General features: G+C 51.1%; 8 protein-coding genes across 15 annotated transcripts; 5 read left to right on the forward strand and 3 right to left on the reverse strand.

The window, feature by feature from the left end:
* Positions 1–3,452: 3,452 nt before the first annotated feature.
* On the forward strand, positions 3,453–11,317 carry RIPOR1 (RHO family interacting cell polarization regulator 1). The gene is made up of 23 exons (XM_084256550.1): positions 3,453–3,571; positions 3,694–3,846; positions 3,997–4,075; positions 4,676–4,699; positions 4,794–4,847; positions 4,980–5,132; positions 5,225–5,288; positions 5,376–5,419; positions 5,498–5,623; positions 6,075–6,223; positions 6,299–6,428; positions 6,511–7,255; positions 7,382–7,482; positions 7,822–8,061; positions 8,152–8,270; positions 9,141–9,273; positions 9,526–9,661; positions 9,762–9,923; positions 10,186–10,344; positions 10,490–10,686; positions 10,774–10,857; positions 10,963–11,053; positions 11,192–11,317. The coding sequence occupies exons 1-23, from the start codon at positions 3,468–3,470 to the stop codon at positions 11,287–11,289; spliced, it is 3,345 nt and encodes a 1,114-aa protein (XP_084112676.1). The 5' UTR covers positions 3,453–3,467; the 3' UTR covers positions 11,290–11,317.
* Positions 11,318–54,905: 43,588 nt separating this feature from the next.
* On the forward strand, positions 54,906–75,979 carry CTCF (CCCTC-binding factor; the record flags this gene model as incomplete). 5 transcript variants are annotated; one of them, XM_084257587.1, is made up of 10 exons in its annotated part: positions 54,906–55,694; positions 56,429–56,599; positions 59,543–59,676; positions 63,089–63,209; positions 63,906–64,055; positions 68,129–68,289; positions 68,820–69,002; positions 69,531–69,666; positions 73,885–74,049; positions 75,795–75,979. In XM_084257587.1, the coding sequence occupies exons 1-10, from the start codon at positions 54,914–54,916 to the stop codon at positions 75,977–75,979; spliced, it is 2,187 nt and encodes a 728-aa protein (XP_084113713.1). In that variant the 5' UTR covers positions 54,906–54,913. The 5 variants fall into 5 exon arrangements, with proteins under 5 accessions (XP_084113713.1, XP_084113715.1, XP_084113714.1 ...); XM_084257589.1 differs by having other exon boundaries at positions 75,801–75,979; XM_084257588.1 differs by having other exon boundaries at positions 69,531–69,663.
* Positions 75,980–80,680: 4,701 nt separating this feature from the next.
* CARMIL2 (capping protein regulator and myosin 1 linker 2) lies at positions 80,681–92,058 on the forward strand (the record flags this gene model as incomplete). Its single annotated transcript, XM_084256551.1, has 40 exons — positions 80,681–80,729; positions 80,954–81,048; positions 81,146–81,196; positions 81,368–81,430; positions 81,535–81,659; positions 81,785–81,879; positions 82,058–82,128; positions 82,239–82,312; positions 82,432–82,507; positions 82,582–82,670; positions 82,790–82,884; positions 82,962–83,048; positions 83,195–83,307; positions 83,389–83,466; positions 83,579–83,655; positions 83,737–83,841; positions 84,008–84,077; positions 84,204–84,285; positions 84,363–84,459; positions 84,538–84,595; positions 84,695–84,867; positions 85,012–85,174; positions 85,283–85,384; positions 86,594–86,722; positions 86,807–86,920; positions 87,057–87,217; positions 87,296–87,383; positions 87,593–87,742; positions 87,846–87,912; positions 88,056–88,199; positions 88,344–88,579; positions 89,408–89,508; positions 89,595–89,952; positions 90,029–90,151; positions 90,739–90,775; positions 90,870–90,941; positions 91,047–91,262; positions 91,412–91,492; positions 91,768–91,845; positions 91,927–92,058. The coding sequence occupies 40 exons, from the start codon at positions 80,681–80,683 to the stop codon at positions 92,037–92,039; spliced, it is 4,356 nt and encodes a 1,451-aa protein (XP_084112677.1). The 3' UTR covers positions 92,040–92,058.
* Positions 92,059–92,157: 99 nt separating this feature from the next.
* On the reverse strand, positions 92,158–94,654 carry ACD (ACD shelterin complex subunit and telomerase recruitment factor; the record flags this gene model as incomplete). Its single annotated transcript, XM_084256552.1, has 11 exons — positions 92,158–92,230; positions 92,313–92,404; positions 92,519–92,844; positions 92,979–93,234; positions 93,316–93,467; positions 93,623–93,657; positions 93,768–93,812; positions 93,924–94,000; positions 94,152–94,239; positions 94,337–94,473; positions 94,556–94,654. The coding sequence occupies 11 exons, from the start codon at positions 94,652–94,654 to the stop codon at positions 92,158–92,160; spliced, it is 1,380 nt and encodes a 459-aa protein (XP_084112678.1).
* Positions 94,655–95,323: 669 nt separating this feature from the next.
* Positions 95,324–97,042, forward strand: PARD6A (par-6 family cell polarity regulator alpha; the record flags this gene model as incomplete). 4 transcript variants are annotated; one of them, XM_084256781.1, is made up of 3 exons in its annotated part: positions 95,324–95,459; positions 95,830–96,052; positions 96,270–97,042. In XM_084256781.1, the coding sequence occupies exons 1-3, from the start codon at positions 95,397–95,399 to the stop codon at positions 97,040–97,042; spliced, it is 1,059 nt and encodes a 352-aa protein (XP_084112907.1). In that variant the 5' UTR covers positions 95,324–95,396. The 4 variants fall into 4 exon arrangements, with proteins under 4 accessions (XP_084112907.1, XP_084112908.1, XP_084112909.1 ...); XM_084256782.1 differs by having other exon boundaries at positions 96,291–97,042; XM_084256783.1 differs by having other exon boundaries at positions 95,830–95,962; positions 96,288–97,042.
* A 510-nt stretch (positions 97,043–97,552) lies between these two features.
* On the reverse strand, positions 97,553–100,489 carry ENKD1 (enkurin domain containing 1; the record flags this gene model as incomplete). Its single annotated transcript, XM_084257096.1, has 7 exons — positions 97,553–97,713; positions 97,814–97,950; positions 98,051–98,214; positions 98,317–98,442; positions 99,361–99,533; positions 100,124–100,318; positions 100,405–100,489. The coding sequence occupies 7 exons, from the start codon at positions 100,487–100,489 to the stop codon at positions 97,553–97,555; spliced, it is 1,041 nt and encodes a 346-aa protein (XP_084113222.1).
* Positions 100,490–100,967: 478 nt separating this feature from the next.
* LOC311186313 (uncharacterized protein C16orf86) lies at positions 100,968–102,576 on the forward strand (the record flags this gene model as incomplete). Its single annotated transcript, XM_084257241.1, has 4 exons — positions 100,968–101,072; positions 101,258–101,487; positions 101,863–102,080; positions 102,182–102,576. 4 exons carry the CDS (start codon positions 100,968–100,970, stop codon positions 102,574–102,576), a joined length of 948 nt encoding a protein of 315 aa, XP_084113367.1.
* Positions 102,577–107,453: 4,877 nt separating this feature from the next.
* On the reverse strand, positions 107,454–119,291 carry GFOD2 (Gfo/Idh/MocA-like oxidoreductase domain containing 2; the record flags this gene model as incomplete). Its single annotated transcript, XM_084256553.1, has 2 exons — positions 119,027–119,291; positions 107,454–108,352 (listed from the first exon to the last, which is right to left on the reverse strand). The coding sequence occupies exons 1-2, from the start codon at positions 119,283–119,285 to the stop codon at positions 107,454–107,456; spliced, it is 1,158 nt and encodes a 385-aa protein (XP_084112679.1). The 5' UTR covers positions 119,286–119,291.
* Between the last annotated feature and the right edge of the window lie 16,137 nt (positions 119,292–135,428).

Genomic DNA, 135,428 nt, shown 5'->3' on the forward strand with positions numbered 1-135,428 from the left:
CGGGGAGATAGGGTGCGGGGCAGATAGGGTCCGGTTGGGGATGGGGAGGACAGATCCTGTGTGGGAAAGTAAGTTGCAACCAGAGAGTGAGGTGGAAAACCAGGAGAGCGTTGCTTCTGGGAGTTCAATGGAACGAAGGGGAAGCGAGCAAGAGAGCACGAAGTTAAAAAGAAAAGCTTTATTGAGATCGAGCAGATAAGGACTAACATTGGTCTGGGCTCAGCCACAGGGAGGTCGCCGGTGACCTGGTCTAGAACCGTCAGGAGTGTGATGGGCGCAGAAAGGGGACAGGGTGGAGCGACGACTGGGTGGGTGTGCGCAGGAGATGCAGGTAGACATCTCTTTAAGAAACTTGGCTCTGAAAGGATCAAAATGGGGTAAAGGGTGGGGTACCTGGAAAGAGACAAGAGGAGTCTTTTTCTTTTTGTAGTTGGTTATCTACAGCCAGCCTTACGCTGACATGCACATACAGAAAGGCTACGAGCGCTAAGTGTAAGTAAGCTCGGTGTATTTTCACAAGGGAACACACCCATAGAGGATCCGGAAATAGAACCCAGATTAGGAAATAAAACATAACGAGCACCCTAGAAGCTCCCTGCGCCCCCCTTCCAGTCGGCATGCCCCAAGAGTAACTACGGTTCTGACTTCTGTGACCATAGACTAGTATCAAGGGCACCAGACATATGTCCCCTTTGTGTGCCTGCTCTTTCACTCAACGCCATGTCTGTAAAATTGCTCCACATCGTTGCACGCCGATGTAGAGAGCTCCTTCTTTGTGCTGTGTAACATTCCTTTATCTACTGATGGGCACTTGAGTAGTTTCCAAGTTTTATGTGGGAGTGACCTGAGCTTGTCGAGAAAGTCTGAAACACATCTATGATCAGGGAGAGAGATGACGAGGGAGAGACACGTTTTTCCTCGGGTGGGAAATGAGAGCCTGGCTGAGGTAGAGAATTGCTCTGTGGTTCAGTCCAGCTGCTGTGGCAGGGTCCCTGGCAGCTCCACCAGCCTGAGGGCAGGTACAGAGAAGGCTGGGAGTTGGGTTGCCCAGAGTTGGTTTCTGCCAGATGGGAGGGAAGTGCAGAGCACTCAGGACTTCAGCAGCAGGCAGCGATGGGGTGGTAGCTGTGGATCCAGGCTGGAGAGAAGGGTGTGCAGGGAAGGTAGGAGGGAGCTGGCAGAGAGAAAGGAAGCAGAGGCGGATTGAGAGCTCTGCTCAGGGTGGTGTCTGTGAAATTCTAGGCTGTATCTCCAGTGACTGGCACATGTTGGCATAGGGTTGTCACTTGATGAGTAGTTGAATAAATAAGTCAAGGACTCACGAGGTCTCATGTAGAAGGCAGGGGAGGTGGAGTGATGGAGAGAACCTAAAGTCTGTGGTCAGTGTGGTTGTGATTTAGGAAAGGGGCGTTTCAGAGTCAGGTAGGTGGTAAGTCCCCCTGTGGGTGTTCCCATGGAGGGTAGCTAGAGAGACCAGAGTTGGGTGGGCAGTCCACCCAAATGCAGAGGTACCAGTTTAGCGGGCATACTGCTGGGTCTTCAACGAGGCAGAGGAGGGTAGCATTTCTCAAACTGGCATCCCAGGACAGCTGGAATCTGAATCTAGGGGTGGGAGTGGGGGGTAGAAGGCAGTGCAGGTTGGGAATGCAGCCCCTGAACACCCCGCCCCCTCTCTCAGGGAGGAAGCAAGCTCAGCCAGCATTGAGCATCCAGAAGCAGGACCTACCCAAGTGCATGATGGGATGCCCAGTGGTCCTGGGCAGAGTGGCCCCTATTCAGGCTGGAGGTGGACAAGGGATAGTCAAGGAGACACTGGGGGTGGGAAGGGGCTGACCTGGGGATTCAGCCTGTGTGAGCTGGGGGTCAGAAGGTCGGGGCCTCAGTCCTTGGATGCAGCTTCTGCTGGAGCGGCAGCCCCGGCTGGGCCACGGACCTGATCTCTCCTGGGGCCCTCAAGGGAGTGAGTGGCATGGCCCAGGGGGGCTCTCTGCACGCAGTTAGTCTCGGCTTCCCGCTGGGGCCTCCCCGCACCTCAGTCCCTCCCTCTCCTCAGCGGCCACTCTGTCCTCACTGGCCCAGTCCCGCTACTCCCCAAGCTCCTCCTCCGACGCTCTTAGCCCCTCTCTCCACCCTCGGCACACTCAGCATCCCAATTCTCAGTCCTCTCTGCCTTCAGCCCTCTGCGTGTCCAGCCTTCTCAGCACCCTCAAAAGCCGCTCTACGCCTCCTAACTGCTTTCCATCCAGCCCCCCTCAGGCCCCCCATTCTGTGTTTTCCTCCATATTCCCCCCCACGCCCAACTCCTTTCCCCCACTCCCGACTCCAGGGCAGAAGACCCCCTGCCCTAGGGGAACCCCCAGTCGCCCCTCCCAGAGGCCAGGCAGCCGAGGTCCGGGCGCCCCCTGGTCCGGCTGGGCCCGCCCCATCCCGGGCTGAGTCAGGCGGCAGGAACTGGGCGGGGGGCGGCGCCGGGAGGAGCTGAGGCCGGAGCCAGAGTCCGTGCGAGCGGCGGCGCGGAGCCCAGCTGCTGGGCACGAGTGGCCCTGGGTCCGCGGGGACGCCGGGCCGAGGCGCGGGGTGGGGAGGGGGCAGTCCCGGACCTACCATGAATGCCAAGAAGAAAGGTAGGATCCTGCCTGGGGCTGCGAAGCCTCGGGGGGCTGTCCCCAGGGGGTGCGGTCCGGCTTCTGGGGGCCAAAGCGCGCGTTTTGCCGGAGCGGGGTGGGGGCTCCCGCGCTCCCCTCCCCCGAGCGCACGGGCCGAGGCGCCGGTCCCGACCCGGCTTCCAGGCGGGCGCCCCGGGACGCGGCGGGGGCGGGGCGCTTCTCGGCACTGCTCCCCTCGCCGGGAATCCCCGGGCTGCGGGGCCGGGGGGGCTCGGCGTCCGGGCGCCCTGCAGCCAGAGGAGCTGGAGGGGAGCGGCGAGCGCGGGCGGGCGGGTCGTGGGAGCCCAGCCCGCTCCGGCCCGGCCTGTTGGGCAGCTCCGCCGGGCGCAGGGCGCGCGCCCCGCCCCGCCCCGTGACCTCCCGCGTCCTCCCGGGGTGGGGGCGCGGGAGCTCCTGGCCCACTGGGGTGCAGGGGGGGTCAGGGGCAGGGCTGGGGCGCCCGCCCCGCCCCCGGGTAAACAGGCGCTTCCGCACATTCTTCGCGCGCCCCGCCCCTTTCCTGCCCCTTCCCCGCCCGGGGAGGGTCCCCTCGCGACCCCCCTTCCTGCCCCGCGGCGGGCGGAGCCAGCACCTCAGCAGGAAGTGGGGGCCGAGCCGAGGCCACGCTGAGTCTGAGGCCGAGTCGCCCCGGCCGCCCTGTCATTAGCGCCCGGGACGGGGCGGCGGGGCGGGCGGGCTCCGGGGGTCGGGCCGCGGCCGCTGAGACGAGCTCGGAGGCCGGGCGGCGGGGAGGGGGCGAGCCCGCCTGGCGCTGGACACCCGCCCTCGCCACCCCCAGGGAGCCCCGCGCGGACTCACTCCATGATGTCCCTGTCGGTGCGGCCGCAGCGCCGCCTGCTCAGCGCCCGGGTCAGTAGGAGCCAGTCCTTCGCGGGCGTCCTCGGCAGCCACGAGCGGGGGCCCAGGTACGCGGCGGAGGGGGGCTGGCGGGTCAGGAGAGGGGTCGAGAGCCGGATGGGGTTGGGTCGGGTGTGGCAGAGGGTTTGGGGGAACTCCTCTCCCTTGCTGAGTGAAGCCTCTTCTTCAGGAGCATCCCGGCGTTCAGCCCCCCGGGACCCCCACGGAAGCCCCCAGCACTCTCCCGAGTGTCCAGGATGTTTTCCGTGGCGCACCCGGCCCCCAAGGTCCCGCAGCCCGAGCGGCTGGACCTGGTGTATGCTGCGCTCAAGCGGGGCCTCACGTAAGCGACTCCCCTGACCTCTGGTCTCCGGACCCCTCCGCAAGCCCCACCCCTTTCTGCTGGCAGGAACCTGCCCCCCACCTTTCCCTGGTCTTTACCCTGGGCAGCTGCAGGCGGGAGAGGTGAGCGGCTTGTCACCCCTTTCTCCAGGGCCTATTTGGAAGTGCACCAGCAGGAGCAGGAGAAACTGCAGGGGCAGATAAGGGAATCCAAGAGGAATTCCCGCCTGGTGAGTGAAGGCTTGGCCAGTGTGGTGTGGGGGTCTGGCAGGACCAGCTCTGGGTGACATCAAGGCTGTTTTCTGGGGTGACTTAGTGCAGGTGTGACTACAAAACAGGATCCCAGGAAAGGCTGGGGAGGTTCCCATCGCCAGGCCTTGCACTTTCTGCAGTGCCTGACCACAGATGCTTTCAGAGGGTGGCTCAGACCTCCGCAGACATGATTCTGATTAGTGGTCCTGAGGGAGACAGCCGTGGTTCTACCTGGAGAAAAGGTCAAGACATCTCAGAGGAGGAAATACTTCTGCTGGTCCCTTGGCAGAGGAAACCCTGCAGAAGGGGGCACAGCTTTTTCCCCGGGGGCTGCAAGAGAGGGAGTGGGTTAGGGGAGGGATTCCAGGGAAGGGGTGGCTTGAGGGCCAGATCTGTGTTACCAGTATCCACCAAGGGCCAGGCTCAGGGGAAGTGGGGGTCAGCTCTGCTGTAACTGAGTGACTGTGGACTTCGGTGTGAGGGAGGGAAGGACAGCCCTAGATGGGTCTGGGGGGCAAGTGCCCCCCCTGGAGTACTCCACATAGCTCTGACGTGCCCCCTCTCCTCTCCCCCTGCAGGGCTTCCTGTATGACTTGGACAAGGTGAGTGTGTAGAGCGTGGTAGTGGAAGAGGTTGGCTCACAGGGAGGGTAGAGGGCCCTGGCCTCAGGCCCTTCCTGATGCACCTCTCCCCCAGCAAGTCAAGTCCATCGAACGCTTCCTGCGGCGGCTGGAGTTCCACGCCAGCAAGGTAGTGTGCAGCACGCGTGTGCACCCAGAGTGGGGGTGGGCTGCCATAGGAGATAGGGGAATGCGACGCCCCGAGCCGGCAGCCCAGTAGTAAACCTCAGCATCCTCACAGCCATCCTACTCACCTACCTAGATTGACGAGCTCTACGAGGCCTACTGTGTCCAGCGCCGTCTTCGAGATGGCGCCTACAACATGGTCCGTGCCTACACTACTGGGTCCCCAGGGAGTCGCGAGGCCAGGGACAGTCTGGCTGAGGCCACTCGGGGGCATCGAGAGTACACTGAGGTGAGGGATGGATACCCATGAGGTAGAGGCGCAGGGCATGGTGAGAGGGCCTGGTTCTTGACCCCCATCCTGTCCCTGCTTGTCCCTCCCAGAGCATGTGTCTGCTGGAGAGTGAGCTGGAGGCACAGCTGGGCGAGTTTCACCTCCGAATGAAAGGTACTGAGTGCTGAGGCCCGGCTAGTGGGGGGCGAGGGAGGAAAATGCCTGCCTAAGGCCCCTCAATATCACCTTCCCCCCTCGCAGGGCTGGCCGGCTTCGCCAGGCTGTGTGTGGGTGATCAGTACGAGGTATGAAGAGTCATGGGGAAGGGCTGGGATGGCAGGTTGGCAGCGCCAAGGGCCGCCTCACCCTGCCTGTTCCCCCAGATCTGCATGAAGTATGGGCGTCAGCGTTGGAAACTCAGGGGCCGCATTGAAGGTAGCGGAAAGCAGGTGTGGGACGGCGAGGAGACAGTCTTTCTTCCTCTGCTCACGGAATTCCTGTCCATCAAGGTGAAGTCTCTGCCCCGGACCACAGCACCCCACGATCCTATGATTCCCTGATCCTGTGAATCCTTATGAACGGGGACCCTTGCCCGGCTCCATGGCCCTCTGCATGTGTGAGCTGGTGGTCTGCATCACTGGTTTCTGTGGCCTTGAGAATAGTGGTTGTGGTTCCCATGAGGCATGACCCTGTAACCTCTGACCATATGACCTCCTGAACCTTCATGGGCCTGGGACTCCCATGACCTCAGTCGCCCTACCAACTCAAATCTCTGATCCCCATGCTCCCCGGCTGCTTCAAGCCACCATGGCCCCCTCACCCCACAACTCCAATCTCTGCCACCTCATTGCCTCAAAACTCTGGACCTTTGCCTGAGCCCTGTGCAATTTCAGACCTCTGATCTCCCCCATCTCATGGCCACTATACCCTGGTGACCCCACGATGCATTCTTGGCTACAGGTGACAGAGCTGAAGGGCCTGGCCAACCATGTGGTTGTAGGCAGCGTCTCCTGCGAGACCAAAGACCTGTTTGCTGCCCTGCCCCAGGTTGTGGCTGTGGACATCAATGACCTTGGCACCATCAAGCTCAGCCTGGAAGTCACGTGGAGGTCAGTGGGACCAAGGGACTTGGGAACTGGGCTGGGGGTGCTGTGGCACCTGATAACAGCCTCTTCTCCCCCTAGTCCCTTCGATAAGGATGACCAGCCCTCAGCTGCTTCCACTGTCAACAAGGCCTCCACAGTCACCAAGCGCTTCTCCACCTATAGCCAGAGCCCGCCAGACACACCCTCGCTTCGAGAGCAAGCCTTCTATGTGAGTCACAACCCAGGCTCAGGCTCCACCAACCCCCAGGGGCTCCCTGAGGATGACCCTAGAATGCCCTCGTCTCTCCTAGAATATGCTGAGGCGGCAGGAGGAGCTGGAGAACGGGACGGCATGGTCCCTGTCATCTGAATCTTCAGACGACTCTTCCAGCCCACAGCTCTCGGGCACTGCTCGGCACTCCTCGGCCCCCAGACCCTTGGTGCAGCAGCCTGAACCCCTGCCCATCCAAGTTGCCTTCCGTAGGCCTGAGACCCCCACCTCTGGGCCTGTGGATGAGGAGGGAGCCAAGGCCCCATCCCTGGCCAATGGACATGCCCCTTACAGCCGGACTCTGAGCCACATCAGTGAGGCCAGTGTGGATGCTGCCTTGGCTGAGGCTTCAGTGGAGGCCGTGGGCCTAGAAAGCCTAGCCCGGAGTCCTAACCCTCCTGCACACCCAGATCCCACCCATGGGAAACACACTAGTCCTGTTCCTCCTGCCCTAGACCCTGACCGTTCTGCCACAAGCCACACTCTCAGCACTACAGGCCCTGCCCACACAGCTGCAGACCCTGCCCCATCTACATCCACAGGCTCAGTTCAGAAGGACACAGACTCTAGCCATTCCGAACTGCCAAGCCCCACCTCCACTACAGATGCCACCTCCACTACAGACGCCACCTCCACTACAGACGCCACCTCTACTACAGACGCCACCTATGGTGCTATGAGTCCTACCCACAGTGCTCTAAGCCTCGCTCACACTACCCTAGGTTCTACCCACACACCCACAGTCTCTCTCCTCACTACTGCAGGTCCTACCCCCAGAGCCACAGGCCCAGCCCAGACTACCACAAGCCCCAGCCACAGTGTCAGAGATCCAGCACATACTGTCACAAGCTCCGCTGACAAGCCCACACTCTTCATCTTTACTACTACAGCCTCTGCCCCCAGTGCCACAGGCCCAGTCCAGACCCCCACAAGCCCCACCCACACTACAGTGAGCCCCACCCACACTACAGTGAGCCCCACCCACACTACAGTGAGCCCCATCCACACCACTGCAAGTTCTCCTCACAAAGCCAAGGTGTCAGCTCACACCACTACAAGCCCTATCCCCCTTGCTGAAAACTCGGTCCAGACCACCAGGAGCCCCACCCACCCGGTCACAAGCCCCTCTGTTGTAACTATAAGCCCTTCCGCTTCAGCAGACCTTGCCACACACCCCAGCCGCTCTGTACACACAGACCCAGCCCTTCCAGGCACGCAGCCCCAGACCTGTGGTCACCCAGCCTCCCCTCCCTCCACTCAGGCCCACCCCATAACCCCCAGCACCTCCTACCCAAGTCCTGCCTGTTCCAGTGGGGAATCTCTCACAAACCCTTGCCCCGAATCCCTGGAGCCCATCCTTAACAGCCCAAGCCTCCCTCCCTCACCCCAAGACCCCGTGCCCCAGCATTCAGACCTTAGCCTGGCCAAGGCCGCCCAGGCAAAGGTCCTGGGGGCAGCTGGAGGGACTGGGGACAGGAGGCTGGAGGAAGCACTGGGTGCCCTCATGGCTGCCCTGGATGACTATCGAGGCCAGTTCCCCGAACTGCAGGGCCTGGAACAGGAGGTGACCCGGCTGGAGAGTCTGCTCATGGTGAGGACGGCAGGGTGGGGCTGGGCTGTGGCAGCACAGAACGACAGCAGGCCGCGGCCGCGGCTCTGACTCCCTTCACAACCCCAGCAGAGACAAGGCCTGACTCGCAGCCGGGCCTCCAGCCTTAGCATCACCGTGGAACATGCCCTGGAGAGCTTCAGCTTTCTCCACGAGGATGAAGATGAAGACAATGATGGCCCCGGGGAAAGGTGAGGGGCTGGGTGAGGGAAAGAGGTGAGGTGAGAGGGGGAGACAGGTGGGTGAGGGGGGGCCAGGGGAAGCTCGGGAGGAGAGCAGCAAGACTGAGGGCGGGCGGGAGGGGATGGACTTGGCGGGTGGCAGCTGTGTCACCCCTCCTGTGTGCTCCTCATGTGTCCTTGATGCCTGTCTCCAACCCCATCTGTGTCCTCAGTGCTTCTCACCACCCTCTTCCTCGTCCCTGCACTGCCCGCCTCCCGCGCCGGTCCCCATCAGCTCGGTCCCCATCAGCTCGTGAGCCACCAGCTCCTCCTCACCCTCGTGGCCTCCCCTCAGACCTGCCCTATGAGGGAGCGCTTTCAGTGCCCCCCCCCGCACCCTGGGTCTCCCAGCATCAACCCCTTCTGTCTCGACCCCGGCTGCCCCGGAGAGCCAGGCCCCTTGGCTCTCCGTCCCGGAGCAGCCCTTGCCGATTCCCAGTTGAGAGTCATGCCCGGCCCCTCCTCCCTCCGCTGCTGCCCAGGTTACGGCCGCCGAGCGCCCTGCGCCCCTTGGGCCACCACCCCTTGCAGTCCACCTCTCAGAGATCTTCCCGCCTGCAACCTTACTGCCGCCCACCCCAGCCCCGGCAGCCCCGGCAGCCCCGGCGGTCCCAGCGGTCCTAGCCAAAGGTGGCCGGGGTGGCCCGGCTCTGGAGACTCCTGCTCCTCCTGCCTGCTGCTCCCGGCCCCTTCCTCTTCCCGGAAGTCCTGCGTGAACTTACCTATTGTCTGTTGTCTTTGTCTGTTCTTCTGGGCTGGGGGGAGCTTAATAAAAAAAACACAGTGGTGACCAGATGGTGATGAGTGCTCCTGGGGTGCTTGACCCCATTTTTCTCTCAGGCCCCCAAACAGTCCGGAGCCTGGGGCTGAAGATAGCCTAGACTCACCTAGTGCCCGTCCCCTCAGCACAGAGTGTCCAGCCCTGGACACTGCCTTGGTCCAGCACCTGTACCACTGCAGCCGCCTCCTGCTGGTGAGGCTAGTGGTATTCCCCCCACCCTCCCCTGTACCCCTTTCCTCAGGGAGCCATTGGCCCTCCTGCCTCCTCTGAGTTATACTCCCTAATGCCCTGGGCCCTGGCTGTGGGCTTTTGCTGAATGGAACACCTTCCACACTCTGGCTCCCCACCACCTCTCCCAATGCATGCTGGGACTTAAAGTCCCTGGGCTCTATCCTCCCCAAGTCCTCCCTTGAGGTCTGAGCTACTTGGCCATCCGTTCTCCAGAAACTGGGCACATTTGGGCCCCTGCGCTGCCAGGAGGCCTGGGCTCTGGAGCGGCTGCTGCAGGAGGCACGAGTGCTTGAGGCAGTTTGCGAGCTTAGCAGGCGATGGGCAATCCCTGCCACCTCTGCCCAGGAAGGTAAAGACCCCAGGGGCTCTGCCTCCCAGTCTGCCCCAAGCTCCCCCCTTGCCCGACCCATCTCCTTGTTCCCTTGCTGACGGTTTCCCCGCCTCCTCAGTGGTGCAGTTCTCAGCCTCTCGCCCCGGCTTCCTGACCTTCTGGGACCAGTGCACAGAGGGACGCAGCCCCTTCATCTGTCCTGTGGAGCGGGTGCTGCTCACCTTCTGCAGTCAGTACGGTGCCCGCCTCTCCCTGCGCCAGCCAGGCTTAGCCGAGGCTGGTGAGTGGGATGCCAGCCTGCCCTTTCTGCCCTTCTTTCTCAGATCCTCGAGGGGACCTCAGGGAAAGGCCGGGTCAGCCCACACAGATGTGCTGAGCTAATAAGCACTGGGAAAAGCAGCTGGTGTCTGGGCTCTAAAAGACCCAGATGCGTAGGATTTGGACAGGGCACGCCTGGACCTGAGACTAGGATGGGAGCGTCCTCTTCCTGTTGAGGGCCTGGGTCCATCCGAACCCTGAGGCCTCGGCACTGCCTCCCACAGTGTGTGTCAAATTCCTGGAGGATGCCCTGGGGCAGAAGCTGCCCAGGAGGCCCCAGCCCGGCCCTGGAGAGCAGCTCACCATCTTCCAGTTCTGGAGTTATGTTGAAGCCTTGGACAGCCCCTCCATGGAGGCCTTTGTGACCGAGTCAGCAGAGAAGGGTAAGGCAGCTGCCCTAATCACAAAGCCGGCTGACCCTAAGGGCGGGTGGATGTGAAGGCGTGGGCGAGGACAGGCTATGAAAGACCTCCCCAGCCCAGGAACTCCTGGCTCTGCCACCTTGTCCGACCCCCTCCCTCCTTTCAGTATTACTGGTGCGGAATCTGAACTCGGATGACCAGGCTGTTGTGCTGAAGGCCCTGAGGTTGGCGCCTGAGGGGCGGCTTCGAAGGGATGGGCTTCGGGCCCTCAGCTCCCTGCTTGTCCATGGCAATAACAAGGTCATGGCTGCCGTCAGCACCCAACTCCGGAGTCTGTCATTGGGCCCTGCTTTCAGGGAAAGGGTGAGTTGGGCAGGGCTCACTTAAGAACAAGGGTTGGAGTCTGGGCTCCCAATGTCCAGCAAATTCTGGTCTCTCGCCTTTACCCAGGCCCTGCTGTGCTTCCTGGACCAACTTGAGGATGAGGATGTGCAGATAAGGGTGGCTGGCTGCCTGGCCCTGGGCTGCATCAAGGTGACCCCTGCCAACCCACCTACCCTTCCTCTCCCCTCCCCCAGCGCCCCCTCATGACCCTGGGCCTCTGCCCCCTGCTCACCTTACTGCTTCCTCCCCCTGTAGGCCCCTGAGGCTATTGAGCCTCTGGTGTACCTGTGCCAAACAGACACCGAAGCCGTGAGGGAAGCTGCCCGGCAGAGCCTGCAGCAGTGTGGTGAGGCCGGGGGATTGGAGATGTGGGTCAAGAAGTTCTGGGACATTTTGTGGAGGGAAGTAGGGGTGAGGTGAGGTTGGGGTGGAAGGGCTGGGAAGGGGCTACGGGAACTCCTGACCCCATCCTCACCCATTGCAGGGGAAGAGGGACAGTCTGCCCATCGAAGGCTGGAGGAGTCTCTGGACGCCCTGCCCCGTATCTTCGGGCCCGGCAGCATGGCCAGCACGGCATTCTAAACCCCCACCTGCCGCTCCCACTGCCCCTTCTCCCCACTTTCAGGGCTCATCAGGCACTGGCAGGGAGGGTGAAGGCTGGCTCCAGACACCCCTCCCCCACAGATTCCTATCAATGAAAGTCTAATATATTCTTCTGTTGCCCCTGGGGTTGGTAGAGTCAGTGCCTGCAGTCAAGTGCCTCCCAGCCTCGGCTCAGCACACTTGCCACAATCAGTGTCCCGGGCCTGGCCCTCCTGCCTCTGCCCTGCTCCATCTTTTGGTTTTTTGTATTTTATTTAGAGTTTTACAGAAAATAAAAATGCAAATTGCCTTTCCTAATGTCCTGACCCTCTTCTCTAGCACCTTCTAGCTATGGCCCTTCCTGACACCTCTGCGTCCACATTCCAGCTGTGACAATGGCACATGCCTTTGTCTGGAAATCCGGGTGGAAGAGAGTCCAGAGGCTGCTGAGAGAAGCGGGAAGAGCAAGAGGGCGGTGGGGTTGTGGAGGAAGTGCAGGCCGGCCAGTCCTGAGCTATGGGCCCCTGCTGGACTGTGGAGTTGGACTGTGGAGTTGGCAGAGAGAGGGCCTGGAAGGCCCCAGTCCTGGGAACAGCTCTCAGACCTAGGGTCACCTAGAGGCAGGGAGCAGGCTGGGGAAGGGTGGTGGTATGGGAGCTTTTCGCCACCAGGGGGCAGCAGAACCCCATCCGTGAAGGCCAGGCTGCTGCTCTTCCCCTTCGGCCCAGGCAGCTTCCTATAGAGGGAGCTGAGGGCAAGGAGCTCCCCCCGGGCTGCAAGTAAGGGAAAGGAGATCCTTACAGAGGGGAATTGGTGGCGCCTAGGAGGCAGAAGACCCGGATGGATGCCCTGTGACCCTGAACAGTAAGTCTCTCCTCTGCCAGAGCCACCTTCTCTGTAATAACAAACCTGACTGAATTCTGTGGCTGACCAATCCATGCGGCTGCCAGAAGCAGAGACCTGTGGGAGGCCCACGCCCAGGGCGGGAGAAAGAGGCCCTCCACCCTTCCCCTCTCTCCAGAGCTTTCATTATGCCTTGGGCCTCCACTCCCTGAGCCCACTCTGGTGTCACAGTGCCTGTGGCAGTAACACAGCAGCGTGATACGCTGGTAGTATGTTTGCCGCACTCTGGAAGAGCCATTGAGGTACCAACAGTCCTGTGGTGGTGGTGGTGGTGGTGGTGGTGGGGTGACCCAGATCCCCAGGGAGCCCTGCTCTCAGTGTTTTGGCACTGTGTGAGGAGGTTTGGCTGGGTCCTTAACCACCTGCTGGGAAGTCAAGCAGAGCAGAAAGAAGAAGAAAAAAAAAAAAAAAAAAACGGCAACAGGAAGGCGCACAGGAAACACCTGTGTGTGGATGCAGGTGGCTCATTCCAGAAGGGTGGGGGTGGGGCGGGGGCAGGCCAACCGCCCTCAGCACACTGGCTGTGCTGTACTCCCGCCATAACTCTGGAGGGTGGCGTGGCGGGGATGGCGCAGCTCAGCTTTTTGGTCAGCTGGGGCAGCAGGGGGTGGAAAAGGCAAAAAGTGTCCAAGCCAGCAGCCACAGGAGCCATTGCTTGTGGCTGCCCCAGGGGTCCCTGCAAGAGGATTGTAGACCCAGAACCACCCTAGGGCTGAGGCCCAAGAGGCCCACTGGTAGGGCAGGACTGTCCACGTGCACCCCGAGCGCAGCCGCTGTGGTAAGTAAAGAGGAAGTGAACAATGGTTGACCAGGTCTCGGGAAAGTACAGGCGGGGGCCTGGGCCAGCGGGAGCTCACAGCTCAATCCACAGGAGAGGACAGGGCCTGGGCAAGACATGGAGGCTGCAAAAATATCACCCCAGCTGGGGTCACTGAAAATCTGAGTGGCCCTACATTCCTGCTCTCTGAGGAGGGTCCTGAGGTCCCTGCAGCCAGCTGTGGCCAAGAGTGGGTGCGAGGTCAGGAGGGGCAGGAGGCGTCTCACAGGTGCTTCCCACCGGGCAAGACTACTCCCAGCATCTCCCCCACCCCCAACCTCCTACCCGGCTGTCAACAGGTTCCGAGAGGCACTCGTCCCTGCTGCCCCGCACTCTGGACAGCAGGGAACCTGCTGCCCCCAGGTGATGGCGGGTGAAGACACCACTAGGAGTCAAGGGCACGCAGGCAGGGAAAGCCTGTGCCCAGGTCCTGTGGCGCCTGTACCAGCCTCCGAGGGGACTGAAGGAAGTGGGCCTCTAAAGCCACTGACACACCCGGAAGCACCCCGTCAGTCACGTCCATGGAGGCCACAGCCTCACGTTGCCCATCATTACTGGGACTTTCCCCGGAGGAAACAGAGCGCACTGCAAAAAAGGGACCAGGCCGAGGTAGTCCAGGATATGATTTATTGTGTCGGTGCTCATTGGAACCTCCCCCGCCCCTGCTGTCCTCTTCAACCTTACCTTTCCTCCCGTCTCCCACACTGCTTCCTCATGCATTCAAAGCTGCGGAGAACCAAAAAAAGAAGAAAAAGGCATGTTTGTGAAGGCAAAGAGGCAGATGGGTTGGCACATGGGAAGAGGACTGCTTCTTTGTCTCGCCCACAGAGCGGGGGTGCCTTCCTTGTGTTTCTGTGCCTGGTGTGTGGGTACAATTTGCTGAACCCTAGGCATATGACATGCTCCTTCCTTTCCCCCCACCCTCGTCGGCATCCCTGGAGGGTCCTAATTAAGGCATCCATCCCCCATGGACACAGCCGCTTGGCTTGGCTGCTGGACCTGGCTCTTCTGGGCCTGGGCAATACAGGAAGCTGAGCTTGCCAGGGACTCCGAGGCCTATCTACACGAGAAGGCAGAGCACACTGTCACTCAGGAAATAAGACTGTCGTTGGCCTGCAAGAAAGGGGCCTGCTTTGGGAGGTGGCGATCAGGTGACGGCTGTTTGCCTGACCTGACCTGATGTCAACGGTCCAGTTTCGCTCGGTACACCCAGGACATACGGACCCTAATCATTGTTGACTTAGAGCAGCTGAATAAGCAGCTGAACTGCTCTGGCTAACACCTACGTTTCTAGCTATTTCCTATGAACCTCCTTACAACCGTCCCTGCCACCGCCTGGCGCATCCTCTCACAAACATCACTCTATAGGATTCCCTTTCGGCCCTCTCCTCGCTCGTGAAACACTCCCTGAAGCAACTTGTCCATTCCTCCGGGCTCCATCTGTGCTGAGGCTGTAAGCCGAGGAGTGTCACTTCCAGACACCTGTACCCAACTGCTGACCTCCTTTGAACGCTGGGGTACTTCAAACTCAATGTGCTCAAAGTCAAACTCAACACCTCAAAGCCTGTTTCTTCACCAGGCCTCTGGGGTTAACAACTCCTCAGTTCCCTGAGCCATACAGCTGGGCCTCATCCTTAAGTCTTTAGCTCTGCCCCCTCTTCCCTGTCACTAGAATCCTTGCAATTAAATGTTCCAGATATTTCTAACTCCTGTTCACTTTATCCCCATCGCCACCACTCAGGTTCAGGCCACACTGGCCTCTCACCTACACATTAACCTGCCCCTCCCAGGCGCGTCTGGTCGTGCCCCTCTTCCATCCCTTCTCCTCAGGGCAGACTGGTTTCTTTTTTTTTTTTTTTTTAAGATTTATTTATTTTTATTTTATTTATTTGTACAAGCACTGGGTACAGTCAGAAGCGCGGGAGGGTGAGAGGATTCACCAGAGCCAGAGCGGGGAGCAGAGCAGGCAGAAGGACCGAAGTACACTGCTGAGGGGAGCAGCGGGAGGCAGGAGAGGTCTGCGCGCCATGTGGGACCCTCCTCCGGTGGCCGGGGAGCAGCCGGGGATCGAACCGGCGCCGCAGAGGCTGCGGTCAGCTTCGCAACCCAGCACTCAACCTCTGTGCCACCAGGGGAGGCCCCAGGGCAGACTGGTTTCTAAAACATGAACCCACCTCTACAGGCTCTCTGTTTGGTAAGGAAAATTCTAGCCCCCTCATCCTGTCTCACAAACCTGAGTCAGTTCCCCTCACCAGCCTCACTTCTAGAGCCGCCCGACTTCTCGCTCGGCCCTGGAGCGTCAGCAGACCACTCACAGGGCCTGCTTGCCTCTCCTGGTGGGGTGAGTCCTCACTCAACAAAGCCTGTAGGCTCTTGGAAACTGACTTTAAGGGAAGCGACATAACAAAACCAGCTCCTGGACATTTCATTCCGCCTCACTGGGATGTTTTTCTCATCGTTACACTGAAATGCCGTTAAACAAACAACATCATTTGAAGACCTGTAGCACACGCTTCCCATCCCACATCTTGCCGAGCAAGTGCCTGTTCACCTGACAGGCTTCAACCCTGACATCGCCAATGTCCCCAGCAGGCGGCTCCCCTACTGCAGGCCCCTGCGCACTCCCTGGCGTGGCACTAGTCGCTGTACTACCAGTACCTTGCGGTCACTTGTGTACTCTGTCCCCCTGTCCATCCGCCCGCGGTATATAATGACTGTTCCACTAGGCAGCAGACCACCCAAATCTGTTTTCAAACAGATATTCTGAGATTTAGTCCACATGCCACCCAATTCTGCCATTGAAAGTGTACAATTCCATGGCTTTCAGTATGTTCACCGAGCTATGCAATCATCACCGTGGCCAACTTTAGAGATTCCCATCAAACTGGAAAACTCTGCACCCTTTACCTGTCATTCCTCCCTGCTCATGCGGCAAACACAAATCTACTTTATGTCTCTATAGACTTGCCTAGTCTGGATATTTCTTTCTTTTTTTTTTTTTTTTTTATAGAGGCATGTTTTAGTTATTTATTTATTTTTGTTTATACATGCACTGGGTACAGTCAGAAGCGCGGGAGGGTGAGAGAATTCACCAGAGCCAGAGCGGGGAGCAGAGCAGGCAGAAGGACCGAAGTACACTGCTGAGGGGAGCAGCAGGCGGCAGGAGAGGTCTGCGTGCCATGTGGGACCCTCCTCCTGTGGCCGGGGAGCAGCCGGGGATCGAACCGGCGGGCAGAGGCCGCGGGCAACTTCGCAACCCAGCGCTCAACCGCTGCGCCACCGGGGAGGCCCCTAGTCTGGATATTTCTTACAAGATAAATCAAGTTAGGTCTTCCCAATTTATCCAGATCCAAGATTCACCGGAGAATTTCCAGTGTTTCCACTGCAGAGGCCTTGGGTGGGGTTAGGGAATCTGTGTTCCAGGCAATTCTCTAATCAGGTTGCATCTGCCTTTACTATTCCCAACAATCAAGGCCAAATACACAGTAGGTGGCCAAAAGCCAGCTTTTGACGAAAGCCTCTAAGACTTGTCTCTAGCTCTCAGTTTTTTATATCCAGTTCCCTAATTGATGTATTGGTCTTATCTCAAACACGACTTGAAAACCTTTCAAGTATAAAACTACTATATGTTTAATGCAGAAAAAATCCTGGAAACTCAAAACGCTCCTGGAAGTGCCCCATGAAGCCCAGCTCTTTAAAATGCACTTTCACCTCTGGGGTCTCAGTTAAGGCCTGGGTGCAAGGCTGGGCAGAGCACACTGCAGGGAGGCAGAGCTGAGTTTTAACAGGTGGAGGCAAGCAAGCTGAATCCAGAGGCCCAGTCAGAAACATGGCTGAAGAGATGAGTAGGGCTAGGATGGGGGTGGAGTTGTGCAGTCTCTGAGAAGTTTGGAATTTACCCCCAGTGCCCCGGGGGAGCCCTCTGAGGACTTGAAGCAGGGTAATGTGACCACATCTGTGCTTCAGAAAGACCACTCCGGTGCTTGGAGAGAGGAACAGGAAGTAGTGAGGAGTCTGCGCTGTGGTCAGAAGTGACAGTGGCTTGGGTCAGGAAGAGGCAGCGGGATGAAGAGCAGGTTAGAGTGACGAGGGGTCCTGAAGGCAGAGCAGACAAGACTCTGGTGATGGAGAGGATGCTGGTAGCTTTCAGGGGAGAGCCCTAGAAGCACAGTGGGAGAGTGACCTGGGAGCGATCCAGGAGGAAGTATTTAGAAATAAGCTGGATATATAAGTGGGCCAAGAAGATAAGCGTGTGGGCTGGATGCAGAAGCCTGAGCATTGTCCTTGCTTTATGACTGTTGGGCTATCCAGTGACCTGTCCTTCCTCCCCACCTGCAGTCCATACTTTTACTTGCCTCTCCATCCCTGACTCCTGCCTACTAATGTTTATGGCCTCTCCAGGCTAATTTAAGACAAAAACATATGGCACTCGAGGGCTAGGGGGCGTCATCTACCTCCAGTATTACCTAGAACTGAGCAGTTATTAAGGACATCCTTAGAGAGGAATAAGTCACCGCTCCAAATACCTCTGCTGCCTGCTTTCGGAATACCTAAAGCTTCCACCATTAAAACCCTTCCTTTGGGTTAAGACAATAGTGTCAACTTGCTTCCCTAGCCCCCAATATAAATCGCATAAAATTTGGAGAAGTGGTAGGGGATTGGGGACCAGAGAGAGGCGTCCAGAACCTCCCAGGCAACCTCGGAGCTACAGCATCATCTTCAGAAGAGCCATAAAAATGGAAAAGTTATCTGCCAGCGTGAGGAACTCTGAGCAGCCAGCAAAGAACAGGAAGAGAGGGTGGGGCTGGAAGATCTGAGTATTGTTCTGGTTTTGCCAACAAGTTACTGGACAACACGGGGCATGCCACTTCATCTCTTGAGTTTCGGACCCAACTATGCCCGGCTCTTCAAACAGAGTGGTGAACACCCATGCAAAGGGCAGGCAGCAAGTTGTTCTGGAAGACGAAAAGTGTACAGATGAGATGGATAATTAAAGGGGGATTAATACATGCACAAAGAATTTAAGAGCAGAGAACAGAAATCCCCTGCATGCCAACTACATGTGGCACGTAGGCCTAGGTCAAGTTCTTTAGATTTTAGACAGTAGTAATCTGAACTGAGAAAGAAAAAATAAATATGGTCTTTACAGAGGTTTGAAGAAAGCAGAAATCAATAAGGAAAAAGTCCTGTGGTTTGGACAGATGATGTAGACGGGCAAGTATTCAAAAAATTAGGAGAAAGTGGTTGGCCTTGGCATGAAAAGGTTTCTAAAGGTCTTAGAAGGTTTAGCATCACTACTCCACTCCCTAGTCCAATCAGGAGGGATGACTTCCTACCCCCAAAACTCTTGGGCCCTCTTATGCTCTTGAGAATGGCTGATCTTACGTGCCCCTGCCTTGCTGGCTAATGCCTTGTGGACCTTTAACACTCACCTGGAGTGAGATTCTCCTAGAGAATGATTTGCTTATTTCTGAGTCAATTTCTTCCCATTATAGCAATTGCACCAATCATTTGTATTATTGCATTATTGTTTTTTATTTTGTTATTTTTTAACCAGTCTGAGTAGTTGGACTGTTATTTCAAGGGCAGGAAAAACATCTTGGGTCATCTTTGTATGCTCAGTGCCTCAAACAGGGAGTTGAGCATATTCAGTGTTTGCTGAGTGGGGTATTATGTCTCATGTCTGTCCTCAATAGGTAAAGAGGCAACAAGATTGTTCAGGTGTAACTTTAGATCTCGCCCCCTAAGTGGGAGGGAGATTCTTGCCCATCACTACCCAGAATATCTACCTTTCTCCTTCATTTCTTGATTCTTTTGCTCAAAGCATTCTGAAAAAACCTGTACATGGTCACGACTATTGCAAGTTTTTTTTTAAGATTTATTTTTTATGCATACAAGCACTGGGGTACAGGCCAGAGGTGTGGGGGGAGGGGTGAGAGGCTTCGCCAGAGACACAGTGGGGAATGGAACAGGAAGATTGACTGAAACACACTGCTGAGGGGAGCAGCGGGCGAGACAGGAGAGGTCTGCTGTGCCATGTGGGTAGCTCCCTGGCGGGCGATGGAACTCGTGCTGCAGTGGCTGCAGACAGCTTCATGGTGCTGTGTCTTAATAACCCCTTAAGCCACCAGGGAGGCCCTATTGCAAACTTAATATGAGGCAACAGTATAAGCTAGGGAAGATTTTGAAAATAGAATTTTTCTCCCGAGACTTACAGCACAAAGTATACCTTCCCCAGAAAGAACGGTTCCCTGGCCACAGAAAGCTTCATCAGTAACTAATTCTATTCATTAATCCAAGAACGGTTGTCAGAGAGTATATCTGGGAATGCGGGTAGGCAATAAGATGTATAGAAATAAGAAGTTACATTTATTGTACGATTCCTGGTGCCTAGAGCTATGCCAAAAGCTGTACTTTTATTTTCTCATTTAATTCTTACCACGGTGTGAAGTACAATTACCTCCTATCTTAAAGAGCAGAAACCTGCATTTGAGTTGTTGCTAATTCACCCAAGAATCACACAGCTAATAAGGAGACAAGACAAGACACAAAAGCCAGACAATCTGACTCTAGCATCCAGAGGTGATATTAAACACTCAAGTTATATAACTAACATTTTGTAATCTAATTAACAGCTTTCTAGTAATTTAGCTTCCCAGGAGGCTCTCCTGTAGGGAAAAAAAAATGGCTTTTGCCAGAACAAGGAGACTGGTCCACTTTTCAGTTAGTAAAGCAGCAATCTGCTTATCCATCAAGCTCTCTGGATATAGATGACATTCCTAGTTCTGCTGGTGGCCTCACCAGCACCACATGGGAAACCAACAGCCTTCTGCTGATAATGCCCTTAATTTTGACATACTGTGAACAGAAAAGATGGTTCATGGGAAAAACTGAATCACTGCGAGTGGTGGTAAATCATTGCAGTTCTTTTTGGTCCGGAGTTGTCCAGCAGGGGACAAACCTGTCCTTATTTTTAATTATCCCAACTGTTTCATAGGTTCTTATCATACTACTTTTCCCTCTCAGCTTGTTTCTGCCCAGCTCAAAACATCCTATCATTTTGTCTTGACTTTCTGTTCAGTGCCCTCTGGAGTCAATTCCATGAAGCAGGATACATCATGCTTTCCTACAAGAAAACCTTTCCCTTTTTTCTGTCCTAGTGGTCCTCAGCACTTTCTCAGCCCCGTGTCAAAACAGCACACAGGAACTCTGTTTTCAGAAAGCTGGCCCCAAAGTCACCTGGGTCCCATTCCTTGTTCTGTTTTTTTTTTTTTTTTTAAAGATTTATTTATTTATACACACAAGAGCTAGGGTACAGGCCAGAGATGCAGGGGTGAGAGAATTCACCAGAGACAGAGTGGGGAACAGAACAGGCAGACTGACTGAAACACACTGCTGAGGGGAGCAGCAGGTGAGACAGGAGAGGTCTGCCTTACCACGTGGGTTGCTCCCTGGCCTGGGATTGAACTCATGCTACAGAGGCTGCAGACTGCTTCATAGTGCATTGCTTAACCCCTTGCGCCACCAGGGAGGCACCCCATTCCTGCCTTTTAAGTGGTGCCTCAAAGGTCATATAGTTGTGAATATAGTTGATACCATGCAAATAGTTATTGTCTTAGTCCATCCAGTCTGTTATAGTAAAATACCACTTACTGGTTAACTTAAAACAACAGAAAGTGGGCCTCCCTGGTGGCGCAAGGGGTTAAGACACAATCTATGAGGATGTCTGCAGCCTTTGCAGCATGAGTTTGAATCCCGGCCAGGGAGCTACCCACATGGCGCAGCAGACCTCTCCTGACTCACCCGCTGCTCCCCTCAGCAGTGTATTTCAGTCAATCTGCCTGTTCTGTTCCCCACTCTGTCTCTGGGTGAATCCTTTCACTCCTCCCCTCACGTCTGGCCTGTACCCCAGTTCTTTTATGCATAAATAAATCTTTAGAAAAAAAATAAAGCAACAGAAGTTTATTGCCCACAGTTCTGGAGGCTGGGAAGGCCAACATCAAGGCACCAAGGTTGCATTCTAATGAAGGTCCTCTTCCTGGTTCACAGCTTGTGTTCACATGATGGAAGGGACTAGGGATTGCTCCAAAGTATCTTTTCAAAATATTTCTGTTTAAGAGGGTTCCATCCTTGGGGGCCTCTCTGGTGGTGCAAGGGTTAAGTAGCAGCACTATGAATCTATCAGCAGCCACTGCAACATGAGTTTGATCCCCCGGCCGGGGAGGCAACCCACACATGGAGGAGTAGACCTCTCCCGTATCGCCTGCTGCTCCCCTCAGCAGTATATTTCAGTAGATCCACCTGTTCTGCTCCCCACTCTGTCTCTAGTGAAGCCTCTCAGCTGCCCCCTGCCACCGGCACCTCTGGCCTGTACCCCAGTTCTTATATGCATAAATAAATTTTTTAAAAAAGAGGGTTCCACCTAAGCACCTTTTTTTTTTTCTTTAAAGATTTATTTTATTTATTTATACAAGCACTGGGTACAGTCAGAAGTGCGGGAGGGTGAGAGAATTCACCAGAGCCAGAGAGGGGAGCAGAGCAGGCAGAAGGACCGAAGTACACTGCTGAGGGGAGCAGCGGGCAGCAGGAGAGGTCTGCGCGCCATGTGGGACCCTCCTCTGGTGGCCGGGGAGCAGCCAGGGATCGAACCGGCACTGCAGAGGCTGCTGGCAGCTTTGCAACCCAGTGCTCAACCACTGCGCTACCGGGGAGACTCTGGCCTTTTTTTAATGGCTGAGTCCTAAGGTGTACATAAGAGATAAATGGGATAATTTGATTTCTAAAAAACATTCCGAATACTTCACACAACTGTAGAATAGTAGCTAATTACAGAAGGCAACATCTACTTGAGATTAGCAACCAGGAAACTTGGATCCTGGTGTTAAAAAACCAAATTATCCCTTTTCTTCAGCTTAATGTTGCTGGAGAAAAACCACACGCTGGCCAAAGCAGTTTAAACTCATCATCACTCATTTCAAATGGATACCCAAAGCTGCCAAGGCAGTCCTACCAAAAAAGCTGTAAGCTGGGGCCTCCCTGGTGGCCTAGGGGTTAACTCTCAGTGCTATCACCTCTTTGGCCTGAGTATGATCCCCAGCCAAGGAAGCTAACCCACATATGGCGCAGCAGACCTCTCCTGCCTCCCACACCGCTCCCCTCAGCGGTGTATTTCACTAGATCTGTCTGTCATGTTCCCTACTCTGTCTCTGGTGAATCCTCTCAACCCCTGGCACCTTTGGCCTACACCCTACTTCTAGGTTTAAAAAAAAAAAAAAAAAAAAAGAAGCTGTAACATGCTTTCCCTTCCCACTGCATTTGCATCCATTTTCACCTTTGTTACTCTATTACAGAGGCAGCATCCTCTTCCCAAACACCGTCAATGCCCTTCATTTTCTTACATTTTCCCATGGATTTCACTCCTATATAGATCAGGCAAGCCTTCTCTCTCCTATATAATTCCCAATCAAACATACTCTAGAACACTACCATCTTTTAAATGATAGTGTGGGGGCCTCCCCGGTGGCGCAGCGGTTGAGCGCTGGGTTGCGAAGCTGCCCGCGGCCTCTGCAGCGCCGGTTCGATCCCCGGCTGCTCCCCGGCCACCGGAGGAGGGTCCCACATGGTGCGCAGACCTCTCCTGCCGCCCGCTGCTCCCCCCAGCAGTGTCCCTCGGTCCTTCTGCCTGCTCTGCTCCCCGCTCTGGCTCTGGTGAATTCTCTCACCCTCCTGCTCTTCTGACTGTACCCAGTGCACGTGTAAACAAAACAAACAAACAAACCAGCAAACAAATAAATAAAGCATGCCTCTATTAAAAAAAAATAAATAAATGGTAGTGTGGAGTCCCCTCTTAACTCCATATCCTCCCACAGTTACCCCTCATTTTTTTTTTTTTTTTTGTAGATCGCCAGCGGCCAGCGGCCGGGGAACGAACCCGCGCTGCAGAAGCTGCGGGCAGCCAGGCAGCCCAGCGCTCAACTGCTGGGCCACCAGGGGAGGCCCTACCTACCCCTAATTTCTTTGCTTCCTTTGCAGTAAAATTTCTCGTATTACCTCGATGTGTTGCCTCCATGTTCTCACTTTCCCGTTCACTCTCCAACCCATTCTAGTCATGTCCACATCTCTGATTTATCAACACAAATCAAGTCAAGGTCAGTGATATTACTCACTGACCTCCAAGGTGACCAATCCAATAGTCCTATTTCTGGTTCAGGTTTACCTCTTAGCAGTAATGGACACAGCTTGACAAGGCCCTTGCTACCGCAAACCTCTTCCCTTGGATTCCACAGTCTCACACTGTGGACTGCCTTCTGTCTCCTGGCTCCTCCCTCTCAGCTCCCTCCATTATCCCATCTCTAAATGCTGGAGTGCTCAGGATTTGGCCTTAGAACTCCACTTTTTCTCCCAGTCAAGAGATCACATACAGATATGTAGTTTAATCAGCTCATGCAGTTTAAAAGCATATTTAGTGGCCAACATCTATCTGGATATTTTGCATTTAAAAAAAAATCCAGATTTCTGATTCCTTAAGGAAAAAAAAAAAAACTGTCAATACAGGACTAGCGTGCTCACAGTGTAACAATCAGCCGTGTAGCAGAAGCTGTCCCCTTGATGCCTGGGTCTGCTTGCGACCTGTGATATCTAAAGCAAGGAATCTGGGGATACAGATTCCCCTAAGTATTAAAAGCTCCTCTTCCGGAGGCACCTGAACACCTTCCAGTCAGTCCTCCGCCAACTTTATCGCAGGTTGGGTAGAATCCGCAGGTGCAGCCCGGGAGGGGGAGGGGCGTCCGCCCGCACAAGTTTGAGTTGCGGAAGGTCTCCACCCACGGAGAACTTAGCAGCTTTCGGGGGGAGAAATGCACTTTAAAATACGGAATGACACGGCGCCGAATACAGGAAGTCCTTTCGGCAAAAGACTACTACGGTCGTGTAAGAGCCATCAAGTCTGGTCTTTACGGGCCTCTCCAGGCGGAGGCGGCCTGGGGCTGCCGAGGAGGCCATCTTCTAGGGCGGAGATCCTCCAAATGTCGCTGCGCAAGGACAGCCCTTCTCGCCGTAGCTCGCGGCCGCCGGATTGTTTCTGAGAAACAGGGACCGGCCGGGCCTCACTCGGTGGCGGGCCGCGGTGCGGCGCTCGGAGGGCGGGCCGGGCTAGGGCGGAGCCGGGGGCGGGGCACGGCCCCCGAGCCGCCACGGCCCCACGGCTTAGCCCCGCGCGCGCTTCCTCCAGAAGCCCTGCCCCCGCTGTACAGGTTCAGGGCGGGAGACGGCGGCCGCGGAGCCAGGTCGCGCGCGCCAGGATTCCGGGCCGCCCAATAGCCGCGGCCTCCGCCCAGGAAGCCCCACCCAGCGGGAGCCGGACGTCGCGGCGCCCGCGGAGCCCACGCGCGACCCGGCGAGGGCGCGGGAGGGCGCGTGCGGCGTGACGCGACTCGCAGCGCGTCCCGTGACGCCATCGCGCCCGCTTTTGAAAGTTGGCGCCCGGGGCCGCCTCCCATGCTGCCCCGCGCCAACCCCTCCCCTCACCTTTCCTCCCCCGCCCTCCACTCGTCGCCCGGCCGGCCCCCCCACCCGTCCCTTCCCTTATCAGCACCCGCGGCCCCGGCAGCGCCGACGCAGGCGCACTGCACCGCGCCGCCGCCATTTTGTGTCCGAGCCTGTGGAGCGATTAAACCGTGCGCGGAGCTGCTTCTTTGGCGGCAGCGGCGGCGGCGGTAGCCGGTGCGGGTGCGCGGAGCTGGCCGGAGACGCCGGGTGGCCGGAGCGGTGGAGCGGCGGCGGAGCGGGCGCTGCGGGGGGTGTGGCGCGGAGGTAAGGGGGCCCGGGGTGGAGGAGGTTTCTCGGGCCGCCTCTAGGTGTCACGATGGGGCCGCTCCGGTCGGCGCTGGCTGCAGCCCGGCGCCAGCGCCGCCGCCGGGGGGTGTTTGTCTCCCTCTACCGTCCCTGCTGCGGCGCGGCCGCCGCCATTGCCCGTCGCCGCTGCGGCCCGGCCGCCCCCCCCCCCGCCCGCCCGCTAGGCCTCCCTGTTGGCGGCGCGCTAGGCCCGCGGCGGCGGCGGCTCCAGAGGCCCGCGCGCCGGCGACTCCATTTTCCTTCCTTTGTCTCTGCCCTCGAGGCCGGCTCTTGGCCCGGCCGATCGCCCGGCCGCGGCCCGCCCTCTGCCCTCCGCCCCTCCCGCGGCGGGTGGCCGCCGCCGCGAGGCGATCTCTACGCCCCGGCTTCCGCGCCCGCCTGGCGCGGGGGTCCCGGCCCGCGGCGAGCGCGCGCAGCCCGGTCTCCGCGCGGTATGGGCGCCGGGCGCGGCGGACGCCCCTCGGCCGCCCATCCTCCCGCCCGCCGGGGCCCCGGAACCTACCCGGCCGCGCCGCGAGCGTCCCCCGCCGCCAGGCTGCTGGGCGGTCGCTCCCAGTCCGCGCGCCGCTGCCGCTGGTCTCCGTCTCCGCCGAGTGGCGCAGGCGGCGCTGCTGCGGCTGCGAGCACAGGGACCCCAGAGCTGCCGAGAGCTCCCTCTGCAAGGCTGGCTGAGCTGCTCGCGCCTCGACGCCGCCTGAGCGGGCGGGGGGACGCGCGCTCGCCGCCCCCGCCAGGCCCCAGTGCGCCCCCAAACTTGCGCCCGGGCTCCTCGCCGGACCTGACCGGTGCCACCCCCTACCGTGGGCGGCAAAAGGCATGAGTTTCACACCCAGGAGTTTTTCTCCAGCCGTGGTCGGGCTCCGTGCAGTGGTAACAGCCTGACTTCGGGAGCTCAGAGATCTCAAAGGGTTCAAAACTTAATTTCACTCTGATCTCAAGTGACGTGTCAGATCGCTGAATTCGGGATTATGGGCTTGCTAGGGGATTTCGAGCGACCCTTGAGTTTCCCTCCCGCTTCGTAATATCCTCATGCTAATTTACTACAATACTTAATACCTGATGCTCTAGGGCTGGGCAGTTCTGCCCCGGGATTGTGCAACCCGATCTAAAGCGCCAGTAGGGCAGAATGAATTTATTCTTGACTTCACTGGTAATTTGCCCATACGCTGAAATATGAGGGTTGATGTTGTAATTGAATCCTGGGTGACTAGCTGCGGATGGTTTATAAATATCTACGCCCAATGTAACTACTCTGTAGTAGCAGACTTCCTGTAGCCCCGAGTTCAGCGTCAAGTAAACATTCGAAGACGTAGTTTTCGTGTTTCTTTGAGTTTAGATCGACTAGGAAAGTTAAAATTCCACGTTCCTTGTGGTGGCAAAAGAAGTTAAATCAGGCCATGTATTTAAATTTATTCAGTTAAGTCTTCCCGTTTCATTCAAAAACTTCCTGTTGAATTGCCAGTTTTCTCTTTTTGTTTCCTCAAATACTCCAGTACGTTAATACAGTATCTTGCAACAGTTGATTTATCAACTGGGGTAGCTTTGGAGCGAAGTCTTGATTAACTTTCTTTGGGGGGGAGGGGTGGCTGGAGAAAAGCTACTTTAAGCTTGTGAGGAAATTAAAACAGCCTGGTGCTAGGCTAAACATAGTTGTGCTGTCCACTGTGTGTGATTTCAATCTGTAGGGTCTTGCCACAGTCCACTTCCATCCGCCAGTCTTTCAGCACTCCCTTTTTGAACCCTATAAAATGTTCCTTCACCCTCTCCTCCACAATAAAATTGCACTAAGTTACTAAATGTAGTGGTGTTGATAAAATGTCAGTCGTGGGAATAGAACCAACCTCATTGCCCTAATACATTCAGCTGCTTGTATGTTTGCGGGGGGTTTTGGTTTTGGTGGGTTTTGTGTGAGTGTGTGTTCTTGTGATTTTGGCTTTATTTTCCTTTTGAAATTGAGGGTGGCAAGTGGCATGTTTTACTTAGTAAAATAAGCTCCACATGAGTTACAAATTAAAATCCAGCAGGTCTGTGATGGAGCCAGAAGTAAAGTTTGTTTTCTCAGGTTAGCATTATGTGCTCCACAGACTTTATTTTGCTTCTTGATTCAGTTGTACTATATGCAGACATCAGCTTCTTGGTCTTACAGATCACTTACGCTGTTTTATTGGTCTTATAGATCGCTTATACTGTTTTATTGGTGTAGATCTTGTCCACAGAGTTGCTATCCTTTGAGATTTCCTTTGTGCCAGGATTCATATTTTGTTTCTATTGGAAAAGTAAATGTATAGAGAGAATAAACTGAGGATGCAAGATTACCCAAAGGAAATGATTACTTGAATCAGTAGTATTAGGAAGGTTACAACAGGAATGGCTCATACATAAGAAAATCCTGCCTACTTAAGAGTAGTTGTTGGGCCTCCCTGGTGGCACAAGGGGTTAAGCCTCAGCACTATAAAGCTATCCTCAGGTTTTGCAGCAATTCGCTTCCCTGCTGGCCAGGGAGCTGACCCATGTGGTGCTGCAGACCTCTGCTGTCTGGCCCTCTGCTCCCCTCAGCAGTGTATTTAAGTCAGTTCGCCTGTTCTGCTCCCCACTATGTCTTTGGTGAGTCCTCTCATCCCCCACACCGCTGGCCAGTATGCAAGTTCTTGTATACATAAATAAATCTTTTTTGAAAAGTAGTTATTTGTATGCCAATCATTTGTATTATAAATTGCTTTTCAGTTAACATTAGGGGGGCCATACAGCCTACATAAGAAAATTTAGAAGTAAAAGTTAACCTTCAGATGCGTTCAGAGCTTGAGGGTTTTGTTTTAAAGGATAGAAGAATGAGGGTACTCACTTATGACTTTAGTGGGTGGCTTGGGGAGTTCCTCAGCCACCTGTGGCTGACTAGGGCCCTGAGGAACATTTCTATGGCAGAACCTTGCACAGTGGTTCCTGCTGGCAGAAAGATTCCCCTAGAGACTTTTTTTGCTTCAGAGATGTTGCTGGCATCTTATCCATTCTGCATCATCTACCTCAAGCTCTATTTTATTTTTTATTTGGTTATTTTTTAAAGATTTATTTTTATTTATGCATGCAAGAACTGGGGTGTAGGCCAGAGGTGCAGGAGGTGAGAGGATTCACCAGAGACAGAGTGGGGAGCAGAACAGGCAGATATACTGAAATACACCGCTGAGGGGGCCAGGGGGGTGAGACAGGAGAGGTCTGCTGTACAGTGTGGGTCAGTTCCCTGGCCGGGGATCGTACTCAGGCTGCAGTAGAGGCTGGCTGCTGGCGATAGCTTGATAGGGCTGGAGACTTTAACCACTGCACCATTAGGGAGGCCCACCGTTTTATTTTTTAAACCAGAACCCTATTTGACAATCTGTCCACCTTATATACCTGTCTTGGTTCCAAATTATTTAAGTTTTTTTTTTTTTTTTTTTTGGTGCTAAAAATTAAAAGTTTCTCTTTAAACAACTAAGATGTGTCATAATTTAAGACTTACAGGTTTAGAAAGAACAATAATGATCAGTAATCTAAAACAATAATGATCAGTAATTGAAGACCATGTTCCCTAATTGAATGTGTGGATTTGTCTTACTATCATTTGCTTTTTAAACACCCTGAAGCTTTCTCTAGTTGCTGTCTTCAGGTCTTGCCTGGCATTTTCTCAGTGAGTTAGTATTTGAGTGCAAAGATGTGTCATTGCATATGTAGACTGCCAACATAGTCTACAGTCCCCAAGAATTATTTTTTTTCCCCCCGGGCTTGAGCCTTATTTTTGTTCACCTTTATTATTTTCAGGGACACAACATTCCCTTCTCTTTGAGGTATGCTAGTGACAGTATATGGACTCCAGTATAAAGTGTTTCTTGGATTAAATATCCTAATCATTTGTATTGTTATAAATTGCCTTTCATCAGAGAAAACTTTTCTTTAGCTCCATCTAAGAAAATGTTACATTAGCTTAGTTTTGTGGGCTTTAGGTAATTATGAAATGGATTCCCTCTTTGTTTTACCCCACGTACTAAATTCTTTGAAAACTTAATTCAAATATAGCTGTTTCATTTCACTTGGGAGTTTCTTTTCACTCTTTTTTTATTTACCTTCCTTTGGAGTCAAGTTTCACTCTTCTGTTGCCTGAAGCTTAACAGTTTATTTATTTGTAATTTAGGGAGAAAATTGTCAGCTAACAAGGTGTTCCATTATCTGACTAAATAAAGTATTTCATTGCTGTGCTTCTAAGGTTCTCAACCATCAGTGAAAGCTTCCCCCCTTATTAAAATGAAAAATATAGTGCTTATTTGCGGTGTTAAACTAACTTAATCAGTGATGTCACTACTTGCTGAAGATAAGGAAATAAACTATTGACAGATTATTTCTATATCTGAGAATTAACTTTTTTGGTAGTTTGTACATTTGCCACATTTGGTTGTAAAATCACAGTGAGGTGCTGTTTTCATAATTACAAATATCAGTCCTTTATTTAGCAAATTTTTAAAAAGCGAATGTCTTATTATTGACTGGCGCGGATATTTATGGAATGTCTCAATTTGTAATGCAGCATTAATAGATACATGTTTTTCTGATGTTACCAGTCTTAAGCTTGTCCTCATTTTGCTTTGTACATATGTGTATATGTAGTGTTCATAAATTGATTTGTGCTTCTATTTTAGAATGATCACAGACGTGGGGCCAGAGAACAAGATGCACTAGTGGGCACATTGTTGACTAGGAGCGTGAGAACTGGGTTCTTTTTTTTCTTCCTCAAACTGACTTTGCAGCCACGGAGAGGTAAATGCTATTTCCATTTCTTGGTTTTAAAAATGGGAATAGGAAAAGCCCTACTAGGGTGTGGGAAGATGTAGTGGATCATTCTTGGGGATGGGGACAGGACCGGGAGCATACAGAGAGGCTTTAGAGAGTCCTGGGTTTGAAACTCTGCATTGCCACATTCCCTGGTGACATTGAGCACCATTATATAACCTTTCTACTCCTACAGCTTTTATTTGTGAGAGAATAGCTCCAATTACAGAGCACTAAGTAGTATTCTGAGCATGTACATGGAAATGGTTGTTGCTTTTCTGTAGAAATCCTTCGAATGTACATATTTTCACTTATTGGCAGGTCACCTTAAAAGTCCATTGTCTGAGGCATTTTGTAATTTTGATAAGGGATAGAATGAATCCTGTTCTTGAGGAAGCTGGTATCCTGGATTAAAATTTACTTCATTAGTGAGTTAGCCTAGCAGATGACACATGTTTGCATGAGAGAGTGAGACACTTAAGTTTTACTTTAGCCTATAGTATCTGTCATAAAATATTATGGACATCTTAGAGAACTTGAAGCAGGCCTCATAAATGTCAGAGTCCGTTAGATTTTGGAATTTCATAAACAAAGAAGGATTCTAGGTATGAAAATTCACTCTTTTTGGGGTACCAAAAACAGCTTTCTTATCCTTTAGAAAAAAGTGAAAGTAATTTAATTGCACTTGAGTAAAGGTGGGAGTGTAGAGGTGGGAATTACAAATGCTGAGATTAAATAAATTTAATGAATGAATCACCTAAGTGACTACTAAGATTTTTCTTACAACCTGTGCCTGGTTCACTAGTATTCCTAGTAGTGAAAACTCTATTGTTCTCCAAATCTGTGGGCTGTTTGGCACCTCAGCTGATGGAAAGGACATGGTCTATGTGCTAGTATTCTGTAGCTGCAGAAATACTCATGCCCTGCAGGTTCTTGTAGGAGCGTTGATACAGAGTGCATACTAATGAGCTGCTGAAAAGAAAAATAGTACTGATTTGAAGAGCTATTGAAAAAACTAGCCTTAAGAGTTTGGGAATGGGATTGTAGGAACATGTTGGTCACTTTTTAAGTGTTATGGCTAGTTTAATTATTTAGATCCCTGTTTCTCAAACTGGGATATGAATACCCTTAGGGTACAAAGTGCTATGATCCTGGGGTACTTGAAGCCACAAGATAAACATGACCCATCTTCTTGGAGCTTCAGTTGTGCTCATTGAGGGGGCCGTAAGTTAAGTAATTTAACTGGTAAGTAATTTAAAATTTTTTACCTTAAAACAAATACATATTGTCAGAATGTGAACACTGTACACAGTCCAAGGTAACACAGGTCTTCAAAATGGGGTGTGATTTCCTGGGGTTGGAAGCACTCTGTATAGTTACTACACTGGAATATTTGATAAGCTAGATAGATTGTATCACATGGTGCTCTTTGCTTATATGCCTGTTCCTCTGCATGCCTGGCATGCACAGAGCTCTACAGATTGTAGGCAGATCTGAATGACTGAATCAAAGCAAAAATATTGTCATCAATTCCATTCCAATGATTTAAGAATTATAATTTAAAAGAAGCAGCAGTGGATAATACCAGATCTAAAACTAAATTCTATAAAACAGATTATCACAAATATCACATTAACTCAAGCATAATTAACAGTTAATTTTAACAATTTATATTGATTTTGCTCCCCCCATTCAAGTTACGTATGAGAGTAGTAATAAAACTTGCCAAATCCCAAACGAGAGGCCTTGTGATTCCTAAGATCATTCTTCGAAGCAACTATTCTTAATAATTTTGTGTTTGATGATTAAAATACTATTGCTAGTGTATTGCTTTTAGTAAACGTGGCACTTTCGATTTATGTTTTCTATATTGATAATTCATGCCTTTTGAATATGGGTTTTGCATTTGAACCTGATTGGGTCGGAATAGACTAAAATGTGATGTTCTCTGATGTGACGTGAGTTGGATCAACCCAAATGTTTTAGATGAGCTCTAAATATCCGGTATTTATTGAAGTCTTGTAATGTGCTCATTAAATGCTTTGAACACTTGCCTTTCTACTTTGTGCTAAGTACTGCATTAGGTACTGAGGGTTCTAAGATGAATAGGAAAAGATTCTTTTCCTGAGGATCCTGAGTTTAGAGCAAGAGGTCTATAGTAAGTGTTGTTGGTGCTCTCAAGGGTGCAGGGAAAGACAGTCACAGTAGTTGGTGAAAGATGTTGGGAAAGTCAAATGCTTATAAGATTTTTTTTTAAACATGGTACAAAAATGTAAATTATGGAGTAACAGTAAAGAAAAAACCTAGCATATAGCAAGAACTCAGTAATTTTTTTTTTTTTTAAAGATTTGTTTTTATTTATTTATACAAGCACTGGGTACAGTCAGAAGTGCGGGAGGGTGAGAAAATTCACCAGAGCCAGAGCGGGGAGCAGAGCAGGCAGAAGGACCGAAGTACACTGCTGAGGGGAGCAGCGGGCGGCAGGAGAGGTCTGCGCGCCATGTGGGACCCTCCTCCAGTGGCCGGGGAGCAGCCGGGGATCGAACCGGCGCTGCAGAGGCTGCTGGCAGCTTCGCAACCCAGCGCTCAACCGCTGCGCCACCGGGGAGGCCCTCAGTAATTTTTTTAAAAAGATTTATTTATTTTTAGCTAGACAATAGCTGAGGTACAGGCCAGGGGCGCGGGAGAGTGAGAGGATTCACCACAGACAGAGCGGGGAACAGAACAGGCAGGCTGACTGAAACACACTGCTGCGGGGAGCAGTGGGGAGACAGGAGAGGTCTTCTGCGCTAAGTGGGAATCTCCCTGGCCAGCCAGGAATCGAACCCGCGCTGAACAGGCTGCAGACAGCCTCAGCGCTGCGCTCAACCTGCTGCGCCACCGGGGAGGCCCTCAGTAAGTAATTTTTTGAGTGAATGTTTTGGGAAAAAAATGACTATAAACAGACCTCCAAACACTTCCAAACAAAATTTAAAACTAGTAGTAGTAGTAACGTTAGGTTTTGAATAACCTTCTAGTTCAGACAAGTTATTTTAAAATGCAGGTAGATCCCCCCCCACTTTTTAATTTGATAAACCAGAATTACCAAATTAGGGAATAACAATATTTAACAATAGGAGTTTGGTTAAATTATGATACATCTATATAAGAGTGTCATCCAGCTGTTAAATTACATGCAGAAATATATTGAAATGGAAAAATATTTGAGACATACTGCATATAGATTATCTAATACTATGTACAGTATGATGTCGTGTGTGGGGTTGTGTAGTTTAATAGTTATATGGCCTTTGGCAAGCCTTTTAGGAGTTGACTGTAGGTACATATATAGGGAGGTAGCTGTGAATATAAACAAGAATGTTTAGGTAAAAGTTAAAGGGTTGTATTCTTACGTAAGTTTTTTCTTATTTATGTTGTATAACTTTATTTATATGTTTTTTAAAGATTTATTTATGCATACAAGAACTGGGGTACAGGCCAGAGGTGTAGGGGGTGAGAGGACTCACCAGAGACAGGGTGGGAACAGAACAGGCAGATTGACTGAAGTACACTGCTGAGGGGAGCAGCGGGTGAGACGGGAGAGGTCTGCTACGCCATGTGGTTAGCTCCCTCGCTGGGGATCGGACTCAAGCTGCAGAGACTGCGGATAGCTTCACAGTGCTGTGCTTAACCCCTTGCGCCACCAGGGAGGCCCTTTATAATAATTTTTTTAAATTAATTTATTTAATTAATTTATTTACAAGCACTGGGTACAGTCAGAAGCGCGGGAGGGTGAGAGAATTCACCAGAGCCAGAGCAGAAAACAGAACAGGCAGATGGGCCAAAATACACTGCTGAGGGGAGCAGCGGGCGCGGCAGGAGAGGTCTATGCGCCCTGTGGGACCCTCGCCAGCTGCCGGCTGGGGATCAAACGGGTGCTGCAGGGGCTGCAGCTTCGCAGCCTAGCGCTCAACCGCTGCGCCACCAGGGGAGGCCCCCTTTATAATAATTTTTAAAAGGGAAAAAGGAATCCAGTTCAGTAGGAAGTAGTACTAAAGGTTTCTAATAAATGCAGTTAAATAATAATAGCAGTTTTCGCCCAGCTTATTCTGGCAATATGTTGGACTTCTTGAGATTTGAGGGCCTTGCTAGAATACTCTTGTACAAGTGCAGGCACAGGAAGGGTACTGGAAGCCATATATCTATCCAAATGTTACAGGAACCTGAGGCTGCAGAGATAGTTCTTGAAACCTTCCTCACTTAAATTTGATCTTCAGAATTTTTTGTATCTTTCAAGTAATGCTTAGTTTCATTCTTTGGAAGAATGAAATACTAGAACTTAGAGAATTCTTTCACTCTTCTTTCCCCAGAAGTAAGCACTATTAACAGTTTGGTGAGTTCCTTTATAGTTTTTTTTTTTTCCCCTGTGCTTTTTCATAAATGGGTATGTACATATAATACAATTTAAATTGAGATGACATTGCTCTGTAACACTGTATATGATTTAGGGGATTAGCTTCACACTTCTTCAGATGTATGTCACCACAGCCACCACCAAAATACCCAAATTTATATAATATAATATAATCTTTATTTATTTATTTATTTATTTATTTTTTTAAATAGAGGCATGTTTTATTTGTTTGTTTGTTTGTTTGTTTGTTTGTTTTGTTTATACATGCACTGGGTACAGTCAGAGGCATGGGAGGGTGAGAGAATTCACCAGAGCCAGAGCGGGGAGCAGAACAGGCAGAAGGACCGAAGTACACTGCTGAGGGGAGCAGCGGGCGGCAGGAGAGGTCTGCTGCCCTATGTGGGTCAGCTTCTTGACCGGCTGGGGATTAAACTCGTGCTGCAGTGGCTGCAGTGGCTTATTAGCTTGTGTCTTAACCTCTTGTGCCATCAGGGAGGCCCAAGTCTAGTTATTTTTTTTTTAACATGTTTTTAGAACTTCTTGAATATTGATTAGCTAAACCCAATTCAAGATGTGTTATTATTCAAGGACTTGGTGTGAGGTTTATTGTGATTTTTTTTTTTTAATAGAGGCATGTTTTATTTATTTGTTTGTTTGTTTGTTTTGTTTTGTTTATACAAGCACTGGGTACAGTCAGAAGCGCGGGAGGGTGAGAGAATTCACCAGAGCCAGAGCGGGGAGCAGAGCAGGCAGAAGGACCGAAGTACACTGCTGAGGGGAGCAGCAGGTGGCAGGAGAGGTCTGCGCGCCATGTGGGACCCTCCTCCGGTGGCCGGGGAGCAGCCGGGGATCGAACCGGTGCCACAGAGGCTGCGGGCAGCTTCGTAACCCAGCGCTCAACCGCTGCGCCACCGGGGAGCCCCTATAATATAATCTTTAAAACAAAATAAATTGTGCTTCACAAGTAGTCTATACAACCTCACGGGGGAGGGGGTGGATTTCAAACAGTGAAAATTGGTAATAGTGAAAACTTCTCTCTGATACTTCAGTTTCTTCTTCAGGGGTTATGAATAATTCAGTTTTTCATGTACCTTTCACAGAAATTTCTCTGCATACATAAATAAATGGTAGCATACCATACACATTTTTCTGGACATTTGAATCGTTTTGAATCATTTGCCATTAGGGAAAAAAAATGCCCTAGTAGAGGTCCTTCTTGCATACAGGGCACGTGTGTTACTGTATCTGTAGGCTAAATTCGTGGAAGTTACATTGCTTATTTCTAGACGAGGGTATATACAAAGGCCCAGAGACACAAGAAGATGGAGATGGGTGGTAAGGAAGCAAAAGGGCAAGCGGGGAAACTGACTAGGAGGCCGTTGTGCTGTCCAGACAAAATGCAGTAGTGACCTGGTTTAAGGGAGAGGATCTGACCAAAATTGCTGTTTGTTTAGGTTTGTTTTGTTGAACTATTGGAATCCTATCCCGTAGCATCTTTGTAATCTTTGTTCATGTTAGATGTGAGTATTTTCCTTGTTAGGTACCCTATGTTATTTCACATTACTAGGGCCATGCTTTAGTTTTTTGACCTGTTCTTTTGGGTACAGCGGTCCCTTATTGGCCCTAGCTTTTTGCCTTCAGCGCTTCATTTTTCCTGTTCCCCATTATTTCAGTTACTTCGAAAATAAGTATAAATTATTTTGTGAGGGGGGCCTCCCTGGTGGCGCAAGGGGTTAAGACACAGTCTATGAAGCTATCCGAAGCGAGTGAAGCACGAGTTCAGTCCCCGGCCAGGGAACTACCCATATGGCGCAGCAGACCTCTCCTGCCTCGCTGGCCACTGCTCCCCTCAGCAGTGCATTTCAGTCAATCTGCCTGTTCCATTCTCCACTATGTCGTTCCCCACTATGTCTTTGGTGAATCCTCTCACCAACACCCCCCCCACACACACACACCTCTGGCCTGTACCCCAGTTCTTGTATGCATAAATAAATAAATCTTGTAAAAAATAAATTATTTTGTGAGGGAGAGCCAAGTTAATTGTAAATTTGAGTGCATAGATTTCAAGGTGTATACATTCAGAAACAGTTCTCAAGCCTATTTTTGTTATTCGTAAATATTTGCTGATTGTGTGACTACTAGATTAGCTACATCTTAGCTAATGGCTAAGTAGATTATGCTATCAAGTATATAGTTGTAGTTCTAAGCATATTTTACACTGAAATGAAATCCTATTTCAAAATAGATTAGTTTGAAAGTGGTAGATAGTATACTAAGACTTCTGAAGAAAAGCAGAAATCTTGATGTTCTGTGTACATGGGGAGATTATACAAACAACGATCACACCCTGACTTTGAGCAGCATTTCTAGTTTGAAACATCTTAATGGAGGGAGAAAAGAGCCAATCTGGTAAATTACATCTGATGTTTGTGACTTTTTTGCACAATGTGGGATTCTTTTTTAAATTTTTTGCATTGTAGATGTAAGTGCCACTCAGTAAGGTGGTATGTATAATCTTCATGTAAATAGATTTTGAAGGCTTTTGTCTAATTCTGGCCTGCAGACAAAGGGACTTTGAAGTAGAGAACTAGCTTTTGCTCCTTGATTTTGTTCACTATGTGCAAGTGTTAAAAGTTCCTGTCTGATTTTTTTAAGTTCTGAAGTGGGTGGTACTTATTCCCTTCTTACCTATAAGGATGAACCTAATTGATAACCTTTAAAAAAATGTAGGACATTAAAACCAGACAAAATTTTAAGTCATCTGGCAGTCACCTCATTTTATAGATGTGAAAAATAAAAAGCAAAGTGATGGTACCCAAAGTTACAGGTACAAATGTTTTATTCTTTTCCTGTCTGGTGATGAATGGTCTCTTGGTTTCATAGAAAATCCTGCTGCATTTGGCTCTGTATCTAATTATTTGGTAATACATTTGGTTTTTGTAGCTCTCTTTTGACAGAAACATATCAGTGTATATCTATTGAAAAACAATGTGGACGCTATACATTTTAGCTCTGTATATAATACACCTGCGCATTGGCACAAGTTTTCAGTATGTACTTGTCAGAATTTTTAAAAATATTGTCACCAGCTTTGAAGTTTGTCCATGTGTACAGAGCTAGGCTCTGATTGTCACTAATATTAAAGCTTGGTATCTAATACTATGGCTATTAGGATTTTGATCTTACTCTCTTTCTGTATATGTCAAGATTTTTCCAGAATCCTTCGGTAATTTCTGTGATTAGAATAGATCATCTTTGAGGCTGTGTTGGTGTTAACATCTCTATTTTTAGTACAGTTCACTTGAATCACTGAAAGGTTTAAATTAGTTCAGCCCACTGTTTATATAAATTCTGGTATAACATAGCTGAGACAGCATGGTCACTACCATGTAATATAAAGCAGGTGATACCCTAATTGTTTTTAATATTGGTGCTTCTATTTGTATCCTATAACTTCCAACTCTACAATTTTTCGTTGTAAGTTTATATTAAGACGATACTAGTGATTTGATTTCCTTTATTTATTTAAAGATTTATTTATTTATGCACACAAAAGCTGGGGTACCGGCCAGAGGTGGGGGGGGTGAGAAGATTCACCAGAGACAGAGTGGGGTACAGAACAGGCAGGCTGACTGAAATACACTGCTGAGGGGAGCAGTGGGCGAGACAGAAGAGGTCTGCTTCGCCATGTGGGTTTCATTCTCCCTGGCCGGCCTGGGATCGAACTCGTGCTACAAAGGCTGCGGATTGCTTCATAGTGCGGTGCTTAACCCCTTGGGCCACTAGGGAGGCCCAGAATTATTCTATAGTAATAGAGGATACCCTAATTGTTTTTAATATTGGTGCTTCTATTTGTATCCTATAACTTCCAACTCTTTATTTACAATTTTTTGTTGTAAGTTTATGTTAAGACTATACTAGTGATTTGATTTCCTTTTTTTAAAATATTGATTTATTTATGCATACAAGAGCTGGGGTGTAGGCCAGAGGTGTGGGGTGGGGGTGGGGAGGGATGAGAGGATTCATCAGAGACAGATTAGGGAGCAGAACAGGCAAACTGACTGAAATACACTGCTGATGGGAGCAGTGGGCGAGACAGGGGAGGTCTGCTGCGCCATGTGGGTCACCTCCCTGACTGGGAATTGAACTCAGGCTGCCGCCAATAGCTTCATAGTGCTGAGACGTAACCCCTTGCACCACCAGGGAGGCCCTGATTACTTTTCAGAATAAATTTTCTTTTGTATTTTTTTTCTATTCTGGCCTTGGCAGACAAGGTCTTTTTTATATTTATAAATAATATTTAACCTCAAGGGGCCTCTATGGTGACGCAGGGGCTTAAGATGCAACCTATGAAGCTGTCCTTAGCCTCTGCAGCACAAGTTCAGTCCCCAGCCAGGGAGATACCAACATGGTGCCACAGACCTCTCCTGACTTGCCCGCTGCTCCCCTCAGCAGTGTATTTCAGTCGATCTGCCTATTCTGTTGCCCGCTCTGTCTCTGGTGAATCCTCTCACCCCCTGCCCATCTGGCCTGTACCCCAGTTTTTATATAAGTAAATACAACTTTAAAAAAATATTTAACCTCAAATTTCATGGTTAAGCTATTGCCTATATCCCTTTTTTTACATGTTTCCATATTCTAAGGACAAGTAACAGATTACTTGAGTCATAATCTAATATTAGTTCAAGATCACATTCTTTCCTTCTTTATTCTGTATCCCTGTGTTCTTATACGTGTTTATCCCTTTTCTGGCTTTCAGATTTCCTTTGTCTGTTGAATGACACTTTAACTGTTAACCATAGTTTGTGCTACTTTACTGTTTGCTCACTAAGGATTTCTTTTCTTTTTTTTTTTTAATTAACTATTTCTTAATCTCTGTTCAAAGATATAATATAGCCACTATTATTCCTTTGAAGCTTTTAGCTTCTGATTTAACATTGACTTTATAGGGCCTCTCTGGTGGCACAGCAGGTTGAGGGCAGCATTGTGGAGCTGTCTGTGACCTCTGCAGTGCGGGTTCGATTCCCAGCTGCCCAGGGAAATACCCACATGGCGTAGCAGATCTCTCCTGTCTCATGTTCTACTCCCCACTCTGTCTCTGGTGAATTCTCTCATCCTCCCACACCTTGGGCCTGTACCCCAGTTCTTGTATAAATAAAAATAAATCTTCAAAAAAAATTGACCTTACAAAACATCCTTTTTATCATAGAAAAATGCTCCTGGTTCTACCAAGTAGCCTTCATGTGTGAGAAGTGAGTTAGAGAGACAGTGAGTTATATATAGAGTATTGACCATGTGGTCACTGAGACATACTGCGAAAAAATGAGTTCACTCTCTCCTATATGACCTTCTCTCTCCCCTTTTTTTCTTTTTCCTTCTGTCATATGTGAGCTTGTCCATTACCTCCTAGAGAGATCTTTTTACATTGGTGGCACCATGTTAGAGGTGAAAACTTTACAACTTGAATCATATATCCCATTATTGCTTATATGTTTTGAGGTGGGCTTTGTAGATTTTTATCTAAATGAGTAAAACAGTTGTTCATTCTAAAGAATTAAAACATTCTTATAATAAGAAAACTATAGGTATTTGAGTAGCTTGGATGTATGTACACCTGTATTTAGGGTAAACTATTGTATTCTAGGTCAGTCACTTCCAAGCAGAGATTGTATATCAGAATTACCTGTGCTCTGACTCCTGGCAGAGTCACCCTTGGGAGAATAGAAGTGAGGCATCAGGGTGCCACATGCCAGCAAAAGTATCATTCAGACTGTAGAAAGCAGAGAGAGACATCATGTGCTTGGGAGGCAGCCTCCAGTCAGTATTGTGGCACCAACTTGTAGACTCCCAGATAAACTTTGTTTTGCTTTGTAGATATTTATAGTCGATAAGTAAAATAAATAGGGTACCCTTAATCATGGCCTCTGAAACTAGGTCGTAGTAATACATTTGAGATGGATTAGTAGAATTCTTCTTAGTTACATTGAATTTCTTTTACAAAAAAATTATTTAATTCCATACACATTTAAGTTTTCCCCATATACTCTTCGCTCTGTGAGATGTGCTCTCTACTATAGTTTGCCTAACGAGGTCTGTCTCATCATTTTATAAGATTCAGCTTGACTAACTCCTTTCCTTGAAACTCTTCTTCACCCGTTTCAGCATCCTTGTGCCCAGTGGTAGGAAGTCCATTTAACCCCGTCAGCATGATTAAACTTTATATTGCTATTTTTTTTTTTTTCCTTTCTTACTGCCAAATGAGGCTCTTCCTGAGCCTCTGCAGTGAGAGAAGTTTGGGTGTTGTGCTTTGTTTTGTTTTTAGTAATTGTAATGGAAATTCATACCTTTGTATACAACAGTAAATACCTTTTGATGAAAAAATTATTAGTTTAGCATTTCTACTCTTTGAAGCAAAGAGCACCTTCCCTGGTACTTTCATTGTTGTCATTACAAAGATTTTCTCAGTATTTCCTAGATTCAAAACTCCTTAGATTTTTTTTCAAGTAGCTGTTGAATATTTTTTAGTTTTGACTGTACCATTTAGTATTAAAAATTGGAGAAAGTAATTGTTAACAAAACCTGGGATGCTCCTAACTTTTTTTTATATATAAAGTAAAATTTCATTTTCCTTTTAACTGTTTCTCCACACACACATAAAAAATCCCCACTGCTCTTTAAAGATAATAGCAGAGAACTGTGAAGAGAGAGGTGTACCCCTAACTGTATTGGTGAGTGCTACTTCAGATTAAAAATTATTTTTGTTTCCCATCACTCTGAAATAGTCACTAATAGTTTTCTGCTTCTCAGACTGAGTCATCCTCTTATTGTAATCTGCAGCTTTCCTGGTACTTATTTACAGTTATTAATGGCCATGATAGTTTGCTTTAATGTATCTTAATTTCTCAGATAAAATGATGGTGTATGTATTTTCAGGAACAGCAGAATCAAATGGTTATATTATCTTGACTTTTAAACCTCACTTTTGCTGCAGAGAGTGAATAATTTTTATTATTTTTGGCTAATGTCCTGCATCTAATAAAAGTCATTTAGCTTTTCCTTTCATTCTCAGAAGGAACGGATTACTTATTTTTAATTCCTTTCTTCTCTTGTCATAATGGCACTTAATGTTCTCTACAGCAGAATACTGGACTAGGTTTTTCGTTCTCCTGGGTAAAGACCATCTTTTAATTTAAAGATCTAGAAAAAAGAAAGCTGCAAGATAGCTCCCCTCTTCTCTGCCTTCTAATGATGTCTGGTGACGTCTAGTAAGTCTGAAGACTAGGTTGGTAACCTTCACGTCAGACTGTTACAGAATTGCTGTGTCTTACGGAAGCTCATGGAGACTTGGGGCTGCTGTCTATTGCCAAGAGTGTAGACAGTAACTATCAGTTGTTCAGGACAGAAGTATATTAAACAAAAAAAGTTGTGGTATTTATAAAATAGAATCCTGGAAACCTCCCTTCTCTACTGTTTTATTCTCAGTACACGTCTTTTTGTATGCATGTATATTTTATATTAATCTTTCCAAATGACTGACCTCTGTAGTGGTTATTTTGGCTGTTTTCTTTTGGGAAGTACCTAACATATTTGCTGTACAGCCTTATCAGGTGATTAAATTATATAGTCTTAACATATTAATAAATTAGTATACTCATGATTGACTTATTTTACATGGCAGGTTTTATTTTTAAAATCCAATCTATAATTGTATTGTTAGTACTTTATATTTTTCTCTGTTTAAGAAATGACAGCAATAAAGGAAATGAACTCATATAGCTAAACTTCCATTTGGCATAAATGTTTTGTTTTTCCGTGTACCCTTCCTGCTATTGTCATGTATAGGAACCATTTACGCATGTTTCATATGATAGTGACACCCATATTGCATGTCTGCTGTTACCTAACTGTATTGTTTTTTGTTTTTATTTTGTTTCTGACTCTTGTATTCATTGCTATAGAAGATACAGGCTAACAATCCATTTGGGGAAAAAACAGACATAAAGCAGTTTATTATAGCGAAAACAAAGCAAACTTGAGGTTAGCCTGCACTGGTCAAAGTTGAAAAAATTTTGCTCTAAGGGATGGCTTGAACTGGGAGGGGGCAAGACAGTAGGTACTTATATGGAAGACGCCTTCTGAATATTTGCAGGTGGAAGGTATGGGAACTACCACAGCTCTGAGAGTAAAGTTGAGAGGTTAGAGTTGATTCCATATACCCCGGCTATAGTGAGCTTTTGAGCCTCTGTTCAGGGAGATTTAGTATGACAGCAATATGCTGGATGGAGAAACCAACCTGGGACACTATTCTGTCCTTTTTGGACCTTTTTTTGGTCCATCCTTGAAGCTGGTCAGTCACCTGTTTCTGTCAATTTTTTGCTATCTTCATCCATCAAGAAATTCAGTAATTTATTAGATCTTTTTTTGTTTAGTTTGATTTTTGTTTGTTTTTCCCTAGAAGAACTAGGGGGTAGGACAGAGGTGCAGGGCAGGTGAGAGGACTCACCAGAGACAGAGTGGGGAGCAGAACAGGCGGATCTGCTGAAATACACTGCTGAGGGGAGTAGAGGGGGAGATAAGAGTTCTGCGGTGCCATGTGGGCCAGCTCCCTGGCCGGGGATCAAAGATCAAACTCAGGTCTTTTGGTGATAGCATGAAATCGCATAAATTTTTCAACTACATGTATTCAGTCCCTTCTGGAGTGGTCTATAAGGATATGGAGGAGCCTAGAAGCCAGTCTCTACATGTATTATTTTATTTAATCTTTAACGATAGCCTGTGAAGGGAATGTCTCACTCTAGGTCACACTACTAATAAATAGAAGAATCAGAATTGGTATACAGGTCTCTGATTGGAGAACCTACATTAACTCTTTGCCCCCTCACCCCTACATTAACTTTCTTTCTTTCTTTCTTTCTTTCTTTTTTTTTTTAAGTTAGAGCTCTTTATTCAGTCATCAGAGGAGGCACAGCAAAGGGGGAGGTTCTTTTGTTGTTGTTGTTAAAGATTTATTTATGCATACAAGAACTGGGATAGGGAGCAGAACAGGCGGATTCACTGAAATACACTGCTGAGGATGGCAGCGGGAGAGTCGGGAAAGGTCTGCTGCACCATGTGGGTAGCTCCCTGGCCAGGGATAGAACTCGTGCTGCAGTGGCTGTGGACAGCTTCATAGGTTGCTATGACCTTGCTTCACAAGGGTCTTAAACCCTTGTGCCACCAGGGAGGCCCTACATTAACTCTTAATCATTTTTCCAAGTGATTAAAATGAACACTTTTCTCCTTTTAGTATCCATAATCTATGATTCTGTGACCAAGTCATCATGTATTATGTTTAACCATTCACTTATGGTTGCATTTTTATGTTCTAATCATTCACCTTGATTAATGTTCTTACGATCTCGGTGTTTATCTCCCGTTATTTCTGGGATAAGTCTGAAGTGGAATTAATGTAAATTTTTAATTTGAATATTAAAATTTCTTGATTGCATTTTTTTCTTATTTATCTGCCATTTGTACTTATATGAGTCCTCTATTTTTGACCTTTACCCAACTTTATTTTTTTAGTAGATTATTTATTATAAGAGTATTAATCATCATATAATATACACTTTTTTCTTGACCATTTTCTTTTTAATTTTTTCAGCAAGGTTTTGGTCACAAAATTTATTTTTTAGGGCCTCCTCTGGTGGCGTAGGCCGTTGAGCGCTGCACTATGAAGCTGTCCACAGCCTCTGCAGTGTGGGTTCAATCCCAGCCACTGGTGAGAATCCCACATGGCGCGGCAGACCTCTCCCTGTCTCACCCGCTGCTCCCCTCAGCAGTGTATTTCATTAGTCTGCCTGTTCTATTTCCCACTCTGTCTCTGGTGAATCCTCTCACCCTCCCACACATCTGGCCTGTACCCCAGTTCTTGTATAAATAAATCTTTTAAGAAAAGATAAATTTATTTAAAAAAATTATTTTTTATTTGAAGGTGGTCAAAATTTCAATTATTTCCCATTTCTCTTATTACTTACGCATCTAATCACAAAGCCTTCTTCATTCTGAGATCAGAAGACTAATCATGAATATTTTTCAAGTTTCTATCTTATACCACAATAGAATATATTCTAGATAGATTAAATATATAACTCAATTTTTTCCCAAATACTTTTTTTCTGGCGTCTTTTGTGAAATGATCCTCTTTTCACCATTAATTTTATTTTTTCACCATTTTTTTTTTTTAAGATTATTTATTTATTTATTTATTTATTTATACAAGCATTGGGTACAGTCAGAAGCGAGGGAAGGTGAGAGAATTCACCAGAGCCAGAGCGGGGAGCAGAGCAGGCAGAAGGACCTAAGTACACTGCTGAGGGGAGCAGCGGACGGCAGGAGAGGTCTGCGCGCCATGCGAGACCCTCCTCCGGTGGCCGGGGAGCAGCCGGGGATCGAACCGGCACTGCAGAGGCTGCTGGCAGCTTCGCAACCAGCGCTCAACCACTGCACCACCGGAGAGGCCCTGTATTTTATTTTTTTTAGGATTTATTATACATACAAGAGCTGGGGTACAGGCCAGAGGTGGGGGGGTGAGAGGATTCACCAGAGACAGAGTAGGGAACAGAACAGGCATACTGACTGAAATACACTGCTGATGGGAGCAGCGGGTGAGTCAGGAGAGGTCTGCTGTGCCATGTGGATATCTCCCTGACCGGGGATCAAACTCATGCTGCAGTGGCTGTGGATAGCTTCATAGGTTGCATCTTAACGCCTTGCACCACCAGGGAGGCCTGCCATTAATTTTAAATAGCTTTTTATATGTGAGAAGTTGTTTCTGGATTCTCTTCTGTTTTAGTTGTTTGTGATCATATAATACTATATTATGGCTTTATGTTAACATTTAGTAGGTCACCTTTTTTTATAAATTTAATTGCTTAATATTATTATTATTTATTTTTCAAACATTGAGAATAACTTTATAAATATGCTAGTTCTTTTTACGTTATATCCTGACCTTTCCAGTCATAGATATGGGTAATAGTATTCCTATTTAGTGAGGTTTTTTGGTGCTTCCTGGAAAAGTTGTTTTTTTGTTTTGTTTTTTTTTTTAAGATTGATTTATTTATGAATATAGAAGAACTGTGGTACAGGCCAGAGGTTTGGGGGCTGAGAGGATTCATCAGAGACAGAGTAGGGAACAGGCGGCCCACCAAAATACACTGCTGAGGGGGGAGCAGTGGGCGAGACAGGAGAGGTCTGCTGCACCATTTGCCAGTTTGCTTCCTGGCCAGGGATCAAACTGAGGCCGCAGTAGTGATAGCATGATAGCACTGCGCCACCCTTACTCTTTTTATTGAAATGATGAAGAATCCAGGAAAGATCTGTTCTTCAGAGTTCCCTTTTATGTGTTGCACCATGGTCCAAAGGACTGTGAACCAGTTTGTGACTCATTTATTCGTTAGTAATGGATTAGGGACTAGAGTACAGGTTTCTTTATTCCTTATGTAGTGCCACTGAGTTGAAAGTGATAGCCAAACATCTACTTAGATACATATCCTTTAGGAAGTGAAACTGGGATTGCAGGTGGTGAATTTGAAAGACCTCAGTGTAGAAAAGGCTAACAAAAACAGTGGCTACAGGGCCTTCCCAGTGGCGCAGTGGGTTGAACACAGCACTGTGAAGCTGTCCACAGCCTCTGCAATGCTGGTTCCATTCCCAGCCGGCCAGGGAGAGTCTCACATAGCAAGGCAGACCTCTCCTGTCTCGCCCGCTGCTCCCCTCAGCAGTGTACTTCGGTCCTTCTGCCTGTTCCACTCCCTGCTCTGTCTCTGGTGAATCCTCTCACCTTCCCGCGCCCCTGGTCTGAACTCCAGCTCTTGTATAAATAAAAAATTAAAAAAAAAATCTTACACACACACATTTAAAAAAAAAAAAAACATTGGCTACAGAGAAAAGAACAGAGCCTTGATTTGCTCGGGGCGGGGGGCTGGTGGAGGAGGTCTTGGAGACAAAGAGAGACCTAGGAAAGACAGGAGCCATGGGAGAAAAGAAGCTGCAAGAAAACTATGGGTGTCATATTGGGTTGGCCTGTGTAGTTCTTGGTAAATGGTGTCTGTGAACCGAACAGGACCCACGGAGCTAAAAGGAAGTGTAGTCCTTTTTAGTACGGATACACAGCTGCTTAAGACAGGAGAGCAAAACCAAGTACAAGTATACACAAATTATAAATGATCTTATCTGTTTAAAAATGTATATACCAAAAAAGGAACCAAAACAAAATAACTTCAAGGTGCTGGTGATTATCTGTAGACATAGGAATTGCAAACAACTTGTAAAAATCTTTCATGTGCCTCCTTTTTCAGATTTCTATAAATAAGCTTTACCTAAAAGAAGGTTATGTTCCCAAAGTAAATGTAAAATCCCTTTTTTAAAGTGGCATTGGTCCACAAAAAGGAGAATTGACAAAACCTAAAAAGCATGGCAGAGTGTCAGATAAGGGAAGGGGCAAGAGATTGGGGGAGGGAAGGGGTTATAGGAGAACACAGCTCTAGGAAATGACTAGAGAGACCTATCAGAGGACAGATTCCTTCTCTTCGAGGAAGTTAGATGAGGGAATGTACCGAGATTGCTAAGCAGTGTATGGGAGAGACTGGTGGTGGCCTTAGTACTTGGTATCTGATTTTTCTCTTTATACAGAAGCAACTGCAATTAAATACCTGAGCACAGGCTGATGTTCATGAACTTTATGCCATGTGTTTTTTCACAGTGAGAGACTTCTCTGTCACTCAGATCCCTGGCAGCACAGTTGGTTTCAATTTGTACTCCCTTGTACCAATCAGTTCTGTAGTTTACCTGGCTTATAATTCCGTGGCCTGTCTTAGGTTGGACTTGGTTATTTATAAGCAGTTTTTAACATTTTAAGTTCTCAAATTTATGACAGAGACAAGATGAATTTTTCATGATCCTCAAATTATTTTATGCTATAAACCCCACAGAGCTCAGAGATTAAATGTTTTTCCTCCTCCAGGTTTATTATTAAAGATATCTAAATAATTTGGGATTATGTAATGCTTCTCTGGCAGGACAGGCATTAACATTTACAACTTGGGAATATTTTGTTTTTCATCCTTTGCTATTTTACCCAAGAATGTCACCAATTTGGACTTCTGTTTTCTCTGTTAACTCCAGCATTTGGAGTTACCATCATCTCTCTTTGGGTATTTATTTGGGAACCTTTATGGCCTGGAAAACATTTGAAAAGCATATGGAAAGTAATGATAAGAAAGTAATGATAGTATCATCAAACTTTAATAATATGAAACCTGTTGGGGAATCAGTTAAATTATAAATTCTGATTCTGTAGGTCAAGTTTGGGACCTGAAATTCTGTATTTTTAACAAGTTCCAAGGTCATTTCATTACTGCTGGCCCTTGGACCATATTTTGAGTTCAGAGCAATAGTGCTATCCTGTTCATTACAGTAGCCCCTAGCTATATGTGGCTATTGAGCTTAGTGTAACTAGTTCAAGTTGAGGTATACTATAGATTTTAAACACATACTAGGGCCTCCTTGGTGGGGTAGGGGTTAAATCTCAGCGCTGTCATGCTATCACCACTCTGGCCTGGCCTGAGTTTGATTCCTGGCCAGGGAGCTAAACCCACATGGCGAAGCAACCTCTCCTCTCTCACCTGCTGCTCCCCTTAGCAGTGTATTTCAGTAGATCTGCCTGTTCTGCTTCCTACTCTGTCTCTGGTGAATCCGCTTGCCTCCCGCACCTCTGACACACACTCCAGTTCTTCTATGTATAAATAAGTGAAGTCTTTCTAAAAATAAATCATGGGCCTCCCTGGTGGTGCAGGCGGTTGAGCGCAGCGCTGTGAAGCTATCCGCAGCCTCTGCAGTGCCGGTTTGATCCCCACTGGTCACAGAGCAACCCACATGGTGCAGCAGACCTCTCCTGTCTTGCCCGCTGCTCCCCTCAGCAGTGTATTTCACTCAGTCTGCCTGTTCTGTTCCCCACTCTGTCTGTAGTGAATCCTCTCACCCTCCTGCATATCTGGCCTGTACCCCAGTTCTTGTATAAATAAAATAAATTATTTGTTTTAAGATTAATTTATTTATATAAGAACCGGGGTATAGGCCAGATGTGTGGGAGGGTGAGAGGATTCACCAGAGACAGAGCGGGGAGCAGAACAGGCTGAAGACGCTGCTGAGGGGAGCAGCGGGCGAGATAGGAAAGGTCTGCTGTGCCATGTGGGTTTCTCCGCTGCCAGGAATCGAACCTGCGCTGCAGAGGCTGCAGACAGCTGTACAGCACTGCACTCAACCCTGCTACACCGCTGGGGAGGCCCAAAATAAATCATTGTTATTTAGTTTTTTCTGGTGGTCTTATTTTTATGTATTTTTTTAATTTTATATATTTTTACATCATTTTTTCATTTTTGCACAATGTATGCATTTTCATCTTGGTTACAGTCCCTATACAATTCCCACCACCCCCCCCCCCCTTGTCAAAACCCCTCCTTTTCCCCTTCCCTGTAGTGTGTCTCTGGTTTATAGTTGCTTGTTGATTTTGATTTTTTTTTTAAAGATTTATTTATTTATGCATATAAGAGCTGGGGTACAGGCCAGAGATGCAGCACAACACTAATGATAAAGGACTGATCACAAAAATCTACAAAGAGCTCTCCTGCCCATTTTTTGACTGGGTTATTTACTTTGTTTTTGTTGAGTCTCATCAGCTCTTTGTAGATTTTTGTGATCAGTCCTTTATCATTAGTGTTGTGTGCAAAAATTTTCTCACAGGCAGACTGAGTGAAATATATTGCTGAGGGGAGTAGCGGGGAGACAGGAGATGTATGCTGCGCCATGTGGGTTGCTCCCTGGTGGGTCGGGGATTGAACCCATGCTACAGAGGCTTCAGATTGCTTCGTAGTGCGGTACTTAACCCCTTGCACCACCAGGGAGGCCCTTGATTTTGATTTTTACTTTATTATAATTAGTCTTTTTCCTGGTCCCTTATTTAAGTATTCTAAATTCCTGCTATGGGTGAGACCACCTGTTATTTTTCCTTTTCTTTCTGGCTCATTTTGCTGAGCATCATCCCTTCCAGCTCCATCCATGTTGCTGCAAATTGCATGAGTTTATCTTTTTTGATTGCTGAGTAATATTCCATTGTGTATATGTACCACATCTTCTTGATCAGTCGTCTGTTTTGGGGTATTTGGGTTGTTGCCATAGCTTAGCTATTGTAAATAGTGCTGCTGTAAACATAGGTGCCCTTTTGAATTAATGTTTCTGTGTCCTTTGGGTAAATACATAGGAGTGGAATTGCTGGATCATATGGAAGTTCCATCTTCAGCAGGTTGAGGAATCTCCACACAGCTTTCCATAGTGGTTGGACCAGTTTGCACTCCCACCAGCAGTGCAGGAGAGTTTTTTCTCCACATCCTCGCCAACATTTGTTGTTGTTAGTTTTTTTAATATGTGCCATTCTCACTGGTGTAAGATGGTATCTCATGGTAGTTTTGATTTGCATTTCCCTGATTACAGTGATGTTGAACATTTTTTCATATGCCTGTTGGCCATTTGCATTTCCTCTTTGGAGAAGTTTCTTTTTAGCTCTTCTGCCCATTTTTTGACTGGGTTATTTTCTTTGTTGTTGTTGAGTCTCATCAGCTCTTCGTAGATTTTTGTGATCAGCCCTTTATCATTAGTGTTGTGTGCAAAAATTTTCTCCCAATTGGTGGGTATCTCTTTATTTTGGTTACTGTCTCTTTTGCTGTGCAGAAGCTCTTTAATTTGATGTAGTCCCAGCTGTTTATCTTTGCCTTCACTATCACTGCTTTGGGTGATGTGTCTTTAAAGACGTTACTGAGGCATATGTCCTTAAATCTTTTTTTTTTTTAATTTTTTTTTAATAGAGGCATGTGTTATTTATTTATTTATTTGTTTGTTTGTTTGTTTATACATGCACTGGGTACAGTCAGAAGCGCGGGAGGGTGGGAGAATTCACCAGAGCGGGGAGCAGAGCAGGCAGAAGGACCGAAGCACACTGCTGAGGGGAGCAGCGGGCGGCAGAAGAGGTCTGCACGCCATGTGGGACCCTCCTCCGCTGGCCGGGGAGCAGCTGGGGATCGAACCGGCACCCCAGAGGCTGCGGGCAGCTTCGCAACCCAGCGCTCAACCGCTGCACCACCGGGGAGGCCCCCTAGAAAATTTTAAATAAGACATGTAACTCACATTTGTAACTTCCATTATTTTTCTATAGGCTAGTGCTATGTAGAACATTTCTGTCCTGAGAATAATCCATCTTAACAATACTGGTCATATAAAATTAATTATAGGGCCTCCCCGGTGGCGCAGCGGTTGAGTGCTGGGTTGCGAGGCTGTCCGCAGCCTCTGCAGCACCGGTTCGATCCCCGGCTGCTCCCTTCAGCAGTGTACTTCAGTCCTTCTACCTGTTCTGCTCCCCGCTCTGGCTCTGGTGAATTCTCTCGCCCTCCCGCACTTCTGACTGTACCCAGTGCTTGTATAAATAAAATATAAATAAATAAATCTTTAAAAAAAAACCTTTATAATAAAAAAATAAAATTATAGTTAGGGTCATGTTTAAGGTAGTCTTTATGAGAAACATAAATGAGATCTTGTATTAAAAATGTTAGCACACTGATGATGCTGAAACATTTTTTACTTTTAGGCAAATAATAAAGCACTGTACAGATATTCCTTAACCCCCTCACCTTCTGCATTCTCATTTTGGTTTTTGTCCCCATTGTTAAGGAACATTTAGTTAGAGACCTTTGCATTGAACAGTATATTTTTCTCCTGGTTGTTGAGAACAAGTAATTTATGAAAGTAGATAATGGTAGTACAAATCCGGCTGACATACCTGCAGCCTACAGTTTTTCCATCAGTCTTGATTTTGTTCCATGTAGATGATGGCATTTACTGAATCTATCTGGCTTTTGCCCTCAAAGAACTTTCACAAGCCAGCTGGGGAAATGGATTATTTTTTGAGAAATTTTTAAGTGCAAAATATTACGGTTATTTTTCAGCAAACACATTCAGAGAAAAATAATGGATACAGACCTTCAGAAGGCTTTGTTGTTCTAAGAACGAGCTGGATCCTAGAGAGGTGATTAGGACAAAGTATAGAGCAAGGGGAAGGAGATGGCTGTTGGGACAGCTGTGATTCTTGTGAAGACCAACAGGTTGACTGAAGGGAAAACTGTGCTACAGAATCACACAGGGTAAATGTGACTAGGTTGTCTAGGGCCAGATATGGGGGGCCTTGAAAACCAGAGGGGTATTATGTGTATTATGTATGTTTCCCTTTTGCAAAGATAGAGGAATTAAATTCTTTGTGAAATACCCCCACTCCCCGCCTCCACCAGGTACCATTAGTGGTCTGACATTATTTTGTCAGCATCTTTGACTTGTTCCATCAATGGAGCACCTGATACCATTTTTATTCCTTTTTCTAAACACTTCCGTTTATTTATGTTTTCCACCACTATCCATTATGCTGTTTTGATCCTTTCTCCCTCACCCACCTTCTTAACCTCAGAAATCCCCTTTGTTTTTTAATACCCACTAATATTTTATGTAAGTATTTTGCTTGGTCAAATCATCCACTAAATGTTCGATATTTGTCTTTGTCATTTGGACTGACTTTGCTATAATTTCTTCCACCTTCATCCATTTTACTCTAAATTGCTATATTTTGTCTTTCCTTGTGGCTGAATGGTATTTCATTGTGTGGATATACCACATCTTAATCTGATCCTCTTTTAGTGGACACTTAGGTGGACTCTAGGATCCTAGCTTTTGTACATAATGCTGCCATAAACATTGTAGAGATCATAATATTTTGAGTTTCTGGTTTTATGTTTTTTGGATAGATGCCCAAGAGTGAGATTGCTGGATCATAGAGTATTTCCCTTTTTAGTCTTTTAAAGTAAATCCAGATTGCTTTCCAAAATGGTTGCCAGGGGCCTTGTTGGTGTGTAGAGATTAAGTCTCAGTTCTATCAAGCTATCGCCAGCCACTGCCACATGAGTTCAATCCCTTGCCAGGGAGCTCACCCACATGGCACAGCAGACCTCTGCTCCCCTCAGCAGTGTATTTCAGTAGATCCGCCTGTTCTGCTCCCCACTTCGTCTCTGGTGAATCCTCTCATCCGCTGCACCTCTGGCCTATAACCCAGCTCTTGTATGCATAAATAAAAAGAAATATTTATTTATTTGTTTGTTTGTTTTATTTATGCAAGCACTGGGTACAGTCAGAAGCGCGGGAGGGTGAGAGAATTCACCAGAGCCAGAGCGGGGAGCAGAGCAGAGGGATGAGGAAGGAGAGGTCTGCGTGCCATGTGGTTCGAACTGGCGCTGCAAAGGCTACGGGAAGCTTCGCAGCCCAGCGCTCAACCGCTGCACCACCAGGGGAGGCCCAAGAAATCTTTTTTTAAAAAAATGGTTGCCACTAGCTTACATTCCTAATAAAATGAGTAAAGTCAATTTCCCTTGTCCAGAAAGCATACATGATTTCCCATTGCCAACCATATTAATACAGTCTTTGTATTTTGTAATTCAAAACCTTTCAAACTATAGCTGCAACCAGTACATCTTCTATTTCTTTCTACCCTTTCCTGTGCTTTAATTCAACCCTTTATTCTTTCTCATGACCAATTCTCTCATGTTATTCTACCTGAGGATCCAACCTCTTCCCCTGCAAAGTATACATACTCCCTTTGAATGTCATGTCCATATTTCAGGGTTTCACTCAAATTTCATATCTGTGTAGCACCTTATCTCACACCTGGTTAGGTAGATTTCTTCAAACCTACCAAGTTTTACCTTGAGCTTTTGTATACCTATATCGTCCCTTATATTAGACAGTAGCTCCTAGAATGCAGGTCTAGCCTTGCCCATCTCACTAGTCTGTTGCCTTGAAGGTGGTCCTGACTCAAAAGGCTTTCTTTGACTGCTAGCATGCATACAGTGTAATTGCCTGACAGAATGGAAGTATTGAAGAAATGTGTTTCTAATAGAAGAAGCAAAAACTTTGCCTCAGACTAGAGCAAGATTACAGAACACTTCCAATACTAATTTTGAATGAACATACGTACTTCTGGGCTTGTTATGTCATCTTTGCTATGAACGCGATGATTATTCAGATCCATTTTACTCTTAGGTATCATGGTACTCTCAGTACTCATAAGACTTCAGATCCAGAAGCTATAAATTAGCCAATTTTTTTTTCTCTTTTATATGTTGTTGACATGTACCTGGCATAGTGCTAAAGAGTAAAAAGTACTTACACAGCTCCTTATCCTCCAAAAACTTAGGGTTTCAGAGAAGATACCAGGATGTCAAGTTGATAGTATGACACAGGAATAGTGTTATGTGATAGCTACAGAAGAGCCTGGCTCCAAAAAAACCCATTATGACAGCACACATTATCTTTAGTAGAGTTTAGCTTAAAAATAAGACCCCCTGCTAGTGTTTTGATAGATGTAGGAAATATATGTAAGATCTGAACTAGTTTTGTTAATTCTTTTTATTTATTTATTTGTTTGTTTTGTTTTGTTTATACATGCACTGGGTACAGTCAGAAGCGCGGGAGGGTGAGAGAATTCACCAGAGCCAGAGCAGGGAGCAGAGCAGGCAGAAGGACCAAAGTACACTGCTGAGGGGAACAGCGGGTGGCAGGAGAGGTCTGCGCGCCATGTGGGACCCTCCCCCGGTGGCCGGGGAGCAGCTGGGGATCGAACCGGCACTGCAGAGGCTGCGGGCAGCTTCGCAACCTAGTGCTCAACCGCTGCGCCACCGGGGAGGCACAGTTTTGTTAATTCTTTATCATCAGATACCTCATCAGTTTGATTTAAATTTTTGGGTTTTTTTTAACCATTTGTTGCTTTGAATCAGGAGTCAAAGAAGATCCATACATTGTGATTAATTGCTGCCTCTCTTTTGTATAAATCAGTGCTTCAACCTCAGCACTATTGGTATTTCGGACCCAATAATTCTTTGTTGTAGGGGACTGACCTGTGCATAACTGGGTGTGTAGTAACTACTCTGACCTCTCCGCGCTCGATGCTGGCAGCATACCCTTCCCAGTAGTGACAGCCAGAAAATTGTGCCCAGAGTTTGCCAGATGACCATGGGGGCAGACACCTCAGTTTGAGAACCAGTGATATATAGGTTCTCCCCTTTCCTTCCCATTTTTTTCTCCTGGTGATTTATTTGTAAGCAGAACTGGGTAGTTAACCCTACAGGGTTTCTTTCTGTCTGAATTTCACTGATTTCATCCATATGGAATAATTTAACATCCTCTGTCAGCAGTATTTGTTCATTGGTAGTTAAATCTAGAGACTTAGTTTCAGATTTTTTTTGTTTGTTTCATTTGAAAAGACTGCCTCATTGGTGCGGTTTTACTCTTCCATCAGGAGGCATGTACTGTCTGCTGGATCTTTTTGTAATTTTTTTTTTTAAAAGATTAATTTTTTAATACAAGAGCTGGGGTACAGGCCAGAGGCACGGGAGGGTGAGAGGATTTACCAGAGAGAGAGCAGAGAGCAGAACAGGCAGACTACCACAATACACTGCTGAGGGGAGTAAAGGGCACGACAGTAGAGGTCTGCTGAGCCATGTGGGAATCTCCCTGGCTGGCCGGGAATCTAACCCACACTGCAGAGGCCACAGACAGCCTCACAGCGCTGCACCCAACCCGCTGTGCCACCAGGGAGGCCCTCTTTTTATAACATTAACAACCGTTGTCTTTTCATTCGTCAATGGTCTTTTTTATTTTGAAGGGTATTGTGTATTTTTTCATATATACAAACTTTAAATAACAATCTGTGTTCTTCCTTGATAAAGGAAGGGGAAATGGAAGGAGAGGCGGTTGAAGCCATTGTGGAGGAATCCGAAACTTTCATTAAAGGGAAGGAGAGAAAGACTTACCAGAGACGTCGGGAAGGGGGCCAGGAAGAAGACGCTTGCCATCTACCCCAGAACCAGACTGATGGGGGTGAGGTGGTCCAGGATGTCAATAGCAGTGTGCAGATGGTAATGATGGAACAGCTGGATCCTACCCTTCTTCAGATGAAGACTGAAGTAATGGAGGGCACAGTTGCTCCAGAAGCAGAGGCTGCTGTGGACGATACCCAGATCATAACCTTGCAGGTGGTAAATATGGAGGAACAACCCATAAACATAGGAGAACTTCAACTTGTTCAAGTACCTGTTCCTGTGACTGTACCTGTTGCTACTACTTCAGTAGAAGAACTTCAGGGGGCTTATGAGAATGAAGTATCTAAAGAGGGCCTTGCAGAGAGCGAACCCATGATATGCCACACCTTACCTTTGCCTGAAGGATTTCAAGTGGTTAAAGTGGGCGCCAATGGAGAAGTGGAGACACTAGAGCAAGGGGAACTTCCACCTCAGGAAGATCCTACTTGGCAAAAAGACCCAGACTATCAGCCACCAGCCAAAAAAACAAAGAAAACCAAAAAGAGCAAACTGCGTTACACAGAAGAGGGCAAAGATGTAGATGTGTCTGTCTACGATTTTGAAGAAGAACAACAGGAGGGTCTGCTGTCAGAGGTTAATGCAGAGAAAGTGGTTGGTAACATGAAGCCTCCAAAACCAACAAAAATTAAAAAGAAAGGTAAAATGAGTTAATCCATTATTTTCTCAAAACCATTTTGAGAGAAAGCACATAATACAGTCCATTTGCAGGTCATTTTATATTATTACTATTTTTTTTTTTTTTAAGATCATGGTGTTACCAGTCTTTTTAACTAGTCAAAAGAAGATTTTCCAGATTGAGTACTTTTTTTGTCTTACATTGTCATTTGTTTTTGTACAATATTTGATTTCACCCCTTGTGTAGTCCCCATAAATCTCCCACCACCACATCACCTGTGACTGTCACCATAGTCCATTGTGCTCTTCCCCTTCTCTCTCCCCCTTCACCTCCCTGCTGTGTGCTTCAGATCTACAGTTTGCCTGCAAGCTTTGTCTTTCTCTTTTCAATTTTTGACCCTTAGTGTGGTTTCTCTATATTCCTCCTGTAAATGAAACCATTTGATATTTTCCTTTTTCCTTCTGACTTATTTCGCTGAGCATAATCCCTTCTAGTTCCTTCCTTGTTGCTGCAAACAGCATATGTTTATCCTTTTTGATTTCTAGATAGTAAGATAGTACTGAAGAGACGGGAGTAAAAAAAAAAAAAAGAGAGAGACGGGAGTAAATCAATTAGTGGCATGAGATACTCATGACTTAATATTACTTAGGGTTAGTTATAAAATACTAATGAAATATATTTGTAGAAATTTAAGATTAGGATTAATTTTAACCTCTGGAAACCTTGCTGCATCAAGTGTTTTATTTTGCATATAGGTGTAAAGAAGACATTCCAGTGTGAACTTTGCAGTTATACGTGTCCACGGCGTTCAAATTTGGATCGTCACATGAAAAGTCACACTGATGAGAGACCACACAAGTGCCATCTCTGTGGCAGGGCATTCAGAACAGTCACCCTCCTGAGGAATCACCTTAATACACACACAGGTACTAGATAAGAATGTTTGGGGCTATAGCATAGCAAAGGATAAAATTTGGGTTTTTTTTTTTTTTTTTAAGATTTATTTATTTATTATACAAGCACTGGGTACAGTCAGAAGCGCGGGAGGGTGAGAGAATTCACCAGAGCCAGAGCGGGGAGCAGAGCAGGCAGAAGGACCGAAGTACACTGCTGAGGGGAGCAGCGGGCGGCAGGAGAGGTCTGCGGGCCATGTGGGACCCTCCTCCGGTGGCCGGGGAGCAGCTGGGGATCGAACCGGCGTTGCAGAGGCTGCGGGCAGCTTTGCAACCCAGCGCTCAACCACTGAGCCACCGGGGAGGCCCTAAAATTTGGGTTTTAAGTATCATCCAGACAGGTTCTGGTGGAAAACTATAGAAGGAAATTTTTTTGTGTTCTCTTAGGTATGCTTTTTGTATTCTTGATTTTATTCTAAGCAGGGGACTTAGTTACAGGCAAATGTCAGGAACATTAAGAATTTAAATCATATGAAGATTATGATCCAAAAAAGATTATCTCTGGTAGTTAACCTAGAATATTACCTGGAAGACATCATATTTATGAGGCTAAGGTTTTAACAGCAATGACAAAAAAATGACTCCATCAAGTTACAGACAACAATTGCTATGAAGAAATAGAAGTGAAATCTTAACTGTGTAAAAATAGTTTCTGGTTGTTTTACCAGGAGAGACGATTTCAGAATGCAAAGCTGAAGCAAATTCTAGCAAATCAAACATTTATTTGTGCTTTGTTTGTATTTTAGTGTTTTAAATATGGGCTTCTCTGTGGCCGTGGTCAGGCCTGAGCGAGTCAGTACGGTGGAATGACAACAGTCCTAGAGCTCTCTTAGACTCTTTTCTGGGCTCTTTGCACTTTAATTGTTGGCACTTGGCTTGTAAGTGCTGATGGAAATTTCTCTTACAGGTTCCTCAGGCAGCATAGCTTTCTCTCCTGATTCTCCACCTTATCTTATAAGATGACTGCTGTTTTTCATTGATGTGCTGATTATCTGATGAGCATAGTCCAGTGGGGGTTGCCTATGAGCAGCATGCTATGCACTAGTTATTATATTCTTTACTAATGTGACTTAGACCATTTTATCCTTTCTTTAGTTCTACTCAAACACTTGGTAATGTGTTTTATTTGCTAGCTTAAAGATACTATGAAAGGGGCACACTACTGGATAAAAACAGTTGTCCCCCCATTATTGCATCTCCCAAGATGGGAGTGCCTTGATGTGGGCGCTGTGTGTCATAATCCTCGGTTTTGAAAATGAGAATTTCAGTCTCTCTTTGCCCAGGACTGGTTTTGTACTACTAATTCATACTAATCAAACTCTCAAGGGTCAAATGCATATCAGAAAATCAATTTTCTGATTTTCCTGATGAAAAAAACTTTTCACTTTCTAGATGCAGTTGTATTTCTTTGTAAGGAACACCTCACCTATGTCAAGAGACCTTGAGCAGCGGGGTATAGACGATCACTGTGGTACCGTCTAACGAAAATCCCCATCCCAGAGCAGTGTTCTCTCCTTTCCTAATTGCCGTTGTTTCTCCTAGAGGCAGGGCTCTTTCTCATCCCTGGTAGTATTAGGTAAACATTGGAAATTCTTGTTTTTCAGCTTACCTTTTCTCAATGGAAATGGATACTGCTTTCCTTCTCTTGTCAATTGTTTCGCTTACCTCTCTGCACCACTAAACTATCCATTTTTCACAGACAAGAACTCTATCCTTCACTATGTCCTCAGTGATACTAAAGGGGCAAATTGAGCAAATGAATATTCCTCCCAATTACTTAGCTACTATTATACTTCCCTCTCCAGGGTTTTCCCTGTCTCTCAAAGAATCACTTGTGCAGATGACTGGTTCCATCTATTACAGTATGACTCTTCCTAATGTTTTTCTCACAGGCAGCCTTCCTTTGGTTTTGGTATTCGAGATTACCTTGCTGGGACCTCCTTATCTTCAGCCCACAATTACTGATGGTCCTTAGTCCCATAATAGTCTGTGGAACAGCACTATCTCCTGCTCTCAACTTTATCTCATTATTATTTTCATTATTTGGCGTAGTATTTCTAATGCAGCTTTCATTGTAGAAAGTGAACAGAGAAGATCCACTTATCAGTTCTATAGACATGAATGTTTCAGTGATCTGTTATCCGATGATAAAGAACAACACTGGTTTGTCAAGTTTTTTATGTAGAAAACAAGCTTTTTTTTTTTTTTTTAAACATAAGAAAAATGTGTTGGAATATGGGCAGTTGAGTACTATTACTACCTGTACTTGGTAAAACTTTAAGGTGTAAAAGAGGTTATATAAGGGTTAAAACTGGTATTTTATTGACTTTAAATCCATAGTGACTAGAATATTCACAAAGTAGGGATAAAAAATTTTTGGTATTCAAAGGCAAGCAGGGGGCCTCCCCGGTGGTGCAGCGGTTGAGCGCTGGGTTGCGAAGCTGCCCGCAGCCTCTGCAGCGCCGGTTCGATCCCCGGCTGCTCCCCGGCCACCGGAGGAGGGTCCCACATGGCGCGCAGACCTCTCCTGCCGCCCGCTGCTCCCCTCAGCAGTGTACTTCAGTCCTTCCGCCTGCTCTGCTCCCCGCTCTGGCTCTGGTGAATTCTCTCACCCTCCCGCGCTTCTGACTGTACCCAGTGCATGTATAAACAAACAAACAAACAAACAAACAAACAAATAAATAAATAAAAATACAAGCAAAAAAAAAAAAAACAAAGGCAAGCAGGCTAAAATGGGTAATTTGGAGAAACTGAATGTTGGGTATGTGTTTTTATGTTCTGGGGCTAGTGTTAAAAAGTTGGTGAGATAACCAGGATCCAGCCTTGTCACCTCATACAGCAGGTCCATGTCCACATTGGCTACAAATTTAACTGTACCCTTGATCTTGTCTTCCCGTCACACCCTGTTTTCTCTAGGTACTCGTCCTCACAAGTGCCCAGACTGCGACATGGCCTTTGTGACTAGTGGAGAGTTGGTGCGGCATCGTCGTTATAAACACACCCATGAGAAGCCATTTAAGTGTTCCATGTGCGATTATGCCAGCGTAGAAGTGAGTATTCAGCTGCTGTTGGCGCATCTCTTAATACCATGATTCCATTATGAGGGTATAGACTACTCAAGCTGACAAGACAAGAGAAAAAAATCTTAATTACTAATATTCCCTCTCCTTCCTGCAAAAAAAAAAAAGAAAAAGAAAACCTGTAGTGACTGTGAAAGATTTACCTATTTAAAAAAAAAAGAAAGGCGCCATTTCCACATTTTCTTATAGGCCAATTCCGTCGACCTTTGAAGCAAATAACTTCTTGAAAGATGGGGCCTCCCTGGTGTCGCCAAGGGGTTAAGTCTCAGCACTGTGAAGCTATCAGCAGCCACTGCATCATGAGTTTGATCCCTGGCCAGGGAACTGACCCATATGTCACAGTAGACCTCTCCTGACTCGCCCACTGCTCCCCACTCTGTCTCTGGTAAATCCTCTCACCACCGCCACCACCACCACCACCACCACCACCACCACCCCACACACAGACACACCTCTGGTCAAGCTCTGTGTGCATAAATAAATCTTTAAAAAATTTCTTGAGAGACACCTTTAAATAGAGAATTTATCACCTTTGTTATTTGAGGTGACCATATTACCAAAACCGGGTAAGGATACTACCAAAAAAAAAACTCTTTTTCTCATAGACAAGCAAAAATTCTCAATAAAATTAATAAGAAACCCAATTTCGTGGTAAGTACTAAACAGGGTATACCTGAAATGCAAGGATAGTTGGCCATTAGGAAATTGTTGACATGTATTGCATTGAGCATATGGTCACTTTTTTTTTTTTAAAGATTTATTTATTTATGCATACAAGAACTGAGATACAGGCCACAGGTCTGGGGGGGTGAGAGGATTCACAGAGACAGATTGGGGAACAGAGGAGGCAGACTGACTGAAATACTCTGCTGAGGGGAGCAGTAGGCAAGACAGGAGAAGCCTGCTGTGCCATGTGGGTAGCTCCCTGGCCAGCGGGGGATCGAACTCATGATACAGAGGCTGCGGATAGTTTCACAGTGCTGTGCTTATTTAACCCCTTGTGCCACCAGGGAGACCCGAGCATAGGATCATTTCTATAGACAACTGGGGAAAATCTAAAATTCAGTACTCATTACTGTTTTAAAAACCCTAGCAAGTTGAGTAGCAGGAAATGTCTTCTACTTCTAAGGAGTATATTGCTGGAAACATAGAAAACTAATCCTGGTTAACAATGAAACATTGGATGTAGTCCCATTAAAATTCAGAATAAAGGGCCTCCCTGTTGGCGCAAGGGGTTAAGATACAACCTATGAAGCTATGTGCAGCAGCTGCAGCACAAATTCAATCCCTGGCCAGGGAGCAACCCACATGGCACAGAGACCTCTCCTGTCTGCCTGCTGCTCCCCTCAGCAGTGTATTTCAGTCAATCTTCCTGTTCTGTTCCCCACTCTGTCTCTCTCTGGTGAGTCCTCTCACCTCCCCTCCACACACCTTTGGCCTGTACCCCAGTTCTTGTATGCATAAATAAATAAGTCTTTTTTTAAAAAAATTCAGAATAAGGTAAGATATCCATTCTTTTTTTTTTTTTAAATATTGATTTATTTATGCATACAAGAGCTGGGTTACAGGCCAGAGGGGCCAGGGGTGGTAATGAGAGGATTCACCAGAGACAAAGTGGGGAACAGAACAGGCAGATTGACAGAAGTACACTGCTGAGGGGAGCAGCGGGCGAGTCAGGAGAGGCCTGCCGCGCCATGTGGGTTGCTCCCTGGACAGCCAGGGATCGAACTCGCGCTGCAGAGACTGTGGATAGCCTCATAGGTTGCATCTCAATCCCTTGTGCCACCAGGGAGGCCCAAGATATCCATTCTTATTGTTACTATTTCAGCATTATGCTGGAAATCCTAACTAATAGATTAAAACAAATGAATTGCATGCGGAAAAACAAAACTCACTTGTTACAGACATACGTGTTTACTTATTTAAAAAACTCAATAGTATAAACATAACATTAGAGTAGTAAGAATTAAATTGGGTCGCCAGGTACGATATGTATGCACAAATCAGTAATTTTATCTTGTGTAAAAAGTACTAGAAAGGAGGTTCATGTTCTAACAGCAATAAAATTTCTTCAAGGATAAACTAAAAAAGCAAAAAACATCTAATACCTGTGTAAAAAAAAAACTTCACAAACTGCCAAAGGACATAAATAGACAGGCATCATAAGCTGTTACTGAATTTCAACTAGAAGAGTAAAGATGCATGACTAACAGAAATTGAGAAGATGGAGGGACTTGTGTTACTAGGTGTTATATAACTAAATAGTAAATGAAGACATTGTGGTATTGGAGCAGGAATTAACAAACAACTCTTTGGAACAGTAGATACTAGAGCCTAGAAGGATTTAATATGTAATAAGTAGGCGATTCTTGGAAAAAGACTTCGGTAATTTTCATTTCAGTAATGCTGTTGGGATCATTGTTTAACCACTTTCACTGTGTGAATATTTGCCATGTAGCACTTTCGAGTGCAGGGTTTTTTGGTTGTTTTTGTTAAACTTGGAGCACTAAAACTTTTAAGGCAGACATTAGTGAGTGTTCAGAGCACTTCTTTGCATCAAGTTTGAAAATAACTTTCCTGCTGGAAAGGTACCCAGCAGGAGATGAAAAGCATAGTCAGTAGTGAGGAAGGAAAAGAAACCTGACCTGTCTAGGAAGTGCTAATATAGTAAGAGAGGGTGAACAATTATTAATAATTGATGAGGCTTGATTCATCTATACCCCTATCCAATTACCCTTTTTCTTGGGTTATGATATGGATTTAAAAAACAGAGGTTATACTATAAGAAAGTGAAAATCAAAATCAACAAAAAGCTATGAACCAGAGACACTTTTTGGGGGGTGGGGGGCGGGAGGGGAGGGATTGGAGTCAGAATGGGGGGGTTGCAATTGTATGGGGAATATAAAAATAAAATTTATTATAAAAAAAAAAAAAACAGGTTATAGCACCTCCCTGGTGGCACAAGGAGTTAAGGCTCAGCACTATGAAGCTATGTGAAGCCACTGCAGCAAGTTCAATCCCTGGCCAGGGAGCTACCCACATGGTGCAGCAGACCTCTCCTTTTGCACCAACTGCTCCCCTCAGCAGTGTATTTCAGTCAGTCTGCTCTTCTGTTCCCCACTCTGTCTCTGGTGAATCCTCTTCACACACCCCAGCCCCCGTCTCTGGCCTGCACTGTAGCTTTTGTATGCATAAATAAATAAATTTTTTGTTAAAAAAACAAAAGGTTATAATGGAGAGGAAGAAACACTATTTCCTAGACATTTTTTTGTATTCTAAAGTTCAGTGCCCAAAAGCTAAACCTTTGTAACTAACACACAGTGCTTACATCACAGTCTACAGTAACAGCAGTGTGAGAGGTTTGCTTGTTTTCACATTTCAGGTCAGCAAATTAAAACGTCATATTCGCTCTCACACTGGAGAGCGACCGTTCCAGTGCAGCTTGTGCAGTTATGCCAGCAGGGACACATACAAGCTGAAAAGGCACATGAGAACCCATTCAGGTAGGACTTCTCCCCTCTTTGTATCAATAAGCTGCCTTTCAGTGGATCCCATGAGACCATCTCAGCCACTACACGTCCCCATTGCTTCCCTGAATGGAAGCTGGTATGAAATGAGGCTACAGTGGACAGACGCTTCTCTGACACACCTTCTGATTTCATTGTTCTGAATATACATTGGAGAATGGATTGTGTTTTGTTGTTCATCTTGAGTCTTTCTACAATTTGGAAGTGATACTTGGATCGCTGTAGTAATTGTGTCTTCTGTAGTAATTAAAAATGAAATTAAAATCTAGGGTTTTTACTATTAGATGAAGTCTGGGTAGATTACTTAACCCATCTCTTTGGGTTTTCCTAAGTACACCTTTTCCTGGGAAAAAAAAAAGAAAGAAAAGGAATGTCCTTCTGTCATCCATTTACTCTTCCCCCAAAGGTGAGCATTGCTGTGTGAATTGCTCTCTGTCTAGTCGGAAGGTCTGTGGGAGGACTTGGCAGAGCAGAAGTGGCGGTGACAATTTAGGGCTCGTTTTGCCATTTCTTAAAGGAGACTTGAACTAGATAATGGGTCTGTGCCTTTGCTTTTCCTAAGTAAGACCTGGAGCTTCTCTGACAATGTATCTGCCAGCCTGAATCACCCTCCAGTTAATGAAAGTATTTATTCTTGTCCTCTAATTTGTTGATTCTGTATTTTCTTTTAAGGGGAAAAACCATATGAATGTTATATTTGTCATGCTCGGTTTACCCAAAGTGGCACCATGAAGATGCACATTTTACAGAAGCACACAGAAAATGTGGCCAAATTTCACTGTCCCCACTGTGACACTGTCATTGCCCGAAAAAGTGATTTGGGTAAGTAAATTAATTCGTGGCATACGAAAATATATATATATTTAAAGATTTATTTATTTATGCATTTATTTATTCATGCAACTCTGGGTGTAAGCCAGAGTTGCAGGGGGTGAGAGGATTCACCAGAGAGAGTGGGGAGCAGAACAGGCAGATCTACTGAAATACACTGCTGAGGGGAGCAGTGGACGAGGCAGGAGAGGGCTGCTGCGCCATGTGGGTTGCTCCCTGGCTGCCTGGCTGAGGATCAAACTCGTGCAGCAGTGGCTGGCAGTAGCTTGATAGTGCTGTCTTTGGCCCCTGCGCCACAGGGAAGGCCCTGATAGTATATTCTAAAGGATTTGTTAACATAAGATCATAAATAATTTCCTTCTCTGACTCCTTACAACGTTTATGTATGTGAGTGACCTGCCACTAAATAAAAGCTACTCTTCAGCTGTTTTGTTCTGTTTTATCTTTCTCTTACTGTTGTTAGGCCACGAGATTCTTTCCTGAATTTAGCTCATGTGTAAGTTAACAGGAACATAATGAAAGGAAACAGAGTATACTTTTGATAACTAGTAGCCTTCATTGGTAACGTGTAAGTCCCCAGATAAGGAAGTGACATAGTATGATTCAAATTAAGGGCCTCCCAGGTGGCGCAGCGGTTGAGCGCTGGGTTGAGAAGCTGCCCACAGCCTCTGCAGCGCTGGTTCGATCCCTGGCTGCTCCCCGGCCACCGGAGGAGGGTCCCACATGGCCCGCAGACCTCTCCTGCTGCCCGCTGCTCCCCTCAGCAGTGTACTTCGTCAGTTTGCCTGCTCTACTCTCCGCTCTGACTCTGGTGAATTCTCTCACCCTCCCGCGCTTCTGACTGTACCCAATGCTTGTATAAAATAAAAATAAATAAATCTTAAAAAAAAAACAAAAAACAAATTAAGGTCAGTTTCTTCAGAACTTTTAGACTTTAGGTAGTTGGGCAGTTTTATTGGTTTAATAAGAACTATGTTTCTGTACATAATTAAGCTAGAGTTTATTATTCAGATGATTCAGGATGACCCATCCTTAAAGATAAGGTCACTTGAATTTCATACTTTGTTTTTCTTACTTAAAAAAAGTAAAAAATACTGCCCCAGTCTCCTCTTTCCAAAATGCATTACTCCCTGAATATCATTCTTATAGTTTTACAGTTAGATTAGTTGTTCTACTCAATAAGTTGTTTTTCTTTTACTTTTTTTTCTCACTTGATCTTCACAATAACATTAAGTTATCAAGATACAGGTATAGGCTTTGAATCTGAGGCTCAGGTATCTTTTTTTTTTTTTTTTAAAGATTTGTTTATTTCTGCATACAAGAACTAGGATGTAAGCCAGAGATGCAGGGGTGTGAGAGAGGATTCACCAGAGACAGAGTGGGGAGCAGAACAGGCGGATACTGAAATACACTGCTGAGGGGAGCAGCAGACGAGACAGGAGAGGTCTGCTGTGCCATGTGGGTCAACTCCCTGGCCGGGGATCGAACTGGTGCTACATAGGCTGTGGAGTGCTTCATAGTGCGGTGCTTAATTAACCCCTTGCACCACCAGGGAGGCCCAGTAATACCTACCTTACTGGATTACTATCATGAGTATTTAAAAAGAACATATGAAAGGAAGTCTTTTTTTTTATTATTATTATTTTTTTTTTTTTGGTGGGACCCTCGCTGGTGGCTGGGGCTCGAACTGGCCCTGCAGAGACTATGGGCAGCTTCACAACCCAGCGCTCAACCGCTGCGCCACCAGGGGAGACCCTGAAAGGAAGTCTTTATATTGCATTTGTGTCTGTTTTAGAGGATCAGAGGGCGAATTTGAGACCTAAAAATTAATTGAAGTAATATGTATATATAAAAGGCCTTCATTTAATAATGTGTAAGGAGTACAGAGTGAGAGCCACCCCTTTCTGTGCTTCATTTCTGTTCCCCAGAAATGGCTCTCTTTTGTTTGATGAGATATAGCCTTGATTGAAACAGGTTGTTAGCACCGTTTGCTCCTGGGCAGTCCAGTTATTTGTTCTAGTTGTGTGTACTCCCATTTTTCTCAGTACATTTGTTCATTCATTCATTCATCCCATAAATGTTTGCTACCTTGAGAGTACAAGCTTTGATAGAGAGTTGGATAAATCGCTTTTCCATTCTATAAATTTCTAATCTTTCTCCTCTTTTTTCTCTGCCTCCCTGGTCTGTGCCTCCCTGTCCCTAATATGTGGCCTCTACATACTTAAAAAAAATAAGAGTAATAAATTGGAAGTTTGAATTTCCTATTGTCAGACCTTCCTCCAATCTGCCTTCAGCTTTTCTTTCCCATCTTCTAAAGAGTTGGTGTCATTCATGGAGTGGTCTGTTACAGTGCCGTAGCCCTGACCCCACTTTCCTGTAGGCAATTTTACACTGTCTGCTGTGACCTTTTTACCTTCTTCTTCTTACTCCTACTGTCCTGCCTGGCGAGTCCTTGTGAAGTTATATTTTCACAGTTTTCCCTTCCTCGGCTCCTCGCCCAACACAATCCCCCCCACACACATACACACACACACACACACACACACACACACACGCACGCACGCACACACGCACGCACTGGCTTATACTTTGTCACTGTAAAGTGAGCCTTGCTAAAGGTCATCCATGATGCTACATGATGAAGGCAGGGAACGTTCTCCTCGCCATCTAACTTGATCTCTTTACATCCTATTAGTGGACTGTGCTCTCCTCCCTAAAACACTTTCTCCCATAGCACATCATCCTGATGTTTTTATTTTTCTGAGTGTTTCTATTCAATCTTAACTTAACCCTCTTCCGCTCATGTGCCCTCTAATTTTTTTTTTAATTTTTTTTTATTTTTTATTTTTTTTTTATAGAGGCATGCTTTATTTGTTTGCTGGTTTGTTTGTTTGTTTTGTTTATACATGCACTGGGTACAGTCAGAAGCGCAGGAGGGTGAGAGAATTCACCAGAGCCAGAGCGGGGAGCAGAGCAGACAGAAGGACCGAAGTACACTGCTGAGGGGAGCAGCGGGCGGCAGGAGAGGTCTGCGCACCATGTGGGACCCTCCTCCAGTGGCCTGGGAGCAGCCGGGGATCGAACCGGCGCCGGAGAGGCCGCGGGCAGCTTCGCAACCCAGCGCTCAACCACTGCGCCACCGGGGAGGCCCTGTGCCCTCTAATTTTTGCCTTAGTGATTTCATCAGTTCCATGGTCTCACTCAGATCTTACCAACTACAGTTCTTACTTCAGCTCTTTCCTTAGAGTGAGTTAGGCTTGTATAACTAGCCGTCTGTCTTTCACCAGCCCTTTCCCAACTTTGGTATCGATGGCATTTCAAATTCACCATATCAAACATTTTATATCTCGTTGCCTCATCCTCAAAACCACACACACCCCACACACAGAGCTTGGTCTTCTGCTCCCTTCCTTGATTCTTCGTCTTAGTAAATGGTCCCACTGATGACTCAGTTTTCCAAGCCAAAACACTGGCAATTGACCGTGACCCTTGCTCTTGCTCAGCCTATTCAGGCATGAAGTCCGATTGACTCAGCTTCCTCGATCTCTCCTCAGTTCTTTTTCCTTCTGTATTCTTTGCCATCACCCTTGTCCACACTACCATCTTTTCACAACTACCCTGTTTCAACATCTAAACTGATCGTCTCAAATTTGTTGTTATCCTTTTTTTTCCCCCAAAGATTTATGCATGCAAGAACTGGGGTGTAGGCCAGAGGTGTGGGGGGTGAGAGGATTCACAAAAGACAGAGTGGGAAGCAAAGCAAGCAGATCTAGTTTAAATGCACTGCTGAGGGGAGCAGCAGGCCAGACAGGAGAGATCTGCTACGTCATGTGTGGGTTAGCTCCTTGGCCGGGGATTGAGCCCAGTTGCAGCAGCTGCTGATAGCTTGATGGGTGCTGTCTTTAAACCCTGAGCCACCAAGGAGGCCTGTTACTATCCTTTTAATTCATTTTCTGCACAGCAGCCAGAGTAACGATTTTAAGAAACGAAAGAAATGTGTTATTAACTTGTTGAAATGCTTGATTGTTTTCACAGGTTAGACTGGCTTTGTATTTTTCTTTCAGGTGTCCACTTGCGGAAGCAGCATTCCTATATTGAGCAAGGCAAGAAATGCCGATACTGCGATGCTGTGTTTCACGAGCGCTATGCCCTCATCCAGCATCAGAAGTCACACAAGAATGAGAAGCGCTTTAAGTGTGACCAGTGTGATTATGCTTGCAGACAGGTAGAGAACTTCATAATTAGAAAGCAGTTGATGCCCCGTTGGTATCGGGTTTTATCAGAGGGTTTTTATATACTTTCTGCAGTTGCTCCTTTTAAGGAGAGTATTTTTAAATTGTGATTTATGGAAAATGTTACAGATCAGAGGTCCTGCCCCTTGATGTATCATCTCAGTCTCCAACGACTGATGTTTTATTCAGTCACAGCTTATCCCCTCAGGGAGACTACTTGTTACTTTCTCAGAACTGTGGGAAATAAATCCAGACTTGAAAGAAGGGAAGACTCTGGTTCTGGAACCTGATATTTGAAGTTACCTAGCATAGTGGTCCAGCAAAAGTGAACATCTCTGTGCCAGGATTTATGGAAGCAATTTTGCACCCCAGTAAAGATAACTTTATGATCTTGACAAGAGGTATTGAGCCTTGACCCTGGAAAAGAAAGACCTGTCAACCACGTGCATGATGGCGGTCGTGGCCTGGGAAGCAGTCTCCTGACAGGGTCTGAGGTCTCTCCCCCACCCCCGCTCTGTTTCAGGAGAGGCACATGATCATGCACAAGCGAACCCACACCGGGGAGAAGCCTTATGCCTGCAGCCATTGCGACAAGACCTTCCGCCAGAAACAGCTCCTCGACATGCACTTCAAACGCTATCATGACCCCAACTTTGTCCCTGCAGCCTTCGTCTGTTCTAAGTGTGGGAAAACATTTACACGCCGGGTAAGAGTCAGAACTTTACTTTTCTACTATGGTTCATAATATTGTTTTCGATCTTTCTGGATATTGCTCTTACCCACTGAGGTTATAAATATAGAGACACTCTGTCCTTTGTTAATGGTTGGTCATCACCCCTGGAGGTGTTCTACCTATCTGTGAACCCTTCCCCTGATGGCAAACTCAGTATCTTTAAATAGATCTGTCCTGGCTGTTTCCTTGTCTCCTCAGGATAAGGGGCTGTTTGACTCTCCCTTGCTCCTTTTGTCTGCAGGCTGAGCACAGAGGACCTAGGCTCATCTTCTGAGGGACTGTCTTCTCTCCTCTCCTCCCTCCTGTCTTTCTTTTCTCCCCTGCAGATTGAGACCCTGTCCTCTGAATGGGGAGAACATGTTCATGATGTACTTAACAGATACTAGAACATTCAAATTTAATATGGATACCCCAAGTTTTATTTTATTAAACTAAAATAGAACTTCTAATTCTCATCTTAATTTTTTTAGTAATGTGAAAAGATTTTATTCCTTTTATTAGAACACCATGGCAAGACATGCTGACAATTGTGCTGGTCCAGATGGTGTTGAAGGGGAAAATGGTGGAGAAACGAAGAAGAGTAAACGTGGAAGAAAAAGAAAGATGCGCTCTAAAAAAGAGGACTCCTCTGACAGTGGTAAGTTAAGTGACTTGTTCTTGATTTAGTTACCTGGCGGATTTCAGCTCCCAGTCCCCAGTACATAAGGAGAACCAACCACTCTTTCTTCCTTTAACCCTCTGATCTTCCCAATGGGTTGTGCGTGTGTGTGTGCTTAAACACACACACTCACGCACGCACAATACACATAACTGCAGTTAATTTTCTTTTTCTTTATAGCATTTAATTGCTTGATAATATCGTATGTTATGTTCAGTTAAAACCAAAAGAAAAGTACTATGTTTACTCAGACTAGTGATATTCTAAGGCCAGCAGTTTCTTTTCTATGTTCGTAACATTTACATTTAAGAAACTGGTCTAGGTTTGAGCAGTGAAGCTAATGGACATGAAGAAGGTTGCATAATCATCTTCACCAACCTCTGTTGATGGCCTGTGTCAGCCTAGCCTTGAGAGGTATTGATCAGATCTGTGAAGGTCAGCCTTTCTCTTCCTGCCTTTATCTCCTTTATTATCTAAAGCTTGGTTTATTTTCCTACCATTGATGCTTTTGGGTGGTTTGTGCCTTTCTAGTCATGACTCCCAGGCAGAGATTGGGAATGCCCAGAGGTGTTGGGCTCAGAAAGGGGGGATGAACGAGAGTCCTGCTAGTGTAGGAGTCACACTTGACTGTACAGACTCGTCCTGAAAGGCTCAGTTCTGTCCGTGGGTTCTCGGGTGCTGGCACCCCTCAAGTGGCCACTGTGTATGGAAAAGGATGTAGAAGGATTTTGGGTTTTGGTGAATGCACTTCCCTATGATCAGACAGATTATAGATGGTGCCTGATACATTTCTAAGAAGTTCTTGTTTTTCGTCTGTATTGCTTGTTAGTAGAAATTGTGGGGAGGAAATGAAAATTGAACATATTAGAAACTTCAGTCACTGTATTAGTTTTGTTTTAAAACTTGATCGTGAAAGTGCCACATTTTTAAAATTTAAACTGTGAAAAGTTTCCCTTATAGCAAAGTTATCACTTTTCTTTTCAGAACTTTAACTTTACCTAGATTTCAAAGTAAGCATAAGAGTAATTTTTGCTGCCTTTTTTAGTGGAAATTCTCGTTCAGTTATCTTCAGTTACTGGGTTTTAAGTGAGTATCTCCTTTGAAATGTCAGTTTGCCTAATTTTTTTTTTTTTTTAAGATTTATTTATTTATACAAGAACCCGGGTACAGGCCAGATGTGCAGAAGGATGAGAGGATCCACCAGAGACAGAGCCACCAGAACAGGCAGACTGACTGAAACACACTGCTGAGGGGAGCAGCGGGCGAGACAGGAGAGGTCTGCCCCACCATGTGGGTATCTCCGTGGCCGGTGGGGATCGAACTGGCACTTCAGAGGCTGTGGACAGCCTCACAACACTGTGTTCAACCGCTTGCGCCACCAGGGAAACCCAGTTTGCTTAATTTTTTTTTAACAGCACACAATCCTTGTGGGACCTTTTTGTTCGGCAAAGAAATTAGCAAATGGAGTGTTAGGAGTTGCCAAGATGTGTCAGAGGCTCTAAATACCACCAGATATCCACAGGTCTCTTGGACTTAAGCTTGAGGATCTCTGTAGTTGCTTATAGTTGTGGGGTTTGTAGCCACCACAGGCCATTATCCCACAACATTTCTTATGGTATTACCTGATGGTACTTCTGTGATTCCTCCCCCAGGAAGACCAGTTTTATTCCCTAATTGGACTTGATCATGATGCATGTGTCATCTGAAGATCTCATTAGTCTATTTCTACAGTTCCGCCCTTTTGCCTTCTGCACTGCTGGTTTATGGAGCAATTTAGTTCTGGGCATCCTATCTAGTGTCTTTTTACCTGGCCTTGTGAATGGCCTTTCCATCCCACTGCTGACAAAGGCCACACAGTCCTGTTTGTGCTGTCCAGAAGTTCTGCCTGTGGGCCAGCTGCAGGGTTGACCAGCAAAGTCTGCTACCACTTTCAAGGCTTTTTGCCAACATCTCTCCAAGCTAATAAGCCTTTGACCCTATAACTGTTTTTTGTGTGCTTTCCGCCCCCAATTCTAATGAATTTGTTCAGTTTTATAGGCATTGGGCCAACTTAGGCAGTAGGGGGCTTGAATAAGTTCAGCAGGGAAACATCTCGTTCTTGACACACTGCCATGTACCCGTATGTGTTCCCCACACTTTCACTTAGGATTTTAGTCACTTGACAAATAAGGCATTTTGTCCTGAAGATCAGGCATTTACCCACAGATTTCTAAATTTAAACATTCCGTTCCAGAGAAAGAATGTGCGTAACCTGTGCTTTTTGGAGCAGGGTGACAAGCAGGGCACACTTCATGCAGCAGCATGGGGCAGGGTAGCTGCTATTTGGCTCCTACAGTTGTGGGCAGCAGGACCACCCCAGACGGAGGTCAGAGGTTTGAATTCCACCTGCTGTGGTTTAGCTGTACCTTACAGATCACTTAGCTTCTCATTTTTCCCGTGAAATGAGGGTTACAATTCTTATAAAATGAAATAGTGAGGTATAAATGGGATAGTAGAGAACTTTAAAACTGTGATATACAGTGTAAATCACAGCTGTGCTTGTGTAGTGCAGTGTAAGTTACCGGGCATGATTTCATACATGATCTTGATCCTCAAGTCGCTAGTAGTGGTTTGGGCGTGCAGAAGAGACTGCACAAGGAGACTGGGCCAGTGTGTGGTCATAGTCCACCATCATGCATCTAGTAAGAGACTTGGGACTCAAAGCGGTGATCTTTCTACAGTAGTTCCCTCTCGTGTGTGAATGTGGCATTAGAGAGAAGGCAAGGAAATTGAGAATGATCTATTGGGTTTTTTTTTGGGGGGGAGAGGGGTTTGCATAGCCTATTTGAAAGAATTACTGGAAGTTATACTTTAGAAATCCAGGCTCACTGTAAGCATATATGCTTAAATTTTCCTCCCACGCCAAAAATTAGCAAGGAAAGGCCTCCCTGGTGGTGCAAGGGGTTACGCACAGCACTATGAAGCTATCCGAAGCCTCTCCAGCATGAGTTCGATCCCTGGCCGGCCAGAGAGAAACCCACATGGTACAGCAGACCTCTCCTGTCTCGCCCGCTGCTCCCCTCAGCAATATACTTCGGTCATTCTGCCTGTTCTGCTCCCCACTTTGTCTCTGGTGAATCCTCTCACCCCCCCGCACCTCTGGCCTGCACCCAACTCTTGTATGCATAAATAAACAAATCTTTAAAAAAAAAATAGCAAGGAAAATTAGAAAATAAAATACCCTAGCTCTGTCCTAGAGGATGAATAGTGTACAGTATGTTTGGGGGTGAAGGGAAGAGAAGGTCACAGGTATTGCCTAGGTGTTTGTAAAGTTAAACAATTTAACAGTAGCCATCCCAACTTGTGTTGGAGTAAACTCTCTTAAACTACTGGGGGGTGGGGTGGAAAGGGATCTGTCATTGTAACCGCAGACGGGGAAAGTAACTATTATAAAAAGCTCAGGGTAGAAGGAAGATAGCACCATACATTATTTTTTAATGTGGACATTGAATTCTTATCAAGACTGATATTTAATTTTGATCATTTATCATGATGTGAATTTGAAATCTTTATATTAAGCTCTTTCCCTTGGGGCGGCGGGGAGGGGTGATCCATCAAGTCTGGCAAGGAATTAAGCCCAAACACTTGGCCTTAAGAAAACCCCTTAGTAGGAGTCCTAGAAAAGCTCTCACACCTTATTCTAGTAAGTAGAACCTCACAGTGCATTTGCTGTCTTGCCCCTTGACAGTCATACCTTCTGCTCACTCGGAGACTAGCAGGACCTCTTCTTCGGGATCCATCTTAGGCTTAATGTCCTGCTTTTTATCCTTGTACATTTGGTGGAGGGAACATTGATTTTCACCTTAAACACTACTTACGGGTTTGTTATTTATGTGGTTTTGTTATAAACTGCTGTAACGTGGAGTTGCCTCTAATAATTTGAAACTCAATATTCTGATGTCTAAACCAAAGAAAAATAACATCCAGTTCACATAAAATATGAGTAATAGTATTGAAGTTGATTTGCTTATTTGTTCCACCGTAATACCATTGTGTTGAAGCCGACAGCCTAAATTCCAGCAGAAGCATTTTTAAGATGGACTCTTACTAACTAAAACAAATACATAATTTCATAGAATATGTTAATATTTGTGTTTTTTTTTTTTCCCCCATAATGCTTCTCCTTGCCCTACCACCTGTTCTTCCTGATTTTATGAGAAGAAAATGCTGAGCCAGACCTGGATGACAATGAGGATGAGGAGGAGCCTGCAGTAGAAATTGAACCCGAGCCAGAGCCTCAGCCTGTGACCCCAGCCCCACCACCCGCCAAGAAGAGGAGAGGACGCCCCCCTGGCAGAACCAACCAACCCAAACAGACCCAGCGTAAGTTACTTGTCTCGGCTCAGTGGGCTGGCATCTTCTCCTGGCATATGGGAACAGGTCCTTGTTCTTTGGAGAGATGGCAGTGAAGCCTGGAGAACACATTACAGGCACACTTGAGCACCCTCTCAGGAAGCAGTATTTCAGTTTTTACTGGGGAACATCTGAAGAACTCCATGAAGGCCTGTTAGTGGTTCAGCAAGAAGTCCAGAGTAGAAGGGTGCTTATGTTCTGTGGGAGCTGTCAGCTGGAGAGGCTTGTACAGAACAACCCGAGTCACCGTCAGCTGGCAGAGTAGATACAGTGATGAATGTGAGCGAGCCCCTTTTGACAGATGGAGAGATGAAACAATTTCTGTGCTTAGATCGTCCCTCCTAAGAAATCCAGACCTGTGGATGTACTTGCTGGCGTCCTGACTTATGAAAGGACCCAGGAGACGTCCTCACCTTCTATCTCATACCACTGGCGACGAGGGCAGTGGTCCTGTGCTTTACACAGCCTGGTGACGGCAGGCTGGGGCGCGGGAGGGGTGCTCAGGTCTCCATTCTATGCATCTGTCCCTCTAGATTTCCTGAAAGCTGGTGATTTTGTTTTTTCTCCTCACAAAGGCAGGGTCTAATCTGTTTTTTGTGGTGGTGTTTTTTTTTTGTTTTTTTTTTAAGATTTATTTATTTATGCATATACAAGAGCTGGAGTACAGGCCAGAGATGCAGGGGTGTGAAAGGATTCACCAGAGACAGAGTGGGAAACAGAACAGGCAGACTGAGTGAAATACACTGCTGAGGGGAGCAGCGGGCAAGACAGGAGGGGTCTGCCTCGCCATGTGGGTAGCTCCCTGGCCGGCCAGGGATCAAACTCATGCTGCAGAGGCTGCGGATTGCTTCATAGTGCTGTGCTTAATCCCCTGTGTCACCAGGGAGGCCTTAATCTGTTTTTTTAAGGTGTCCCCCCAAGCCCCCATGTATAGGTATCCGTCACAGGGTTAGCCAACTGTAGATCCTGGGAACATTTTACCTACACACATTTGAATGAACAATGGTGGGGGGATCAAAACAGGTGTGGGGGGATCAAAAATGTCAGGTTCGGGCCTCCCTGGTGGCGCAGACGGTTGAGTGCAGCACTGTGACGCTGTCCGCAACCTCTGCAGTGCCGGTTTTATCCCCACTGGCCTCAGAGCAAACCACGTGGCGAGCAGACCTCTCCTGTCTCATCCGCTGCTCCCCTCAGAAGTGTATTTCACTCAGTCTGCCTGTTCTGTTCCCCGCTCTATCTCTGGTGAATCTTCTCACCCTCCCGCGCATCTGCTCTATACCCCGGTTCTTGTATAAATAAAAATAAATCTTTAAAAAAAAAAAACTCAGGTTCTTGATATAGGTGGGTCCCTCTAAAGTGGACCTATCTCACTCACTGTGCAGTGTTCTTAGTCATACACTGTCTACAGTTTTTCACCTATCTCGCCCTATAGTAAAGTCCAAATTCATGATGGAAAGCTCTTAATACATAATTTGAGGGGCATATGTAGACAGATGCCAGCATATTGTTCTTTGATAGTTACTAGTGTCTTGGAGCTTTACGTGTGGTCACATATCAAGTCATTATGTCTTTTTTTAATCGACTCTGTCTACATTACCAAGACTTCCCTGTACTGCCCATGTCTGCTTAGTGTCGCATCTGAAAGTGCCCTCGTGTGTACCCTCAGGGGCTTTAATGGAGCGTCTCTTTTGTTCGTGCTCTTTTTTTTTTGCCAGCAACAGCCATCATTCAGGTTGAAGACCAGAACACAGGTGCAATTGAGAACATTATCGTTGAAGTAAAAAAAGAGCCAGATGCAGAGCCCGTGGAGGGGGAGGAGGAGGAGACCCAGCCAGCTGCAACGGACGCCCCCAACGGAGACCTCACGCCTGAGATGATCCTCAGCATGATGGACCGGTGATGGCAGGGCCTCGCTCGCCACCGGGACTGCTCTGGGCTGTGTTTAAACGGCCCGAATCTTAATTTTTCTCTCTTCTTTCTTCTTTTGGCTTTGGGAAAAGCATCATTTTACACCATTTTACCAAACATACCGAGAACTAAAACTTCAAGGATGATGTTAGAAAATGTGATTTAACTAGAACTTGCTGTTTGATGTTAGCAAATCATGGAATGTTCTGAATCCCTGAGGGTTTACTCGGAAGTGCTGAGGACAGTGTTGACTCCTGACTGGTTTTCTTAGATGGAAACGGAGACATCGACCCTCTCTCTCGCTGTGGTAAACCACTCCAGAATGGCCACCGGGTTTCCCAGAGTTCTCTGGTCTTCTTCCCAGGAGAGTTTTTAATTGTAAATGCAGACTTGGGAAGGACTTAGACTTTTAAACTGGTTTTGGCTTTTGCTTTTCCCTGACTCCCTTTGCTTGGAGTCAGCTGCACACCAGTAGTATGGCATGCTACGATCGGTTTTTGTCCTGAAGGCTTTGCCTCTTTCTTGGCAGAGTTTCTGGTATGGTCAAGCTTGTAAATAACTTTTTTTACATTTTAATCTTTTCCATTAATTAAGAGGTTGAAAAGAAGTGCAGTGTAAGAAAACCCAGCATTTTAATTACTTGCAAATTAAGTTACCACGGACTCTGTAGTGTGTAAACGTTGACAAGGAATTGGATCACAATCATGTAGCAGAACAGCACCCAGACTGCTGCCCGCCACCGGTGACGGCCGCCCACGTGGAAGATGGTGATTTCCGCCCATGGAGCCAACATCTGAACCTTGTACAATTAACTTTCAGTTATGATTTCCCATCTACATTTTCTTTGCTCTGTTTGTAGCTGAATTTTGTGTTTTATAAATCCTCTATTAAAGAAGGGTGATTATGAGTGGGTCACAGCAGCCCTTAAAAGCTGGGCCGGCAAATTTCTCTAGGTTAGTAATTTAAACTTTGGATCTTCAAAAAATAATAATAATAATGTGAAACAAAACCAACTAAAAAGTGATTCTTGCACATGAACTGTCACATGTTTAAAATGTGTTTTTAGAGAGCCTCAGTCTTGCTGATTTCAAACACTTTTTTCTTCTGTGTATTGCTTTTAAGAGAGCCATCAGTTAGCTATCAAACTCTAGGTTGATGCATTTTGTACTTAGCTGTACTGTGTGATATTTTTCATTATTTTAGGACGCCAACATGAGACCTGTAATAAAATATGTAATGGGGTTGAAAGCTGGGGAGGAGGATCTACTGCTGTACAGCTAATAAATCATAACGGATTAACAAGTGCTCCAAACATCCCGTCTTGTGTGTTTCCTGCCTGACGAGGGGCCCGATGGGGTCCATATGCGTGGTCTGAGGTAGTGCCTTTCAGATCAGCTGTGTCCCCGCCATGACAGCTTCCTCTAGCAGATGGCAGATGATTGCAGCATTTGACAGGCTCCTGAGTGCATCCTGCTGCAAGTCTGACCTCCTGGAAAGTGGGTGAGTAGAGAGGTGAGTGGTTGTGCGCCTTCCGTGCTCCAGCCGAGGCGTGGGTTCCTAAGCAGAGGGGGCGGGCCGCAATTCAGAGTCAACTGGGTGGATGGGCAGCTCTGGGATCAGTCCCTCAGACGCTACCAAGAATTCTGCCAAGGGAGAGGGGGAAGCTAACCCTGGAGAAGCTCATTTGGAAGGGGAGACCCCTTGTGCAGCCTCCAGCTGTGGGGAGACAGTGCAGCCGCTTGTTAGCACCACAGGGAGCAGAATAGGAAGGGCAGTGTCCTAGGAAATGTATGCATTCGTGAAATACCTCCCTGCCGCCGCCGTGTCAGAGTGCTCCAGTGACCCATTTTAGGTGAAAGTTTTAGCCACTAATGGCAGGGTGTTTAAAACCAGAATTCCATCCCAGCCAGATTTCAGTGAAAAGTAACAAAGAACAAGATGTGTCTAGCCTCTGGCTGGTGTGTTCTGCCCGTGCACTTGGCTCTCGCAGGAAACGACTGTTAGCTGTGGCCTCAGGACTCCGCCAGGCAGGCAGCTCCTTGGACGGAGCGTTAGTGGCACGAGGCTGTGGGGGCGCTCAGTCTCCATCCTCTCCGGGGCCTGGGGACCCCCCCCCCAGCAGTGCTTCAGCTGACGCGGGACTTTTTCCCAAATGTAAGTATTCACAGTAGATGGCTGCGGACCAGTGCGGGCTGGATGTGGTGTTCCGGAGCTGTCCCCTCTCCTGGTGCGCATCCGGCTGAGGGTGTGAAGGTGGTTGATGTTGGCTGGGGAGGGGACGAGAAAAGTGGCGTTCGGGAGGAGGTAGGACTCAAGCGGAGTCCCCTGCTGCCCAGCGACTAGCTGCCCCGTGTGACCCCGTGGAGTGGAAAGCTGTCAGCAGCAGCAGGCGCTTCTCGCTATGACTCCACATCAGAGCCCCGTGGCGGGGAGTTCCCCGCCGCACCCTTCCCGTGCGGCCTGGCGGCCGAGCTGGGGTTGCCAGTCCTCAGACCCAGCTCAGCCTGCGCCCTCCCCCGCTTTTCCGCAGGCTCTTGGCTTCCCAAACCGTGTGCGGGGACCCTTGTGGCGGCACTGGGAGGCGCAGTCCGGCTGCCTTCCTCCTGTGCTGCCCTGGCCAGGCGGGGAGGCCCCGTGAGCTTTTAGCATTTCCTGGGCACCCACAAGTGTGTCATGCGCTCTGGGACAGCAACAGACTCGAACAAGCTGAGGCCTCGCGGGGGGGGGGGGGGGGGGGCGCGGCACTGAGTCATCGTCACTGTAGGAGCTGAGTCCCGTGTGTTCGCTCGGGCTCCACGCGGGCTTCGCCAGGGCCGCCCTGGCCACGCAGTCCTGGAGGAGGTGTGACTAGCCGGGCTCCCTGGGTCTGATCACGCTGATTCTGGTTTCCTCCTCCCTGACACGGGCTCCAGTGCCGCCGGCGAGCCCGCTGGCCTTGTGCGCCCCGCGCGGGGAGCGGCGCGAGCCCTTTGGAGTCCTTCCCTCTCGTGCCTCTCATCCCGTCACACCAAAGCCAGAAACCCCAGCGGGGCCGCTTGTGTCCCTTCTGTTCGGGAGGCCTGGGGTTGCCATGGTAGATTTGGCAAACGCACATGTCCACTGCGTGCCAGGCGCTGTTGTGAGCGCTTCTCTGACACACTTCATCCTTTCAGTAACACTTGGAGGTAAGGTCAGGGCTGTCGCTTAGGCCGTGGGAACTGGAGCCTCAGAACCGGCAAGTCAGTCTCCCGGTGAGGGGCAGGCAGGTCTTCAGGAGGTTGGCCGCCGGCACCTGCTTTCTGGACTTTCATGGTTCATAATGGCAGTGCTGGAGACTTCATTGAGTTCACCCCCTAAAAGCAGTTCGCGGGTACTGTGCGGTCTCAGGAGAGTCTTACGAAGATCTGAACCTGAACTCTTCCACCTGGGGGCAGCTGACAGGCCTCAGCTCCGTCGCCAGCATTGTCCTTTCCTGTCAGCCCTGGACTCTCCCAGCGGCTGCTGCCTGAGGAAAGGAGCCCCCACCCCCATGTTGCTGCTGTTCGCTTTCCACTCAGTACCAGCCTGTGGGGGCCCTCAGCACGTGGAGATGAGATTTGTTGGGGGGAGGTGTCAGATGATCGGGGGGGCGCTCTCGCAAGGCCTGCCCTGTGTGCTGCTCGGTTCCCAAGGGGGGAAGGGCAAGGAGAGGAGGGAAGGAAAGCAAGGTTCTGTCTGTCCTCGGCGGCACCTCTGGGTGAAAGGCAGGTGGGCAGGCGGAGGGCTCGCTCTTCTCAACGTGGAGCGTAATTAGACTGTGATGCAGGCGGGGGGCGAGTCCCCTCCTGTAAGCCCCACGGAATCTAGTCCTGGCCTTTAACAGAGCAGCAGGCCTCTGGCTGGCAGGCCCCCACCCAGAATCCTCTGATGCGCCCGGCCTGGAGACACCTGCTTTCTTCCAGTGAGTGGTTCCAGGCTCCCCAAACTCGAGCTGGTGTAGCATGCAGACGCAGAGGACCCCCACATAACTGAGCTCCCTTGTGAGGCCCTCCACTTCTCCCCGAAGCCCCTGGGTTCCCGCCCTGCCCCAGCCTGAACCTGGTGAAAACCGAGGGCTGGCACAGAAGGGTGTCTGGGCCCATCTGGCATTTTTTCCCACTCAAAGTCAGAGGCTCAGGGCTGCGCGCGCGCGAGCTGCTTCTGGAGCGAGGGCGGCGCTGGGAGCGACGTGACCCTCCCCGCAGAACATGCCCTCCTCGTGCTCGGTTCCCCAAGCGCCGCTCCAGCCTGGTTTGGAGCGACGCGTCCAGGTGGGTCCCCGGGATCCCCGAACGGACAGCGCCCCCTGGTGCTCGCGGCGGGGACCTTGGGGCGGGGTGGAAGCCGGGGGCTCTCAACCCTGAGCCGCTCCGCGGAGACCCTCCAGGTCCTGCCACTCCCTCCCCCATGTCTTCCCTGACCCATGTCTTCCCTCGATGGAGCGGGCGGGCAGCCGGGAGCCTGACCTCTCCTGCCACCCCACGCCCGGGTGCCAGCTCCCGGCCCACGGAGGCCGGGACGGGGAGGAGCCGGGCAGGGGGCGGCCTGGCAGGAAGCCGCGCGCACCTTCCGCCGCCGCAGGAGCAGGTGGCGGCAGCACGGGCCGGGCCCGGCTTCCTGTGTGTGCCCGCCCGCCCGCCCGCCACTGTTTCTCGTCGGAGCTCCCGGGGCACCCCAGCCTCCTGGGCCGGGCCCCATGGCCCAGACCCCCCAGGCTCCCGAGGGCATATCCTGTGAGCTGCGAGGTAAGCGCTGGCCCTTGGCGCCCACTTGGCTGGAAGGAAGCAGGGCGGGCCCCAGAGCAGAGGCCCAGCTGGGGCGAGGGGCCAGCGGTCTCTCCGCTGCTCGGAGGGCTTGGTGACCCCGGATTCACTCCCCGACTTCGGGGCTCGCCCACAAAAGAAGCCAGGCCCCTACTGTCCCTCGGACCAGGGGAGGACCCCAGTCACCCACAGGCTGCCTTCCACAGGCGAGATCACCAGGTTCCTGTGGCCCAAGGCAGCGGAGCTGCTCCTGAAAACCTGGCTGCCCGAACGCGAGGGTGCGGAACGGGGTCACGTCCTGGTATGGCGGGGGCAGGGCCTGGGAGGGCCGCCGGGACCAGGCTGCAGAAAGAAAAAGCCTCTTGCCCTGCCCTGGGGTCAGACACTCTCTCCCCTAGGCACTGCTGCCATGGAGAGCCTACCTGCTCCACACCTGCCTCCCCCTGAGGGTGAGTCCCAGGGCCTGGCTTGCCACTCCTGACCCCTTGACCTTCCAGCAGCTTCCTTGAGGAGGGGTTTCATGTCCTTCTGGTCCTGGGAGCCTCTGCCCTTCACGAGCTTGGGCTCCTGGGAGGGGGGGGGGCTTGAGGCAGGGCCCTGCTGAACCAGGTGCTCTGCAGGTGGACTGCACGTTCAGCTACCTGGAGGTCCAGGCCATGGCACTGCAGGAGACACCCCCTCAGGTGAGACTCCTGCCACCCTGCCAGGACCGGCAGCCTGGCCTTCATCTCCCCCTCCACCTCCCCCCCTCTCCCATGGAGCCCAGCCCAGTAGCCCACCCTCGCAGGTCACCTTTGAGCTGGAGTCGTTGCCTGAGCTGGTCCTGGAGTTTCCTGGCGTGGCTGCCCTGGAACAGCTGGCCCAGCATGTGGCCGCCGCCATCAGGAAGGTCTTCCCTCACTCGACCCTTGGGTGAGCCCCAGCCACTACAAGGGCCTGGCCGGGGAGGAGGGCAGTAGGGTGCCTTCAGCCACCCAGGGGGCTGCTTCACATGCCAGGGGCTAGAAACCGCTTGCCCCCTCTGGTTCCCTCCCCAGGAAGCTATTCCGGAGGCCCACGCCCCCCTCCATGCTGGCTCGCCTGGAGAGAAGCGTTCATCCCTCCGAGGCCACTGCACCCAGCAGACCCTGTGGTAAAGGCCGCGGCGGGCACACACAGGGCTTCAGGGCCCCTGCGGTCCCAGCCCCCTGGATGTGGGGTCTCCCAAACGGCACAGAACCACTGGGGGCGCGCTACCACCCCGCTTGGTCTGACCTCCCTCTGGGGCTGACCTTTTGTCTTTCTCCTTCTTTCACCCTGTCGTACCCCAGGTGGCTTTGTGGAGACCTATGAGGCTCTTTGCGACTACAATGGCTTCCCTTTCCGAGAGGAGATTCAGTGGGTGAGGTGGGCCCTCTGTGGGGGGCTCTGGTATCTGATCCCCCAAGTGCCTTGAGCCCTCCCTAGCCCCTGTGGCCCCAGGCCAGCTGGAGACGCTTTGTTCCTGTCCAGGATGTGGACACCATCTACCATCGCCAGGGCTGCCGCCATTTCTGCCTGGGGGACTTCAGCCACCTGAGCAGCCGGTGCGGGGCTGGCCCGGACTGGGGAGGGAGGGAGGAGCCACGACCCACTTCCTCAGCCTCTCCCTGGAGGGGCGTGCGCGGGGGGTGCTGAGCCCTGGCCTGTGCCTTCTCCCGCCCAGGGACCTGGCCCTGAGCGTGGCTGCCCTGTCCTACAACCTGTGGTTCCAGTGCCTCTCCTGCGTGGACATGAAACTGGTGAGCGGGGAGGGGAGGGCGGGCCGAGGGCACTAGGGCTGGGTGCAGCCCACTGAGCCCCATCTGGTTCTCAGAGCCTCGAGGTCTTGGAACAAATTCTGCACGTGATGAGTCAGTCTTCCCACCTAGAGGAGCTGGTGCTGGAGACCTGTGGCCTGAGGGGGTGAGGGGAACAGGCGGGGCTTGGGGACAGGCACCCCGGGGCTGGTTCTGGGGGGCGAGTGCCTTGGGGGGAGCTGGGAAACCAGGGCCAGAGTCTCACCCCTGGGGTCTGGTCCCCAGAGACTTCGTGCGGCGGCTGGCGCGGGTGCTGGCGGAACACCCGAGCTCTGGGCTGCGGGAGCTCAGCCTGGCGGGGAACCTGCTGGACGACCGAGGTAGGTGCGGCTGAGCGTGCGGACCCCCCACTCCACCCCTGGAGGAGGTGAGAGCTCCGGGTCGTCCCCACCCCCAGGCATGGCGGCCCTCAGCAAACACCTGGAGCATCGGCCCGGCGCCCTGAGGAGACTCAGCCTGGCGCAGACGGGGTTGACGCCTCGAGGTAGGCGGCCCGGGCTGGGGCAGGCGTAGGGGGCGGGGCCGTGGGCAGGTGCAGGGGGCGGGGCCGCGGGCAGGTGGAGGGGGCGGGGCTGCGGGCAGGTGGAGGGGGCGGGGCTGCCTGGAGGCTGAGCCCCCTCCCCGCTCCAGGCGCGCGGGCCCTGGGCCGGGCACTGGCCTCCAACGCCGCCTTCGACTCTGCCCTGACCCACCTGGACCTTTCTGGGAACCCCGGGGCGCTGGGGCCCTCGGAGGACACCGGGGTGAGTGCGTGCGCCGCAGGCGGTGGAGGCTGAGGAAGTTCTGGGGGCGGCCGCCCCGGCTCACCCGCTCCCCCCCCCCAGGGCCTCTACAGCTTCCTGAGCCGCCCCAACGTCCTGACGCGCCTGAACCTCGCGGGCACCGACGCGGCCCTGGACACTGTGAGGGGGGGGTCAGTGGGGGGCTGAGCCCCAGGGCGGGGGGCGCGGGCTTGAGCCCCGAGGGCGGGGGTGGGGGGCCTCGGCCGGCGTGGCCCACACGTGCGTCCCGCAGCTCTTCTCGGCCCTGGCCCGGGGCTGCAGCGCCAGCCTCGCGCACCTCGACGCCTCGAGGAACGTCTTCTCCCGCACGTAAGGGGGCAGGCCGCGCGGGCGGGGGGCGGGCTCTGCCCGGGCAGCGCCCCGACACCCCCTCCTCCGCCCCCACCCCAGGAAGCCCCGGGCCGCGCCCGCCGCCCTGCAGCTCTTCCTGCGCCGCGCCGGGGCGCTGCGGCACCTGGGCCTGGCGGGCTGCAAGCTGCCCCCGGACGCGCTCAGGTGAGTGCCGCCCCCCCCACCCCCGCCTGTCTCCCCACCGCCTGCGGGGCGCCCTGGTCCGCCCCCTCTGGCCTGTCTCCCTACCACCTGCGGGGCGCCCCGGGCTCCTTGGTTCACCCCTGCGGCTCCCCCTCCCGCCGCCACTCCCTGCGCTGTCGCCTTCCAGGGCCCTTCTGGAAGGCCTCGCGCTCAACACGCACATGAGCGACCTGCACCTGGACCTCAGCGCCTGCGAGGTGAGCGCCTGCCCCAGCTTTGCGGGGTGGGGGGGGGGCTGGGGTCGGCCAGGAGGGGAGCCCGCCCCGCCCCGCCGGCCTCCGCAGCTGCGGCCCGTGAGCTGCGCCTTCCTCCCGCCCCTGCAGCTGCGCTCAGCGGGCGCGCAGGTGATCCAGGACTTGGTGTGCGATGCCGCCGCCGTGACCTCCCTGGACCTGGCCGAGAACGGTGAGGCTGCCCTGTCCTCCCCGCTCCCGCAACACCCCACCCCGCACCCCGCCTTGTGTGACCCAAGCCGCCCCCAGGCTTCGGCTCAGACATGGTGACCCTGGTGCTGGCCATCGGGAGGAGCCGCTCCCTGAGACACGTGGCGCTCGGCAGGAACTTCAACGTCCGGTGCAAGTGAGCCCCCAGCCCAGCCCCTGCCAGGCGGCCCCGCGCGCAGCTTCCCTCCCCGCCCACCTCACGCCCTGCCCGCAGGGAGACCCTGGACGACGTCCTGCACCGGATTGTCCAGCTCATGCAGGACGACGACTGCGTGAGTGCCGCCCCGGGGGAGCCCCCGGGCGCTGCCCGAGCCGCCCGCCGCCCCTTGGCTGACCTCGGCCCCCGGCACGACCGGCTTTCTCCCGCCCAGCCGCTGCAGTCCCTGTCCGTGGCCGAGTCCCGCCTGAAGCTGGGCGCCAGCGTCCTGCTCCGGGCCCTGGGCGCCAACCCCAACCTGACGGCGCTGGACATCAGCGGCAACGCCATGGGGGACGCGGGCGCCAAGTTACTGGCCAAGGCCCTCCGCGTCAACACGCGGCTCCGGTGGGTGGGGGTCGGAATGGGGAGCCCTGCCGGGAGGGGCCGAGGTGGGGGGTGAGGGTGAATGAGGGGGGCCACCGGGCTCAGCGGCAGGGTGGGTGGGGCCCTTGCGAGCTCCGCCTCAGACTGAAGCCCCACCTGGCCCAGGTCTGTGGTCTGGGACCGGAACCAGACGTCCGCTCTGGGCCTGCTGGACGTGGCGCAGGCCCTGGAGCAGAACCGCAGCCTGAAGGCCATGCCTCTGCCCCTGTTAGACGTGGCCCAGGCTCAGCGCAGCCGCCCAGAGCTGACAGCGCGCGCAGTGCATCAGGTGAGGGGCCCCTCCTGCCCCGCCCTGCCCTGCCCGCCCTGCCCCAGCACCCCTCGCCCAACCTGCCCCAGCACCCCTCGCCCAACCTGCCCTGTCCCTTGTCCTCAGATCCAAGCCTGTCTCTTGAGGAACAACCACACGGGCCCAGTCTCTTCTGCCTGCACCTCCCATCAGAAGCCACTGGGGCTGCTCTCAGACCCCTCGGAGCAGGTCTGGCTTCCTCCAACCCGGGTCCCCACAGAAGGCGGGGGATGGAGCAAGCGGGGCCAGCTGGGAGCCTCCTTGAGTCTGAGGGGCTGACTTTCCTGGCTCCAGGGTACCCGAATCCCGCTGCCCTGGCCAAGGTCCCTCTCCTTGGACTGGGGACGAGCTAATCAGTACAGAAAGGGTCCCCAATAATACCCCTGGCTGCATTTAAACAGACCTTCCTGTTACAGACCTGCATTATTTAAAAATCTCCTCCCTTAGCTCCCCATTCAGCTGTAGCCCCACTCACAGCATCCAGCTCACAGGACTCCTCTCACCACTGACCTGTCTGGACGAACTCAGTGGCCCTCTTTTTTTTCTTTTTTTGAAGATTTATTTATTTATGCATACAAGAGCTGGGGTGCAGGCCACAGATGTGGGGGGTGAGAGGATCCACCAGAGACAGAGTGGGAACCAGAACAGGCGGATTGACTGAAATACACTGCCGAGGGGAGCAGCGGGGAGACAGGAGAGGTCTGCCGCGCCATGTGGGTAGCTCCCTGGCCGGCCAGGAATCAAATCGGTGCTGCAGAGGCTGCGGACAGCTTCACAGCGCTGCGCGCAACCTGCTGCGCCGCCGGGGAGGCCCTCAGTGGCCCTTTTTCAGGCTTCCTCTCTCTCTGATACTTTGCCCTTGTGTGATGTTCCCACCTCCCTATTCCCAAACCCACCTCTCCCCCAAGCGTGTGAATCCGGGCGTCCTGCTAGGGCTTCACACGCTACATGCCTTCAGGTGTCCCGTGTCCTCTACCCAGGAGCCCCCCGAGCCTCACTGCCCGGGGCGGTAGATGCACGTCTCCTGGCGGAGTCCCTCGGTCCTGCCCTTTGGTCAGTGCCGCTCCTCCACACACCGCCCTCCCACTGGCCTGACAGTCCATTGCTCCCCGGTGCCTCCCCCACGCTCCTCGCTCCCTTGTCTCCCCACCCCTCAGTCCACCCTCTGCGTGCACTGGGGGCAGCTCCTCTCCGCCCCGTTCCGGACACATCGGCAGTGCAGAGGCCCCGAGAGGACCCAAGGAGGCGGTGCTCGCCCTCCCTGAACAGAGAGGCCCTACGTGGCTTGTCCGGAGGCGGGGTCTTCAGGGCCTCACCCACCCTGAAGGAGGCCCTGGGAAGGAGAGAGCCAGGGTCTGGGAGAGGACCCGGCTGGCACTGACTGCTGATGCCCCCCAGGAAGTGAACGAGCTGTGTCAGTCGGTGCAGGAGCACGTGGAGCTGCTGGGCTGTGGAGCCGGGCCCCAGGGTGAAGCTGCTGTGCGCCAGGCCGAGGATGCCATCCAAAATGCCAACTTCTCTCTCAGTGTGAGCACTGCCCTCCCAGGAAGAAGCCCCTTCTTCTCGTCGTCACGTGTCAGTTTGAAACCCCTTTACCTCCTTGGCCTCCAGATTCTCCCCATCCTGTATGAGGCTGGGAGCTCCCCAAGCCATCAGTGGCAGCTGCGGCAGAAGCTGGAGGGCCTCCTGGGACAGGTGGGCGAGGTCTGCCGCCAGGACATTCAGGTGAGATGGTACCCCTCGCCCCAGCCCCACTGCCCTATGTGCCATCTCCGGAGTCATTGTTTTGAGGGGGTCAGAGCTTCAGGCCAAGCAGCCGGGGCCCTCGCCACGCCCTCACCAGGCTCTGGCCTTTCCCCAGGACTTCACTCAGACCACCGTGGACACAACAAGGAGCCTCTGCCCGCAGATACTGCAGGGCCCCCGGTGGAGGGAGCAGCTAGAGGGGCTCCTGCTGGACTCCAGGACCCTCCCAGAGCTGCTCCCGGAGCACCTGCTGCAAGATGCCTTCACTAGGCTCAGGTGGGCTGGGTGGGCCTGGGCTGGGCAGGACCGGGCGGAGGCCTCCCGCTCACCCCGTTCCCTCCTCTCCCGCCCCAGGGACATGCGACTTGCCGTCACGGGGACCTTGGCAGAGAGCATTGTGGCTCAGGCCCTGGAGGGTCTGAGTGCAGCCCGGGATCGGCTGGTGAGAAGGAACTGCACTCGTGTATGTACACACACGCACACGCGCACACACACGCACACACCTGCTGAGCTGGTCACTGCCTAGGAGGTAGGGGTCCTGTAATGTCTTCTGGGGTCGTGCAGCCCAGGGGTATTTCCGAGCCCCCCTAGCACCGATGGGACTGCGACTGAGGCTCTAACGGCCCATCTTTGGGGTGCCTGGTATTGCAGGTGCAAAGTCTGGCTCAGCAGGCGACCGTGGCAACGCCCCCCGCCCTACCGGCCCTGGACGGAGGAGAGCCCAGCCCCCTCGCGTCTGCGTCTGGGGAGTTGGACGGCCTTTTCTTCCCCGACGACGACGACGACGACGACGAGGAGGAGGTCAGGTCACAGCACTTGGGCTGGAACAGTGGCGCTTTCCGTCTGGGGGGGGTGAGGGCCCCGAGGCAGTTCCCCTGACGCGGGCTGTCTGCATCGGCACCAGGACAACAGCGCCCCAGAGAAACGGCCCGAGACCAGCCGCCGCCTTCACCTGGCCCCCTCCGCTCCCAGTGAGTCGTCAGGGCCCGGGAGGCGCCGGCTGGGTGGGGCTGAGCGCGCCGCGCCGGGGCCACCTGAACTCCTGAATCCGCCTGGCCGGGGAGCTCCCGGACCTTGGCGGGCCAGGTCCAGGCCGGCCCCGAATTCTTGCAAGGTTGGGGACATGTGGTCGGCCTGGAGGGGGACCGGGCGGCGCTGGGCCCGGACGCCGCCGCCCCCTCCCGGCCCCAGGCGCGCGCATGCCCGGTGACGGCGGAGCCGCGCGCTGTCGGGGCCGCGCTCAGCACCACGGACAGCGGTGGGGGAAGGGCGGGCGGGGGGGGGGGGTGGGCGGCGTCGTCGGGGCCCCTCCCCGCGCCCTGGGCGGGTCCCCCGCCGCCCTAGCTCCGCGCCGCCGCCTCCCGGGCCGCACGCTCGGCGCTGCTCTGGTGCGCTCCCGCAGGTGCCGCCGCGGACCCGGAGCAGGAGCCGGCGCTGGCGGCTCCCGGAGAAGATGCGGAGCCGCAGGCAGGGCCGTCCGCGCGCGGCTCGCCGAGCCCCGCCACCCCCGCGCTGCAGGCCGGGCCGCTGCCGCGCATGGACCTCCCACCCGCCGGGCAGCCCCTGCGCCATCCCACCCGGGCCCGGCCGCGGCCGCGGCGCCAGCACCACCATCGCCCGCCGGCGGGGGGTCCCCAGGTGCGTGCTCCCCCCCTGCTCTGGAGCTTATGGAATGAGGGGTCCTGGGCAGCCCGCCGCTCCCCGGGGGCGATGGCGGACAGGGATGTGGGTTGTAGGGGTGCAGAGCCACCTGGTCCTGCGGCCGTAGCTGCACCCTGCCTTCTTCCTGGCCCCCCACCCCAGACCGTGTCCAGTCAGGGTCTTGGGTGTGCCCCTGGGCATAGGACTCGGCCTCGGGCTGGGCCCCCGCCCGCTGGCTCTACACGAGGGTGTCCACCTTGCCCTGCCTCCCCCAGGATTACTGAGATGCCGGGTCCCTCGGCCGCGGGGACAGCCTTCCATGTAGTGCATGTCCTGCGCGTGTGTGCGGGGCGCTGTATGTGTGGACCGGGTGCCAGGGGAGACAGTGGGCACTGGGTGGAAGGGAGGGAGGCACTGGCTTGAGGCCCCCCAGAGGGTCTGACGCAGCAGCTGGCGCCGCTGAGCCGGCAGCAGGCCGGGTGGGGTGGGGGTGGGGGGACACTGCAGGGAACTGTTTGGAGCAGAGGGGGTGGCAAGTGGGAACGTGTGACCTGGGGAGCGCGTGGGCTCTAGCCTGCTGGTGGCCGGGTGGCATAGGGTACACAGAATACTCCCCGGGACAGGATGGGTGTGGGCTGGGTGTGCCGGGGCCAACCAGGATGAAGGGTGCAGGAAAGCACCACCAGCCCCAGCTGGACAGCAGGAGAGTTTGCGTCAGCAGCCCCTTGGGGTAACCCCTGCGTCCAGGTCCCCGAGTTGCCCAGTCCAGGCCCCTGGACAAGGGATCAAGGGTGCACCCGGCCCTGACCCCGAGGTGTCCTCCAGGTGCCCCCAGCCCTGCCACAGGAAGGGAATGGGCTCAGCGCCCGGGTGGACGAGGGCGTGGAAGAATTCTTCTCCAAAAGGCTAATCCAGCAGGACCGCCTGTGAGTAAGGGCAGCTGTGAGGGGGGAGGGTGAGGCAGGGTGGGATGCTCCGCGGGCCCCCCGCTCACTGCTGGCTGTCCCCCCAGCTGGGCTCCTGAGGAGGACACGGCCACCGAGGGGGGTACCACCCCGGTCCCACGTACGCTGCGGAAGAAGCTGGGCACCCTTTTTGCCTTCAAGAAGCCTCGTTCAACACGTGGGCCCCGGCCTGATCTAGAGACCAGCCCTGGGGCAGCTCCCCGTACCCGGAAAACCACACTTGGGGACTTGCTTAGGCCCCCAGCCCGTCCTGGCCGGGGCGAGGAGCCCGGTGGGGCCGAGGGCGGCAGCCCCGACCCTGCTCGCAGGAGCCGACCTCGCTACACGCGGGAGAGCAAGGCCTACTCCATGATACTTCTGCCTGCGGAGGAGGAGGAGGCGACTCTGGGTGCCAGACCTGACAAGGTGAGGCCCGGCCCGGGCGCGGGGGCTGCCGGGACTGAGGGTGGCCGGCTCTCACCACCCTGGCACGTCTCCCCAGCGGCGGCCTCTGGAGCGGGGGGAGACGGAGCTGGCCCCGTCCTTTGAACAGCGGGTACAAGTGATGCTGCAGCGCATCGGCGTGAGCCGGAGCAGCGGGGCCGCTGAGGGCAAGAGGAAGCAAGTAAGTTGGGAGGACTCGGGGGTGTGTGTGTGGGGGGTGACCCGGGGCCAGGACTCAGGATGGATGGGTCTCCCGGTCAGCGCCCCGCCCTCCTCCTCCTCCCCCAGCACCCAACCTTTCTTCCCTGCTGGCTCCTGCTCTGGCGCAGCCCCCCGAGCGCGCCTCCTCCCCCCAGCCCCGCCGCGCTCAGACCCCTGACCGCCACCCCCACCCGAGACAAGTCCTCCAGTGTCCCCCTCGGTGACACTCCGTTGACGCCCGGCCCTGCCTGCGGGCATGGAGCTTTCGTCTCCCTGCCCCCCACCTCCCTCTGGCACTCCCGGCGGCGGCCTCACCGCCCGGGGCATTCCCCAGGTTCTCTTCGCCCAGCCTCTGCTCAGGCCCCTAGTAAGAACCGCAGCTCTGCCAACATCCGTTTAATAACTTTCGAGACAATCCAGGCCACGCGGGGCTAGACCCGGGCTGACAAGCGCCGAAAGGCGGGGAGTGAATCAGTTAGGAAAGGGGGGGCGCGCCGAGCCTGCACCCGGGCCGAGAAGGAACTCGAGGGCTGGGCGGGCCTGGAGCCTGACCCCCTGTTCCTACAGAGCAAAGACGGCGAGATCAAGAAGGCCGGTTCGGACGGTGAGTGAGACCCGGGCTGGGGAGCACGCGTGGGGGCGGGGCGCCCCCGGGTCTTCTTACCCTCACGGCGCCTGACCCCCGGCCCCCGCTGCAGGTGACATCATGGACAGCTCCACGGAGGCGCCGCCCATCTCCATCAAGTCCCGCACCCACTCGGTCTCTGCTGGTGAGCCGGGCACGGCCGTGCTGGGGGGCTGGCGCGTGGGGCCGAGGTCACGGGGCCGGCCAACCGCCCATGCCCGGCCTGGGTCCATCCCCTTTCTCCTGGCAGACCCCTCGTGCAGACCTGGGCCGGGGGGCCAGGGCCCCGAACCCACCACCTGGAAGTCGCTGGGGCAGCAGCTGAACGCAGAGCTCAGGGGCCGTGGCTGGGGCCAGCAGGATGGCCCCGGCCCCCCCTCCCCTGGCCCCAGCCCCCGAAGAGCCACCCCGTCTCCAGACAGCTTGGGCCTGCCCGAGGACCCCTGCTTAGGGCCCAGGAATGCAGGTGTGCGGGCACCCTGGCCCCCACCCGAATACTGGACTGGGGACCAGGTGTTTCTGCAGAGAACTCCGCTCCTCTGGGACCCTAAGAGGGAGGTTAGGGCTGGGGTGGGGCTGCCTTCCCCCCTACCCTGAAACCCCGACCTCCCCCAGATGGCCAGCTGAGGCCCAGGCCCCTCTCGGCGGGGCGACGCGCCGTGTCTGTGCACGAGGACCAGCTCCAGGCCCCTGCTGGTGAGCGGGAACACCTCCATGGGCGCCCGGACACAGGAGGAGGGGGAGGTCACGCGCCCGGGCTCCCTTCGTGGCTCTGGTCCTTGGGGTCTGTGGGGGCAGAGAACTCGGGGAGCCAGAGGGCCAGGGGCAAGGGTCTGGCCGCAGCCCTTGCCCCTGGCTCCCCCTCCAGAAGAGCAACGTGCGCAGCGCCTGCGCACACGCACTGCGGGCGGGAGAAGGGGTGGGGGCACGCAGCAAGCCCTCAGCACCCCAGGCCTTTCTGTGCTCCTCAGAACGGCCCCTGCGGCTGCAGCGCTCCCCTGTCCTCAAGCGCAGGCCAAAGCTTGAGGCGCCCCCCTCTCCGAGCCTAGGTAAGCGGGGGCTGGGCCGGAGGGGAGGGGGACAGGCCCGCTCAGTCCAGTCCTGCTCCTTCCTCTGCTTTTCCTCTGCAGGAGCTGGTCTGGGAGCGGAGCCTCTGCCTGCACAGCCCACAGAGCCGCCCAGCCCCGAGCAGAACCCCCCCTCCCCAGCCACAGACCAAAGAGGCGGCGGCCCTGACCTCTGACCCTCCCCTTTCCTGCCGCATGAGATTATTTTATTAAAAAACTCAAAGGAAGAGCGCGAACGCTTTGTCCCGCAAGCACAGACCTGCGTGCCGTCCTCTGGCGCGCGCGCGGGGCCGCTCACGGCGGGGTGGGCGCGGGCTCCAGCTCCATCAGCAAGTGCAAGGCCCAGGCCACCAGCTGGGGAGGGAGCCTGGGGAGAGACCACGGCTGCGGGTCCATGCAGGCTGGCCCTGGACTGGGGACCGGACAGCGCGGGCAGGCCAGGCGCTCACCTCACAGCTTGGACCTGGGCACAGAGGGAGGCGCCGGGCGCGTCATACGCATACTGGAAAGCAGAGCCATCGCCGTGTCTCCTCGGAGGGTCCTGCAAGGAGCGTGGTCTCAAACAGGAGCCAACAAGGACCAACGTCCCTCCTCCCAGTCTCCCCCAAGGCACGTGCCATGATGCAGCCCTCCGGCTGAGGGGGGCGATGCTCACCCAGGCAGGACTGGACGCTGAGGCTTCCTTGGTGGCTCCTGCCCTCCGAGAGGAGTGCCAGTTCTTGCCAGGCAACCCCAACTCCTTACACTCTAGGTTAGATTTCTGGGTCCTGGTCCCATGGGCCCGGTATGGACTGGGGACGTGGCCAAGGGGTGAGAAACTTGGGGGGCAGTTAAAGAACAAGGAGTCAGGTACACTGCTGAGGTGTGGGGACCTGGGGGCTAAGGGGGTAGGGGATGGGGTAGCCGAGGACCGGGCAGTCAAAAGGCTGGCGCTGGCATCACTTTCTTCTGTCAGTGCATGGCTGGACAAGGCAGGGGTTCCTGGGGAGGAGAGGACTCACTGTGTGCACAGCCCTCCCAGCTCAGCTCAGGCCAGCAGTGACCCGTGAGCCCAGGCAGCCGTGCAGCCCGGCTGGCAGAGACTACAGAGTGCTTGTGGCCGGCACGCCACTCACCTGAGGAACTGGATGAGGACGAGATCAGGGTCAGAGACAGGTCCTGAAGAGCAGAGTCCGATGGGGGCAGCTCAGGCCGTGCGGTCAAGGGAGGCTTCTCAGCGCTGGGGGAGCTGAATCCCCAGGTACTCCAGTTTGGACCGCTCCAGTCTTCCTTACCCTGTGGCCTCTGAGCCAGGTCCAGACAGCTCAGGATTCGCTGCTCACTCTCAGATATACACAGATAGACGGTGGGGACAGTGTACACAGCTTCATCCTGTGGAAGGGGAGCGCTCAGCCTAGCCCGTGCCCGGTTCCTCCTCACCCTGGCATTTCCCAAGGGAAGCCCCAAAGTGACCATCGTCCTGTGGCGTAAAGCGGCCCAGCGGGTGAGGCAGGGTGCCGTGTAAGGGCCTGCCAGCATCAGACAGCTCTCAGCCAGGCGCACGAGCGCCCCTCTGTGGTCCTGGTCCTCCTGGACGTCATCCAGAAGTTGGGACAGCGAAGGGCCTGGAGGCGAGGAAGCAGGACATGGGCAGAAGCTCCCAGTGGAGCGAGGGGAGGGAGGGGCGGCTGGGGAAGAGGTCTCATTAACAAAGCAGGGAGAGACGGCTGGAGGGGGTCACGCTACAGAGTGAGTCACTGGTCAAGCATCTTACAAGTACCTGCACTGAGGGAAGTGGACTCTGAAAGGTGCTCCCTAAAAAAGCAGAAAGGACAGGGCTGAGGCACCTCCCCAGGCTTGTCTGCCCAGATTTGGCAACCGCCCACCCGGCCACACTTGGCCCCAGAGCCCAACCCCATACTCACGCCAGGCAGTCATAGAGCTTTTTCCGCACGTCGGGGTCCTGATTGCTGGGGGGAGAAGGGGGGCGGGCAATCAGTGTCACCAGGAGGGCCCGGGCCAACGCCGGCCCGCCCAGCCCCGGGGGAGGAGGTGGGCCGACGGGCGGAGACCGCACTCACCAACTGCGCACAGGTGCGGGGCGCTGCTCCATGGGCAGCAGGCTGAAGCGGTGCACCTGGAGGTAGAACTCCGCGGTCTGGGGGGCGGGTGCAGGGTCTCAGGCGTCGTCACGAAAGCCCCGCCCGGGAGCAGAACCCGCCCCGCCCCGCCCCGCCCCGCCCCGCCCCGGCCGCCCCGGCCGCCCCGGCCGCCCCGGCACGCACCGCCCCGGCCGCCCCGGCACGCACCGCACTCTCCTCGTGGACGCGGACGCGGGCCGCGCAGTCCTGCAGCAGCACGAGCCGGCCTTCGGCCCCGCGGAAGCCAAACTCCTCCCTGCGGCGAGCGCGACCTCCACAGCGGGCCCCAGGGAGCTCCGCCCCCGCCCCCCGCGCGCCCCGCACCCCGGCCCCGGGCCCCGCGGCGCTCTCACCCGCACGACCCGCTCAGGGCCTCCCGCGTCACCAGGCACCGGACACTGTGGGTCCCGTCAGACACCAGCAGCTCGGCCCCCGAGTCGGGCGCGTCAGGGGCCCAGGACGGGCCGGGGGCGTCGGGCTCCTGCAGCACCTGCCGGCGGCCACCGGCGTCAGCCGCCCCGCCCCGGCGGCCGGCCCAGGTGTGCGCGCCCCGAGAGGGATGGGGGGCTCACCTCGAGCAGCTGCCCCGCACGCGGGCTGGAGAGCGTCCCCGACCCCAGGATGAGCTCTCTAATCCAGCGCCTCAGGGCCAGGCTCCCCAAGTCCGCCATCCCGGCAGCCGCGCCCCGCCCGGCGCCGCGAGCCCGGGTTTCCCGCGGACGCCGAGGCCCCGCCCCCGCCGGAAGAGGAAGCGCGGGGCGGGTGGGCGGGTCTTGCGGTCTAGGCCCCGCCCCGGCGCTGCCCGCGCGTGCGCATTGGCGCGTCCTGGCGGGAACTTGCCGCCTCCCCCTTTCAACTCGGCCGGGCGTTTGAGTCCGGCGGCACCGGGCAGAGTAGGGCCGAGCGCGGGCTTCAGGGCTGAGGACGGGATCTGCAACCTGAGGCTGCGGCCGAGGGTGGTCCCGTGGTGAAGGACGGGGAGGCAGCGCCACGCCCCCTCCAGGCCTGTGCCCCCGCGGGCGCGGGAGGCGCGTGCTCCGACCCGGTGTCCTCGCGCGCACCGCGCGCGGCCCCGCCAGGCCGTGGGAACAGCAGCGCCCCGGCAGCTGCCCGCGCGCGCCAGCGCTCCCACTCGCGCTCGATTTGTCGAGCCCCGCTCCCGGCCTCCGGGGACGCGCGGGCCGTAGCGTGATGACGTGAGCGCCCGGAGACGCCCCCGCCCACACCCCCGTTTCCTAGGAAACGTAGACTCCGCTCACCGCTCCGTCGCAGTCCCCTTGACGTCACGGTCCGGAGGGCGGGGCGGGGCGAAGGCTCCGCCAGGGGCGGGGCGGCGCGGGCCGGCCGGCCGGGTTGTGCACCTGCGCCTCGGCGGGCCGCCTGGGGCAGCGTCCCCGGCCCGCCGGCCCCGCCATGGCCAGGCCGCAGAGGGCTCCGGCGCGCAGCCCCGACAGCATCGTCGAGGTGAAGAGCAAAGTAAGGGCCCCGCCGGCCCCGGCTCCGGCCCCGGCCCTAGGCGCCTCCAATTCCCCCCTTCTCCCCTCGCTGGCCCCTCCGCCCCACCACCTTCTCTCCTCCATCCTCCTCGTCCCATGCCCGGGCTTCTCCGTTCTTTCCCCCATTCATCATCCTCCCTCCACTGCCAAGCTCCTTCCACTCGGTCCGGGTACCCGAGGGCGGGGAGACCTTGGACAGCGTCCCTTGCGCTGGAGCCGAGGTCCAGGCGCAAGGCTGCAGCTGTTGCAGCCGCACTACATTTCCCACCCCTGCCACCCTCGGACCAGCTGCGAGAAAGGGGCGCGGGCTCCGTCCTGACCCCTCCTCTTCCTCCACCCTCTGCACCCAGTTTGATGCCGAGTTCCGACGCTTCGCGCTGCCCCGCGCTTCGGTGAACGGCTTCCAAGAGTTCTCCCGGTTGCTGCGTGCGGTGCACCAGATCCCAGGTCTGGACGTGCTGCTCGGCTACACGGATGCTCACGGCGACCTACTGCCCCTCACCAACGACGACAGCCTGCACCGGGCCCTGGCCAGTGGGCCCCCACCGCTACGCCTGCTGGTGCAGAAGCGGGGTGAGGAGAATAGGGTAAAACGGGCAGCCTCCGTGGGGTAGGGTGACAGCAGGTCTACCAGGGTTAGTCCATGCCCAGGGCACCCAGGCTTTATTCTCTGCAGCCCCTGCCCTTGGCCTGACCTCCAAGTGGTAGGAAATAGCTACAGTGCCCCCTCCCCCAGGCCTGGGCCAGGTGGAAAAGGGCCCGAGTGGGAGAGCAGGGTCTCTGATCTCAGCACCTCCCTCTCCTGCAGCAGCAGCTGACTCCAGCAGCCTGGCTTTTGCTTCCAACTCTCTGCAGCGGCGTAAGAAAGGGCTCCTACTTCGGCCAGTGGCACCCCTGCGCACCCGGCCACCCCTGCTAATCAGCCTGCCCCAAGATTTCCGCCAGGTTTCTTCAGTCATAGATGTGGACCTACTGCCCGAGACCCACCGACGGGTGCGCCTGCACAAGCATGGTTCTGACCGCCCTCTGGGCTTCTATATCCGAGATGGGATGAGCGTTCGTGTGGCTCCCCAGGGCCTAGAGCGCGTGCCAGGCATCTTCATCTCCCGCCTGGTACGAGGGGGCCTGGCTGAGAGTACGGGGCTGCTGGCTGTCAGTGATGAAATCCTCGAGGTCAACGGCATAGAGGTGGCTGGAAAGACCTTGGACCAAGTGACAGATATGATGGTCGCCAACAGCCACAACCTTATTGTCACTGTCAAGCCAGCCAACCAGCGCAATAATGTGGTGCGTGGGGCCTCTGGGCGTCTGACGGGGTCTCGCTCTGCTGGGCCTGGGCCTGTTGAGCCTGATAGTGATGACGACAGCAGCGATCTGGTCATTGAGAACCGCCAGCCTCCCTGTTCCAATGGGCTGTCTCAAGGACCTTCCTGCTGGGACTTGCATCCGGGCCGCCTACTTCCTGATGCCCGCAGCTCTCTGCCGTCCCTGGATGATCAGGAGCAGGCCAGCCCTGGTTGGGGGAGCAGCATGCGAGGGGATGGTAGTGGCTTCAGCCTCTGACAGGCACGAAGGCAGCCCTTGCCACTCCAGGCTGCTGGGACATGGCAGGGACTTGCCCAGGGGGGCTTTCCAGCTCGCTACAGGACTCTTTCAGTCTGGGGAACATTAAAGATTTTCTACAAATGCAGTCATGATCCCTCTGTGTCCCAGCCTCCGCCTTGATCCCACAGCCTTGTCTTCTGCCCTGGACATGAGGCAGGAGTGGTAAGGGCAGTAGGCAGACCTTCCTGCAGTCAAGCCGCAGGAGGGTCGCTGGGCTTGGGATTTCTAGGGTAAGAAAGCTCTTATGGAAACAAACCTCACTGTGTACAAAAGGTTTAATTTTGACAAATGGGTTAAGAGGGTGGGAGGGCCCTTCTGCAGTCAAGAGCTGAAACGAGTGCTCTGGGGACGCCGCCCATCCCACGGCTGCTAGCCTCAGACTCCAGGCCGCATGTCCTGACCCTGCCTTTTGTGGCCATATGGTCATCCTCAACATGGACTCCCCTGTAATCACCCCCCTAAAGGGGCTCAGGTATCCATCTTCACGAAAACCTTGGGGCGGGAAAAGATCTTGATAGCTTCCTCTACCTGCACCAGCTTCCGGTCCAGCTCCGCACGGTGGCCTTGGGCCCTCAGTGAGTCTGCTCCAGCAGGCAACAGCACCAGCTCACGCAGCAGCTGGTGTTGGCCTACAGGGGACCCAGGAACAGTGAGTGCTAGGCAGGGGTGCATGGTCCCCAGGGGGTTGCCCCTCCAGCCCTGCCCCCCGCCCCGTGCCCAAGGACTCACTCTGGAGCAGACTGCTCAGGGTCTCCAGCCGCTGGTTTTCGGGCATGCGGACATGGCCAGGGGGCATGGTAGGGTCCGGCTGGCTTTGCTGGCGGGCCTCAGCCTCCCGCCGCCACAGATCCCTGCGCTCCAACAAGCTGTGGAGGCACAGGCTCAGGGTTGGTGACCCTGGCATAGGTGTTGGCTCCCACCCTCCACAGGGGCCCCTCACCCTGGGTGCTGGGCAGTGGGACCTACTAAAGGGGCACATGGCCCTTTTGCGTGGCATTGTAGTGCTCCTGGGCTTGCCGTTGTTGCTCCAGCACCTGTGCCAAGACCTGCAGTGAGCGGGAATGCCGCCGGGGGGCCCTCTTGGCAGTGCGGGCATTGTGGCTAATGAAGTCCACTCCTAGGCCTGGTCCCTGCAGGACACAGCGGTCACGATGAGGCAGAAGACCCTGCATCGTGTCCTTGAGCCCCCCAGGATCCCTGCCCCACCACCCAGCTCTTACACATCTGCTCACCTTAGCATTGGGACCTGATGGGGTTAGCTGGGGGCTGGGGACGCGGGGCGGAGGGAGCCCAGGGCCGCAGCGAGAGTGGGCCCGCAGGAAGCGGCCAGGCTCTGCCCCAGAGGCAGGGCTGGGTTCCTGGTGGGCAGGGCAGAGCAGAAGGACCGGTCAGGCTGGGGTCAGGATCTCAAGCCACAAGACCCTGCTTCTGTCCCCCCACCTCTCAGGGTCTTTCATTTTCCCCAGTCCTGTGTGCCTCCTCCCTCTTGAAGGAAAGCCTATCAGTTTTTAAACTGTGTGCCTCTCACGTGTTTAAGAACAACTACCAACCTCCCCTCCTACCTCAGGCCTGAACCCAGCTACCATTCTCTTTCTTCTCTTCTTAGCCAAGCGTCCTGGGTCTGGCCCAACCGGGTTCTCAAATCCAGGCTCACTTCCTGGTCATCTCATCCTCAGCCTGACACTGAATTACTACTGGACTCTCTCCTCAAACCCCGACCATCCATGTGTTTCCTGAACACACTCCAGCCCTCAGGACCCACAAATGCTTCAGCCTCAACACATCTGCACGTGATTTTGTTGTGTTCCTGCAATCCTGCTCCTCCTTCTGAGGTCCACGGATAGAGATAGGGTGCTAATACCCACCCAGGTCAGAACCCCGCCCCAATGGTCCAGCCCCTGCCCTCCAGAAGTGGTGATGGGGTTCTTTACGGTGTGGGTCTAGCTGACTTCTGAGCCTACCCTCGTGCTCGTCTCCCCTCCCGTGGGCCGTGCACACCACCCCTACTGCTCACACTCCCTCTGCTCTCGGGGCATCTACGTGCGAGGTTCCATTTCTATAGAATGTTCTCTTCCATTCTCCCCTTGCCTAATTACTGCTTACCAGCCAAGATCACCCAGGTGTTACCACTTCTGAGAAACCGCCCACACCCCAGCTCCACCCTCCAGCAGACAGCCATTTCCTATTGCCTCGGTTCCCTGTGATTTCCTATAACCCGGATCGGGGCCTAGTGGTCAAGAAGATGCACAGTCCCTCTGGCTGCCCGAGGCAGGTACCTGCAGCTGGGCCTTGAGCCGGGACTCCACTTTGTCGTACTTGGGCGATCGCCACAGAGCCTTCAGGGGCCTGGGCGGGCCCTGCTCCCGGCTGCGCTCCTGCTCCCGGAAGCGCCTCTGGATCTCCCTGATGCGCCTCAGATTCTCTTTCTCATGGTCTTTAGGGTCCTTCCCTGGGGAAAAGATGCTGCCAGGCTCTGCCCTACATATGACCCATGCAATCCAGCTCCAATGGGTTGACACACTGGGCCACACCCCACTTCCCACCAGAAGAGCTCCCTCTTTCTGCATGGCCTTGAGCCATTTGCCTTGGCTATCAATTAGGACCTATACAGCTATTCCACCTCATTACCTTGTTCCCTGCCTCACACAGTAACTATTTCCTTCCGTCCCAGATTGTTTTCTACGTTTTCCTTGTGAGGTACACCATTAATTATCTTGTATATCATAATCATTCTTCGCTTGTCTTCCACCTGATGACGGCAGATGTGTGTCTTCAACCTTGTTTTCCTCGGCCTACAGGGCCTGACACACAACCGGCACTCAAGGGTTGTTCCAGGATGCATGTGGGTTCCTGAAGCTGAGCTAGGGCTTCCCGCCAGGACCTCTTTCAGTCCTCTCCTGCGGGAAGTTAGTGCGTTCCCTGCCTTTTCTAGTTGGGGAAAGTGAGAGGTAGAGAGGCAAAGCGTGAGCCCAGGTTGGGGCAGGAGGAACAGCAGCGTTTGATCTCAGCCTTTTAACCTGGCATCCGCCCAGAACTTACTCTTGGGAGAGGCCCCAGAGCGCAGAGTGATGCTCCCGAGTTGCAGAAGCACTCCCCCCACGCCGTGCTGGCCACGCTCCAGGTTCTTTCGGGCTTCAGGACCGATGCGAGGGCCGCGAGGAGGGGTGGTGTCCAGGTTCGGGTCCCAGGTCAGCAGGTCCATCTTCAGCGCATTTCCCTCCAGACGCCCTTGGGCTGTGGGGTTGACGGGGCGGGAGTGCGGGCCTCAGAGGTGGCGCTGGCCCCAGCCCGGCTCCTCTCCCTACCCCGCCCCAACTCACCCGAGGCCGGTCGCCGGTAGTAGCCAGGGCAGAGCGAAGGGTCTGGGGGAATGGGCCCCGAGAGGCGGGACGGGCCCTCGCACATGCCGCGGCCGCCGTCCTGCAACGGAGCAGCGAGGCCTGCCGGGGTGCGCCTCTCCCACCCCCAGCCCCCTTCCTCCGCCCCGCGCCTCCTCCCGGAACGGGGACCCTGACCCTGGCCAAGCCCGCCATTCCCGGGCTTCCGCCCCGCCCCCCGGCCCCCGCCCCCCGCCAGCGCTCTCGGATCCCGAGACCCCGGAGAGTCCGCGGCGCGGCTCGCGGCTCCTCCCCCGCAAAACCCAGGCAGGGGGCTCACACGAGCAGTTTGGCCGCCTGCAGCTACAACCGACGGGTTCCTGTTGCCAGGCAACAGTGGTTTCCGTACCTGAGGTCAGGGGCCAATGCCCTTGGCGCAAAGTCTTCTGGGGCTTGTAGTTCCCGCTGAGCGTGGGGCCGCGCCAGTTTCCCTTGCTACCCACCCAGGCCTTTGCCTCCGGGCCCCTTCCTCAAGCAGCCGGAGGACGCGCTGACCTTGTGCAGTCATGGCCTCAGCAGAGCCCGAGAGGAAACCAGGAGCCCAGGAGGGGCCGCCCCCAGCACCACCACAGCTTGCAGAGGCAATGGGCGGCCGTGTTCAGAGCTCAGAGGTGACTGACCGCTGGGGCCCAAGCTGTGCGACTCAACCTCCTAACTGGCAGGACAGCCTACACCGAAGGGGAGGGGCGTGGGCTGGTGCCTTTTATCCCATTTGGTGTCTAATGTCAAGTGTCTAATGACTGATCCCTTAATCCTCTGCCTGGTCATAAAGACCAGTTACGCTTGTCACCTCTAGTGTCCTGTGACAGGAGACCGGTGCCTGGTGCCAGCCCATGAAGCCTGCTGGACCCAGGGTGAAGATAAGTGCCCCACAGGACCCGTCTCAGAGCCAGCGCTTCAAGAGGGCAGACTCCACTTGGAGGAAGAGAGGCTCAAGCCAGAGGTGGAGGCGTTGGAGGAGAGAGGCCCCAGGCCTATGACCTCCATTGTGAGGCCCAGTCATGGTCCCAAGAGGAAGCCAGTCAAGTGAGGGGGCTTTCAGAGGGAAGGAGTTGCAGGTCTGGGGTGGAAACCCACACCTGACTAGGGTCCCTAAGTCATGTACTCTGGCAGGGTGGTGAATCCCTGTCCTCTGCCACTACCATCGCATCTTACCTCTCTGTCCCTCAAGAGCCCTGGTGGTAGAAACACGAGAAGGAGGGGGTCTCAAGACCTTGTGGAGGATCGAGCTCCATGAGCTCTTGGCTTCTGTCTGGCCTTGGGCCTCACTGACCAGGAAAGGGATAGGAATCTTGGGCCTAGGGTGGTGGGTAGGCAGGGCGATTTCCTGGGCTCAGGGCACAAGAGCCAAGACTGGAGGCTGGCTCCTCAGGCCTCCTGTCCCTGGCTCTGGTCCCCCAGCCTCCCAGGGCCTAGCCACCAAGCCCATCTTAGGACTGAAGCTGAGCTGCCACCGGGGCTACCGCTGCAGAGGGAGGAGCCAGAAGGTAGCCAAAGTGAGCCCTCACCATCAGCTAAACAGCACAAAAAATCCAAGAAGCGCAAGAGTCTGGGAGCCCCAGTGCTTCCAGCGGTGGCCAGCACAGCATCAGCACCCTCGGAAACCTTGGGTCTGGAGCGTGAGTGGCAGCCCCTGGCCTTCCCTTTTCCCCCTGCCTGCTTGGCCCCGACATGACGCAGCCTGGTACTCCAGCCCCTGCCCTACCCCCGGTCCTTGCAGGAAAGGCCCAGCGGCTGCGCCCCCTGTACCAGTACATCAACTACTGCAATCCTGAGCTGAACCAGGCAGGGGAGGGGGACAGGGAGGCCGAGGTGGACTTAGAGCCTGAGTCGGAGTTGGCCCTGGCCCCTGAGGAGGCGGCTGTGGAGCAACTACAGGTCTTGCTGCCCATCGCAGGTGAGCTGGGCTCAGGCCTCACTGTGCCCTGCACCACTACATTCCTGGCCCCCACCCAGGGACAGGAGGCTGGAGAGGAGCCTGGGGGTTTGCCCAACCTGGGGGTCAGCGGCTGCCTCAAGGCTGAGGTGGATAAGTCAACCCAGGTGGACATCGACAAGATGCTGAGCGTCTGTGCTGCCCCTCTCGTACCCCCACTTTCTCCTCAATACAAGTGACTGGCTCCCCTCCCCCCAGTTCTGAGCCACAGCGGCGGGCTGTGGGCCTAGGCCCTCGGTGGAGGGGGCAATTGGGCCGCTACTTGGAATCTTGGACTAGTTGAAAATAAATGTTTTTTTCTTTGTGATTCCTCAAGTAAGAAGCCTGAAGAGGGAGAGACTGGGAAAGACATCAAATTCCCCAGAGCCGGGGCTGAGGCCCGACTCGTCAGTTGGCTCACCCAGGAGCTTGACAAAAAACACAGATCTGCAAGGCTAGGGTCTGGTTCTGTGCTTCTATGGCTCCCCACTTGAAACTGAGGATCACACAGGCTAACAATGGGGGATGGAGGAGGCGAGGAGGAGGAACCTGGGGCAGGTTGTGGGAAGCAGCTACTTGGCCTTCCTCCCTGTCTCCCAGGAAATAGGGTTGCATCTGGTCTGGCCTTGAGGGGACCAACACTGTGATCCCCTCCGAGGTGGCAGAGTCCCTTTGCCTGCCCCGAGGAGGGCAGCTCTGGGGTGCTCTCCACTTGCTGCCAAGCCACCGCTGGGCTAGACTGTGTCCCCATAGAGCGCCTGGCAGGCCGGGGGCGCTGGGGGAGGAGAACCACTCCCTGAAGCCCTAGGGCCCAGCCACCCCATGACTGCTGGTTCTTGCCCTCAGGGGTCTTTGAGAAGAGGGAGCCAGTGGTGACCATTTTGGAACCCCTCTTACCCTCTGCCTCTGGCCCCCTGCATGTCCCCCAGACACCTCAAATATAGTAATTCCAAGTTAAATGATTTATTTCCCCCCCCATGTCTTTTCCTCCCATATTTCATCTACACAATCATTCAAGCTACAACCATTGGTGTCACCCCAGACCCTGCTCTATTCTATTTGTTGACCCCCACAAGCTAATCAGGCTGGGGAATCTACCCTCTCAGACTGACACAGACCCCACAGTTTGCACCTTTGTCTGGCCCACCTGTAGAGTTTGAGTTTCCTGGCCTGTGATCTCTTGCCCCACCAACCCACCCAGTGATCCTGCTACACACACCCCTGAACCCCAGCCTGTGCTGCTCCCCCTCTGGCACCCTGCTCCACTTGCCCCAGCTGCCTTAAAACTTTTCAGTGGCTCCCTATAGTTCCCTGACCAGCTGCGCCTTTCCTGACCTCCACTCTCTGCTAAAAGACCTTTATTCCTCCCCGCCCCCGCCAGAACACACCTTCCCTTGAAGACTGGGGTACCCTGCTTCCGGCAGAGCCACCAGTGTTGCCCTGCAGCTAGCATCCCCAGAGGGTCATGGTGGGTTGTCACCACCTTCAGACTGAATCGAGTGCCCTGTCATGTCATTTATCCCCCACCTGGCAGGTGTATCCTGGCTGTCACCCCAGATCCATCCTGTTCTTTGTCCCTTCCCCGTTCTGCCCTTCATGCTGCTGTGCAAGCAACCGCTCTGAAGTGTCAGGCTGAGACTCCTCCCTGCCTTACACCCCTCCTCACTGCCAACCTGGCCTCCTGATGGCCATGCCCTGTTGTCAACCGCGCCGCCTTCCTACGTGGGACTGGCATCTTCTTTTTTTTTTTTTTAGAGGCATGCTTTATTTATTTGTTTGCTGGTTTGTTTGTTTGTTTTGTTTATACAAGCACTGGGTACAGTCAGAAGTGCGGGAGGGAGGGTGAGAGAATTCACCAGAGCCAGAGCGGGGAGCAGAGCAGGCAGAAGGACCGAAGTACACTGCTGAGGGGAGCAGCAGGCGGCAGGAGAGGTCTGCGCGCCATGTGGGACCCTCCTCCAGTGGCCGGGGAGCAGCCGGGGATCGAACTGGCGCCGCAGAGGCCGCGCGCAGTTTCGCAACCCAGCGCTCAACCGCTGCGCCACCGGGGAGGCCCTGGACTGGCATCTTCTTCAGTAGCTTCATGCCTGGCATACCCTCTGCCTCGAAGGCCACCTAACTCTCTGCTTCAGCCGTCAGCTGGAGGGCTCCCCCTCATTCTTCCTCCCAGAGGCAAGTGGCAGTCACCCCACCTCCTCTCCCCCACAGCCTCCGTTCTCGGCTCTTCTTTGACTTGTTCCTTGAAGCTGGCTGGCTCAACATTTCCCCCTTAGAGCAGCAGTGGCGACTTGTTCCTCTCTGTCACACCCCCTGCTTAGACAAGCATGTCACGTAACAGGCTTCAGGGAATTCTATGACTACCAAGGCCACCGGGAGACCAGGCTGGCCGAGTGGCAGGGGGGAGGGGTGTAAGGCAGGGAGGGGTCTTGCCCTGACATTTTGGAGCGGCAGCCTGGGCAGCGGTGTACGGGGCTGTGAGGAGGCTGCTGCCACTGGCTATGAGGCTAGATTTGGTGGCAGTGTGGGGGCTGGAAAATAAGGAACAGTTGTTCTGGAAGCTTTTTTTTCCTGGTGGCTCAACAGAAAAAGCGAACTGCTCTGTGTCTGGGCTGGAACAGCTGCTTTGACACAAGGAAGAGCCTGAGATTTGGGAAACAAGTTCAGGGAGATGCTACCGCTTCCCTCCAGGAGGGGGCGCTGCAGGACAAGTCTGGAACCAAATCCGCTCTCAACCCCTGGGCCCCAGAACTCCTGCAACTTCTGTGGCCACAGGCAGCTGGGCTACCTCAAGGAAAACCCCTCATTCCTGACAAAGAACTGACCCACAAGATGCACAGTGGATGGAGGGGTTTGCTTGGTCAATTCCTAAATTTAGGAGTGATCTCAACGTCCTAGAAACACACAAAAGGACTGACCTGGAGGGGAGCTGATCTCCCTAGAAGGAAGGGGTGGCCTCTCCTGTTCAGCTCTCCAGCGTCCTGCCAGGTGGGGCTCTCTGCCATCCAAGTCCCAATTCAGGCAACGCTGAGATTTGGCTGCGGAGAGAAGGCCGTCACCTGGGAAGGAACCTGAGCAGAGGGGTGTGATCTGGGCACTCAGACACTGGGGGTCCACAACTGCTGGGGAAAGAGTATTTCAGGGTCAGGTACTGTAGTCAGAGGGCCCTGTCTTGGCTGCTGGTGCTGTCAGTTATAACTTACATGAGGCCAGTAACTTTGCCCCTCTCTGCCTTAGTTTTCTGATCTGAATAATGGGAATATTTATAGTTATAGCTCAGAGTGGTTTGGATATTAAGTGAAGTAAATGTCTACCCTGGGAGCCCAGCATGCAAGCAGCACACCCCAACACAAGCCACTATTATTTTATCTCACAAGGACAATGTTTGAAATCAGGACAACACAGGAAAACAGGCCTGGTGACTCCTGAAGAAGGGGTGCCAAGAGGAAGAGCCTCCCCGAGCCTTTCTCATGCTGGCAAGGAGCCCAGGGCAGGGCAACGCGGGGCTGCTAGAGAAGGGAAGAGTTTGCTCTAGTTGACCTGGCAGAGGGAACAAAAGAGGCGCATGCGTGCTTCCCCACCAGCCACTGCTGACATGGGGACAAACACAGAAAAGAGTTAATAAAAGCATGGCTGGTGACTGGCTGTCTGGCCTGGCCAACTTCCTCTTCATCCTGTCCAGCTGCCCTGGAACCACCCCCCCCCCGCCCCGAACCTCCCTTCCAGGGGGATCTGGTGGACACAACTCCATGGTTCGAGAACAGACACCCCCTCACCCCAATCCCCTCACCTTAATCCCTTGATCCCACCGCCCTCCCAACTTCAGCCCAGCGAAGTACCAAGCTCTCTTCCTCTGACGCAGTGGGCCCAACAGGTCCCCATCAGAAAGTCTTGGGCCCTGTTCTCTGAGTAAAGACTTTTCTCTGGAAGACTCCTGGGATTTGGCCACAGGAAAGAAGTGGGGAGCTGAGGAGGAGCAGTGGCAGCAGCCTGTGCGGCTCACTAGACAGTGAGATCCAGGTTGGGCAGGGCAGGGGCGCCAAGAAACAGAAACAATCTATACCAACAGACAAGCTTTTTGTTATTAAAAAAACCCTCACCAGGGCCTCCCTGGTGGCACAAGGGGTTGGGATGCAGCCTATGAAGCTGTCTGCAGCCACTGCAGCAAGAGTTCGATCCCAGGCCAGGGAGCTACCCACATGGCGCAGCAGACCTCTCCTGACTCGCCCGCTGCTCCCCTCAGCAGTGTATTTCAGTCAGGCTGCCTGTTCTGCTCCCCGCTCTGTCTCTGGTGGGTCCTCTCACCCCCACACCTTTGGGCCTGTACCCCAGTTCTTGTATGCATGAATAAATACATCTTTAAAAAAAAAACCAAAAACCTCACCAAACAACCAGCGACCACAGGTCATGGTGCCATAATTTCTGTTTTATTTATTAACATTTATCAGATGTTCCAGAGCACTCCCTTACCTCCTCTCTGCCAAATCAGCTGCCCTCTGGCCTAGGTCAACAGCCTGAGAGCTCATCAAAGGAAGTGCACCTTCCGCCCAGCCAGGGAAGGGGAGCCTGGAGGCAGGAAGGGCCTAGCTCGTGGGTGGGAGGGTAATGTATATCTCTGAGGGCTGACTTGCTGCCCTCCCCATTCCTGAGATGCCCCAGCCCAGGAAGGGCCTAGAAACAAGACTTCTTGTCATTTCTCCTCAGGCCTGAAGAATCGGCCAAGCTGGTCCTTGCTGTGCTTTCTCATCCGGGTAGGACCATAAATCAGGCTGGAAGAATCCCTCAAGTCAAGCTTTTGCTGCCACGCTCACCAGTGTTAACATGCAGAGACCCCGCTCAGCCTGTGCACATCGTGCGAGCCCTTTCAGCCACCACAGGCGCGTCACGGCCATCTGCGTGAATGGTCCCACAGGTGAAACAAGCTGCTGAAGAGGGCATTTTCCCAGGGCCGGGCTGGCTGTGGCCTCACCCAGACTCTGGCCCAAGTGGGCTTGTTAAATCAAAGACACTGCGCAAGAGGCAAGACCTCCCATCCAGCTCCTGGGCCCCTTGGCCCCACGGCAGGAGCCCACGAGCCGGCTCACTGGTTATTCCGCTGGAGCGCCTCACACAGGTTCTGGTTGGCATCGGGCTCCTCTGTCAGCACCTCCACAGTCTCCCACTCCCCAGATCGGCTCGACCTTTTGATGGCATCCACCACGCTCTGCATGTACAGCCCGTCCTCGAACGAGGCGGCCATGGAGACAGGGGTGTGGTCCCACGTGCGGCGGTCCCCCTGCCCCTGGAAGGACTGGCGCAGGGCCTGCACCATGTAGACCATGCCCTTCAGGTAGAGCAGCGGCACGTCCTGCAGCCCCTGCTCGGGCAGCCCTGTGTCCATGGCCAGCGAGTCCCTCAGCAGCAGCTCCTCTTGCGTGGCGGAGTTCTTTTGCCCATAGAGGTCAGCTCCCCTGGCTACCAGGCGTCCCGCGGAGCCCACCACCATGACCTCGTGCACAAAGGCGCCCGGCATGTTGAAGTTGAGTGTTACTGTGCTGCACACCCCCCCACCCATGAGCATCTGGAAGAAACAGAAGTCATCGCTGGTGACGTGCCGGATGCCCCGGATGGCCGCATTCTGCCTCACGAAGGTCTTGAGCAGCCCGTGCACCTTCTCTGCTCTCCGGCCAGTCAGGTGGGTCAGCAGGTCCACAATGTAGGTGCCCATGGTGTGCAGACCCCCGCCGCCCATGAGCTCATCGCAGATCCAGCCGTAGCTGGGACTGAGCAGGCTGCCGGAGTAGACACGGGCGTCGCAGATCATCACGGCCCCCACGTACTGCTCGGCGATCAGCTGCTTCATGCGCACGAAGGCCGGCAGGAAGCGCAGCACGTTCCCCACCAGGCTCATCAGCTGCGGGTAGTAGCGCGAGGCCGTCACCATCCGGAAGGCATCCACTGACGACGCCGCCTTCTCACAAACCACATTCTTCCCAATTCCTGAGAATGAGACATAACAGGAAATCTCAAAGTGCCAGGGGTTTACGTTGGGGAGAAAAACACCTCACTTGTTGAAGACAGATGGATTCAGGAAAGTCTCCTCTGACAAGAGGAAAGGGGACTCAGCCAGGGATGAAAATGGCACCCGGTCAATGACTAGGAAAGTTCTTAAGAAACAATAAGGGGAGAGAGCGAGCTCTTTAGTGGAGGCAGAAGGCGCAGGCCGCAAGCGGGGAGTCGGGAGGAGTGGTGCGAAGCGGTTACACTATGCGTCACTGTGGCCAGGCTGTGGTGACCACCCAACTCCAGCCTGGACATGACTGGGATGGTACTTCTAGATGTGATTAACGTGGAGGGCAGCAGATGTTAGAGCAGATTACCCTCAACAACGTGGGCATGTGTCGCCTACCAGCCGAAGGCCTTATGATAAAGGCCTCCCGGAAGAGGAGGCGATTCCTCCACCAGGCTCAACTCAATTCTGCCTCCAAACTCTTGCTGGCAGAATTTCCTCTGTTGGCCTGTCCTGCTGATTTCAGATTTGTTAGCTCCCATAATCACATGAACCAACTCCCCTCTAAATACATGGTATTGGTTCTGTTTCTTTGGAGAACACCATCTAATTCAGGTGGGCTGGAGAGGTGGGCCTGCTTCTGGCTAGGCCTCTGTACTTTTGTGCATTTATTATTAATGAGGCAACAGACTCTAAGCTACATGCTAGGGGGTGGGCGTTGAAGTCTCATTGTAACTGCAGAAAGGGCTCCAAGATGCCCTGCAGATTGCTCTCTGAAAACATTGGCTCACAACTTAGTGTAGTCAAAAGGGCAGAAAATGCTCTGCTCCAAGGAGTGAAAACATCCTCTCTGCCCTCATGCCTACTCTGAGTGCGCTGAAGCTGACACGTATGCGCGGGCAAAATAGAGCTGGACAAAGTCCCGAAGAGAGACCTAGACGACCAAGCAGCTTTCACACAGGAAACCGAAGGATTAACACTCTATGTTTTCTGGTGAAAGTTCATGAGCGTATGAGCAGCCACAAGACAATACCACCTGGGGGGCTCCTGCCAACTTGGGAGCAGTTCAAGCAGAAGGAAGTCCTGTACCTTCAATAGAAAACTTACAAAGCCCCAGAAGCAGAATGAACTAGACACACAGATTCACAGTGATGGCAAGGTGGGGAAGGGTGAAGACTCTGTTAGTCCATTGCTCAAGTCTTTTTTTTTTTCTTTTTAAAGATTTATTTATGTATTTATACAAGCACTGGGTACAGTCAGAAGCGTGGGAGGGTGACAGAATTCACCAGAGCCAGAGCGGGGAACAGAATAGCCAGACTGACAAAATACACTGCTGAGGGGAGCAGCGGGCGGCAGGAGAGGTCTGTCACAACATGTGGGACCCTCACCAGTGGCCGGGGATCGAACCGGCGCTGCTGAGGCTGCCCGCAGCTTCACAGCCCAGCGCTCAACCGCTGCGCCACCAGGGGAGGCCCTAGTCCATTGCTCAATTCTACATACATTGCCCATGGTGGGAGGCTCAAATGCCACTGCCCCAATTCCCCAAATCCGAGGATTCTTGAGAGGACATGCTTAAGGTCTAGTGGGAGCATAGGGCAAGTGTCCCCTGCAGAGGGAAGGATCGGGGAAGACTACAGGGGAGTGACAATGGGGCTATTTAAAGGGAGCAGATGTGCAGAGGGGGAAGGGATCCGTAGAGGGGGAAGGGCATGTGCAGAGGTACTGAGGCAGGAAAGGGACAAGTGGTGGCCGTGGCAGAAAATGGACATTCGAGGTGGAGGGATAGGTACGGGGACGGAGCTCTAGATATTTCTCTCCTAAATCTTCCCCATCTCAGTCAGTGGCAACTCCGTTCTTCCACTTCCTTGAGCCAGAGTCACCACCGTGGTCACCTTTCACAGCTTACAGGGAACAACAGAAAACTTTATAGAAATGACTGCTGTCAGACACGAGGAATGTGCTCGAGGGCGTCGACTGCTCAGGAAGGGCCCTTCATTGGGACTGGGCTCAAGCTTTGGGGCCTGACATCTGGGTTCAAATGCTGGTTCTTTCATTTCATTGCTGAATAACCCGGGACATTTCTAAGCATCCCTGGGCTTCAGTACACTGTAAAATGAGAATCACGTCTACCTAGCAGGGCAGAAGAAACGCTAAGTCAGACGAGGCAGCGCATGCCAAGCACCATGCCCAGCTCTGCCCTGTCAAGGACAAGGTTATTACCACAACTGTAGGGGAGACACAGCAGATGCCAGAAACAAACAGAAAAGAAGGGTCCATTGTGGCTTAGACTGCAAGACTCACAAAGAAGCTACATTTTCCAGGTCAATAATTTTGATGTTTGGTATCTTAATTTGATTTAAGGAAAAACAAAGGCGTTTTAGGGGGTGGGAGAAGAAAAATACAGTTTTAATATCAACATGAACATGGATGATTTTCCTATCATATGTGCTATTTGTCAGGCTTCTCTGCGAGTTAGGCCCAGCCTACCCTTTGGAAGTTCTCACCCTGAGAAAGATCACAGGGGATAATCTAGTGTCTTTAGTCTAGTGTCTAAGCTCCCCTCTCACTTTCTGCTTCTAGTCTGACTCCCTGACCCTTAAGAACCCCACAGAGCATGTCATTTGCACATATGGGGAGGTCTGAGGCCTGAACCCCCAGAAAGGTGAACCTCCGTAGTATGGAGGAAGAAATGTTGGTCTGTGCCTATGACATAATTCTATCTCGTTACTTGACAAAACTCTTAAATCTCCTGTGCTTTTCTAAATAATATAAAGGTTTCCCACAGGTGCTGGCAGGACAACAGGAAAATAGTCAAGCGTCACATGCCCAGGGTAGGGAGCCACGTGGGCAGAGCAGGGGGCCCCTAAGGAGAGGGGAGGTGTCCAGCAGGGCACCTGTGAGGGAGTAACCCCTAACCGCTGGCACTATGTCCTTTTGAAGGGTCTCTGATACTTCCCCACACAAGTGGGATTTCAAGGTTAGTGACGGTGAACCCCATGCTGGGTAAGGATCTGGCTGCCTGGCTGTAGACCCCAGATCTCTGCCCAAGGAAGGAAGAAGGAAATCAGGTCCTCAGATACAAACACCCCATCTCAGAGCTGCAGCACCCGGATGCTTCCTTCAGTGACTGCTCACAGCACGGCCTGGAGTAGGCACTGCAGTGTGCGGCACTGCAATGTGGGGAGAAAAAGGACTTTTGTGGATGCTGGGTGTCTGGTGGTGATAAAACTAGGCTAAAGAATCTGTTTCATGCCCCAAGAGGTCAAGGAAGGGGGAGAGAACTCCTTTCTTGAGCTAGAACATTCAGCTTTCGCATTTAGGATCATAGTATTATCAGTGTGGGAACTAAAGGCCAGCCTGTTAAACAGGCGCCTGGGGCCAGCTGCGCAAGGTCCTCACACCTTTAGGAAGGCCGGGGTGGCTAGATAAGTTTATCTAGCTTCCCTGTTAGGAAGTCCAAGGAAAGATTAAGAGAAGCTGAAAATGGCCTTCTATCTCCAGGGAATGGCGAAAGCATGGAAGTTGAGTGTTTCACAGCTCAGATTTTCTGGAGGGCGAAAGAGTTTCAAGCTGTGTGCCTCTCTCCAGCTCAGACTCCCAGATCAGCCTGGAGTGAAGCTGGGCCAGAGCCAGAAAGCTGCCGACACCTCTGTCCTGGAAGCACACCATGCTTCCCACCCTGGGGAGAAGGCCATTTCAGCTTTCTTTTAGCACTACGTAAGTGATTTCAAACAGCAGGGGAGACAGGCAGCCCAAGAAGAGTGGCCTCTTCTGTTTGTTTTTATAAGATCTGGGGATTTTATTTTTCAAACAACAAAAAGGTGCGGCTGCTAGAAAACGATCCACTACTTTCCCAGGTGCAGGTCCATGTTACCAGGTGCAGGTCCATGTTAGCCCCCTGGGTCACCCCAGCACCTGAGCACATTTGCAAATGACTTCATTCAACCAGTGTGCCAGGCCCTGTGCTAAGCACTGGGGACACGACAGTGGGCGAGGTCTGCACCTTCAGACAACTAGCTTAGTGGGAGACACAGCCATTCATCAAATTATCATCAAATCAATGTAGACAGGCACTGTGACAAGAGCAATGAAGATGATCTAAGCGGTAATATGAGAGCAGGGAGCAGGACCTGATAAGGCCTGGGGGTTGGGGAAGGCGTCCCAAGGGCCTGGAGTTTTGGGGACTTAGTTATCTGGGTCAGGCCGCTTGCGGAATGATTGTTTATCGCAAGAGCCCATGGGAAAAGCTTGGCAAACTTAATGTTTTTCTAATGAAGCACACAATGCTAAGAACTGGGCATAGAAACCCACCTTTTAGTAACAAATTTATGAAAACATTCAACTATGCCAAAGATGTTGGGACACTTTGCATATTAAAACACATTTTTCTGAATCATTCCGAACCGAGAAAGAAAACATATTAGGACCCTTCTCTCGACTTAAAAGAATTCATAGGGGGCTTCCCCGGTGGCGCAGCGGTTGAGCTCTGGGTTGCGAAGCTGCCCGCAGCCTCTGCAGTGCCGGTTCAATCCCCGGCTGCTCCCCGGCCACCGGAGGAGGGTCCCACATGGCGCGCAGACCTCTCCTGCCGCCCGCTGCTCCCCTCAGCGGTGTACTTCGGTCCTTCTGCCTGCTCTGCTCCCCGCTCTGGCTCTGGTGAATTCTCTCGCCCTCCCGCGCTTCTGACTGTACCCAGTGCTTGTATAAATAAATAAATAAATCTTAAAAAAAAAAAAAATAAATAAAGTATATCTATAAAAAAAAAAAAAAAAAAAGAATTCATAGGCAAGCTTTAAGGATGAAATCTAAGGTGGAAAAAAGATGAGAAAAATGGTTAAACAAAAGAAAACAAGATGCCCCAGAAAGAGTTATGACATAAAAAGTGTTTTCTAGAGGACAAGTCCAAGAGTGAATTTTAGAAAAAACTAATGAGAGTAAGAAACACTCTTTATGGCCTTAGAAGTGAGGTAAAAATATAATGATCTGACAAGCTGAGGAAATGTCTACAGCACTGAGACTTAGTGCAACATAACCTCAGCATTCCTGGATCTCAGTTCCTGGAAGTGAAAATGACGACCTTGACCACGTCAGGGGTTCAAGATCTTTAGCGCGCATCAGGGCCACGGGGAAGGCTTGTGCAAGCACAAACTGCTGTGCCTTCCCTGTGGGGATTCAGAAGGTCGGGGACAGGGGCTGAGAAATTGGGTTTATCACAGTGCCCAGGTGAGGCCGTGTTGCCGGTCCTAGGACCACACTGTGAGAACTGCTGGGCTAGAGCTCTCTGCACAGTGCCTGCGGCCTGACCTCCACAACTGCGTGCCAGAATACGGCAGTCCTGAGTGGGGCGAACCGTTTTAGAACAGTCTGTCATATGTGTCCTTGCGCCTCACATTGTTGTTTGTCTGTATCTGAGTCTTAGCTTTTATAGTGTTTAGCAGGGAGCAGTGTGAGAAGGATCCCTGTAAGGATCCCTGACTAAACAGAGGCTTTAGAAGACTGTGATCAACTTCTCACAGCTTCAAGATCTGAAAACGCTGATTTAAAATTAAGAGTACGGGGCCTCCCTGGTGGCTCAGGGGTTAAGTCTCAGCACTATCACGCTATCCCCAGCCACTGCAACATGAGTTTGAGCTCTGGCCAGGGAGCTACCCACATGGGGCAGCAGACCCCTTCTGTCTCCCTGCTGCTCCCCTCAGCAGTGTATTTCAGTCAGTCTGCCTGTTCTGCTCCCCACTCTGTCTCGGGTGAATCCTCTCACCCCCCTACACCTGTGCCCTATACCCAAGTTCTTGAATGCATAAACTTAAAAAAATAATAAAATAAAACAAATCTTTAAAAAATAAAACTAAGAATATGTCAACAGCTAAATAGTTAATGTCTTTTTTTCCAACTCTACAATGTGGATCTAAAGCTTCTATCTTCAATGAAAAACAAGAGACACAGCCCCAACAACAGAAAAAAGAAAAGACCTTTGTGGTAGAAAAAGAGAAAAACGGGCCTCCCCGGTGGCGCAGCGGTTGAGCGCTGGGTTGCGAAGCTGCCTGCAGCCTCTGTAGCCGGTTCGATCCCCGGCTGCTCCCTGGCCACCGGAGGAGGGTCCCACATGGTGAGCAGACCTCTCCTGCCGCCCGCTGCTCCCCTCAGCAGTGTACTTCGGTCCTTCTGCCTGCTCTGCTCCCCGCTCTGGCTCTGGTGAATTCTCTCACCCTCCCACGCTTCTGACTGTACCCAGTGCATGTATAAACCAAACTAACAAACAAATAATAAATAAATAAATAAATAAATAAATAAATAAATAAGACATGCCTCTAGAAAATTTAAAAAAAAAAAAAAAAAAAGAAAAAGAGAAAAACATACTCTCAAGCAAACATAAATTCCTATGTGGGAATACAGTTAAGTGCACTGGCAGTGAGCCTAAGGATACCGACGCTGAGGACTTTTAATATGTCACGTTTTTGCAGCTCTCAGTCCCTGTGCCTGCTATCCTTCTGTCCATCTACTCCAAGTATAAGACCCAGACGCTGCCAGGGGCCTGCTTTCAAGACATTAATTTATTTATTTTTTTTTTTTAAACTTTTTTTTTTTAATAGAGGCATGTTTATTTATTTATTTATTACATTTGTTTGTTTGTTTTGTTTATACATGCACTGGGTACAGTCAGAAGTGCGGGAGGGTGAGAGAATTCACCAGAGCCAGAGTGGGGAGCACAGCAGGCAGAAGGACCGAAGTACACTGCTGAGGGGAGCAGCGGGCGGCAGGAGAGGTCTGCGCACCATGTGGGATCCTCCTCCGGTGGCCGGGGAGCAGCCGGGGATCGAACTGGCGCCGCAGAGGCCGCGGGCAGCTTCGCAACCCAGCGCTCAACCGCTGCGCCACCGGGGAGGCCCTCAAGACATTAATTTAAACAAGGTCCACCAACCTGCAGAAATGTTTTCTAAGACGACTTAGAAAGCTAGTCCCATTCTGAAGTTACATTCAGCTCACTGAACATTTACCTAATAAATATCCAGAGGAGAATCTTATTTTTTGAATGAAATTCATTTAATCAAATCTGCTCTTTTGCTTTCCTCTGTCATGTGCTGGTGCTGGAAGGTTGTTGTGTATCATCTAGGAAGGCGAGTAGGCAGGAACTAATACTTCTCTTTCACAGGAGCGAGCCCACAGAGGTTGAGGGGGACAGAAATAGGAGCCAGGAGTATGGTCTGACGTCAAGGTCAGTTGGTTGCTCTGCCTACGGCAGTTCCCACCCGCACACCAATTTTTTTTGGAAAACTGGAGGCGTTTTCCTGGCTTCTTCCATATATGTTGAAGTCATGTCAGGACTCTCAAAAAAAAAAAAAAAAAAAAGTGAAAGGGCCTTCCCAGTGGCACAGCGGTTGAGTGAGATGGGTTGCAAGGCTGCCTGTGGCCTCTGCAACACCGGTTCAATCCCCGGCTGCTGGGCGAGGGTCCCACATGGCGCGCAAACCTCCCCTGCCACCCGCTGCTCCCCTCAGCAGTGTACTTCGTCAGTCTGCCTGTTCTGTTCCCTACTCTGGCTCTGGTGAATTCTCTCACCCTCCCGCACTTCTGACTGTACCCAGTGCTTATATAAATAGATAAATCTTTAAAAAAAAAATAATAATAAAGTAAAAGCACACAGAGTGAGCTTCAGGGTCACCAGTCTCAGCAACTCCTTTTGGCCCTGAGTGGGCAGTGCCTGAGGGTAGGTCCCACTGACATGGGCTTCCCCAACTCCACCGAGGTGGCCCTGAGGTTATGTACTTGCAACAACAGACAAGAAGCCTCATTCACACCCTCCTCCTCATGAGAGCAGAGATGCGGAAAGAGGGCAGATGGCACTTCTTCACTAAGAGCTGGGACACAAGACCCAGAAGGCTCTGGTCATCCCTGTGCTTCCTGTTTATTTTATTTTATTTTATTTTATTTTATTTTATTTTATTTTATTTTATTTTATTTTTTTTAAATAGAGGCATGTTTTTATTTATTTATTTGTTTGTTCGTTTGTTTTTGTTTATACATGCACTGGGTACAGTCAGAAGCGCGGGAGGGTGAGAGAATTCACCAGAGCCAGAGCGGGGAGCAGAGCAGGCAGAAGGACCGAAGCACACTGCTGAGGGGAGCAGCGGGCGGCAGGAGAGGTCTGCGCGCCATGTGGGACCCTCCTCTGGTGGCCGGGGAGCAGCCGGGAATCGAACCGGCACTGCAGAGGCTGCGGGCAGCCTTGCAACCCAGCGCTCAACCGCTGCGCCACCGGGGAGGCCCGCTTCCTGTTTATTTTAAATGGCCCAAAGTCCAGTGTTTCTCCATACCAGGAACCCAAAAACTACAGGCTTGTGGCCAAAGAACCATGGGGTTTCCTTTTTCTTCCTGCACGAGCTGGAAAAGGTCTCTGTGGTGACCCTAAAATTTAAGAAGACCGGGCCTCCCTGGTGGTGCAGGTGATTGAGCGCTGCAGTGTGAAGCTGTCCACAGTCTCTGCAGCGCAGGTTCGATACCTGCCAGCCAGCGAGGATCCCACATGGCGCAGCAGACCTCTCCTGTCTTGCCCGCTGCTCCCCTCACCAGTGTATTTGTCAGTCTGTCTGTACTGCTCCCTGCTATGTGTCTGGTGACTCCTCTCACCCCCCAACACCTCTGGCCTACATCCCAGTTCTTGTGCATAAATAAATAAATCTTTTTTTAAAAAAAAGAAAGATTCATGTTCTTGCTCACTTCAATGTATACTGATTCTTCACAACTCTTATCTCCAGAACAAGAGAGGGACAACTAGCAGAGCCTTGGAGGCTCCACCATGGCTGTGGCAGGAGGTCGAGGTCAGCCTCCTGGTGTACTGGTCCCTGGACACCAAAATTTCTGACGGCATGGTTGTGTGTTACTCCTCACCTCTTCCTCAACTGTGAAATTCAAAGGGCTCTGAGCTGGCACTGCCTTGAATGTCCAGAAAGACATCAGGACAGTACCTGTACACCGTGGCATAAAAAGAAAATCACTAGGTGAATGTTTACTGGTTAATTTTCCTATTAAATTGGATTTTGATTTGTATAAGATGTAGAAAAGAATTTATCTACAGTTGACAGCAAAGAGAAGCTCGACAGGAACTGCAGCACAGCTCAGCAGACCCCGCCTAGCCAGGGGCAGGCGGCAGCCGAGCCAAGTGCTTCCCGAGGGAGCAGAGACGTGAGCAGGCTGTCCCGCTAATCCTGCTAGGGAAAACCAGTGGCGTGAGAGCCTTCCTGACCACTGGCATAAAAGATCGCAAGTTTGGCAGGAAGGGTGTGTGCTCCGTCTAGTCAAGGACTGAGAAAACAGGGAAACGGCAGCCTCGGTACACACCCTCCTCGCCTTTCCGTGGTGCTGCATGATACGGAAATGGAAGAACAAATGCATCAATCACAACCAGCTTCCCAGGTCTTCCAACTCTGACTTCACAGAGGCAAGCTTTACATTCTTGAAATATAATCCCCTGTGGCAGGCCAGCTCTGAAAGTATTTCCTTAAATTTTGCTCAGAGAGTGCCTCCCTAGTGGCACAAGGGGTTAAGCACAGCACTGGGAAGCAATCTGCAGCCTCTGCAGCATGAGTTCAATCCTCGGCTGACCGGGGAGCAACCCACATGGCGCAGCAGACCTCTCCTGCCTTGTCCGCTGCTCCCCTCAGCAGTGCAATTCAGTAGATCCGCCTGTTCTGCTCCCCACTCTGTCTCTGGTAAATCCTCTCACCCCCCGCACTTCTGGTCTGTACCCCAGTTCTTGTATGAATAAATCTTTTTAAAAACAATTCTGGGGCCTCCCCTGGTGGTACAGCAGTTGAGCGCTGGGCTGCGAAGCTGCCCGCAGCCTCTGCAGCGCCGGTTCGATCCCCGGCCACCAGTGAGGGTCCCACATGGCACGCAGACCTCTCCTGCTGCCTGCTGCTCCCCTCAGCAGTGTACTTCGTCAGTCTGCCTGTTCTGCTTCCCGCTCTGGCTCTGGTGAATCCTCTCACCCTCCCGTGCTTCTGACTGTACCCAGTGCTTGTATAAATAAATAAAGAAATCTTAAAATAAATAAATAAATAAATAAACCAGTTAGCACTCCCACCAACAGTGCAGGAGAGTTCCTTTAAAAAAACAAAAAAAGGGCCTCCCTGGTGGCGCAGCGGTTGAGCGCTGAGTTGCGAAGCTGCCCGCAGCCTCTGCAGCGCCGGTTCGATCCCCGGCTGCTCTCCGGCCACCAGAGGAGGGTCCCGCATGGCGCGCAGACCTCTCCTGCCGCCCGCTGCTCCCCTCAGCAGTGTGCTTCGGTCCTTCTGCCTGCTCTGCTCCCTGCTCTGGCTCTGGTGAATTCTCTCACCCTCCCGCGCTTCTGACTGTACCCAGTGCTTGTATAAATAAATAAAAATAAATCTTAAAAAAAAAAAAAAACCAAAAAAAAAAACAAAACAATTCTGCTCAGGGATTTGCTTACGGGAGCCACCCAGGCCTTTGCTCCCACAGTCGTCAGACCGCCCCCCCCCCCCAACATGAACTCCCCGACACTGCTCCAGGGGTGAATGATGTCCCAGGGTACTGTTCCCGCAGACCCAAGCCCAAGAAGGAACAGTAAGGGCCAGGAGAGCAGTGACGCTCATGTTCTACACAGAGGGAGACATGTGCTGTCGTTGCTACGGCCTGACCGTTCATACCTAGAGCCTTCACAGATATCTGCCGGGTCAGTGGAGGGGGGATGTTGATGCACACCAGGTCCACGTCTTGATGCAGCAAGACGTCATCGGTCCGGCTGGTGTAGAAGGCGATGTCCATCTCCTCAGCGAGCTGCTTTGCTTCCTCCTCAGTCTTCCCCCACAACGCCTCCACGGTGAAGCCCTCTGCCCTCAGCAGTGGGACCAGAACTCGGGCGGAGCTGCCCGTCCCAAACACACCGACTCCTGGGAGCATCTTCATGCCGGCTTCTCTGATCACCAGCTCATCTCCTCACGAGAGCCTCCAGCATGCACACGGCCGCCCCACAGTCCTGGTCAGACATGACTCCTGGAATAGCAAGCATCACACTGGCTTTTAGTGGAAGGCACATTCCACAGAGGCTACTTTCTAAGCTTATTTGGAAGCCAACGCCTTCTGTCACAAAAGCAAAATGAAATACTGCTCCAAAGCAACAAGCTGCAGGACCTTCTCTCACAGAGACCTAAGGACCCCAGCAACATCTACCTACTTAGGGAAGAAAAAATGAAAATTGGGTAATGCCTGGCTCAAATTCCTGTTGCATTACTTAACTTTCTGTGTGATTATTCCAACCTCTAACTCTCAGGGCCGTAAGTACAAAAGTTCACAATAATACATGACAAAGAGAAAAGGGGAAAAACAAAAACCAGTAAAAGAGGAAGGAGAACTATTTGGTGCCATACAGATTATAACTCAGAGCTTTGTGGCAGTAAGCACAGTACAAAGTCGCAAAACAAAAAAACATCAAAACAACGTTTTCCAACTACTGAACTGACAACAAGGATTTTTAATATGATTTTTGTTTCTGTATATGAATATTCATAGTGGGCCTCCCTGTGGCCTAGGAGTTAAGTCTCAGTGCTATCTCCGCTAAGGCCTGAGTTCGATCCTCGGCCAGGGAGCTACCCACACACGGCGTAGCAGACCTCTCCTGTCTCCCTGCTGCTCCACTCAGCAGTGTATTTCAGTGGATCTGCCTGTTCTGCTCCCCACTCTGTCTCTGGTGAATCCTCTCACTACTCACACCTATGTCCTACATTTCAGTTCTTCTACACAAAAATAAACAAAATCTTAAAAAAAAAGAATATTCATAGCAATATTGACTATGATGATGAAAAACTGGGAGATGATCTAGATTTCATTGACAGTAGTGGGTTAGAGAAATAACACTATGGAGCCACTGAAAACCACAAGTTCAAAGGCCGTCAAAGACTTGATCATCATAGTTACTGAAAAGGGGGGAAGCAAAACAATATCTGAAATATGGAATCAATTTCATGTTAACACAAAAAAGTGCATAAAAAGCAATCTGTATACAAATACACAAGGATATCTGAATCTATAAAATATCCAGAAATATTCCACACCTAAAAGTAGAACCATGATCCGCCTGTTCTGCTCCCCACTCTGTCTCTGGTGAGTGTCCCTTCACCCTCCCCCTCCCCGCACCTTTGGCCTATACCCCAGTTCTTATATGCATAAACAAATAAAAATAAATCTTTTAAAACATGGTAGAACAACCGGATTACATCTGAATTTGTTGATTACTTAGGATGATGGGATTATGGATGGTTTTTGGTTTTTGAACTTTGCCAGAATTTCTAGAATGAATGCTTTACTTACTGTCAAGTCTTCTGATCCCAATGACAACAAAGCGGTAAAAACTTGCTTGGAGACCAAGATGAGGTTTAGGTGTGCTCAGGGCATGGATCCCCCAGATAGAACCCCCTCAGCTGAGTCAACAGTCCCCACTCTGGCTCTATTAGGTCATTAGAGACCCTAGATCCACTGTCAGCCAAGTCTGGAGATGAGACCATGTCACTACCACTTTCTTTTCTCTTTTTTTTTGTTGCGTGGCAATATACACATGAGATTTACTATCTTGGCCATTTTGCAGTGTTGTTTTCAGTGACATTAAGCAACACCTGACCTCCAAAACTCTTCATCTTGCACAAGTCACACTCTGGCCCCATTAAACAACAACTCACTTCTATCCCCACCCCCGCAGGGGCTTGGAACCCGCAGTCTACTTCCTGTCTCTATGAATCCGACTACTCTAAGTACCACTTTCATGCAAATGGAGTCAGTTAGTATTTGTCTTTTCGTGACTGGGTTCTTTTACTTAGCACATCCTCCTGTTGTAGCATCTATCAGATTTCCTTCCTTTTAAACATGAATATTCCACTGTACATAGAGACACATTTTTCTTATCTATTCATCTGTGCAAGGACACTTGGGTTGCTTCCACACTTCAGCTACTCTAAGACTTGTGTGAACACGGGTGTACAGTAAGTCCTCGATATCATCAGGTTTGTAGAACACAGTGCTTTTAAGTGAAACGACATATAACAAAACCAATTCTACCACAGGATAACTGATATAAACAAACAAGGGTTAAGTCCCTATGGCATATTTCTTTTTTTAATATTTTTTTTTAATTTATTAATTTTTTTTTTTATTTATACAAGCACTGGGTACAGTCAGAAGTGCGGGAGGGTGAGAGAATTCACCAGAGCCACAGCGGGGATCAGAACAGGCAGACTGATGAAATACACTGCTGAGGGGAGCATCGGGCAGCAAGAGAGGTCCGCACGCCATGTGGGACCCTTGCTGGTGGCCGGGGATTGAACCGGCGCTGCAGAGGCCGCGGGCAGCTTCGCAACCCAGCGCTCAACCACTGCGCCACCGGGGAGGCCCAATTTTTTTTATTTTTTACATCATTGTTCATTTTTAAACAATATTTGCTTCCCCTCACCCCCTTAGGTGTAGTCCCCAGCTTCATAGTGCTGAGACTCAACCCCTTGTGCCACCAGGGAGGCCCTGGAATTGTTTTCTTAATTTCATTTTCATATTTCAAATTGCCTCTAGTAGATACATACAAGTACACTGTGCAAAAAACAAGTCTACAGCAGGGTCAGTACAGCATCCTGTACCACTTGCACTACCTGAGGCACACCTGTGCCTTTGTGAAGTCACTGAAACAAATATGACTTGGGCCACCTGCACCTCCAGCTCCGTCAGGGGCCTACCTCCTCCTGTCTCTACTCCCTGGGCTGCAGAGCTTGCCTTGTCCCCTGGACTCTGCCAGAGGGTTTTATCTGAACCATCTTTTTTTTTTTTTTTAAAGGTTTATTTATTCATGCGTACAAGAACTGGGGTACAGGCCAGATGTGCAGGAAGGTGAGAGGATTCACCAGAGACAGAGCAGGGAACAGAACAGGCAGGCAGACCGAAAATATACCACTGAGGGGAGCAGCGGGCGAGACAGGAGAGGTCTGCTGTGCCATGTGGGTATCTCACTGGCCGGCCAGGATTGAACCCATGCTGCAGAGGCTGTGGGCAGCCTCATAGCATTGTGCACCAGGGAAGGCCCCCATCTTTTTTTTTTTTTTTTTTTTTGATGGTGAATGTCGAGCATCTCAGCCACTTCTCTTTCCTCTTTGTGATAATTTTTCTACCCTTATAGGCTTTCCTGCCACCTACAAATTCCCTTTGGCTGTTGTGGTCATGTGATGCATCTACAAAGCTAGTTGATTACTTATAGCTACTCGTGCTTCAGTGGCTATTCTGGGAGCTTAAGAGTGTCCAATGTGTAGCACCAGGGAAGTTAAGATTCTGCTTAAGACTTGTGGGTCATTAGTTCCTGACAGATCTAAAAGTCAGGGGAGTGAGACAGCCACCATAAGCAAGGATGCCTATCCCTTCTCTAAATCCATGCCCAGGACCTACTTCCTCTTGCACCTCATTCTATCACTCTAGTTTTACTTGGGCGTATGTTTGTAGTGGTGGCTTAAAACAACAAGATGGATTAGAAGAAATTTTAATAACCTCTGTTTTGCTGACACTGGCTCAAAGAGCAGTTTCATCAACAACCACAGAGGGGCATCAGCTGGTGTGAGGCAGCCAGATGGCATGAAGTGAAGCAGGCTTGATGACTAGGGATTTCCTGCTCCAGCAGGCAGAGCTGGTTTTCCACATTTATTTCAGGGACCAGTCTTTAAAATGTCCCTATTTCTTGCTCCTAACATCCTTTTTTTTTTTTTTTTTTTTTTAAGATTTATTCATGTACAGAAGAACCGGGGTATAGGCCAGATCTGTGGGAGGGTGAGGGGATTCACCAGAGACAGAGTAGGGAACAGAACAGGCAGAAAGACCAAAATGCACTGCTGAGGGGAGCAGCGGGTGCAATAGGAGAGGTCTGCTGCGCCATGTGGGATTCTCGCCGGCCAGGTGGGATCGAACCAGCGCTGCAGAGGCTGTGGACAGCTTCACAGCGCTGCGCTCAACCACCTGCGCCACGGGGGAGCCCTTATATACACCTTTTGCATGCTTCCAAAGATCTCTGTAAACCCAGCCCTGCCAAACTCAGAGGCATGCCAATCCCCATGTTATGAAGGGAGGAAGGGCGGCAAGTGCCCGACAAGACCACAAGTCACGGGGAAGGAGGCACTGAGGTCAGAGGCATGGAACCTCAGCTACCTGCCCTGGGCGCAAGTCCTGGCTCCACCACCAGCCAAGTAGGTAAGCTCAGGGAAGTTTGCTAGTCATTCTGTGCCTGTATTTCCTCAATCTGCACAATGGTATAATTGTATTTACTTCATGGGGGAATAGAGGATTAAATGAGTTAATATTTGTAAAGCATTTATATCAGAACCATCAGAACCTGGCCCACAAGAACACATTACATAGGTCATTAAAACACACACACACACACACACACACACACACACACACACGACTGACCTTGACATCTCTTCAAAAGCTGTGAAAATAATCTTCTGAGCTCCTAGGCAGTGAGTACAACAGGCCAGGCAGTGTTTACTGAAATATATAGTACATCTCCCTAAGCCCATGCAATCCTGTTTTACAGATGAGGAAAAGGAGCTTAGAGAGATGAGGTAACTTTCCCATGTCTTGCTCTGTGATAGACCAGCCACAACCAGCTGTGAAATCTTGGGCAGGTTACTTAGCTTCTCTGAGTCTCTTTGAAACAGAAGTATAGGGGGCCTCCCTGATGGGACGGCCATTGAGCGCTGGGTTGTGAAGCTGCCCGCAGCCTCTGCGGCGCCAGTTCGATCCCCGGCTGCTCCCGGGCCACCGGAGGAGAGTCCCGCATGGCGCGCAGACCTCTCCTGCAGCGCCCGCTGCTCCCCTCAGCAGTGTACTTTGGTCCTTCTGCCTGCTCTGCTCCCCACTCTGGCTCTGGTGAATTCTCTCACTGTCCCGCGCTTCTGACTGTACCCAGTGCTTGTATAAATAAATAAATAAACAAATAAATAAATAAATAACTCTTTAAAAACAAAAAACAAAAAACCCCCCAGACGTATATAGGGGGTCTCCCTGATGGCGTAAGGGTTACTGAGTTCGATCCCTGGCCAGGGAGCTGACCCACATAGGGTGCAGCAGAGCTCTCCTGTCTCGCCTGTTGCTCCTCTCAACAGTGTATTTCAGTCAATCTGCCTGTTCTGTTTCCCCACTCTGTCTCTGGTGGATCCTCTCATCCCCCGCACCTCTGGCCTGTACCCCAGTTCTTATATGCATGAATAAATAAATCTTTAAAAAGCAAACCATTTCACAGAACTATACTAGCTCTCAGGGTGAGAAGATAGGTAAGTGTCTAGCTGAAATTCAAATAAATGACTTTTATATTTAACACTCTCCCGGAACAACCAATTCAGTAACCATACTAAAAAAAATCATGTTGTTATGACGCACAAAGTCAAAATTGACCATGATCTCCTCAAAGGCAGCAACCAGAGGCTTGCATTCCAGGCCCCTGGCATAGATGTAGCCCTTAATAAGCCCTCTGTTAGATGATTTAGTCCTTTGTAAACCTCTATATCTCTCAGGGTGTAGCAATTCTCTAAGTGCTCAGAGCTGTTTTGTTTGATAAGACATTCTAGTGTTTTTCTGAGGAATTATCAAAAATCAGCATCAAACACCTAGAGCTGGTGTTTCCTTTCTCACCTTTTGAAAACTGAGACAAATGTTACATATTGTCCATCTTCTGGCAGCCGCCTCTCCCCACAGCACCTCTAAGTTTATGTAGAGTCTATGGGAGCAGATAGGGGGTCAGTGGCCAGTTTTCTCAGGCCCTTGGGAAGTAATTCAATTGGACTAGGGGACAAAACTCACTGGGGATCCCACCCCCTGCACCTGCCATTTCCTACTGGGTCTTCGATGAGAGGAGAAATAGAACAAGGAAAGGAGTAGCTGTGCTTTCTCTGTCATATTATCCTTTATTCTTCCTAACTACATCTCAGTGTGCTTTAAGCATTCTTTTGATTGACTGAAATTTTTTCATGTGTCCTCTCTTATCTGGGGTTGTGTCTCCCAGGACCTATTAGGAGCACTTAGCTCTTCAGAGGCTTATAGATGAATGGAGCCTGAGTGATTCCATCCAAGCTATTTTAAAATGTGTAGTAATTTGCCCAGCAATTATATTTTTTAAAATTACATATTATGCTATTTTTGAGTGCCAGGCTTTAAAAAGAGCCACTAGAGATTTCTATAGACAAATGTACTACCTTGTAATATTCTCCTTACCCTGCAAAACAGACACAAATACAGTCAACTGATTTTCAGCCAAAGCATTAAATCAAGTCAATGGGGGGGGGGCGGGAAGGAAACTTTTAAAGAAATGGTGTTGGGACAACTGGATAACCACAAGGCAAACAGAGAAACTTGACCCCTATACTCCAATTGCATACACAAAAATTGACCCAAGGTGGATCAAAAATTAAAATGTAAAAGCCACAACTACAAAGCTTCTAAAAATATATATCAGAGAAGGGGCCTCCCTTGTGGTGCAGGGGTTAGTCTCATCACTATCAAGCTATCAGCAGCCACTGCGACATGATCCCCTGCCGGGGAGCTACCCACATGGCACAGCAGACCTCTCCTGTCTCACCCGCTGCTCCCCACAGCAGTGTATTTCAGTAGATCCGCCTGTTCTGCTCCCCACTCTGTCTCTGGTGAACCCTCTTGTCCCCGTACCTCTGGCCTAGACCCCAGTTCTTGTATGCATAAATAAATAAAAAATATATATATTAAAAAATATATATATCAGAGACTATTTTCAAAATAGTCTGAAAGGACAGGTTAAGGATTTCTTGAGTAGGACACAAAAAATACACTAATCCACTGATAAACTGGATTACAAAATTTAAAAGAATTTCTGCTCATCAAGATACCATAAAAAAAAAAATTAAACGGGGGAGCCAAATATATGTGACAAAGAACTTGTATGCAGACGAACTCCTACAAATCCACAATAAAAAGATGAACAACCCCAATCTTTTTAAATGTCAAAAGACAGTTGCTTCACACCAAAAATATAGAAGTGGCCAATAAGCACCTGAAAGGGGGCTTTATATAGTTAGTTATCAAGGCATGCAAATTAAAACCTCACTGAGAAGGGCAGAACACAAAAAGACTGACAACCCCAATGTTTGGCGAGGATGTGGAGCAAGTGAAACTCTATACACTATTGGTGAAGCGTGTACAACAGTGGGGGGTATGATCACTTTGGAAAACTGACGGTTCTTATAAATGCATGACAGAATAACTCCACTAGTAGATATTTACCCAGGAAAATGACAACATATGTCCACAAGAAAATGTAAACACAATGTTTGTTGTAGTCTTATCCTAGCCTCAAACTGGAAACAAAGGAAAATGGATATATCATGGCACAATGAAATACAGTAATGCAGTAAAAATGAATGAACTATTAATACATGTAACAACATGAATCTTAAAAACATTATACTGACTAAAAGATGCCAAGCACACACATAATAAATCCAATATGGTAGAATTCCATTTATTTAAAGTACAGGGCCAGGCAAACATTACATACAGTGACAGTGGTGGCGGTGCTGAGGTGAGGGTATGGGGGAGAACTGACTGGAAAGGGGCATACAAAAGCTTTCTAGAATGATGAGATGCTCTATAGCTTGTGTTGCACTGTAGTTATGTGGTGATACAATTGTCACAACTCATCAGATTGAACACTTATGATCTGTGCATTTAATTGTATGTAAATTATACTTCAATTTTTGATGACCATAAATTGTATCTATTCAAACCTCACAAATTCAGGCTTATAACCAAACTCAGTAGATGTGTATGAATTAAAAGTGTCTTTTCTTTAGAACAAAACATAAAAAGTAAGCTTACTTTTGGGGACATCATTAGTTTGAGACAATGGCTGGAGCTAAGGGAGTAGGTTTTCAGAGCAGTACTTCAGCTAAGGTCCAAAGGCCTGCTGAAAATGGCCAACAGGCATATGAAAAAATGCTCAACATCACTTGTTATCAGGGAAATACAAATCAAAACCACAATGACAGGGCATCCCTAGTGGCGCAACATGATGAAGCAGTCCGCAGCCTCTGCAGCACGAGTTCGATCCCCAGCCAGGGAGCAACCCACATGGCGCAGCAGACCTCTCCTGATTTGCCCACTGCTTCCCTCAGCAGTGTGTTTCAGTCAGTTTGCCTATTATGTTCCCCACTCTGCCTCTGGTGAATCCTCTCACCCTCCAGTGCCTGTGGCCTGTACCCCAGCTTTTGTATAAATAAAATAAATCTTCAAAAAAATATATTAAAAAAACACAATGAGAAACCATCTTACACCAGTGAGAATGGCACATATTAAAAAAAACTAGTAATAATCAATGTTGCCAAGGATGGGCAGAAAAAGGAACTCTCCTATGCTGCTGGTGGGAATGCAAATTGGTCCAACCACTATGGAAAGCTGTGTGGAGGTTCCTCAAACTGCTAAAAATGGATCTTCCATATGATCCAGCCATTCCACTCCCAGGTATCTACCCAAAGGACACAAACATTAATTCAAAAGGACACCTGCTCCCTTATGTTTATTGCAGCATCATTTATAATAGCTAAGCTATGGAAACAACCCAAATGCCCCAAAATAGATGACTGAATCAAGAAAATAGGGTATGTATACACAATGGAATATTACGCAGCAATCAAAAAAGATAAACTCATGCCATTCACAGCATGGATGGAGTTGGAAGCGATCATGCTCAGTGAAATAAGCCAGAAAGAAAAAGAAACACCAGATGATTTCACTTATAGGAGGAATGTAGGAGATCCAAATAAGGGATCGGAAAAAGAAAAGTTATTATAATAAAGTAAAAATCAAAATCAAGGGCCTCCCCGGTGGCTCAGTGGTTGAGCGCTGGGTTGTGAAGCTGCCTGCAGCCTCTGCAGCGCCAGTTCGATCCCCAGCTGCTCCCCGGCCACTGGAGGAGGGTCCCACATGGCGCGCAGACCTCTCCTGCCGCCAGCTGCTCCCCTCAGCAGTGTACTTCGGTCCTTCTGCCTGCTCTGCCTCCCGCTCTGGCTCTGGTGAATTCTCTCACCCTCCCACGCTTCTGACTGTACCCCGTGCTTGTATAAATAAATAAATAAATCTTTAAAAAAATAAAAATAAAAATCAACAGGCAACTATAAACCAGAGACTTTCTGCAGGGGGAGGTGGGGAGGAGTTGGATCAAAACAAGGGTGGGAAGAGCATAAGGGACTATGGTGATGGTACACGGGTGAACTGGTGGTGGGAATTTCATGGGGACTACACCCGAGATGATAAAGCATACACTGCATAAAAATGAAGAAGGATGTAAAAAATATGTAAAATAAAAATAAAAACAAAACAAAGGCCTGCTGAGGGTATGTAAAGATGGTGCTTTCGCAGGCAAATTCATGCGGGATGGGCTGAGCAGCAGGTGTGAGGCAAGTCCTCACAATTCAAGATCAACTCGCACTCAAAAAAGGAGTTCCGGGCCTCCCTGGTAGTGCAGGCAGTTGAGCGCCACACTGTGAAGCTGTCCACAGCTTCTGCAGCGCGGTTCGATCCCGGCCAGCTGGAGAGAATTCCACATGGTGCAGCAGCCCTCTCCTGTCTCTCCCGCTGCTCCCCTCAGCAGTGTATTTCGTCAGTCTGCCTGTTCTGTTCCCCGCTCTGTCTCTGGTGAATCCTCTCACCTCCCGTGCCTCTGGCCTGTACCCCGGTTCTTGTATAAATAAATAAATCTTTTTTTTAAAAAAGGAGTTCCTCCTTATGGCTTTAGTCAGTTAATGATGGCTACTGTGGTTGGAGCTGTATGGGCTGGGCAGTATGCTGGCACACAAGGGCACGAAGCCCTCACTCTGTCTCGCAGCCACCCACCATGCTTCACAACTAGCTGCACACCTGGATGCTCCTCGGCAGTATTGGCCTTTCAAAACTGTGCACCCGGAGGGTACCTCGCCCTCCTCCAAGGTGCCTCTGCAGGCTTTGGACCCCCACATACATTCCAAAGGACTTAAGTCAAGAGACTTATTTGGGAAGTAGATTTTTCTATGGATACCTTTACAGTTAATAATAAAGTACTGTGGCCTGTGGTGAGGCCAGGACCCTAGTTATTAAGTGAAGTGGGCCTTCAATCTGATTTTAAAATAGATTGTGACATTAACTGAGCTAATCATAGCCTGGGTTGGTGCTTATGCATAAATAACATCTGTAACACTGATTCATTAATAAACACTTTCTAAGTACCTGCTGTGGAGCACGTCTAGGCAAAACACAGGATACAATGCTGAGATAAGAGGTTTCTGTCTGCATGTTATCTACAGTTTAGCAGGAGATAAACAAATCATCACATAACTGAGTCACTACAACTCGGGATAAGCACTATAAAGGAACCAACAGAGGGCTGGAAGGGTGTAGGGGCAGGAAGGCCACAGGGCAGGTTTTCTCATCCAGCAGACTGGGTAGAGAAGAGGGTAGTCCTGGAACCCTCAGTGGCTTTTCAGGTTTTTATTACGATTTATCGGGTACACAGCAGGCAGCGGTGCTGGGGAGCCGGGCGGCTGACAGGCCTCCCAGCCACCAAGCCTTCACTCTGGGCTCTCCGGCCTTCTCTCTGCTCTTCTCATGGCTCTGCTTCTCTCTCGGCTTCTGCTTCTGCTTCTCTGCTTCTTTCTCAGCTTCTGCTGGCGTCCCCACGCCGCCGCCCCTAAAAGCCCAGTCTCAGCCCAGGTGATCCCATCTACACATGCCCACACCCTACTCCAGGTGCCCACCATCAGGCATGCATTCAGGCCCGCAGGGTTCCATCATCTGTCCTAATGGCAGGAGGGCAGAAAAACATGATACCTTTTACCTACCCTACAAAGGGCTTCTGGCAGGACATGATTAACCTTACTTAAGAGCTAAATGACTTATCTGTAGTGTACCAGAGTTCCATGTGAGGCAAAAGGTACTACCCACACTCAGGATTGAATTCTGACAAAAACACTGACATATTGGGTCTCCCTGGTGGTCTAGGGGTTAAGTCTCAGCGCTATCACTGCTATGGCCCAGTGCATGCATGCATAAACAAAAGTCTTTTTCAAAATAATAAAATAGGGCCACCCCGGTGGCGCAGCATTTGAGTGCTGGGGTGTGAAGCTGCCCGCAGCACTTGCAGCGCCGGCTCGATCCCCGGCCACCAGCAAGGGTCCCACATGGCCCGCAGACCTCTCCTGCCGCCCGCTGCTCCCCTCAGCAGTGTACTTTGGTCCTTCTGCCTGTTCTGCTCCCTGCTCTGGCTCTGGTGAATTCTCTCACCCTCCTGCGCTTCTGATGTACCCAGTGCTTGGATAAATAAATAAATTTTATTTATTTATTTATTTATTTGGTGGGGCCCTCGCCAGTGGCTGGGGAATGAACCGGCGCTGCAGAGGCTGCAGGCAGCCTTGCAGCCCAGCGCTCAACAGCTGCGCCACCAGGGGAGGCCCTAAATAAATAATCTTTAAAAATAATAATAATAATAATAATAAAATATCCAGAACTCCTGCTTATTTCCCCCCACCAAACTAACTCTTCCCACAGTGGCTACATCTCAGGAACTGGCATAACAAATTTCTCAACTCAAAACCCTGGAGTAATCCTTGATTTTTCTTTTTCTCTTATATTGATGCATTAACGAGTCTTCCTGACTTTCTAACTCCCAAGCACCTGAATCCAAGTGCCTCCCTACTTCATTGCCCTCACCTTAGTTCAAGTCACCTTCATCTCTGTTCTACATTATTTCACTCGTTTAACTGGTTTTCCAGATTCAGTGCCCTCCCATGCTGTACTCCTAATCTTTTCTCAACATAGCATTGAGAATGACTAGTGAAAATTAAGTCAGATCAAGCCATTCCTCACCTCACAACGTCCACAGGTATCCTATCTCTCTTGGAATAAAAACCAAGGTTTTTTACATTGACCTTCAAAGCCTCGCAATATCTGTCCACAATCCCCTCTCTTTTTATCTTTCTGATCTTTTAAAACCTATTTCTCAGGCCTCCCCTTGTGGCGCAGCAGTTGAGCACTGGGCTGCCCGCAGCCTCTGCATCACCGGTTCTATTCCCGGCCGCCAGTGAGGGTCCCACATGGCACGCCAGACCTCTCCTGCCACGCCTGCTGCTCCCCTCAGCAGTGTATTTCGTCGGTCGGCCTGTTCTGCTCCCCGCTCTGGCTCTGGTGAATCCTCTCACCCTCCCGTGCTTCTGACTGTACCCAGTGCTTGTATAAATAAATAAATAAATCTTTAAAACAAAAAGAACAACAAAAAAAACCTATTTTTCTTCTCCTCTTTCACTCTGCTCTAGCCAGTGGTTCACTACTCTATGTACCTCAAACACGCCAGGTACGCTCTGCCTCAGGGCCTTTGCACTTGCAGCTTACTCTCCTGTACAGATATCCACTGGGCATACTCCCTCACTTCCTTCAGGTCTCAATGTAAATGCCACCTTATCAGAAACAGCTTTATTTCCTTATTGTTTATTTCCCCCACCACCTCTGCTAGGATGTGGAAAATTCCCTGAGGAAAGGGAATTTTTTGTCTGTTTTGCTCCACTGCTATAACCCCAGTACCTACAACAAGGCCTGATATATAGTGGGTGCTTGATAAACATTTGCTGAAAATACAAATGATTCCAGACCTTGTCCCTGCATAGCGAGTTAATCAATAAAACCAAGGCATACATACTGAACTCATCCAAACTATATAATTCAGTAGAGTCATGGTATATGATCACAAGTGTAACAAAGTGATTACTTCTATCCCTCATCTAAGTAGTTTGAGGGCACAATCTGGTTAAATGGTTCAGGAAAGAAAACATGCATCATCTATGACAACAGGACAGCTGCCTGCACTTGGGATTAGGAGCTACTCTCTGTCTCATGCTACAACTTGACCTGCCAAGAGGTTGCCCTGACCCAGAGCTGTCTCTCCACCCACCACTCCTCCTCCACACAACAGGACTCATGCCTATCCGTTAGCTCAGTCCCCTTGCCCTCAAGGTTCCTCCTACCAGAGAAGGAGGTTATATATCAAGCCTTGCAGGACCACAACAGTTCAGCATGGAGGGGCTGTTTTCAGTCAAATGTCAATAAACAGCTGTGCAGGGACGGTGCAGGCAGCAGATGCAAACAGGTGGTAGCAACTCAAACCTGACCAGTCCCTAAGGAAACACTCTGGCTGCCCTGGTCCCAAAGTCCATCCATCACTAGGAGACCCTAACGTCCCTGGAGTGCATCTGTTGCTCTGGTTCCTGGCACAGACACCCAGGGGTTGTCCGGGTACTGACCGTCTCCTTCCCCAGCTTTTTTAAATGCCTCTAGGATAAAGGTGAAATGCCTCCATGGGGCTCACAGAGCCTCTCCCCAGTGTGGGCTGGGCCCAGCCCCATCTCTCCAGCTCACCACTTTCCCCAGCCCTTGCACTCGACGTGCCAGCACTAGCAGCTGCCATATCGCAACTCCTCCAGTTCTGCTCTGAGATCTGTCCAAGCGGCTTGCTCTGCCTAGAATAATCTTCTCGTACTTCCTTAGGCTAACGCCTTCTCAGGAGATCCATCAGGTCTCCACTTCTTCAGAGGCATGCTGAGCCACGTGACGGGATTCCGCTCAAATTCCCAAATCCATGAGACAGCATCACAGAAATTCAGAATGATGGGTCGAGCCCATCGTTTCAAAGTTTTCTCATAGGGTCTCTCTGGTGGCACAAGGGGTTAAGACACAACCTATGAAGCTGTCTGCAGCCACTGCAGCACGAGTTCAATCCCCGGCCAGGGAACAACCCACTAGGCGCAGCAGACCTCTCCTGACTTGCCTGCTGCTCCCCTCAGCAATGTATTTCAGTCAATCTGCCTATTCTGCTCCCCACTCTGTCTCTGGTGAATCCTCTCACCCCCCAGCTCTGGCCTGTACCCCTGTTCTTGTATGTATAAATAAATAAATATTTTAAAAAATAGCAATTAAGGGCCTCCCCTGGTGGCACAGCAGTAGAGTGCTAGGCTGCGAAGCTGCCCGCAGCCTCTGCAGCGCCAGTTCGATCCCTGGCCGCTAGGCGAGGGTCCCACATGGCGCAACAGACCTCTCCTGCCGTACCCGCTGCTCCCCTCAGCAGTGTATTTCGTCAGTCTGGCTGTTCTGTTCCCCGCTCTGGCTCTGGTGAATTCTCTCACCCTCCTGCGCTTCTGACTGTACCCAGTGCGTGCATAAATAAATAAATAAATAAATAAATAAATAAATAAATAAATCTTTAAAAAAATTAGCAATTAAGAAAAACTAAATAAATAAAAAATTAGGAAGGTGTGCCTAATTGTTGCCAGTCTTCCTTGTAGACCCCTGACATCTGAAATTAAGTCAAAGTGGTAGACAGGCTGTTAACTGCTGGGAATAACTGGACCCAGAGAGGAAAGACAACTATACCTCCTCATCAGAGGCCACTCAGGAGCTGAGCACAAGTACGCACCTTGAGTTCAGAACGGCAAGCTCCCAGCAGAGGGAACACCTACAGCGATCGCTAACCAGCTGGCACTTCAGAGGCTGACACCCTAACATGAATGCTGTCAGCAGGGGCATTTGTAGATGGATGGGAAAGTGTTTCTTTCTTTCTTTTTTTTTTTCTAAAGATTTATTTAATTATTTATACAAGCACTGGGTACTTCAGAAGTGCGGGAGGGTGAGAGAATTCACCAGAGCCAGACCGGGGAGCAGAACAGGCAGACTGACGAAGTACACTGCTGAGGGGAGCAGCAGGCTGCAGGAGAGGTCTGCGTGCCATGTGGGACCCTTACCCGGAGATTGAACCAGCGCTGCAGAGGCTGCGGGCAGCTTCGCAACCCAGCGCTCAACCACGGTGCCACTGGGGAAGCCTGGGAAAGTATTTCTTTACCTGTATTTATGATCCCACTGGAAAAATAAAAGCTAAACCAAGGAAACAGGTATTGAATTTTACAAATGAAGAGTTATGATAAACGCTTCAGACCCTGGGAGTCAAAGATCCAGGGGCAAGGTTTCATTTTCCTATGATTTGTTTGCTTATTTCAACATTGCCTCCACTGACTCAATGACATGGTCACAGACGCTTGCCCTCTTATTGACAGCAAACCATAAAAAGGACAAAGGAAAGAAACGCTACTCCCCTAGCCCCACAAGCCGACACGGCAGCGAATGAAAACGCATGTTCAGTCCTGGCAAAGACACCAGTTCCCCGCCCCTCACTTGCCTCCACACAGTGGCCTAGGAGGGACACTAGTGACAGGCTAATGACCTGTCCAATGAAGTGTAACTACTCAATGTACAAAAGGTTCTGCTAAATCAAGTGATAAAGGAGTATATTTAACACCCACAGAGGTATCTGGATCCCTTGGCTTCACCTGATGATTACAATAGGAAAAAGTAATTATTGACCAGCTGTAGTTTTTATTTTTTTGGAAATCTGGTGACAAGATTTTTTTTATAAAGATTTATTTATTTATGCATACAAGAGTTGGGGTACAGACCAGAGATACAGGGGGTGAGAGGATCTACCAGAGACAGAGCAGGGAACAGAACAGGCAGACTGACTGACATACACTGCTGAGGGAAGCAGCGGTTGAGACAGGAGAGGTCTGCCTTGACATTTGGGTATCTTGCTGGCCAGCCGGGATCAATCCCATGCTGCAGAGGCTGTGGGCAGCCTCACAGCACTGTGCTCAATCGCCTGCACCACCAGGGAGGCCCAAGACTGTTTTTTAAAAATTTTTTTTTTATTTTTATATTCCCCATACAATTGCAACCCCCTGATTTTGACCCCAAACCCTCCTTTCCCCGCCCCCCCCCAAAGTGTGCCCAAGACTGTTTTTTTAAGGCTGCTTTAACAGTGAGTACCAGAGTGACAGCAATCTGAAAATGCCATCCTCCACCCAGTTCTTTCCCAGAACAATTTTATCTGATCTTTCAACTGCACTATGATCTCCCACAAATAATCTTAACTTTTGGATTTCCAGCCCTGACTGCCTGCCTTGGCTCTAACTCGATGCTTCTAAGTGAAATCCCCAC

Source organism: Talpa europaea (assembly GCF_964194135.1).
Source record: "Talpa europaea genome assembly, chromosome: 16".
NCBI classification, from domain to species: Eukaryota; Metazoa; Chordata; class Mammalia; order Eulipotyphla; family Talpidae; genus Talpa; species Talpa europaea.

Coding starts and splice junctions, on each gene's coding strand:
- RIPOR1 (XM_084256550.1), top strand. CDS start 3,468: ATGATGTCCCTGTCGGTGCGGCCGCAGCGCCGCCTGCTCAGCGCCCGG. Junction 6,224..6,298: donor AGCCTGGAAGTCACGTGGAG/GTCAGTGGGACC, acceptor TTCTCCCCCTAG/TCCCTTCGATAAGGATGACC. Junction 9,924..10,185: donor GCCAGGCTTAGCCGAGGCTG/GTGAGTGGGATG, acceptor TGCCTCCCACAG/TGTGTGTCAAATTCCTGGAG.